We start from the raw sequence: 144179 nt of genomic DNA, 5'->3' as shown, positions 1-144179 counted from the left end.
GTAATAGCTTATAAATAAAATATGTAAAGAGTTTAAAATTCAATAAAAAGGTTTGTATATCTCGACTATTAAATGAAATGGTTATCATTTTTAAATGACAAAAGCAACATTAAATTGAGGGATCAAAATATCATATGGTTTTAAACACTTCAAAATAATTGAAATTATATACATCATTAGATCAATCTACAGTTTTTTGTCTTTATTGTAGAGGGTTTAAGACTGAAGATAATACACAGCATCCATAAAAACTTGTGATAAATCAACGTGTAAAAGTGTGAGCAGCCTTTCGTGTGTCTCACACTAATTAGCACTTTCCCTTCCTATAACACCTAGTGTGTCATTATTGATTCTACTGCAAGTCTCACACCAATAAATACAGCCTTCTTTTTTCAGCACCATATTATTAAGACTAATTTATCAGAGAAAATGGCTTTTTTGCTAAATTAAATTTCATTATAATATTATATTATATACTAGATATACTGTATGCATTTCATCTCGTCTATTTTTATTGATTTACTAATTAACGACAGATTGTCAATTGCCAAAACATGTTTTGTAGATTAAAACATTATGTCACAATTAAATGTACTAATATAACTACATAAATTGCCTGAGTGAGTTTGCACAAAGAAAGACTACTTGAATTTTATTTCGGAGAAACAGCAGCACATGTGTCTGTGATAGGTAGCTGTTGTAAGGAGATATTGATCGACATACTTCAGCCACCAGCTGATGGAAACATATTGTCACACAGACACAAAAACACCCTAACATCTAGGTTAGCCAAGTGTCCATTTCATATGGCCAGAAGGAATGACTCAATAAAAAGGCTTCTTTCTACTCCTTTCTATTCAACTGTGCCTCTTTAAATTTGATTAATAAACATGAATCAGGAATAACTACAAATGGAAGCCTTATCAAGTTTTAGTCACAAAAATGAATCATTTCTTCTGGAAATTTCTTTCATTGTAATGTGGAGTTTTAGTAACATAAAAAAGAAGCATACATAATTTAAGTAGATTGATTTGTAAACTTATTTGTTTGGTTGTAGAATAATCTAACATATAGATACAGTATACCTTTCTGATCCTCAAGTTTTAAGTGATGAATAAATCAAATTGTAAAGTACATATACAATGTATGTGGAGAACAATAAATTGATTTAAATGTCTTTGATATGGTATTCTATGGCTAAATATAGTATAGTACCATTTATGCACTTAGTAACACATCCTTGCCTTAAAAACCTTATCTACACACACTGAACCTGTAATAAATCACACTGGTTATATAATACTAAAATCTGAGAGTATTCCTCATAGCACCTGTATTACATCCGAGGTAGATATACAATATTAACACTAAAATTTTGTTCTATTGAAATAGGAAACTATTTATAGTCATTATGAGTCTGGGTTAAAGAATGGACATGTATAGGGCATCTTCATGATGTATTTCAGGGCTATTTTACATACATATTGATTAAACAATAACGACAGCCATTATAGTCTACCTTCAACTAATAAGGTGTCTGTGACATGGCTGTTTCTCAGACAAGCTTCAATTTTCTCCGAGTGTACAAATATTTATCTAGAAGAACTCCTTATACATGTACATGTTATAACTAACTCATCTTGAAAATTTAAGTTTTTAGTTACAAATCAATCCAATAAATGGTGAGGAAGCAACATTTCTATTCCTAGACTATAAACTAAAATATTAAGTCAGTAATGCAATAAGACCTAAGATGGTCACAAAGTAGTACCTGGCACTTATAATTCACATACTACTGTTTATATGATGTTTCAGTAGCCATGTAACTTGTAGATTCTTTCATTCATAGCTACCGTATTCATCCAATAAGCACCTAGGGTGGTAAAATTTTTTTGAAAACTGAAAGGACGCTAATGGGACCAAATCTCATACAAATACAGCACTAGGTAGGCCATTAATCAAAATTTACAAAAGAAATCAAATAGAGATATCTTCAAGGTTTTTCATAGTTTTAGTCTGTATTTAAATTAGTGTTAATGAAATTGAGGCTCCATAAAGGGGAGGGGGACTTATAGGGACGGGGGTGTTTAATAGGCCGAATATGTTAAAGTTTCAACTTGGACAGAAATATTTGTTGGTGAGTTTGAATAAACTTCATTGGGTTTTATTTTCGTGGATTCAAAACAACCATGAAAACAATGAAAACTTCTTCACAATGAAAATTCCATGTTCAATGTGTTTATTTTGTTGTCCCATTCCACTGACCAACAAAAACAAAAGCAGGTACAAACATACTACTGGTAGGAAGGTTCATAGACACAGTCATCAACACAGGTTGTGGAAACTGGGTTAAGCTTGACTACACAAGTCACTAGACTCCTAAATAGCTTTTAATGTCTATAATCTTCAGGTTATGGGCCATGAGGCTCCCAGATACAGCTTTAGCATGCCTTTGTTCGGGATTATACATAGCCATACATACATGTTCATTTCTGAAATATTTCTGTTGCCCACTGTTGTATCAATAGTTATATAAAACCAGAGTATGAAGTGAATATAAAAGTACATGTATAAATGTACTACTTACTAGCTAATGACTACTGCATGTCTACACGGTTTAGAGTATTTTCTGTATAGCCCCCTTTCATGTCGATAAAGAAGATTAAATTACATTATCAGTACTTCCAACCTGACAAACATGGACATAAATCTTTGTTCTGGAACCAAATCACATAACGTAATTACTAATTAGAAATCAATATAGCCTTGGTGTACGTGTGAAGACAGAATGACACAGAAACTAACTGTAAGGACATTACATGTACTAACACCTGTCATAGACAGTGTTACTGGATGTAGGTCTGATTTATATCTCTAGTCATGCTCTTGGTATTGCTAGTATTCATTCCACAATGACATCAGTTACACTTTGAATTCTACAACATTCAAAGTGTATACCAAACAAAATAAATCATAGAAAGCCCTGTGTTGTGGAAGATATTTTCCTTTTCTTCATTAGTACTATTCGGTCACTGATTGAGCTTCCCTTTGTTAATATGAATGTCATGTCTCTATGCTATTTGGGATGTCCTATATCAATACTCAACATATTCGACCCAATAAGCTTCTCTGTCTGTATAAGTGCCTCATTCCCTTTATGATCTAACAAGATCCAATTCTTGAATTTAAATCTGCATTATAGGTACACTATAAAAAATTTAGCACTTTGTGGATTAATTTTGTGTCTTAATTTAATTCACTCAATTTTCAAAGCATCCTAGGCACTTATCTGGTCAAATATAGAATTCCTGTGCTGCTTAAGATGTATAATTTGTTTACAGGTATGTCAGGTCCCTATGCATGTTAAGAAGTCTTATTTGTGTATAGGTATGTCAGGTCCCTGTGCAGGTTAAGATGTCTTATTTTTGTATAGGTATGTCAGGTCCCTGTGCATGCAGGTTAAGATGTCTTATTTGTGTATAGGTATGTCAGGTCCCTGTGCATGTTAAGATGTCTTATTTGTGTATAGGTATGTCAGGTCCCTGTGCATGTTAAGATGTCTTATTTGTGTATAGGTATGTCAGGTCCCTGTGCAGGTTAAGATGTCTTATTTGTGTATAGGTATGTCAGGTCCCTGTGCATGTTAAGATGTCTTATTTGTGTATAGGTATGTCAGGTCCCTGTGAATGTTAAGATGTCTTATTTGTGTATAGGTATGTCAGGTCCCTGTGCATGTTAAGATGTCTTATTTGTGTATAGGTATGTCAGGTCCCTGTGCAGGTTAAGATGTCTTATTTGTGTATACATAGGTATGCCAGGTCCCTGTGCTGTTTAAGATGTCTTATTTGTTTAGAGTTTAGTCAGGAAGACCCTGTGGTTGTCGAGATGTCTTCCGTTTTCTATTTTTTCCCCCTATTTTCAGTAGTTAGTTATTCTAGGTTCCTGTACAGGTCAAGATGTCTTATATTTATGACAAAGCCCTATGCTGGTTGAGATATATCATTTGTTTACAGTTGTGTTCAGTCCCTATATGCTGATTGTGATAACGTGTTTCTTCAGTTACACCATTACCACCATTGAAATGTTTGAACTTCTAATTTTCTTTTAAGCTAAAAATATAAAAAATAATTAAATGCATCCCGAAAAAATTCTGTGACACTATATCCTATATGGAATGAAGTACTGATTGCCCATACAACAAAGGAAAAATTAATAATTTTATATTATTTTTTGTGTTAATTAGACACATATATACATGATTAAACAATTGTTGTTCAAATGATGAATATCATTTATGCTCTGTCAGCGGTGGAGCATCTTTAATAATTACATATTTGTAAGTCACATTCAGGTCCCTGTGCTGGTGGATATGGCCATTATCAGGTCCCTATGCCTACACTACTTAGAACTACAGACTTCTGTATCACTAGATATATATAGATACGTTCCAAAAGTATAAGTACTGGACTTCCTATACACCTCAATGGTTCGTTTCGTTGTACATGATATTTTATAAATGTCAGTTATATATTAATATTAGATGTCATATAGAATATACCAGAAGCTCCAACCACTGTGTACATACCTCCATCCTTATATTACAGGTACATATAATGAATAAATGATAAAACTTTGCACACAAGTAACATCAAAACTATAGTTTTAATTTACAGGTATATAACTTCATGATCCATATCCATGTAAACTGAATTGGGGACAATAAATTTTGGCACAATAGACACAACACAAGGCACTTCATCTGAATTCCAGTGACCATAATATATGTAAAATTGAAGATCTGATGCCTACATGTATATCTGGCATCAATTCCTTACTCATTTTCTCCTGGAAGACAGTGGTATCTTCCACATTAAAAAAATAACAAATGAGTAGAATAAAAATGATGATGAAATGTCATGAGAATCATACCTGTTAATACCCTGCCTTAGCACTGAGACACTTTGAATTTGAATTTATTTGTAAAAGCTTTCAAATGTAATATTTCATACTTTTAAATTTTTTGTTGTTACACATGGGGTAATTACACAATATATTGCCCTATATGTACAAAAACAAGAAAAAAGATGAATGTCTAAAAACAAAATACACAGTTAACACGTAAAACCAAGTACCGGTTTATACATGTATTGCAAGAACCAGGACAGATCCAAGAACATCTTCAGCCAAGAGTTACTTCCCTTTATGGTTAATATACAAATGTATAAAATTGTAAACTTTATATGATTCAATGTCACCTACATGCATGATGTACATGATAATAATTAAAGGATCCCATTTCATACTCTACTGTTAATTATGAAGTTATAACTAAATATATTTACCGGTAAATGTTGGAAAATGTATACCTGCATCAAAATATCATATTAACTAGCATTGCATCTTTTGTAGTTAGCTGAATATCAACTGTGCAAGTTCTATCACTGCTGTATGTGCATATCAAGTCTTCTTTTAATCTATACATTTCTATTCTCCCTATAAAATGTTTACACAGTATCAATAAAAATCAATGAATGATTACAAAAAAAAAACACGATCATTTGTTTTAAGTTACAAGTATATTTGTCACTTCAATAGTAATTGCTATATTTCAAAATTTAATTTTTCAAAAGAAACCTAGAAAATGAAAAAAATCAAAAGGTAAGGAGGAAAGGTTTATTGTGAAACTACAGAATCAGCTTTGTTGAAATGTGTATGATACACTATCTCAGTTTGTGTGGACAGGAGTATGTGCCAGTATAATCTGTATACTAAAACAGGTTGTAGCACTAATAAACTTATCCTAATATAATAATGGATCTTAACAAGGTCTACATTTTATTTTAAACAAGTTATTAAATAGAAAACTTTTCGGAAAATGAAATATATATTTCTACATTTGACAGGATTATATACTACCTAACCTATCAGGATATGATTACTGTACATATCATTCAATAAAAACCCCATAGTTACCAGGGTAAATATAATAAAAAATTTATGTATTGAAGAACAAAGTATTTTAAACACAATGCTTATTTGTTAATCAAAATGCAGAAAAAAGAAAGAAAACTTAAAAGTCAATAAAACACATTGATTTCTAAAAAAAACCAATTAAAGGTGAAAAAAGATAAAAGTTGAAAGGGTAAAAGATGAGGCAATGATATGGTTATAAACATGTAAATCTTTGGTCACAGTATTATAAATACAGACAATATATACAAATAACACTAACAATAAAAGCAAGGACTAGATCTAAAATAATATATACATGGCATAACACAATTTTAATATTTTCACACATGTACACACATTCATTACATACCTATCAGTAATCATTATAAACAAACTAGTTATGTACTGTTATAGCTCTAGATGAAAAAAAAAACCTTCCTAAATAGTTACATATATACTACAAATTTCCTCGCTATAAAAAACATATATTTTATTGCCATTGTCTTGCCAAGTACATTGTACACTTGACACAATATTATAACTATTTATATAATACCGCTAATTGTTCATTCTTTCATTTCTTTTTCCTGATACAATCGCTTGTAAAACATATTTCCAGAATATAATGCGGAAACATAATCTATCGAGTACATTTTATATCTATGGTAAACTATATCAATATCAAGTCGGTAATCATATCAATATCATGTAAACTGGCTCTGAATAATCATAGATACAACAAATAATTTTTCTTTTTATCCCTATAGCAATATGATTAAATTCATTTTTTTGTTTTCAATATTGAAAAACTGGCATGTTTACCAAAATTTCTCGGCAATGTTTAGCTGAAATAATATTGATATTTGTTCTAGGGGTAGTGTTTTGTTCTCATAAGTGTTTAGATTTTGTACAAAGGAATACATATGGTACATATTCCTTGCACACAATAATATATTTCTGCTCATAATTTATTCAAACATATTCCTTGATTTACTACCTAGACTTTACCTTCTTGGAATGATTCTTTCAAAATTGTTAAAAAATCATGAGCATTGAAGTTTTCAACTAAATTTCTTCTATGCTATGGCCATAAGATGACCAACTGTTATATATATAACTATAATACGACATTGTGAGATTTCTGATTCTCTGTACAGGTTTGACTGAGTATTGGTGTAACTGATGGTGGAAAAATATAGCATCCAACCATTACTCATATAACTAAAACAATACTACCAACAGCAGTATCGATGACTTTATAATCTACCACAAGAGAAATCTATCCTAATTCTCCTTGAAATTACAGCTATACAATAGTCTGTAGAAATAACTAATATCATTATAAATTATACTCAACTTTAGGTGACTTTGTTAAAACAGATTTAAATGCTTCATAATGAGTAAAATTTGTAATCGGTTAAGCACAAAAATCTTCATCATACCAAAATTTGTCAAACCAACATTTTTACTACAACAGATTTACCTTAGTCGAGACACGATTGCACATAGTTTTGAATATTATCAGAACCCTGTATGATGGTACTATTAAAAGCTTACCCTCTCCTAAAAGACCAGTGCATTTTTAGGAGGTAAAAGATGATGTAAATGAATACCAGGTAGCTTGATTTATAACCAGGACCCTGGATGTGATAATTTAATTTTGCTCCACGTTGCAAAACATACAAAGGAAGACATATACTTGAATTTGTTGCTTTTTAAGTAATTTTGTACTTTCACTGTGTGAATATCATTGTCAGGGCCACTGTAGCCATGACTACTGACATATGGAGTCTGTGGCCTGGCAGTCGTCGCTCGGGTCGGACAGATAAAGACGTCCACTCATACACATACACAGCTGGTACACACTACCAGTGTAGGGACGCCCCACGCTTGGTACACTTACTTTTGTACCCTTCAGGTAAACATCTCGTGACTGTATATAGATCTGAAAATATGAAGTAAGATTCACATCATATGACTGTATATAGATCTGAAATTATAAAGTAAGATATACATTACACGACTGTATATAGATCTGAAATTATAAAGTAAGATTCACATTACACGACTGTATATAGATCTGAAATTATAAAGTAAGATACACATTACACGACTGTATATAGATCTGAAATTATAAAGTAAGATTCACAACACATGACTGTATGTTGATCTGAAATTATAAAGTAAGATTCACATCACATGACTGTATATTGATCTGAAAGTATTAAGTAATATATACATCACAAGACTGTATATTGATCTGAAAGTATAAAGTAAGATACACATCACACAACTGTATATAGATCTGAAAGTATTAAGTAAGATACACATCAAAAGACTGTATATAAATCTGAAATTATGATATAAAATATAGATCACACAACTGTATATAGATCTGGAAAAAGAACCATGCCTAAGACTAAAATAACATGTATCTATACCATAAACATTACAAGTATTACATTAGCTATTTCATATTTGCATTTTACAGTTATCTGCCCTTGTGGGTAGGTATAGATTGTGACATCATGTGTTTCAGAGGGTAACATCATACTTTTCAGAGGAAACAGCACGAGTTGCACTCACAAAATTACATCACAATGGATACCTACCCGAAAGGGAGGTAATTCTGTCAAATGCAAAGATGGAATACAAAATATTAAATTTCTTTACTGCAATATTTCATTATTCACAGTCATTTTCCAAGTATCCAGCCAAAGTTAGAACAACTTACGGAGTTATCTGTTGATTCTAACATGATGTCGTCGGAACTTTTAATCAGCATGCTGCCAGCTGGAGCCTTGAGATTAACACCGGTCTCTCCATGTACCCGTATAGATGTTCCCAGCGACTCAATCCTGTTAAATTCATACAAGAACATATAATATTTTTTTGGGTCTAACACCATAGTATACGTAGACTGCAATAACTGCCAATGATGTCCACACAACTTGCTATATTTTCAATTGATCTGTTAGAGATACAGTATACATATCTTAGAGTGATGAGTGAGTTGAAAACTTCCCTAATTCTGTAGAACTTACTTGAGAGGATCCGACGGAGGACTTCTTAATGTTGGAGTGGCTACAGATCCCTCAAACACAAGCTTAGAGGATCCTACAAGGAAATGAAAGATAAGATGTAAGACAATCTAATCAAATCTGACTTAAATAATTCTGCTTCACTTAATCACTATGATGATCTATGTCTTGAATTGTATAATGATAATATGTAAAATGGTTATGATCTCAAAACATATAAAAAGAATATAAAAAATACAATCTTCTAAACTTACATATGAATGCAACCTTTTGTGAGTATTCGAGTCACGGTTCATAAGTAATGACCTGTTGAGCTGTCCCACCTAGTTAGATTACAGACCACATGAGTTACCACATGAGTTTAAGTTCAATTACACATTACCTGTATATCTAACTTCATCAACTTCCATGCTAACTTCTCGGTTGTTGACCTTGAACCTTGTGTTTCCATCCTGATCCTTAACTTCAAAATTATCACATTGGGCCTCTAATGTTCTGTTTCCTGTAAAACAATACAGCTGGTTAATCTTTGTGTAAACAAGATTACATGGAAAGATCACACACCTAAACAAATCTTGTCTATTGAAGAATCCTAATTATCATTTCCAGCGTACTGTCTATTAAAATATCTAAATCAAGCTTTAATGGAATACTTTTCAGTGGGAGTGTCACCATAGCTCTGAGAACTTTATCTTCACATGCCAAAACAAAAAGCTAATAACCCTAAATAATTCTAAATAGCTGCAATTTATACAAACTCTGTTCTCCTTCCCCCAAGTATGTGTCTGGCCAAATTTGGTTACATTCAATGCAGAACTCTATGACTAGTAAAAGAAATATTGACGGACACTGCGCCATGACATAAGTCTACAAAGGCAATCATATCAAAGTACTGAAATGAGTGATCAAGGGGAAATTACTCTTACTATATGCACATTAGTTTGCTACATCTTTATAAGATTCACATGTATATTACTGTGTATACTGCACTTTTAAACATTTGTTGACCCTTTTCCACAATTAAATATAACTTGCTATCTATTCAGTTGAATATTATCATTTTATAATCTTACCTAATGCTATGGTGCTCCCAATATTATTTTCACCGTCCCTTGCATGCATGACAATGTCCCGGCTTGATTCAACAAAGAGTGGTTTATCCTGCATACGATACAAACAGTGCATTATTAAAAGTTCAATCAAATTTAACATAAACAAACAAAGGTAAACAAATCATAAATGAATTCAGGTTGATGTTATTTTTGAAATCATTAAATTACAGACATAACTCTTTTTTTTATGACTACTTGGCATCACAAAAAGTTTGACTGTTATACATAAATGCATTAAATTATTTGCTGTGACGTGTAACATTTAAAAGTTACCTTTAGTTGTGCCTGTATGTTTGATGTGTAAAGTGGTTTAACAAATTCAGCTTCACCCTCCATCAAGATTCCATCTTCTGTAATTCTCATCTTTCCCATACCATCCTGAAACCATCAATGTAGTTAAAACTTAAGTAATTAATTATTAAAACTTAATCAATTTTCATTTAATTTCTGAATTCTAGACATTTACCTCTGGAGATGCATTTACATTCTTCAAATTCTAGTTCAAAGGCCGGATTAGTTCATTTTGGTGTGAATGAGTAAAATATAACTCAAAGTTAGTGTGAATATGCTGCTGTGCATGTCTTGATTTCGGAAAATATTTATTTTCTATGTCAAAAATAGTATAAGGTTTAATTTTTCTTACCATTGAGAAAAAATATTTCTTACCACTGAGAAGTTGAGCACTCTTAGGATCCATATAAGGAGTGCTAAATTGATAACTGTGATGATCATCAGAAACAGGATAAAGCTATAGAGGCACCGCTTCCTCCACCCATAGATTCCCACTGGTTGGTGGTATTCTGGCTCCGACACAACTTCTCCATTTCCTAATTTTCCACGACCCATGACTGTCCTACAATATGAATGATTCAAATTAATTTACAATAGTTAATACATATGAAACAAAAAATAACAGTTTATCAATAACAATTAGAATATTAGAACAATCTGTATTGTAGCGATGCCACAATGGTCAAGTGGTTAAGATGTATAAACACATTACCACAAGCCCTCCACCTCTGAGATAGCAAGTGTGAATCCCATGTGGGGTTATTTCCAGTAACTAACCGCTCGTCGATGGCTTTTCTCCTGGTACTCCTGCTTTCCTCTACCAACAAACCTGGCATGTCATTATATGCCTCTTGCTGTTATCAACTACTGCATATAGTAATTAAGGAAATGCCAGGAAACAGAAGACAACCTGGGTTATGAAAATTAAATCTAATTACCTATCTAAAATTATTAAGGAATATGGAAGTGATGATAATTAACGGTTAAGTTAGGAATTCACTTTTGGGACTCTACAAAGTTATCAAACTCATTTACAGTGTAATACATTCTAAAACTTAAAAGCCGTTTCAGTTAAATTATGTATCTTTAACTTCTTTAAACACGTTTGCTTAAGTTTCAATTCAGTCTAAGAGAACATTAAAATTTGTACATATATCGGAAAAAAATAGTTCTAATGGAATTAGATCAATCGGTTTTACTGTAATATGCCTGAAAAGCCCATGGTTGTGACATGTGTGTAGATGTTCAAAACTCGCTCGCTGTCCGCCATTACACACTGTGGTCAAACTTCTTGTATGCCGAACCCTGTCCCTTGCTCGTAGAGTAATGCAGCTTTTGTCTAGAACTGCTCAAATCGCTCTGACAGTAGTGTGTTTACCTTATTAGGTGAATTGTCTTGCCTAAAAATCATTTTATCGCCTTCTCAGTGATTATTTAATTCATTTGTTTAACGTGCGTGACTTTGGCTCGGGTATGGGTACAGCGTCCATATTGTACCTGCTTAATCGTATTGATCAACGATTTGATATTTCAACGATATTAATTAAAATACTTAACAATGTCGTGGAATTTGTCAACGTTTTACGTTATATGTTTCATAAGAAATGTAGAACAATACATTTATGCTATATTTTGCTTCTTGGTTATGTAAAAGAATTAGCCTGAGTGAATTGTCTCTTTAAGATTTGGATAAATACTTAATAAATTAAAATATTCAACGTCAAAAGTCATGGTTTTAGACTTGTAAACTGAGCCTCTAGTCATTAAATTACATGGATCTCCACAATGCTGAGTAATGTTGACCATAAATTAATTAAGTAACAGACTTGCAATATTTGGGGGGAAGTAACTGTTATGTGTTTATTGGGTTAACTATGGTACTACATCCAACTGACAATTAGGCCTAGTGCTCAGTGTCGTCTTACTTACCTTGAAGTAATATGAATCATGTATACAAAGTTAAATAAATAAATTTGTATTAAGCTACACTATAGCCATAATACACGATTATGTATGCAAAACCAATCTGAACTAAAGTTAATGCAAGTTCATCACACAGTCAGAAGTTCTGAAACTTTCTGCAGTCATCAGATCAACTGACCAATGGCAACGTTTGCTCGATTAATGTAAAACGTGTGTTTTGATTTAGTTGCACAATAATTACCTTGTTTGTAGAGAGTTAATTGATCAAAGTCACTTGCTCCTAAAAGCCACTATATTCACAACATCACAAGAAATCTAAAACTTTCCAAACTTCAGTTTCATTTCACTTTTTTTAGTGTGTTCGGAATAATAACTGATTTCGGAAAATTACTATCTTTCGAATGAAATACTCCAAAGGCATTCCGAATGAAATACCACTGGCGAAGCCGTTTTGTTAACTAGTCACTCATTGGTCGTTCGTAAAATTATCCAATCAAATGAATTCTTATATACACGTTTAGAATAATGGCTGCCAACATGAAACATCTTCTCTTTGCCTGTTCCATATTTGCCGTTTTCTGCATTTGTTCGTCCGCTTCAAAGAAAAAGGAGGTAATATCTTTATGCAAAAACACGTCTCTTGAGAAACTGAAATGCATACACATCTTTGTGGTAATGCATTTGCGAGTTATTCTTCGAATTAGAATCTACCGGTAAAGTGTAAATGTGGCATCCGGTGTAATGTGGCATCTTTCCTGCTTATTTTATCAGTGATCATGTCATTGTTTGATCTAAATTCCGCTCCTCTATAATACAATACTGCTTTCTGTTTGATTGTGTGAGGTCGTTTCGGTACAATGCGTGTGAGGAAATCTTAAACTAAAGATTAATTAGCTATTGCAGTGCTCTCAGAGCTAGCCCGAGAAACTCAGGCCCTGACACCAGACTTTGACATGAAGGCAAATCCTTAAAGTTGTATGGTCTATCTTTTTCGCTCTTTTTGTCATAGAGAAAACTGTGTAAACGTTATACACATTTTACTCTGTCTGTCTGAGGTTTAAACTATCTACTTTTACCACTTTTTGTAAAGTTGCAGCACTGGAAGTATTTTTAATTATAAAAGTATGAAATATATGTGCACTTGAAAAATTGGCTCGAAAGATGCCGAATCATTCTGAACTCTTCCGAACATCATTGCGACAACTCGAAGTATCATGATCTCGAGAGTTGTGAAACCAAGAGAAAACGTTAACAATTTTTCGTAAACAAAACTTGGGTCGACTTCTGCAGACTGGATCTACAAATAACATAGAAAATAATGCTCGCATATTACAATATTTGATACACACAATATTGAATTACGGCAATGTGTGAATTAGATGTTTCAAATACTCGCTAATATTAGCCAGTAGGAAAACGTAAACAAACACATGTGTGCTTAGGCTAGTTACCCGGATTACCACATGTAGGTCGTGTAGACTTCAGTTACATGACACAATTCAAAATTCCGACAAAACCCGAAGGTACTGAACATGGCAATGATTAAAGGCGCTTTATTCAAAACCAGGAATATATGATCCCTAAATTTCGGCTCTCTTATAGGCCGACATATGCTTTTGGGGAGCTAAATCATCAAGTTACATGTCCATGTTCAAATATCAAATGTTTAAGCTTTTGGAGAGCTAAATCATAAAGTTACATGTCCATGTTCAAATATCAAATGTTTAAGTGACATATATATCATTACCATGAAATTACATGAAATATAGCTTTTAAGGGCACAGCCAGATGTGTCAGTAGCCAGATATTTCAATTACCATTAGAATTATGCTTTAAAGTGCAATTTTTGGAAATAACGGAGCCAAATTTTCTGTTTTATTTATTCATTTATTATATTCACACTCTATCCTTGTCCCAATTGAAAACATCCATTTGAGAAGAAAGAAAATTTATTTCTATAATAGATATCCGTTTTTGTTCAGCTGATTATATGGAATGTGGTCTAAATGACTTGAACACTTGCAAATAAAGAGCAATATAGGCTAGCACTGAGCTTCTGCTGAAGCTGTCAGTATGTAGGATTGAATTTTGAAGATTGGGTTTTCTCTTACATTTTCATGCATGTACATTGTACTGTTACCTAAGAAGTGCTTCGCACTTTAATAGTGCCCTTTTGACACGGTGTGCCCTTATAATGTGACTTACTGTGTTGGGTGCTGTATAATGTCTACTCTTTGATAGCATGCTTTAGTGAGATAGCAGTAAATAAAAAGGGTAAGTGTACTATCACAAAGAGACACAACATGAATACATGTAATGTATACACCACAACCTCCCACAACACACACAAAACAAATTACAATATACAGGGGCTGTCTTTGCTGTATATACAATTTTAAGCCAAATCAATATTTTCCACGTAATAAATGAACAGAAGGCATCATTATTTTCTTTCATTTAGATGAAATATTTCATCTCGTTTACTGATATGTTCCGTTCAGTAAATGTAGCCATTCAGTTAATTAATTTATCAATACATTGACAAAAATTATCATCAGGTATTAGAAATTGTACTTATTAGTTCTCTTTGAAGAAATTATTACAGGTACACTTTTTTGAAAAAGTACAAGCATAATCAAACAGAAAATGTGTCTTTTTCATGATTAAATTGAAGTGGATTTATTTATGTGCTATCAACTGGAATTCATGATGGTACCTTTGTATACATAACTACATATATCATATAACCAGTATAACCTTACAAATACAAGTATATTCAAATTTGTGGTATAACTTATATTCATTTTGAAATAAATAAATGAATGAATTTTCTGGATGCCATATGGAACCTTACAATTACTAACATTAAATTGTAATATGGGGGATGAAATTAAAGTAATCCCAACAGTGTGCATGGACAATTAAAATTGTCAATTAAATAACTTGTATTTTTAGATACAGTGTTTATGAAGCTACTTTTGTTCTAGCTAGATTATAGGTTTTACCAGAAATTTATACAATATATTATCTAAATATCTGATTTTACACGTTCATTCACGTAATCACATCCTTTTCTTGGACTAGTATGTATGATGGTCGTATGTATAACTGAGCCAGCATCTTCATTTTGAGGGGAAAAAAACATTATTATAACAATTTATAATTCTCAATTGAAAGAATAGGCGTATTTTGATAAAAAGTAGCTGTAAGTTTATTACCCCCCGCCCAACGAAGTTGGCAGGGGATATACAAATGGGTTCCGTCCGTCCGTCCGTCCGTCCGTACGAATGGTTTCCGGAGGCATAACTCTAAAACCAGTAGAGATATTCCCACGAAACTTCATACACACATTAGTCTTATAGTCTAGTAGTGCCTTTTGCTATTTTTAGGTTTTCATTTTTTGCATTTTTTCCGTAACCATGGAAACATTGTTGAAAATATCATATTTTTGTACCAGGTTCGTTTCCGGAGCATAACTCTAAAACCAGAAGAGATATTTCCATGAAACTTCATAGACACATTGGTCTTATGGTGTAGTAGTGCCTTTTGCTATTTTAAGGTTTTCACTTTTTGTACTTTTTTCTGTAACCATGGAAACATTGCTGAAAATGGCAGATTTTTGTGTAAGAATCGTTTCAGGAGCACAACTCTAAAACCAGCAGAGATATTTCCATGAAACTTCATAGACACATTGTTCTTATGGTCTAGTAGTGTCTTTTGCTATTTTTAGGTTTTCATTTTTTGCACTTTTTCCATAACCATGGAAACATTGCTGAAAATATCATATTTTTGTACCAGGTTCGTTTCCGCAGCATAACTGGAAAACCGGTTGAGATATATGCACGGAACTCCATATGCACATTAGTCTTATGGTCTAGTAGTGCTTTTTGCTATTTTAAGGTTTTCATTTTTTGCACTTTTTCCGTTGCCATAGAAACATTGCTGAAAATATCATGGTAAATGTTACTTTGCAAAACTCCACCCATCTTTGTGTATATATTCTAATATAAATGTCAAGGCTGATACCTGATTCAACAATTGCAGCCCCGCTCTGCTTGAATTATACTCCATCTTTCTTTAGCTCAACTTCCTTTTTCCTGTTTTTTTTCATACACATAAGTCTCCACAATCAAACTTACTTCAGCTTTGATATCCCCATTAGCAGGGGATCTGAATGACTATGTCCTTGTTATTATTATTATTATTATTATTATTATATGAAACAAAACCACATGGGGTCAAGTAGACAGTTAAGACTTTACTAAACTAATCAGGTACAGAGGCTGTCACAGCATGCTATATATATATATATCTATTGAATTGAATGCTATAATGGACCCCCTGGGGTTAAAGAAAATAGGTATACCTTACCTGTGACGCCTGACTGATCATCTCAGGTAAGGTGTCACCTCAAGTGGTGGGATGGGGAATAGGGAGAAAAGGGCCCTAGGCCTAGTGACCATAACGACAGACCTGTGTGCCAAGAGTTTACGTACAGTATACAAGTCATTTATGTATGCTGGTACAGTGCATACCTGTATCCCCATGTACAATGTACAGTACATGTATATCAGTGTATGTGACAGACTTTTGTACCAATTACACATCAATTAAATATGATAACAATTAAATAATTAATATATACACATATGGAGTTATAGAAATCCTTGATATGTATATGATAAAAATATTGTATTTTATGTGTATGTGTAAACACTAAAACACAACATGAATTATATGCGACACTCCACATTATTTTAATGTACATGCAGGTCGATGATCATCACTTTTAGTTAATAATCTTTTAATAAATGCACACAACTTTTGCTGCTTAATTTTGATATAGATTTCATATGTTTATACATATATATATACGGTATATAGAAATAAATCAAAATTTAATATATCAATCAAAATATATTTCAAATATTATGATGTAATATTACATGTGTAGAAATATATGTTTAAACAGAAATAAGGATTTGATTAAAATAATTAGACTCATCAACGTGGTCCGTTATCATATGGAATGATTTCGACAATTTGATTGACTGATCGTCCCAATTGCACAGCTGTTAATTATAAATAACCATATGTCAGAGACATATAAAATCTATATTTGTATGTCTCTGACAGAGTTATTTGGGTACAAAGGAAGCTAATAATAAGAACTTTTTAAGAAATTTCAACTTAATTTATTTCAGTTAAATTGTTGACTCTTGACAAAATGCAAAGTTCTGTAACTTTTCAAAAATCAAAACTCATAGGACACCTGTTCACCTGTATTTTCAAGAATCACAATTTTCATTTCAGTAATACGTTACCATAACTTTAGTATGCAAATACGCTACCTACACCCATCTTTGTAGCCCCAACAAACATAAGATAAGAGAATCCCGTCTCCCTACCGTACCTCATCTCGTACTCGACGAGAGTAACATAGAGTGGTCTCCCTTCCTCTTTCCTTTATGGCGCTACACAGCTCGGACGGCAATTGCATTGTGTCTATTTCGTTTCGCTGTTAGGTCCATTTATTTGACGTTTTAGTCAAATTTTTTTCACACATTCAGTTGTGTGTTTACCCATCTGCCCTGTGTTGTTTTCTTTTTGTACTGTCATTCGTTTTTTTGTGCCTTTTTCGGCCGTTTTTTGACTGTTCCACGTGCTTGCCGGTGTTCCGTGCGATCCGTCATTACTGGTGACGTCTCGCTGTTTCCGGTTTGTTTACGTTTGTTTTTTGTTCGGTTTTTTCGTCGCTGAGGCTTCGTTGCCGTTGTTATTAGGTAAGATTTGTGTCACCTAACACTGTTTTTTACGTGTTTAGCGTGTGTTGCTTATATTTTACGTTTTTGACGTAATTTTCTTACCTTGTTTACGTAATTGTCGTTGTAATGCCTGGTATGTCCCGCTCGGGTCAGCGTCAGGGGTCTGCTCATGGGTGTTCCCATTTCTATGAGGAACGGGACCCACATGATGCATGTCCCCTATGTCGCCCTTGTCATGAGTCCTCTCCTTGTGAACTTTGTCCAGTTGGAGAGGCTCTTGGCCAGGCCGGCATTACACCAAGGCGATCTTCGTCCTCCCGTAAGAGGGATTCGTCCTCATCTTACGGGAGGAGAAGGAAGCAGGCTTCTAGTTCTGTTTCTGTTCCTGTCTCGGTAGTTCCTGTCTCTACAGGTTCTTCTCGAGATCAGGGGGTGGTCCCTCCTGTCCAGGATGTTCCTGGAGTAGGGGAGGGGCAGCCTGACCCTGACGTTTCTCGGTCTAGGGTCGAATTGGCTGGGAATGCTCGTAAGCTTCCATGCTTGCCTTCGGGTAGGGACTACCAGCCGCCGGTCTCTGACGTTGTCAGCGGCTCCGGCATTCCAGGTGGTGTTGCTGTTGGGGGCGGTCTTGATGCCGGACCTATTCGTCCGAGTTTGGGTTCAGGGACTACAGACTTCCTTTCTGGTTTGTCCGTTTCCACTGGGATTAGTGATGCGCAGCTCTCTAATCCCGGCATCAATTCTGGTCCAACTTTCCCTCCCGTCCAGTTACCTGGTCCCGGTCCTATTAGGTCCGCTCCTGAGTGTGCTGGCTCGGTTTTCCCAGGGGGTCATCCTCAGGGTCCTGGGTTTGTTGGTCAGGTGTCCGATTTTCGGTCTCCTTTTCCCCCTGGCTTAGGGTATACGGGTGCCTGCGGGCAACCATCCTTGGGCCCCCCAAACCAGCCTGCGGATGGTTTTGGGTTTCAGCAGCATCCCGGCAGTTATGGGCCTAGCCCATACATGTCCGGGTTTCCACTTGGAGGGAGTGGTGGTCCAACCTCGTCCTTTGGTCAGGTTGGCCAGCCCCAGTCTCAGGCAGGCCAGTTTGGCCAGTTCTGGGGTCACTCCCAACCCACGGGACCTTTTCCGTATTTTCAGGGATACGGTTTTAACCCCATGGCTATTCCTTCTTGGAACCCTTGGGGTTTGGTCTCTCCCTCGCGGAGACCTGTCAGCGGTTCGGTTGCTCCCCCCCAACCTACTGCTGCTTCGGGTGCCATTACGGCCGGTCCTAGAAAGGTTCGCCGGACCTTTAGGACTTCTGCTTCTCGTGCAGTCCCGTTTGTCTCCGAGTCCAAGGGTCGAGCTTCGACCGTTAGGTCGAAGCCCTCAGCTTCTGTGGTTAGGAGTTCGGCTCCTAAACGCCACTTGTTGGAGCCTGCTCAGGAGAGTTTTCCTGAGTCTGTCTCTTTTGCTGGCCCTTTTCTCCCCGTTGGGACCTCGGGTCCAGGCAACGAGGAGGATATGGACTGTGAGGTCGTGGGTTCGGCAGAGGATGATGATGTTGTTCATCTCTCCCCTGGCTGCTCCGATATTGACCAATCTGGTTTGTCGGATGCAGATCCTCAGGTTGAGGATTTCCAGGAGGAGGGTGACCTCGAGGCTGCTGAGGTGGATGCCCAGCAGGTTTTGTCTGGGATGCAGGCCCTTAGGGCCGATGTATCTCGGATTCTCGGGGCGGAGGTTTGCCCACCACCTTCCGCATCATCCATCCCGGAGTCCACCACCCTTTTGGGTTCTTTGGTGGCTCCACGGGCATCTGCTCAGTCAGATCGCTCACTGCCAGAAGGCACTATTGTGTCTTCAGCTCTGGCCACTGCCCAGTCTCGAGTTATGGAGAAGAATTCTTCTTCATCTCGCACGCCTGGGTTTGCCGGGTTGCAGCTCAGTGTTGGTGATTTATCAGAGGTTCAGGCTCTGATTATGCCAGTTTTAGATTCCAGTCCTTCTCCCGCAGGATTCAGTTTCGGGTTAGGAAGCGATTCTCCCTCCTGGGAGGGTCTCAATCTTCCTCGTCCCGATCTTCCTGTAGGAGGTCGTCTGTCCTTCTTCCTCCCAGAGTGGAAGGAAATCACAGAGGACACATGGGCCTTGTCTGTGGTCAAGGAGGGGTTGGGCATTCCCCTCTTGCGGGATCCGCCCTTGGCATCAAGACCTATCTTCTTCCCTCCTCCGGGGGATCCAGAAAAGGCACTTGCCATCCAGGAGGAAGTAAGGACCATGCTTTTAAAGGGCGCGGTCGAGGAGGTGCCTATGGTGGAATGCACTCCGGGCTTTTATTCCAGAATGTTTCTGGTTCGGAAAAAGTCCGGAGCTTGGCGTCCCATCATAGATCTAAGTGCCTTCAACAGGCACGTAGATTCTCCTCACTTCAAGATGGAGACTCCACGGAGCATCATAGCTTCGGTGAGAGAGGGGATGTGGGCTACTTCAGTAGATCTGAAGGATGCCTACTTCCACATTCCCATCAAGAAGTCGGCACGGAAATTCCTCCGTTTCACTTGCAACGGGAAGGTTTTTCAGTTCCGGGCCATGCCTTTCGGGCTCACGACAGCTCCTTTGGTTTTCACCAAGCTGCTGCAGGTTGTCGTGGGGTTTCTGCACTCCAGGGGAATAGATGTTCACATCTATTTCGACGATTCCCTCATGCTCCACCTAGTGCGGGAATCTTTGGTGCAGAACACCCGTCTGGTCCTGAAACTTTTGCTCAAAGTCGGCTTCATTCCTTCCAGAGAGAAGTCCGAGGTCTCCCCTTCTCGAGACTTTGTCTTCCTGGGAAACCGTTTCAACACGGTTCAGGGCATTGCCCTTCCACCTTTGGAGAAGTTCGAGAAGGCCAGAGATCTTGCTCTGACCTTCATCAGTTGGTCACACGTCCAGGTGCGTTGGTTTCTCAGTTTTCTGGGTTATCTCAACTCCCTGGCAGATGTAGTCCCCCTTGGGAAACTTCACATCAGACCTCTCCAGATGTTTCTCCTCGCGAACTGGGTTCCTGCCAGCAGGGAATGGGAGGCTTGGCTTCCTCTCAACCAGTCCGTGAAGGAGTTTGCACGGTGGTGGACTCTCAAAGACAATGTTCTACAGGGGGTTCCGTTGTCCAAGCCAGCTCCCACCATGACCTTGTTCACGGACGCGTCCATGACAGGTTGGGGGGCTTACCTCGATGGCCATTGCCGGTCGGGGGAATGGTCTGGGGATCAGCTCTCCGAGCACATCAATGTGCTGGAGATGAGGGCTGTTCTGTTGGCTTTGCAGGCTTTTCGAAAGATTCTGCATTCCAAGGTGGTTTGTGTGGCTACGGACAACTCTACAGTTGTCGCGTATCTGGAGAGACAGGGGGGGACAAGGTCCCACGTCCTTTGTGCCCTCGCTATCCGTGTTCTTCTTCTCTGTCAGGAAATGCAGTTGACTATTCTAGTCAAGCATCTTCCAGGCAGGTTGAATGTTCTGGCGGATACTCTCTCCAGGCGCTGCCAGCCGGTTCTGACAGAATGGCAACTAAATCCCTCGATCTTCGAGGGCATTTGTCAGGTGTGGGACAGGCCTCATATAGACCTTTTCGCCACTTCCCTGAACAATCAGCTGCCAACCTTTGTCTCTCCGGTGCCAGACCAATTGGCTTGGGCTGTGGACGCGCTATCTCTGGATTGGGAGGGGATGCAGGCTTATGCATTCCCTCCATTCAACCTGGTGGGCAGGGTTCTACAGAAGTTTCGGACGCATCATTGCTCCCTCCTTCTGATAGCGCCCCTGTGGCCGAGACAACCATGGTTTCCGGAGCTATTGTCGTTTCTGGTGGATGTTCCTCTGGTTCTTCCACTTAGATCCAATCTCCTGTGCCAGCCTCGGTCACGGACGATGCATTCACGTCCCGAGATCCTCCACCTTCACGTGTGGAAGCTATCTCAGGAGGCCTCGCTCAGGCAGGCTTTTCTTCGGACGTGTCAGCCCGCATCGCCCGATCAATTAGGTCTTCCTCTTCTGCCGTCTACCAGTCACGCTGGAAGATCTTCTGTGATTGGTGTATCGGCAGGAAGATTGATCCGATCAAGGCTTCTGTCCAGCTGATTGCAGATTTCCTTCTCTATTTATTTAGGGAACGGAATCTTGCCTCTGGTACTATTGCGGGATACTGCACGGCTATTGCCAGTGTACTTTCTTTTCATGATAGACCAGAGGTAGGGTCTTCCACCTCATTGTCTGCTTTGATTAGGGGCTTCAGTCTGGACAGGCCTAGGGTACGGCAGTTAGCTCCACAGTGGAACCTAGCTCTTGTGTTAGAGTCACTGAAGGGGGCTCCTTATGAGCCTTTGGGGTCTGTCTCCCTAAAGTTTTTAACTTTTAAGACTGTCTTCCTGCTTGCCCTTGCCTCAGGCCGTAGGAGGAGTGATATCCATGCTTTGTCTGTTCACTCTTCGTGCCTTCGTTGGGCCAGAGATAGCTCTGCCGTTACCCTTCTCACTGATCCTGCCTTTTTGGCAAAGAATCAGGTTCCTGGTTTTTCGCCCGATCCCATTAGGATTCCTTCCTTGACAGTCTCTGTTGAGTCTGAGGAGAATGATCAGTTGCTGTGCCCTCCTGTCGAGCACTTAGGTTTTACCTTGATAAAACTAGGGGGGGGGGCGAGGTACTCGATCTCGTCTATTCTTGCCCATTAAACAGGGTCAGCAGGATATCTCCTCCCAATCCATTTCCAGATGGATATGTCAGGTGATCAAGATTGCTTATGAGCTATCTAATGATCTATCTCGGGCGAAATGTAAGGTGAGGGCTCATGAGGTTAGAGCCCTTGCAGCTTCTTTGGCTCTCCTAAATGGGTCCTCATTCCAGGACATCATGTCTGCTGCCTTTTGGCGTGGTCAGTCTACTTTCACTGACTTTTACCTCCGGTCCCTGTCCTCTCATTCTGAGGGACTGTTTTCCTTGGGTCCAGTTGTGGCGGCTCAGTCTGTGACTGTTCCTCCGCCCTAGACATGGTATTTATTTTTGGTTTTAACTGTATGCGGGCAGGCATCACGATGGTACTCCTCTTTTCTCTGGGAGGTATTCCATTTTTTATCCCTTTCCTTCGGGGGGTTCCTGGAACCCCTTTTTATTCTCCCTACTGGGGCTTGTCTCCTGGATTTGACGTTTGATTTGGCTGCCTGGCTTCGGACTCTCCACTACGGTAAGACGAATTCGCATACTAAAGTTATGGTAACGTATTACTGAAATGAAATTGAGGTTTTTCAATGTAAAACCAATTTTCATGATGTAATACTTACCATAACTTTATGGAGTCCCACCCTTCTGTTTCCTCCCCTTTCCTCCTCAGCCATTTTGCCCCTGTGGCTCCATAAAGGGTTTTTGAGGAAGGGAGACCACTCTATGTTACTCTCGTCGAGTACGAGATGAGGTACGGTAGGGAGAGACGGGATTCTCAAATCTTATGTTTGTTGGGGCTACAAAGATGGGTGTAGGTAGCGTATTTGCATACTAAAGTTATGGTAAGTATTACATCATGAAAATTGGTTTTACATTGAAAAACCTCAAATTTGTGTTAATTGAACTGGCTTCATAGGTAATTACAGGATTAGGTGAGGGGCAGTCATGCATGACAAGACAGGTGACCCCAGTTAGCTAGGTTATTCAGCGGCATAGCTAGGTCTGGATAGGCCTGCATGCCTGGGGGTCCAGGTGCGAAGCCCCGGTAGGGGGTATTGGGGGCGAAGTCCTCTAGAAGCTGACGGGAAATTGTTACAACGTAGTAACCATTTTACTTCTTTGGTAATTTTTAACGTATATACCAATGGTTAAATGGAGGTCACGCTATTAAGGTGATAACCATGCAAAAATATTTACATTTGGCCACTGTGACTCCCATTACTCTAATGATAATCGTGATCTGCATTATGAGCCAATAAATGCAGCCTAGACTTGGTGTAGTAATATCTATATAAAAGGATGCGAGTCTTTTTCACTGACACCATGTTAGTCCGCACAGGAAAATTGACATTGTAGTTGAATGAACCAGTTTGGTTATGAAACTTGTAAACAAATCTTTTAAATGTCTGGATAATTGAAAGTAAAATGAAAAGCTATTGAAAAACATTGAAATTTTGTTATCTTTTCAATTTTTTATAGGGACTATTTTTATCACATTGAACTTGGCTGTTGAGGTTTAATGGCTAAAGCGGGAAATTCAAATGTTCACTCGCATCTAAATTATGTTTTACTTTGAAGTAGAAAGTAAAATGTAAATATAACAATTAAAGGATTGTTAGATTGCATTTATTGGAGATATAAATGCAATCTTACAAATCCTTTAATTGTTAACTATATACATTGTATACATACTAAACTTCCGTGACAAGTGCTCGAACAAAAAACACGGATTTTGGCTGTAAATATTTAATTAGTAAGTAATGGGAGAATTTTGTTTTATTTTAAATAATGAAAAACTTATGGAGAATATCTTAAACAAAATTAAAATTAAGTTTACGTGTTGGTTTGTTTATGACAGCGAGTCAAAGACCACTATCAAAATGGTGGAAATTGCGTAAGAAGGGACCAGTCCTCGACCACCTCAATAAAAAAAAATATTGTATTAATGACCTATTTTTCTACTTATTCTGTTATATTTCTAACAATTACAACAACAAAAATTCTTTTCTAAATAAAAAATCTGTTCATATTCGACAAAAATAAAAGTCAACTATTTCGTGACACCGGAAATCACGGATTAACACACGTTTTAACGGGGCGGGAAGTGAACCAAAATTGATCAATTCACTTTTTCGTTACTAAGGCCAAGAACATGTTGCGATTGCTTTAATTAAGTTGTTTTGCTATCATTTTAAAGATGATTATATGTTTTTAGAATATTTCTAACTTTTCATGCGATGTTGTTTATTTGGTATTCGTAAGTGTTTCCCGATTCAAAATCCACAATTGCTTGAGGGATTTTGGTGAAGAAGTCTTTTTCTTTAGTTTAAGTCTAATATTGTCTTCGATAAAATTCAAACATAGTTAACAACTTGGTAACCGGAAATATATAGACTATTTTAATAAATTTCCAGAATGGCCAATCTTCAAGTCTTTCAAATGTGCACAAAGTTATGTCAGGCATACAATTGGGCATATCATATGTATTTATACATAATTTATATTCTGCAGCGTTACGTGTATTCAAATGTGTTTTTTTCTGACTGTTCAAAAATGTAAGTCAGATTATTTTTTGCATGCTTGAGCATGCAAGCATGCACGGGCGCTACGCCACTGTTATTGCCCCAGGCCTGGGGCCTGGCCAGTACAGGTAAAATTCACCAAGCGACTTATGAGGGTATAATAAAAGTGTAATAGCCAAAACTGCTAAATGTAAAAAATATGACATTCTAAATGTGAAATAAAGTAGCTGTTAATTTCTAGAATGGCAAAAACAAAGATATATGATTCAAATAAATAAATAATAAAATCAATTTTTTTTTTATTAAATACATGAAATAAATTAAAATAAATATAGCTATTTATATCTAGAATACCTAATATTTGATCTGAGTAATAAATTTAAATGTAGCTATAAGTAAATGTATTATAACAAGTATAAAATATTTTATCCTAATAAATAAATAAATTCATTTATTTTCTGAAAAAATTATCTAAAGAAAAGATGCATGTGGTCAAGCCATATTGCAGCTTACGGTATAGTCTTTACTTTAATATTAAAACTCATATTAGGCTAAATTACTCAGATGAAACCCATATATAATAATGTACACCAATAAAAGTAACCATTTTATTTAATAAATTAATTATTTACATATATAAACTCACTTAGTTATGCTACTTTTTAAATACAGAGTACATTTGGTAATTCATCTGAAATAATGAAAAGATATTTAAAACCATTCAATGAAAATATATACATGAACAGATTGTACATGTACAATTTATGCAATAAGTAGGAGTATCAGATTCATTTATCTTGTGCACTGCGATGTGAACTCTAGTGCACTACAGTGTTAACTCTAGTGCACTACGTTGTTAACTCTAGTGCACTACAATGTGAACTCTAGTGCACTACGATTTTAACTCTAGTGCACTACGATGTTAACTCTAGTGCACTAGCTAGTGAACCGGAGTTAACTTTACTTGTGCACTCCAGTGCACTTCACTACCAAGTTTAGCTTGCTCCCAACTGTATGTAACTAGAGTTCCATGCACACATACACAATTGAGACTTTTTCTTTGAGGGATGTGAATAGGCGAATTGCCGGTTCTCAATGACGTAAGCGATTTTCTTTGCAAACACCTAAGCGGCAACCGGAACAACCGGACAAGTTACCGAAGCGGCTATATTATAAGAAGTGCTTACTTCTATGAAATACGATTCTTTTTTAATTTAATAATGAGATAAGACGTCATTTCTTGAATTATTAACGTCACAAATACAACACAAATCAGTAATTATTTGAAAATTAAAGGGATGGATTTATTTATTTAAAACTTAGCTAACGTTAGTCTCCAGTACATGAGCATTATGAGCAAAAACTATTCAATAGCAGACAAAACCACGGCGGCTATGTGCATATTTGGAAGTTAAAGTGTATATGAACTACATACAGGAAATATGAAAACAAAGATTGTTGATTATAAAGAGGCATTGTTCGACTCGCGATGTCGGCCCGTCTCGTCTTAGTATAGAGGTAACCATTTTCAAAGTAACGTTAGACTAAAAATAAATGTCAAATATGAGGTTTCTAAATACATGTGTTTATATACTGTACATCTAATATATAAATGATCTACAATGTATTTGTGAAAAAGCAGTTTGTAAAATCCAATAAATAATCTATTACATGACAGCAAAGTTGCATAGTCGTGCGATTTGCAAATTTTAGTAGGAATTTCCCGATTTTTATAGAGCGCATATTGGAGGATAAACTTCTACCGTGGAACATCTTTTTTCAATGAAATAAAATAGACATTATTTATCCTATTACAGATTGATAACTGTACATGCTTGCATGTATAAAGTAATGCAACTGTATGTACAATAATGTATATTGTAATTACTATGGGAACAATGGGAGAATGCACAAATAATAAAAATCACAAATAAGGAAGAAAATATTTATGTAAAAATAAGGAATCTCTTTGCTTAGTGCGTTGACATAACGTTCGTGTACATTTATTTTGCTAGTTTACTTAGCACTTTAAATCAACTTAGAATTTTTTTATTATCTTCAGATCATCAGCTTATCAATCGAAGTTCTTATTGAGATTTTACTTAAAACGTATACTGATGCCCAGACACAAACAGTGACAATCTAAGGGGCCGAACACATCTACATCTCCCCAGCAAATTATGAATGTTACGCATTTAATCCTTTCTCTAGCAACTTCCTGGTATTTTGAGATCAAAGTTACTTACTTCGTATTGAAAATGTAATCTGCATTAAGTTTAATAATTACAGGTGAAACATCATTTCTCGGCAATATAATTGACACTCTAGATACTTGTACCACGGTTAGAGACATTTTGGGTGATCGAAGTACATGTACAAGTTTACCGTATGTATCACTTAATTATCATTGGCACTATTTGCGATTCAGGTAAAACAATTAGAACTTATGGATTCCATGTATAAATGTAATCAATAGACGTTCTATTAATTCTAAAATGAACATAAAAATTCTTTTATACGCTTCTGAATCTACATCGTTAAATACTTAAAGTTGAACTTTTATTATCAATTCAGATAATTCGATATAAAGAACAAGTTAATAAATTATATGTTTAAAAATATGCCTGCGTCAATTTGATTTCATGTGCCGGGCATAGCGCTATTTATTTCGCTATACCTGCCGATATCAACAGTTTTTAAAAATATTTTTATACTATATATTAGACAAAAAAAAGAGTTAAAAAGCCTAATAATATAGGCAAGTTTTCGAACTAAGCGCCCCTTATAACATTCAATATGTTTAGCATACAATAGGCTTATAAACGGTGACATAAAAGCTGATAAAAATACAGATGAAAATATATATAAGCACTGTAAAGATTAAGCTGAATCCAATAGGCCTAAATAAAACGTTTCGCTATGTCCGGCACAGGCTGCATGTGCGCGTGATAAATTCGGATTTATCGCTAAATGAATATGTTGACAGCCTTTGCACATATCTCTCAGCTTGATTTAAAGCACTCAACAACTAAATACAAGCAAATACATTTTGATTTTAGCGAACACAGCAACTCAACTGAGCTCACTTTCTTATTTGAGTAATAGTAAAGGCCAACTTTTTGTCCGGTGGAACTCTTTTGTTTTTCAAGGGAGATCACTCTAATCGCTAACCTATTGGAAACCGGCAAATGGTCTATTCTAGCTATTATATCAGCATGTAGCCACTTTTAAGGGCCAAATAAAGTCAGAAGCTCCTACAAATTTTTGCATTGTTTTCCCCAATTCTTTTTTTGTGAAAATAATCTTAGATAGTTAAAGAATCTCAAAGCATTTCAAGGAAGAAGAAAAAAATGTTGTATTTTAAATTTCCTTATCAACTCTGTCCACACTTTGTATTCTTTCTGGATTCTGTCCTTGAAATAGTTATTAGTCTCACCTTGGAAGATTTTAAGAAAATGCTTGTAATATTATCAGAAGATATACTGGATCACAAGGAGACAAATGTCACATATACACAGACATATTGTAGTTACCAACTTACCATTAAAATGACCATAAACATTTAGAAATAGCTAAAATTCTCTGTTTGAAGCAATAAAACCTTTCGTTTTGGAAATAAAGGATTGAGAATGATGGATGAAATAGCAGAGATATTTTATGTGTATCCCTGGGTCTATAGAAATATAACAGCACTACATGTATTTGTTTCAGTGGATGTTGTATTGGATAAAGTTATCACTATAGTCAGTTTTCCATTAAAATCATTCTATCCTTTGATACCATTGATACTACAGAATATTTATATATATATTTACCATTTATATATATATTTACCATTAGAAACTAGGGGAAACATCAGCGAATGTGCCCTGCTGACTGTACCCTGCTGTACTGTACCAGTAATATTGGCCTGTTGACCTGTAGTCACAGCTGGACCTTGTAATTGTTTGACCTTAGTAGTAAGGTCACAGTAGTAGACAGAATTCAGACTCCAGGCCTATTGGCTGGTATGAGGTGTCTTATAAAAGTTTTTAACATAAAGGAATTTGTAGCAAGATGGTTGATCCCAGACAATATTTTATTTATAAAGGTTGAGGCATATTCATAAAATGTAAAGTAACACACTGCATACTTGCCAACCCTCCCTATTTTGGAGGGAGACTCCCGATTTTGAACCCCCTTTTTTGGCCATTTTAGCAAGTCCAATTTCTTTAATATTCCAAATGTTAAACATCTGATTATACCATCAGAAAGAACAGGTAAAAATATGCAAAAATCAACTTTTAATTTCTTCATAGGGGGTTACTAAGTACACTTTCTTGAGGCTCAAAGTTTAAATACATGAAATTACCCCCATGGGAATTTCAAAAAGTTGGCAAGTATGACACTGCTGTACATATTATACAAATGTTTGTATTTCAACCATTAGAATAAAATAATTAGTTATGAAATTAAAGAAAATTTCACCTTGATGAGTATTTGTATGAGCATAATATTAATGTATTATTAACCAAGGCATGTAGACAGGTGCTTTTAGAGATATATGTTGATTAGTATGTTTCAATGTACAGGTAATCTTTATTCTAGCATGTATTGAATTGACAACATCAATAATTAATATACTGGTATATAATGATGATGATTATTAAATTACTATAAATTCTGTAATTGTTATAGTACTAGCTAAAATATTTGTACAGATACTGTGGTAGATATATGATTTTATTCATTTACCTTGCATAAATGTCTAAAGGTGCCAAAAAGTACATTAAATGCTTACAGTAAAAAATTGTACATCACATAACCTGTGCATAACTAATATTGATATTGTTAACTTAGCCAGTTGTTCAAGGCTGGTTAATGAGTGTACAATGTATGTAAATATTTTATACCCGAGTCTTTGGGGTAACTACGGTAATTTTGGACTTTTAATCATGTAAAACATTCCCTTGCATGTCTGGTTTGGCCACATAATGTAGATTGGGCTGTTATTACTGTATCAGATATTACCAGATAACGCTATAGGAATAATTAGGTCCTAATGATGATAGGTTTGTGACTGACTCAGTCACGTCTTATCACACACGTGCACCACCTCTCTAGTTCCTGTATCACTGGGACACTTGTAATTATAGTAACTGTATATAATACACATACCCAACATTTTATCCACTTCTCTTATCATTTCCTATACCAGGGCTAGGCCTTTGTCTTCTATGATTTTCTATTGTCTGGTTTATGAATGAGGACTAGAGACAATATAAATTACAAAACGTTTTGATCTATGAGTTAAATTTTTTTAATATTTTTTTTTTATAATTTTTTTTAATTTTTTTTCCAATTTCATTGATACATAATATCTCATTCACACATCATCGTCCTCATCCTCATCAATCAATTCACATCATTCTCATCATCAATCATCCTTACAAAACAATAATTATCCTCACAAATACATCAATATTGAACACAAACAATACATTATATCATCATCATCATCATGATATCATCATCATCATCATCAATCATCAATATTTGAAAAATGAAAGTTGGAGACATACTCTCTTTAATTTTTGTTTTGAACATTGATACACATATTTTCTGTGAGTTCAAAGTCCTATTTCGTTATAAGAAATTCTGTTTATATTTTAGTGAAGTTTGGGGCCTGTTCTTTTCATTAATTTCATGATTCTTTAGTCTGTTTCCGTTCTGATTACTTCTCTTACCACTTGTCTCACACTTATAACACTTGATTGGGATTCTCACTTCCTTTCCTTTTCCTACTATTATCTTTAAGTGTTTGTGAATCCCAAATTTAATTCATTTTCTTCTCTTTCCATTCTTTTCTAAGATAACTAAGTTAAAATTTGAGAGTGAGACTGCTTTGGAATTAGTTAATCTCCTTGTCAACTATGTTCACCATTTCATCATTTCATTAGTTTACAATAGGAATAGGTGGGAGAAAATCTATAGGTGATGCTAGTTAGGATTGTTCTTGTTGAGGAATGAGGACTCAACAAGTTGTAAAAGTTTGAGAATAATTGATTATACACAGTGTTATGTACCTTTGGGAATCTGCTCACAATGTCACAAACTTTAATGAGTTGAAGGTAACAAGCTAATTATCGATTATATGATTCAACAACCATATATATACATATGAATTTCTAGTTTATGTTATGAGTGTTAGAAAGATGGAAAAGCATTATGAAGAAGTAATCTATCAAATGAGTTTTAATATATGGTTAATTTAAAATTAATTTTTTTATGTCCGGTTTTGTGTTTTACACATGCATAATCTGGGACATTATACAATGTCAATGTATATAATATCTATGAGTTATCTCCCCTTTAATGATCAATTATTTCACAATTGACATTTCATTTACCGGGTATTATTAAATTTTCAAAAATTATAACGTTGGTTTGATGTATGGTATAAGCTATAAAGAATAACTCAGTAATATAAAATGGGTTCATTGCTTTTAGACGGCTACACTATTTTGTACTGAAATCTATACACACATTTATGTTCAGACTATCATACTGGCTGTATTTTCTAGTTTTCTCCAGTTAGCTTAACCATTGATGATATGCTTATGTTCATGGTTGATGTTAGGAGTGCTAAAACATGGTTGTGTAGAACTTCTTAGGGAAGACAAACGAAAACCACATGTACAAAATGTTTGTTAGTTTGTATACACCACGGATAAACAGTAAAAATAGCTCATTCATTATCAATAACAAAGCAGAAACATAGGATTAAGGAAGCAGGATGTATCATTAAGGTGCAGATGCTTTTAGGATCCTTTTAACCTATTAATTTCCAGCTACAGTCAGTGTACATATTTATTTACAGTTATATGAGTAGGCCGGTGTAACACTTCACATGCAGAACATTTATTACACAGTAAACAGGTTGGTGCTAGTTGAATGCATTATGTGATACATTGTACATACCTCAGTATAGCTTTTCTCCCTCTCTGTCTCTCACCAAGCTGTCAAACTAGTTACCATTGCTGCACTCAACAATATTTGTTACATATCATAAAAGGTATGAAATTCCAAACTTTGGATCAAATTTTCTCTTATTCCCACAAAGATAACCAGATTTAGATAATGTTATAATTACCATCGAATAAATTAATTGAAAATAAAATAATTAGAAATTCTAATGACCAATTAGTAATGTATGTGTTCAGTTTTGGATGTGATGTTTTGATTGTATGAGTCTATAATACTCCCTTGTCTGTGATGTACGTATCTCACTACAGACAGTGATTCCTTGGCATGTGTGCACTTAAGATTAGTTAATGATCTCTCCTGTTACAGAAGAGGAACCCTGCTGATTATTATAACACAACTGTATTGTTTTACCTGAGAGATTTGCCATACTAATTATAACGAGCTGTAGATCTAAGACAAAAGGTCTAGTGAGTTGGGGATTTAATTGGAAAAGTATGTTATGCATAGCAATATGTTGTTAGTGCTACACTCCTACAGCTTGTTCCTGGTTATTATAGGTTTCTAGTGATGGAGTGTCTATATCCGAGCTCAAATTAGTTGTGTTCATGATGTTCATAATCTATACACATAGAGAGAGAGGTAGAGCTTTCATCTTCATCATTTCATAGTATGTAATTTATCCCACATCCATGTTCAGAAACCATGTGATTTGACTCTTTGTAATTTTAAAAACTAGGTAAAAATATGTTTTTTATCCAATAATTTCCTTCAATTTCATATTGCTTAGCTTGCAAGCTTTTTATGGGTACATATGTAGATAAAGTTTTCAGTCGCAGTACAGGTGGGGATCATGGTGACTGAAAAGATGAAGTATACAAAAAAATGTGATTTGCTTCTATCTGTTACCTATGGGTTGCAAAGTCATCACCAGCTTTCTGACATCGTGCTCAAGGTCAATGATTTTTCTTAATGAGTATGACCATATAGCTATTTATTAAAAGGAAGTATAACAAAGTTTTTATTACACAGCATACTAGTATTATATTTGGTTGTTTCATTCAACATTTATATTGGTCCTAGCTTGCACTTGATTTTGTGTAAATGTATTCCAATGATTAATTTAATTTACTTGTATTACTAGTTCTGATCTTATCAGACAAATGTATAGATGGAATGTAAGATGTCTGATAAAACAATTATCAGGGATAGAGCAGTTATCTCCTCTTGTCGAAAGTGAGTGCTACATACATTTATGTATTGGATAAGATTATGTTTATTTCTCTCTCTATTACAATTCTTGTGCAAAAAGAGTCAAATGCCAAATCAAATATCTTTTAATCACTTCCACCTTAATGCATTAGAATATTTGCAAGTTGGTTGTTTATTTTTCTTTAATTCAGCAGATCAAGTATTCTTAGATTTGGCTTGAAAGGCAACTGTATTTTCAGCATTCCATACGTTTCGCACAGAAAAAGTATTACCTGAATAATTGCCTATCTGGTAACAAAACTGAATGTAATTGAACACAATAAATTAGAATTCATGGATTTGTCACAAACTTTTACATCAGCATTAATATTGCACCTTGTTACACTATTCCTGGATTATTATATCATTGAATTGCTGAAACAATTTACTTCTCTTCAAAGTATTTTAACGTATATAAACTCAAAAGAGAACTGTATGTTTAGAAATCTGTCTATATAATATGAATTGGATTTAGCCTGGTAGTTCTCTTGATCTTCCAAGGTTACGTGTCAGTGAAAATAGTGGTCATTATAAGGTCTGGAAGCCAGTCTGTAGAATTTGCTATAAAAGAACACTCAAAAACTGATGGATTCACTGCAGACGAATAATGAATAGGTATAGCTGCTAGAATATGCATGTTTTGTGCTTGGTACAGGAATGGATGTCGTTCAAAATACATGTTTTACCTTAAAATGAATGTAAACAAGGCTTTCATGAAACTTTCATCTCACAGTGCTTTAATGGAAACTTAAAAAAAATCTCTATATGGTGTGATATGCATTATCCTTGGATGTGAATGTACATTATCGCAATGTGTTTAGTCTGATATGGGGGGGATATATCAGACAGACAGTAACATTGACATTACAGTATATGTAAACTCAAAAACATGTAATATCGGAAATGGTTTTTGAGAATGGCGGTATTGATGAAAAAGATCGGCCCATCAGATAGTGAAGGAACATAGAGAGTGAATATAGAGTCAGAACCTAGCCACAATGTTTTCACACATTTTCATCGATCAGTGTTAAAATCCTGATCCACTATAGCTACATGGGATTATTTTATAATTGAGTCATTTACTTCATCAGCAGGACGTTTTGTAGAATCAATAACTGATATTCTGTGTGATGGAATGAACTTTGTTTTGAAATCCATATAAAGATTTATTGTTCCAATATGTCTGTGTGGGTCGGTGTCATCGTTTGTCACTGTCTACTAATGAATATTATCACAGTAATGCCATGTGTAACTTCCTCTGACAGTGTGACCCCTATTCATGTGAACTCTCACCCTGTCACCTCTGACCTTATGAACTCCTCTGATCCTCAGGTGGACACAGTCGGTGAGAAGGTCCAGCAGCTGAGTGACTGGAACAACAAGAAGTCCATCATCCGTCTGAATGGAGACAAGTTCAAACAATATGTGAAATCTGGTCCAAAGAACTACTCGGTGGTGGTGATGTTGACCGCTCTACAGGCACAGAGACAATGCTCCGTGTGTAGGTCAGTAGTCATATATCAAAGTTCAGAAATAATTTACAACTTCATTTGTAGTATTTTTTCTTTCTTTTCATTTGTAATCTGTTTTGTTATATATATATTCTTTGTGTTTATTCTTTATTGGCATTATAATATATATTGCTGTGTGGTAATTCTTTTTTCTTCTCTTTGTAGACAAGCCAATGACAAGTTTACTATTTTCTTATCTTTGCAGACAAGCAAATGACGAGTTTACTATTTTCTTATCTTTGCAGACAAGCCAATGACAAGTTTACTATTTTCTTATCTTTAAAGACAAGCCAATGAAGAGTTTACTATTTTCTTATCTTTGTAGACAAGCCAATGACGAGTTTACTATTTTCTTATCTTTGTAGACAAGCCAACGACGAGTTTACTCTTTTCTTAACTTTGTAGGCAAGCCAATGACAAGTTTACTATTTTCTTATCTTTGTAGACAAGCCAATGACAGTTTACTATTTTCTTATCTTTGTAGACAAGCCAATGACAAGTTTACTATTTTTCTTATCTTTGTAGACAAGCCAATGACAGTTTACTATTTTCTTATCTTTGTAGACAAGCCTATTTCTTATGAGCAAGCCATTTACTATTTTTCTTATCTTTGTAGACAAGCCAATGACGAGTTTACTATTTTCTTATCTTTGTAGATAAGCCAATGACGAGTTTACTATTTTCTTATCTTTGTAGATAAGCCAATGACAAGTTTACTATTTTCTTATCTTTGAGACAAGCCAATGACGAGTTTACTATTTTCTTATCTTTGTAGACAAGCCAATGACGAAGTTTACTATTTTCTTATCTTTGAGACAAGCCAATGACGAGTTTACTATTTTTACTTATCTTTGTAGACAAGCCAATGACGAGTTTACTATTTTCTTATCTTTGTAAAGACAAGCCAATGACAAGAGTTTACTATTTTCTTATCTTTGCAGACAAGCCAATGACGAGTTTACTATTTTCTTATCTTTGTAGACAAGCCAATGACGAGTTACTATTTTCTTATCTTTAGAGTTTACTATTTTCTTATCTTTAAAGACAAGCCAATGACAAGTTTACTATTTTCTTATCTTTGTAGACAAGCCAATGACGAGTTTACTATTTTCTTATCTTTGTAGACAAGCCAATGACGAGTTTACTATTTTCTTATCTTTGTAAAGACAAGCCAATGACGAGTTTACTATTTTCTTATCTTTGCAGACAAGCCAATGACGAGTTTACTATTTTTGTAGACAAGCCATGACTTTTATATTTTCTTATCTTAGACAAGCCAATGACGAGTTTACTATTTTCTTATCTTTGTAGACAAGCCAATGACGAGTTTACTATTTTCTTATCTTTGTAGACAAGCCAATGACGAGTTTACTATTTTCTTATCTTTGTAGACAAGCCAATGACGTTTACTATTTTCTTATCTTTGTAGACAAGCCAATGACGAGTTTACTATTTTCTTATCTTTGTAGACAAGCCAATGACGAGTTTACTATTTTCTTATCTTTGTAGACAAGCCAATGACGAGTTTACTATTTTCTTATCTTTGTAGACAAGCCAATGACGAGTTTACTATTTTCTTATCTTTGTAGACAAGCCAATGACGAGTTTACTATTTTCTTATCTTTGTAGACAAGCCAATGACGAGTTTACTATTTTCTTATCTTTGTAGACAAGCCAATGACAAGTTTACTATTTTCTTATCTTTGCAGACAAGCCAATGACGAGTTTACTATTTTCTTATCTTTGTAGACAAGCCAATGACGAGTTTACTATTTTCTTATCTTTGTAGACAAGCCAATGACGAGTTTACTATTTTCTTATCTTTGTAAGACAAGCCAATGACGATCTATTTTCTTATCTTTGTAGACAAGCCAATGACAAGTTTACTATTTTCTTATCTTGTAGACAAGTTTGACGAGTTTACTATTTTCTTATCTTTTTAAGACAAGCCAATGACGAGTTTATATTTTCTTATCTTTGTAGACAAGCCAATGAAGAGTTTACTATTTTCTTATCTTTGCAGACAAGCCAATGACGAGTTTACTATTTTCTTATCTTTGAAGACAAGCCAATGATGAGTTTATTAGTTTCTTATCTTTGAAGACAAGCCAATGATGAGTTTATTATTTTCTTATCTTTGTAGACAAGCCAATGACGAAGTTTACTATTTTCTTATCTTTACAGAACCAGCCAATGGACGAGTTTTACTATTTCTCTTATCTTTGAAGACAAGCAATGACAGTTTACTATTTTCATTATCTTTACAGACAAGCCATATGATGAGTTTATTAGTTTCTTGGATCTTGAAGACAAGCCAATTGTCGAGTTTATTATTTTCTTATCTTTGTAGACACAGCCCAATGACAAGTTTTTCTAATTTTTTCTTATCCTTTACAGACAAGCCAATGATGAGTTTTATTAGTTTCTTATCCTTTGTAGACAAGCCTCAGCCAGATGACAGAGTTTACTATTTTCTTATCTTTGTAGACAAAGCCAACGACGAGTTTACTATTTTCTTATCTTTACAGACAAGCCATTGAGAGTTTATATTTTCTTATTCTTGAAGAACGCAATGATGAGTTTATTAGTTTCTTATCTTTGAAGGACAAGCACAATGAAGAGTTTATTAATTTTCTTCTCTTTGTAGACAAGCCAATGACGAGTTTACTATTTTCTTATCTTTGTAGACAAGCCAATGACGAGTTTACTATTTTCTTATCTTTGTAGACAAGCCAATGACGAGTTTACTATTTTCTTATCTTTGTAGACAAGCCAATGACGAGTTTACTATTTTCTTATCTTTGTAGACAAGCCAATGACGAGTTTACTATTTTCTTATCTTTGTAGACAAGCCAATGACGAGTTTACTATTTTCTTATCTTTGTAGACAAGCCAATGACGAGTTTACTATTTTCTTATCTTTGCAGACAAGCCAATGACGAGTTTACTATTTTCTTATCTTTGTAGACAAGCCAATGACGAGTTTACTATTTTCTTATCTTTGTAGACAAGCCCAATGACGAGTTCACTTTTTTCTTTTATTTGTAGACAAGCCAATGCGAGTTTTACTATGTTCTTATCTTTGTATAGCAAGCCAATGACGAGTTTTACTATTTTAACTTATCTTTGTAGGACAAGCAATGACAATGTATACTATTTTTGAGTTATCTTTGTAAAAGACAAGCCAATGACGAGTTTAACTATTTTCTTATCTTTTGTAGACAAGCCAATGACGAGTTTAACTATTTTCTTCATCTTTGTAGACAAGCCAATGACGAGTTTACTATTTTCTTATCTTTGTAGACAAGCCAATGACGAGTTTACTATTTTCTTATCTTTGTAGACAAGCCAATGACGAGTTTACTATTTTCTTATCTTTGTAGACAAGCCAATGACGAGTTTACTATTTTCTTATCTTTGTAGACAAGCCAATGACGAGTTTACTATTTTCTTATCTTGTAGACAAGCCAATGACGAGTTTACTATTGTCTTATTTGTAGACAAGCCAATGACGAAGTTCTCATATTTTCTTATCTTTTGTAGACAAGCCAATGACGAGTTTACTATTTTCTTATCTTTGTAGACAAGCCAATGACGAGTTTACTATTTTCTTATCTTTGTAATGACAAGCCAATGACGAGTTCACTATTTTTTATCTTTGTAGGACAAGCCAATGAGTTTGACGAGTTTTTTCTTATGTAGACAAGCCATGGACGATTTTACTATTTTCTTATCTTTGTAGACAAGCCAATGACGAGTTTACTATTTTCTTATCTTTGTAGACAAGCCAATGACGAGTTCACTATTTTTCTTAACTTTGCCAATGACGAGTTTAACTAAGCCAATCACGAGTTTACTAATGAGTTTAACTATTTTTTATCTTTGTAAGACAAGCCAACTAACGAGTTATTCCCTAGTGACGAGTTAACTTTTATTCTATGACGAGTTTACTATGAGTTATCTTTGTAGACAAGCCAATGACGAGTTTACTATTTTCTTATCTTTCCCAAGCCAATGACGAGTTTACTATTTTCTTATCTTTGTAGACAAGCCAATGAGTTTTCCCTATTTACTATTATGAGTTATTCCAATAGTCAATTGACGACTATGAGTTATTCAGACAAGCCAATGACGAGTTTAACTAATGAGTTATTTTTGACAAGTCAATGACGAGTTTTCCTTATGTTAGTGACGACGAGTTTAACTGATTTTTTATCTTTGTAGACAGCAATGACGAGTTTACTAATTTTCTTATCTCCTAGTCATGACGAGTTTAACTAATGAGTTAAGCCTATGACGAGTTACTAATGAGTTTTTCCCTAGTCAATGACGAGTTAATGAGTTATTCCAAGCCAATGACGAGTTTACTAATGAGTTATTCCCTAGTCAATGACGAGTTTTTAATGAGTTATTCCCTAGTCAATGACGAGTTAATGACTAAGTTTTATTCCCTAGTCAATTTTATTCTAGTCAATGACTTAACTAATGTATTCCCTAGTCAATGACGAGTTTAACTATTGATTTTTTGTAGACAAGCCAATGACGAGTTTATAATGAGTTATTTCTTTGTAGACAAAATGACGAGTTAACTAATGATTTTCCCTAGCCAATGACGAGTTAACTAATGAGTTATTCCCTAGTCAATGACGAGTTAACCAATGAGTTATTCCCTAGTTCAATGACGAGTTTTACTAATGAGTTATCTTGACAGAAATGAGTAATTCCCTAATGAGTTTTTTTTATATTTAAATGGTCTAGTTAACTTATCTTTGTAGACTAGCCAATGACGAGTTTAACTAATGAGTTTTTCTTAGTCAATGACGAGTTTACTAATGAGTTATTTATTCCTAGCCAATGACGAGTTTAACTAATGAGTTATCTTTGTAATGACAAAATAATGAGTTATTCCCTAGTCAATGACGAGTTTAACTAATTTTTTATTCTAGTTAGTCAATGACTATTTAGTTAATGACTTAAATGAATGACGAGTTTATAATGAGTCCTTATGACGAGTTTGAGACCCTAGTCAATGACGAGTTACTATGAGTTATGAAAAATGACGAGTTAACTATTTTCTTATTCTTAGTCAATGACGAGTTAACTAATGAGTTATTTTACTAGTCCAATGACGATCTAATGTTAGACCCTAGTCAATGACGAGTAACTAATAGTTTTCCCCTTCAATGACGAGTTATAGACAAGCCAATGACGAGTTAACTATTTTCCAAACAAGCCAATAATGAGTTTACTATTAATTTCGAGTTATCTTTGTTATTCCCTAAGCCAATGACGAGTTAACTAATGAGTTATCTTTGTAGACAAGCCAATGACGAGTTTTAATGAGTTATTTTTCTTATCTTTTAACTCCCTAGCAATGACGAGTTAACTAAGTTTTCCCTTTAATCTTTGTCGACTAGTCAATGACGAGTTAACTAATGAGTTATTTTTTCAATGACAGTTGTACGAGTTAACTAATGAGTTATTCCCTAGTCATTTTTAACACGAGTTATACTAATAGTTATTCCCTATCTTAGTCAATGACGAGTTAACTAATGAGTTATTCCCTAGTCAATGACGAGTTAACTAATGAGTTATTCCCTAGTCAATGACGAGTTAACTAATGAGTTATTCCCTAGTCTTTGTATGACATAAGCAATGACTTATTATGAGTAGTCAATGGCGATTTTAACTAATGAGTTTTCCCTTTAGTCAATGACGAGTTTACTAATGAGTTTTCTTATCTTGACAGAACTAATGAGTTATTCCCTAGTCAATGACGAGTTTACTAATGAGTTATTCCCTAGTCAATGACGATTAACTAATAGTTAAATCCCTTGTAGTCCAATGACGATTAACTAATAGTTATTCTTAGTCAATGACGAGTTAACTAACAATGTAATGTTTCCTAGTCAAGCTTAACTAATGAGTTTTCCCTATTTTCTAATCTTTGAGTTAATCCCTAGTCAATGACGAGTTTTGAAATGATTATTCCCTTTGTCAATGACAAGTCAATGATGCTTGACATTTTCTCTTATCCCTTGTGACGAGTTAACTAATGAGTTATTCCCTAGTCAATGACGAGTTAACTAATGAGTTATTCCCTAGTCAATGACGAGTTAACTAATGAGTTATTCCCTAGTCAATGACGAGTTAAGATGTTATTCCCTTTGTAAATCAAACGAGTTTACTAATGAGTTTCCCTTATGACACTAATGAATGACGAGTTTAATGATTTTCTTATTTTGTAGACAAGCCAATGACGAGTTATACTAATGAGTTATTCCCTAGTCAATGACGAGTTTTACTAATGAGTTATTCCCTAGTCAATGACGAGTTAACTAATGAATTCCCTAGTCAATGACGATTACTAATGATGTACCAATGACTGACGAGTTAACTAATGATTATTCCCTAGTCAATGACGAGTTAACCAATGACATCAGTTTACTAAATGACGAGTTAACTAATGAGTTATTCCCTAGTCAATGACGAGTTAACTAATGAGTTTTCTTCCCAAGTCAATGACGAGTTTACTATTATTCCCTAGTCACATAAAGTTAAATGAGTTAGAGTTATTCCCTAGTCAATGACGAGTTAACTAATGAGTTATTCCCTAGAATGACGAAACTAATGAGTTTTCCCTAGTTCAATGACGATAATACATTGAATTATTCCCTAGTCGAAAAATGAGTTTTCCCTAGATTTATCTTTGTAGAAATGACGAGTTAACTATTTTCTTATTTTGGAACTCGAAAAAATCGGATAATACCAATGACGAGTTTTAATTTCTTTGTAGTCCAATGACAAAAGGAATTGAATGACATAACTATTTTCAAAATTTTACATTTATTATTTTCACATAAAATGACATTTTTTGGACAACGATAGACAAGAAAATTTCCTATTGAAACACAAGCCAATTTTCTTTTTCATAAATCTTAATGTAGAACAGCATTTCAATGAATATATATACATTTTTTTCATTTTTTATCTTTGAAACTCCCGAAAATTTTCTTATCTTTGGACAAACTGATGAGCTAATGCCATGGGCGGCGTGTACTAATGTCCGACCGTGATGAGGGGCCGTCAACGTATTTTCCAGTTAAATCGCTTCTTTGTCATAAATACTGCATTTCTAGTAGCCTGTAGCAGGACAGGACTGACATCAGCCACCAGGTATACATAGCTAATAATAGTTTCTACTACTGGTAGAGTTTTCAACTTGTGTGAGGTTCGGGGTTTGAACTCGGGTCTGGCTGCTACATTTTCTCTTCACTTTGTTACAAAATTGGCATTATGTGACTTGAAATAGTCTGTATAAGATGTTTTAAATCAAACATTTACAAATATGTTATATGTATACCCAGAAAATGACACTGCCATTAATTATCATTATTTTACACAGATGTCACCATAAATATATTTAATACATGTACGTACCTGTATAAGTCATTGACTGTTTAAGCTGCTTTAATTTGGAATTTTCACTTTTACTATCATTTCACATAAATTGTACATATGACAAGAATGTACAGTGGAACTTGGTTGATACGAACTCGGATAATTCGACAACTTGGCTTAATACGAAATACTTTGCCGGTCCCGGCCGAATTTCCCTCTTTATGTTTGTTTAAAGAACTCGGATAATTCAAATTTGGAAAACTCGAAGAAATCGGATAATACGAAGTAAATTTTGGGTCCGAATGACAAAAATCATACATAAAATGTTCATATAAATCGAAATGAGATTTTTTGGACAACGAGTTAGCCGAAAATGCCAATTTTCTTTTTCATAAATCTGCTGTAGAACAGCATTTCAAAATATATATACATTTTTTTCATTTTTTAGCTCACCTGGCCCGAAGGGCCGGTGAGCTATTGCCATGACGCGGCGTCTGTCGTCCGTCGTCCGTCCGTCGTCCGTCCCGTCAACATTTCCTTTAAATCGCTACTTGTCATAAAGTACTGCATGGATTTTAATAAAATTTGGTCAGAAACTTCCTTAGGGGAAGGGGATCAGATTTTGCATAAATGGTGACCCTGACCCCCCTGGGGCAGGAGGGGCGGGGCCCAATATGGGTAATAGAGGTAAATCCTATAAATCGCTACTTGTCCTAGAGTTCTGCATGGATTGCAACCAAATTTGGCCAGAAACCTCCTTAGGGGAAGGGGATCAGATTTTGCATAAATGGTGACCCTGACCCCCCTGGGGCAGGAGGGGCGGGGCCCAATATGGGTAATAGAGGTAAATCCTATAAATCTCTACTTGTCCTAGAGTTCTGCATGGATTGCAACCAAATTTGGCCAGAAACTTCCTTAGGGGAAGGGGATCAGATTTTGCATAAATGGTGACCCTGACCCCCCTGGGGCAGGAGGGGCGGGGCCCAATAGGGGTAATAGAGGTAAATCCTATAAATCGCTACTTGTCCTAGAGTTCTGCATGGATTGCAACCAAATTTGGCCAGAAACTTCCTCAGGGAAAGGGGATCAGATTTTGCATAAATGGTGACCCTGACCCCCCTGGGGCAGGAGGGGCGGGGCCCAATAGGGGTAATAGAGGTAAATCCTATAAATCGCTACTTGTCCTAGAGTTCTGCATGGATTGCAACCAAATTTGGCCAGAAACTTCCTAAGGGAAAGGGGATCAGATTTTGCATAAATGGTGACCCTGACCCCCCTGGGACAGGAGGGGCGGGGCCCAATAGGGGTAATAGAGGTAAATCATATAAATCACTACTTGTCCTAGAGTTCCGCATGGATTGCAACCAAATTTGGCCTGAAACATCCCTGGGGGAAGGGGAACAGAACTTGTATAAATTTTGGCTCTGACCCCCCGGGGGCAGGAGGGGCGAGGCCCAATAGGGGAAATGGAAGTAAATCCTATAAATCGCTACTTGTCCTAGAGTTCTGGATGGATTGTAACCAAATTTGGCCAGAAACATCCTTGGGGGAAGGGGAACAGAACTTGTATAAATTTTGGCTCTGACCCGCCGGGGGTAGGAGGGGCGGGCCCAATGGGGGAAATAGAGGTTAATCCTATAAATCGCTATCTGTCCTAGAGTTCTGCATTGATTGTAACGAAATTTGGCCACAAACATCCTTTGGGGAAGGGAAACAAAACTTGTATAAATTTTGGCTCTGACCCCCCTGGGGGCAGGAGGGGCGGGGCCCAATAGGGGAAATAGAGGTAAATCCTAAAAATTGCTACTTGTCCTAGAGTTCTGCATGGATTGTAACCAAATTTGGCCAGAAACATCCTTGAGGTTAACAGAATTCGTATAAATTTTGGCTTTGACCCCCTGGAGCAGAAAGAGTGGGGCCCTATAGGGGAATTAGAGGTAAATATTCAAATTCCTTCAGAAAAGAAACAATGAACTTATATTCAGAACATTACTTGGCATTACAAACCAGGTGAGCGATTCAGGCCCTCTGGGCCTCTTGTTTTTCTCTTGCATAAATCTGCTACAATAGTGAATTCAGTCTTGGATAATTATCAGCTATATTTTTCCTCCTTATGACTAAACAACATGTTATTATGTACTGATATTACTGCATTATATAGCTTAATCATCTATTAAGATACTTGCAGTTGTATTCTCTATACAAACAAGGAACTGTGATAGTTCATTAACACCACTAGATATATATCCAGGGGTTTGGTCGTAGTGTCACTTCCTGGTGCAACACCTCAGGCATTAACTACTATCATAAGTACCTGTACACCTATATGTAAAAAGGCCTACAGTATATCTGATATGTAACAGATTGCATATGGTTGAATATTCTGATCAAAATAAAGAAACTTTAAAAAGTTATTTGGTTATTTTTCAGTAAAAAATTTTTATCAATCTTTTTTTAATCACATGTCATATGGCGAAAATCAGATAGTTGTTACTTTTGACTTTGAATTTTTTCTTGGAATACAGGTAGGTCAAGGATTCTTTAATGCCAAGTCTACTTTTATGGTTACATGATCTAAAGGAATATGGCCATTTCTGAAGTCTGTATAACAAAGACACACAAATTAAAATTTGACAGCTTTACAAATTATAAACTCTCATAAGATTGTAAATAGAAATGTCTATACACTGTGACGAATTATCATTTAGATGTAGTCTATTACGGATTATAGAAGTCAATGACTAGGTTATATGTCCTATAGATAATAAACTCTATTTATTGATTTTGAAACAAGTTATACAACCTATAGAAAATATGTAAGCACATAAGGGGTAGGAAACCGTAGTGCTGGGAGAAAACCTATGTGATGACTAGGTGACCCTCTACCGATTTACTTCTATGATGCGGAACAAATCCTGTCTGATTAGAATCCGTGTCTGGTTGCTTCAGGGAGATAGCACTATAAAGTATACAAATAGTTACCTCTATCACAAGGAGACACAACACAAATGTTACCTCTATCACAAGGAGACACGTACAACACAAATGTTCAACCTTTTTCTACCACACTCGTGTATGTCCTATATAGGACAGACATTCTGTTAATTAACCTATAGGATTTTAAGTAAATTAAAACCATGTCAGTTGTTTCAGAGACTTAGAGTTGAATTGTATTAGTTAAATTTCAGTATAATCAGTATTGAATCTATTTTGTTTGCAGTTGAAGCTGAACACTGCTCCCGTCTTCATGCATTTCCCAGCCAAGGGTAAACCCAAGAAGAGTGATACCATGGATATCCACAGGTACACAAATTTGGTATTGTCTAACAGTGACTTTAAATGTGGATGTTCAAAATGGCAAAATACTTATTCACTCCTGTGTTGACAAAAACAAAAATAAAAAAGACAATAATAGAAAAATGTACTCACCATAGCTCTGACCTGTTCTTGTGGAATTGAAATGACATGACTAGGGTCATCAATCATTTGGTCAGTACTTCCTGACCGCGGCCTCGGGTGGACTAGCTACCCTATCACTATAGTGGACACTTGACCACATGGCCCACTATAATGACCTTGGTCAGTGAAGTACTTTACACATATGGTTGAGGTAGTGTCTTTTGGATTAGTAATTGGTTTCTACTCAGTGTGTGACTTCCATAAACAATACCAGTAATTATTGTGTACAGCATTAATTAACAAGGTAAGGTATTGATGGGGACAAGTGCTTGTAGGTGTAAAAATTGATGATACAAAATTTCTGCCTTCTTCCTGGTTGTCTGTCTATACTAAAGAGCTGCAAAGTTATCATCATTTAATATTTTTAATAAATCAGTTAATATAACAAAACGTTATTTCATTATTATATGATAAAACAACTTGTTGAAAAATTGTTCAAGGATTTTCATAGCTACGCTGTACTTTGATATGATGCTTATAATTTGTTCAATAGAGAAATTTTATTAAACCATCTTTCATAACCCTGTTCGCATTGAGCTTGGATCTTCGGATGTTGTATTTGAAATGTTACACCCAATAAAAAACAATTTATGGTTTAATGTTTGAATATATAAAAATATATGTACATATCATGCTTGAATATGGAGGGAACTGATTAAAATTACATTAATAGACCTACTGATAGGAACAGAAGCAAATCACTTCCTCATTCCTGTATCTATCCTACTGAAGAAAGGTTTTTGTTGTAAAATAAATCAAAACAGTTCAAGTGTGACTGGTGCTTATTCACTTTTCAATCAAATCATATTTGGGTTTCATTATTTTCATTTCAGGGTTGGATTCGCTGCAGAACAGATAGCCAAGTGGGTTGGAGAAAGAACAGACATTCAGGTATTGTATACACATTGGGTGATGTTCTCAGACCTTACTAATTTGGACTACTGAATAACACATTTTTTTTATTTGCCTGTGATGACAGTCACAACAACAAAACTGTGGTGTACCTTTTCAAACAGCGGAGTTGGCAGCATCAGCATTTGTGTTGAGGTTTGTTCCTCAAAAGCCAGCAGGCCAATCTTAATCAAATTGGAATGACATCATCAGTACCTTAACAAGTCCATATGCTGCTTCAATTGATCTTGGATGTTAGATTCAGAGAATGTTAAACTCGGGGATATATGTACACACAGGCTTTGTTTTGTACAACCTATTTGGTGTTCACGAAACAACTGGCAATCGTGATGACTTCAATTCATCCATGTTGTGAAACATCCAGACACTTTTAATTTATTGATGCTGCAATCAGTAGAAAAATTTCACCATAATCACTCATTCATTTATTGACATCCATTTATTTGCTACTACCAAATAATGGTACGGTAAGCTATCCGAAACAGACTGTAATGAGAATGAAATAATGGCAAAAACAGTTTGGATGTTTCCAAAATATCAGACCGCCAAACTATCCAGGTACCCACACCTTCGTCTGGTTGTCTCAGATTATAATACATTGATATTATTATTGTTGACAGATTCGAGTGTTCAGGCCTCCCAACTACTCAGGTACCCTCGCCCTAGCCTTGCTATTGTCTCTGATTGGTGGGCTTCTGTACCTTAAAAGAAACAACCTGGAGTTCCTATACAACAGAACCTTCTGGGGGATCGGGGCCCTAGTAAGTATGATGTTAGATGTAGCTCATGCTGTACAACATGTTTGTAGTGTGGAAATTTATTTCATTTAGGTTTTTGCTATGGCACTACAAATTTTATTAATGCAAAAGAAATAGCATAAAACATCAATATATTTGTTGCTCATGGAATAAAACACAAATATTTATTACGAATAAATGTTTTGAAAGCTCCAAACCAGAAAGAAAAGTACAAATATAAAATTGCTTGTTTATACGGTATATAATAGCCAACCAAATGCCAAATATCTTTTATAAGATCTATTAGGAAGTGATGTAACAAAAACAATTCAATTGAAATACAAATACCAAGAGCTGAACACCAAATAACAATGAATTATTTGATGATACTAGTGTATGTTTTTGAAGCTGGCATTGACAATCAAAGGGATATAATTCAATTTATTTTTACAGAATTTGTAAAATATACTGTATCTTTTGATATGTTTGTAAGTACATCATAATATACCAGTATTCATATGATTTTGATGTATTTTCCAGTGTATCATCTTCGCGATGACGTCGGGACAGATGTGGAATCACATCCGAGGCCCACCAGTTATGCACAAAAACCCACACACAGGACAGATCGTATGTACCAATACTTTTTTTTCTAATTTTCCTGTTGATTTGTTGGGAACCTTTGATCTTGCGTTAGTTTGACAGTCTTTGATGTTGCGTTAGTTTGACAGTCTAATTACTTATATCTATGGGATGTAATGATGTGTAGAGCAACACTATGATGTGTTGTTTGTGTCTGATATTTGTTTTGATGATTTTATATGTCTTGAGGTAATATTAGTGTACCTTTTCTATAATACAGAAATAGAATACACTCAAACAGAAAAAGGAAAATAAAGAACTGAAGGAAGGGATAACATTGACAATAAGGAGTGTCATTATCAATCCTGTTAAAAACAACATAGCCAAGATAGTTTGGGGGTGAATTATTTCCCTTGTGTCAGTTTTCAGACACGTTTATACTACACTACAACAGGTAATCATCGTAACATTGTTGTCACTAAAATAAAAACAATTTAGATGCACATCAAAGGTTACCAGATTTTTTTTGTGGTATTGGAAACTAACCAATTAGCTGAGGATGAAAAAGAGAATTATACATAGATATGATGGTATTTGAAAGTCAACTGGACCAATGTAAAAATTCTGATGATCTCAGTACTAATTAAGGAGTTTTGATTATAAAAAATTATCTTTATTTTTTTTGGTATGGTAAAAAACAAACAAATACATATAGCTGAACCTCCTTAACTTAAAGTTAACAAGAACATAGTAAAACTTCATTTATTTTTTAGTATTCAAGTTTAATAGGTTTAGTTAATTTCATAAGTGAAGATTTTAGTTGGTATCAATGAAATACTTTGAATTACACATGGTTTTCAGTATTATGATTAGAATAATGTACTTGAATATTGTTAGTCAAGCCAGATCTAGAATATTATTTGGACCTTGGTGTTGATTATGTTTAAAATTCTTTAAATTAATAAGATGAAACACATTCAGATATTGGCCCAAACACCTTTAAAAATGTCATGAACATGTTTCCTGATTGATTATGATATAACATATGATGATTAGTATAAAAATATTAGATAGTTTGATTATGTTATAGCCAAGGACGTATATCAGAAGGATAAGTCACACTGGGTTTTGGGGAAGTACAAGGCATGAGCTTTTGTGTTTGTGCACTGACTGTGACGTTGTGTGACGACTGACTTTCCTTTGATATCCGCCGGCGCAGCCTTTGAGGTAGCTTGCGGTTGCGAGGGTTACCGTCTTCCTTTCTGAAGCAGGCCGTCATTTCGTGAGCTGTCGTATTTTTTAATGAAAATTTAAGACATATCCTCTAAATAATCCGTCCTTAAAGCAAGTAATAAACGTTGTGAAATTTAATAAACTTTACATTGGTGTTTCGTTTGACTCGATAAGACAAGTATTTGTTGAGAAAAATAGTTTTTATCCCCGGTTCATAGGCATCTTGCGTGATGTTTAGTAATGTAAAGAGACAGTCACGAATCCTTCTCACTTATAAATCCTTGGTTATAACATATGATGATTACTATAAAAATATTAGATTGTTTGATTATGTTATAACATATGATTAGTATAAAAATATTAGATAGCCTTAAGTGATAAATTTAGACATGGTTTACCTGAGTGCCTATGCCTTATGTATTTAGGATACAGGGCTTCAGATTTTTGGGATCAGTATCCATATGGATTCTACTATATATATATTTACTCTCGTTTTTACACATAGTTGATCTATCAATAAGTGGTCATTCTCATGTAAAATCTTCCATTAAATGCATTGACCATGAATGCACATAAATATTCCATTCTTTTGTAATAATTTTTGCCCTGCCATCATATTTGAGGGACATACAAATGTAAAGTAAAACCTGTCTGTCTCGGTCCACCCAGTTTCGTCTCATCGAGTCCACCCCACTCGTCCGTCCAGTTCCGTCCACCCCACAGAATCCACATATACAGCGGACCATTGATAATCTGAAAATTGCTTCCAAACTAAAACCACCCGGATAACTGTCTGGATTGCAAATTTTTTCGGACATTTACTTAGTCGTTGACAGAATCTGTTTCTGATATTTCAATCCAGATTATCAGTTTTCCAGGCTATCAGCATTTGGATTTTCAATTGGTCCAATATAGAGGCCAGAACATTAAACTTACAGATAGTTTAATGTATTTCTTTTAAACTTGAAAAATAAAATGAACTAATACAAAGGTGATAGAAAACTTGGTGATTTGGTGGTGATTGTGTATGCATTGTTTCTTGTTTCCAGAACTACATCCATGGCAGTAGCCAGGGTCAGTTTGTGGCTGAGACCTACATCATATTTTTATTGAGTATCCTTACAGCTGTTAGGTAGCTGATGTGTAGTGGAGGTTTGTCTGCATTGTATGTATCATGTGTAACCTTACAGTTTGTGTAGTGATAGAAAGTGTGTCTGTATAGTCAGCCATAACCTTTATAATGAAAAAGCATTTTAGACTGATGAAATTGAATTGTAATAAACTCTTAATATTATGAAGTACATTTCAATTCATGCTACTTACACCTTTCAGGCTAAGTAAATAACCATCTTTAATTTTAGATATATTTTGTAATCATGGTGTAATAAATATTATATCAGGTTTTTCACGTTGACAATTAATGTATAATACACTTTCAGTGCTGTTAACTCATTGTAGTTTTAACTCTATGCTTAGCAGTATTATTCACAATGTTAATTGTGTGAGTGTAATATGTACATTAACAATTACTGATAGTACTGCTAACTCTAGTCTAACTTGTCATCAGAAGACATGTATAATATATGTGTAGTCTAACTTGTCATCAGAAGACATGTATAATGTATGTGTAGTCTAACTTGTCATCAGAAGACATGTATAATGTATGTGTAGTCTAACTTGTCATCAGAAGACATGTATAATGTATGTGTAGTCTAACTTGTCATCAGAAGACATGTATAATGTATGTGTAGTCTAACTTGTCATCAGAAGACATGTATAATGTATGTGTAGTCTAACTTGTCATCAGAAGACATGTATAATGTATGTGTAGTCTAACTTGTCATCAGAAGACATGTACATATGTATAATATATGTGTACCCAATGTAACATGCTCACGTCTCTTAGTTATTTCAATGTGTTTATTCAGTAGCACACCTATAGTCTGTAAGATGTGATGGAGAAATGCAAAGGAAAGAACCAATATTTACAAAAGTTATCTATATATGAATGCTTCCTTTCTCTGTGTTGCTTTGTTTTGTTATATTGTTGCTTTGCTTCATAACACACTGTTCATTTACTAGACCGATTGCTTCCCTATACTGTACAATCATGTATATGCTTTGTATTGACTTATTTACCCTGTTTTGTGTATACACTGTAATTTGTATTGTTTTGTGTGTTGTTTTTACCCTGTTTTTATGTTGCTTACTTACACTGTAATCTCCTTATACCTTACAGATAGATCCTGATGTTATACCGTGTTATGTTGCATTGTGTGTTGTTTTTACCCTGTTTTTATGTTGCTTACTTACACTGTAATCCCCTTATACCTTACAGATAGATCCTGAACTGTTCAAACAAACCATACTGGAGTCCCTTATACTTTTAGGAATTAGTATCTTTCATTTTAATTTTTTGTTTGACTACTTTTTTTTCTTTTCTTTTTTGCCACTTTTTGGAGATGAAAAAGAAGCTTGAAACATTAAAAAGTGTTGAAAACAGGATTTTGTATTACTTAAAATTTGTGCTGTTAATTTGTCGTTTGTAGGTAATGTTTCAGTGGTGTTCAAGCTTCCTTTTCCCCCACTCTAAATTCTAATTTCATCACATTCAGTCCTGCACTAACCCACCTTAATTATTAATTTCCTCCGAATGAAAGTGACAGTTAAACAGATACATGTTGACTTACTGATCATTCTTGAAGTCTTCCCTGTGAAGACACATTTAGACTCTTCTACATCAAAGACTAGACCAGTCCATTATAAAATGTCAGGGGGAATGGTTATAGGTATAATTTCCAATCCTTGGATCCACTAGGTTTACATAGTGACATAATACAGATTGTCTGTGTTGATATGTGCCAGGCTGTTCGGTGTGGTGGTATGTGATGCAATGTCCTACTAAATCTTTAATGTTTGGTGTACGGTAATGGTGGCATGCTTTGTTTGGAACCTGATATGATTTCAAGTATAAATATTATACTAGGGTATTTATGGGTACAGTAACATTATCATCTCTGTTAATGTGTCAGTAATTAATAAAAGAAGTCATATCTGTGTATTAAATTGGAAATAAATGTCAATAGTGAACAAATTATTGCCATGGAATGCAAATATTTGCTTCTTTACATATATATAGTCGTTGCACAATTTTCAAAAAGTTAGAAGCCAATTGATTTATTCTACATTGTAATAAAAAAGTATATATAACTTTTCGTTGATTTTCATTAAAAAAATTTAAATAGATTGGTATACATACACATATGAATTAATTCCTTTCTTGTGATAGAAGTTGCATGTGCATGGGACTGGTATGAACAGGTACAAATGAATTCCTTTCAAACATAAAAATCCTATGGTGTGACCTTGGTATGACCTTGGTGTGACCTTGAGGGTGACCTTAACTCATAAAATCAGATGCAGCTGTAGTTGGAGGATTTGTGATGCTCAATGAGGCCAACATGGTGAAGGGCGACTCAGGAAAGAAACGAAGTAAGTGTGTAATGATTGTATTGATGTTAGGATCAGTTTGTGGTCTCGATATGATGTAACATGCTAATGATTTTGTGTTGTCATTTAGGATTGATATTACAAGATACTGTACATGTTTTAATTTTAACGCCTTTCGTGCTGATGTCATTGCACTAATTCAGCTACAATGCTAAAATTTATCATAGAGATGTCATTCTATATATGTACGTAGTGAAATGTAGTGAATGCCCTAATTTGCATTGCGCTAAAAAGTCATTACGTCTTTGGAGTGCTAAATTTTGAATATGCTAAGTACAGTATTGTACGATAGATGAACTAGTGTGCACATTTTAATGCAATATTTTGTTTCAGTTTTAGCTGTGGTGGGACTTGGCTGTGTGGTATTCTTCTTCAGTCTACTACTGTCTGTATTTAGATCTAAGTACCAGGGATACCCATACAGGTAGGAACTTCTATACATTTTACATTGATAATTCATTTTGAAAAAGTTATGCCATAATAAAAAACATAGTGTAAGGTTAAATTCTTTTCTCTTCTATGCTTTTTAGCTCGCCTATTCGAAGAATAGGGGGAGTTAATGTTGTCACCCCGGCGTCGGCGTCGGCGTTGGCGTCCCCATTTCACGTTAAAGTTTTTGAGCAAGTTTCTGTTTCGTCAATTGTTTAAGCTTAAGTCATCATAAATTTTTATAATTTTATTTTCCTAATGTGTATGGATGCTGAACGTGATAATACAACCAATTTGGGGCCCTTTAGGGTTTTTTTGAGTCTGTTAATTTGTCATATTTCCATGTTAAATTTTTTGAGCAAGTTTCTATTTTGTCCATTGTTTAAGCTCAAGTCATCATAAATGTTTATGATTTTATTTTCCTAATGTGTATGGATGCTGAATGTGATAATACAACCAATTTGGGGCCCCATTAGGGGGTTTTTGAGTCTGTTAATTTGTCATATTTCCATGTTTTAATAGTAAATACTTGAACATCAACTTCTTCTGAATAGGCGAGCTTTGCTGTTCTCCAACAGCTCTTGTTTTATGAGTGATATGAATGAGTAAGATAAAATGTTAAAATCCTGGTTACAGCGCCTTATTTGTAAGTGAATGGATTAACTAAATATAGTCTATATATCCATTGCTACTTCTTTATAAGACTTTATGAATAAGCAGTACAGTAAAACATAATTATAAGAAACATGCAACGAAGTCATTTTCATTATTTAGTCATTTTTATTCCCTATCAAGTTCCTTTTATTTGACTGCAGCATCTTTTTGATAAATTAGGCCTATGCTTCTAATAGAGTAATATCCTAAGTCCCCACATAATCAATTTACTGTACATGTACATTGTAGTTAATTACTTCTCGCTTTGTTCCAAGTGATGCCTCTTACCTCAGACACATGTATTATTCAAAATTGTAATTATGAACTGGGAGCAACATGTTCATACAGATGATGTGATTGAGTCTGTTGTTTTATTGCAGTTTCCTGTTCAAGTAAGAAGAGTGTTGTTTGTATTGGAAGAGAGAATCAAACTGTGCTGTGAAAGGATGGACCAATTAAAAGATACAGTTATTGACTTGTTAGGAGGTTGACATGTGTATTTGCTGAACCTTAAATGAATTGGTGTTAACAGACTGTAAAACTAGGCAAAATATGAAGGTAGAAGCAAAATAGTGTAAGGACCAATGCTGTAATTTACCTACCCTAGTACTTTAGGTTGGTTATGGTGCAGTTCTAGTGGGGAAATATCCAACTACTTATGATATAGCTATTATTAAACTGTCAGCTATTCAATATTATCATGTTCTACAAAATTTGAAAATTTATGACCTTCAGTTGATATCTTAAACAGTTTTAATTAGCTTCAGAGAAATTGTGTCATAGTCGTTTAGTAATCAGTCACTGTTATAATGTTGGTATTCTGTGAGTAAAGAGTTTGGAAAAATAAAAGATAAAAAAATTGAAGTGTGTGCAAAAAATCCTTGTATGTTTAAATCTGTTTGGTTTATTTTTAGCAGAAAATTTAATAGAACATTTGAAGTATTGCTTTCAATTCAAAATGTAAAAGTGTTGCCATCGATTTATCAGAAGTAATGATATATATAGAAAGAGAGAGAGAGAGAGAGAAAGAGAGAAAAGATAGCACTTTATAATGTTTTATATTGTCAGATTTTTGTTATTTGAAAAAATGTTTGAGATAAAGGTGATAAAAAGATTGACTGATATATGGGCGTTTGTCAAATTGAGAGTGTGTGGTCGACATCTGTATGAAGGTAATACATATGTATATCAGATCCCTAGAGAATACAGATGCTGTAATGAGAATGGATAGATAAATTAGATATTTTTTGCTGTATTGGTATGAATGGATTTTGTTGTGGATTATTTTGTTGTATTTTTGGATAGGCCTCTATAAGGAAAATAAAAAATTTCTATGTGTGTGCCTGGATGAACTTATTTTCTTTTGAAAAAATGGTAAAATTCATATACAATGTATCATGATTTCATATACCAACTGGGGCCGATAATGTTTTGATGAAATGGCACATATCATATGATAATATATCCATAAAGAAGTAACACATCAATAACGAACACAAATGATGTTCACATACCATTAGTGGATTCTTTTAGTAAAAGTAATCATGTAAAAGACTGAATGTGTTACTGAAAAATCTAAACATTATAAGGCTTCTGATTTGATGTCAGTAGTCAGTTTGTGCAATGTACATCTACTGAACACTGCCTTCCTACTTCTGGTGTTTAATGCTTAGAATAGCTCTTTACAGTGTAAATCCAGAGGAATGATTTAATCAGTAAGTAAATATTTATTAAAATCACACCACGGAATCCCAGATTTGTCTTTATTTCTGAAACACTCCATGTTGTTGTGGGCGACAGGTTTTAATGTGTTGTTATTGTTAGGGTGTATTTTTGTGTGGTTGTCTTCACAATGTTCTCATTACATGCATTTTTTTTTTCAAATTGGCCTTATTGTGGACTTGTCTTTTTCTTGAAAGCAGAGACATAACTTGTGAAGCATTGAAATCTTCAAATTTATTTGATATGATTCATATTAATTTCCGAATACATGTACAACAAAATTTTATCTAAACATTCCTCTTTGTGTAGCAGCAATTAAGTGCTAAATGCTATTTTCTAATAAAAAATATGGACTTTTGGATTTAAAAAGTGGAATACTAACTTTAATAAGACTGAGTAAGTCTATCCTTTGGTAGGCAGTGTCACAGAACCTTTCCTGAAATATTTATTAAACTATCAAGACAATGTTTAATGTATATGTTTGTTGGTAATGTCTTGTGCTAGTATTTAATGTATTAATTAAAACATTTTATAATATTTTGTTGATTTTAACAGATTTAGTGTAAATATTTTGATATATACATTTCTTGATAGGTGTTGAAAATTTGAAAGAGGAAATAAATGAAACAAAAATGATTACAATGATGTTTGTTTATTTATATTTTTGTTTTTGTTGATTTTAAAGCATGTAGATGTGAACACTACTAGTTAGAATTGATGCTTGTTTGCAGATTTTTCATTTCACAATCACTTAAATTTCATATAAATTCTAAAAAGAACAAGAGGCCCAGTGGGCCTTGTAATACTCACCTGGGTCTAGTAACGATTACAGCAAAATAGTTTCAAATATCAAGTAGTTCTTAAAATTCAGCATTTGAGACTATCCACACTACACTGACACTTTGGAGCTTGCATTTAAATCGTTATTTTATGGTGGTTAGTAGATTAATCCAGTTGACTTTAGTATGAACAATGTGTTCTATGTTCACAGAGATAGGATACATAAAATAATGAAACTTGGATCAACAAAAAAATATATTTATTTAAAAGAAAGTTTGGTCAATGGCCTTACAATGGAGGTCAAATTTGTCGTCTTCCTGGGGTGCCCTTCAACTACTAGAAAATAACAGCATTTCTCTCCACCAGAGAAAAGGTTAATGGGACAAATTAACAGACATACAATAATATTTCAAGTTTACAACAATTTTCAGAACAATTTATGTAGATTTAAAAAAAAAAAAAAAAAAAAAAGTTTCAGTAACGAATGTTACTATTTTCTGTCAAAACCAATTGTAAATTAAATATAATATTACTTAATAGCGTTAATATTCATATCGGTGTATAAAAGGTAATGTTATTTTCTGTAAATTGAAGTTGATAAATGTCTGTATAGTTGTTTTCCTTATACTAAGGATAAGTAAGAAAACGGATTTGTAAAACAATACCATACGATTCCGTCAAAAAATCACAGGCGTTATCGGTGTATTTCGAACGCTATAAAACTTCAGATTTTGCGTATTTTGAAGAAGCAAGTAGTTTCTGTCATTCGGCTGTGCACAGAAATCAGCGACGTAGTCATAGAATGTACTATAAAAGAAGATGGCAGCAGCCAACAGTTTTGGAGTAATCGCGTCCGTTACCTGTCGTCACAAGAAATCTTCATTGTGTAATACAGATATTCTAGGTTAATCTTACTGACGATAATTATTTCAAAAACGAGAAACACCGTAACTTATAATATCTTGTGTAAACAGTAGTGTTTACATGTATTCCTCCGATTTCGAAGTTGACGATGATAACGGACGTGGTTCTTGACATGTATCATGAGCGTCCAAAGCCACGGGCATATTTCTGGTGAACACTTACTCACATCATAACAACATTTGAATATATGGTTGCATGATTTTAGTTTACATATTAGTTTTATTTCAAGATATTTTAACAACATTTTCCGATACTTTGTTCATTAATCTCTCTTCATGAAAAATATAACGGACATGTTTGACTCATTTTTCCGACTTTCATCACGTCTCGCGTCACATACGTTACACAAACATTGACCATTTCCACTTTGATGACATGTGCGATGATAATTCATAGTGATGGCAGTACACGTTTAAAACTATCTTGCACATATTGGTTCTTAAAAAATTGAGTTAACACTTAAAAGCGTTTCATATGAACTCAAATGTAACGGATGCAGCTTTGACAGTCATACATCATCTCTGTTATATCATCAGCATGAATTATTGTATAAATAACTTTTTCAACTAAAACAAAGTTTCTCCTACTTCACTTAAACACTTTTTTTGTTTTAATCCTGTCACTTGAAGCGAGATGAATGGTTTTCGAGAAGATAATTAAATAACGTGCTTGGACGTGAGGTTTGACATTATTCATGCCGTTCATAATCATGTCCAATTTGTCCATTATCACATCTGTTCCATAGAAACAATATCCAGTGTAACGGGCGTTACTCAATTTACAAATATTTTTAGCACAATTTGTGACTTTCTAAAGAAATAAAAATACTGTATTTGTGATACACAACACATTTAGATATATCCGAAAAGAAATTATTTTCTTGTACACTGATTTGTTATCTGAAATGATAATCTAGCGTAACACCTGTGATGCTTGACCTTTGGTCTGAAAAATATATGGAGTTCTCTCATCTGCAGCTCATTCATCACTTTTATTTAATTTTCATGAGGTCAAAAATCACACTTTCTGTCTAGATTGATACTTTCGTTTGGAAATGGCATCTTTTACAAATATGTCCAAGTTTCATGATGAAGCTTATTTTTAAATACATTTTGGCTTGACTTTATGTTTATAATCAGATAAGAATAGAAGATAATTACATGTGTGATTCGGGTCGTTAAGATCAAGAGTCGTTGGGCCCTAAAAGTATGATTGCTTGTCACATAAGAAAGACAGATTATATAGTATTTTCGTTGTTAGGAATAATTTAGGTTGTTTTGTTGAAGATAGAAGGTCGTTTAATTCAGAAGGTCGCTAAGGCAATTTTGGCTGTATATTGTTTCAGCCATTATTTGACATTGGCCCAATGAAGGATTCCATGGGGAACCAGGACAACAACTCCACAGAAACACAGGATGAGGATGCCATGGATGAACAGGACAAGGACACCACAGAAACACAGGATGAGGACAAAGTATAGGAACAGGACAAAGGCACTAAGGAAACACAAAATAAGGATGTCATGGAGGAACAGGACAAAGACTCCACAGAAACACAGGATGAGGATGTAATGGAGGAACAGGACAAAGACTCCACAGAAACACAGGATGAGGATGTAATGGAGGAACAGGACAAAGACTCCACAGAAACACAGGATGAGGATGTCATGAAGAAACAGGACAAAGACTCCACAGAAACACAGGATGAGGATGTCATGAAGAACCACAGGGCACAAGACTCCACCCACAGAAACACAGGATGAGGATGTCATGAAGAAACAGGACAAAGACTCCACAGAAACACAGGATGAGGATGTCATGAAGAAACAGGACAAAGACTCCACAGAAACACAGGATGAGGATGTCATGAAGAAACAGGACAAAGACTCATGAAGAAACAGGACAAAGACTCCACAGAAACACAGGATGAGGATGTCATGAAGAAACAGGACAAAGACTCCACAGAAACACAGGATGAGGATGTCATGGAAACAAGACAAAGACTCCACAGAAACACAGGATGAGGATGTCATGGAGAAACAGGACAAAGACTCCACAGAAACACAGGATGAAGATGTAATGGAGAAACAGGACAAAGACACCACAGAAACATAGGATGAATGAAATTGTTCATGTAATTAGTTTTTAAATTCAATAAATCAAAATTTGATTGAGAAATTGTAACATTTGTCAGAAATAAGACAAAGGTACCTCAAATTATTGATATAAGACCTTCTTTTTTTCAAAACATTAACAACAGATCTGTGAATTAGCAATGTCAACAATTTAATTCAAAATCATCATTCATGTAATCTTTTTGAATGTTTAACAACTTAATTGTAAAATTATTCCAAAGTGTGACAGGCGATTTCTTTTTTAACTACAATCAGCAAAGGAAAAAAAGGTGTGTGACTAACGAGATGTTTAGAAAAGACATTACACTTGGAAACATAACTAACTGTTTATAGAAATATGTAAAAGATAAAACTATCATTGATAATAAGACACCTTTCCATCAAATCAAATGGTTCAAGTACCTGAAGCAAGCCCGAGCTGTCCAATCTCACGTCCGTTACTTTGTCAAACAAATGTCCATTATTGAAATTCTCTCTAAATTATTTATTATGTTTAAGCTCCGAGTGTTTTTTTGCACCTGTTATAAAATGGACATCTCCATAGTTTCCATTAACTTGCATTGATATATTCTCTCAAAATTTTTCTGTGGGAAATAGTTTTCATTGCTGCCTACCAGTGTCTAGCGTTCAATATGCAAGGACTTATCCCAGATAAAAACTTTGACAGCAAGACATGATCATGTCAAAGATATTTTGAATATTAAAAAAGAAAAACCAAGAAGATCCCTTTCTTGAAATATTAAGCTTTATATTTTACCTTTTAAATTTGACAAATCACGTCCGTTACATAATTCAATAGAGGAAATAATTGAAATAATTTAATCTAAGTTCATATATTATCTTTTCATAACTTGGAACATTACCATAAGTAACTTAAAAAACCCCAAAAAACTGAGAAAAAAGTGTTCTTAAAATCATGGATATTGTTCTATCAAAAGTACACTGTATCATGGACAGTCTCATTTCTTCCTTAAAATAATTGTTCATACCCAATACAACACTCATAATCCTAAGTTAATGTAGAAATCAATGCCAAATGTTAGGATAACAATATTTCAGCACTTGCACCAAAACATTAACCTGGTAATTTCAGCCCATTGAGCCACTTGAAATTCTTAAAATTAACATTCCTTCCTTAAAATAATTGTTCATGCCCATCACAACACTAATGTCAGATTTTAGGATAACAGTATTTCAACACTTGCACCAAATCCTTAACCTGGTTATTTCCAATGCCAACACCAGAGTGATCCCATAAGCCCCGCTCACATTGAGGGGCAATCTAAAAATCAAGGGGATCTGAGGAAAACCCTCCAGAAATATTGTTTTTTTAAACGTTTGTTTGTTTGATTAATTAACATCCTATTAACAGCTATGCTCATGTAAGGACGGCCTTCCATGTATGCGATGTGTTGCGTGTATGTTGTGCGAGGTGCGTGTTTGGGGAGACTGCGGTATATTCGTGATGTCTTCTTTTTAGTGGAACTGTTGTCCTTTTTATAGTGCTATATCACTGAAGCATGGCGCCGAAGACACCAAGCAACACACCCCACCCGGTCACATTATACTGACAATGGGTGAACCAGTCGTCCCACTCCCTGTATGCTGAGCGCTAAGCAGGAGAAGAAACCACCACTTTTATAGACTTTAGTGTGTCTCGACCAGGGGACAGAGTCCAGAGCATTCCTCACAGGGGCGAACAAGAAAAGAGAAAAGAAAAGTCCTAAATTTAGTCGCCTTTTACGATCATGCAATAGGGACAACAGGTAAAATTCTAATGCCATACCTGCAGGCCCCACCTTCAGTGTGATGATTGCCGGGAGAGATTCTACAGTAGAGGACAGTTGTATCATCATGTCAAGTTGGTGCATGGGCCACAGTTGTACTGCCATATTTGTATTTTTCCAATCTTGGAGCGAGGGCCTACCGTTTGAGGGAACTTATGCAGGACCATCAGGAGAGACCTTGTCAAAGAGGGGGACGGCCGAGGGAGGTGGCGAGTGACCAGGCGACCTTTGATCCACCTAGGAGGACTGATATCAAACCCCTCAGACTAGTATGCTGGAAAGATGTCCCCATCCCCTTTGTTGTCAGAGTGGGGGCTTCACCACTTGTGGTTCTTGGGGAGGAGGTTGACCTTTTTGGGCTAGGGTGACATTGAGATCCTTGAAGTGACCAAGGAAGCCGTACCAGGTGACGAGGCTGGACCAGTGTTAGGAACCACCCAACTAGATACCAGACAGGTAGTAGCGTCTACACTAGTGGTGGAGACAGTGACCAGTGTGACCACTGAGGCCCAACAGCCGACGTAGGCTGGCGCGGAGGTTGTGGAGAGTGTGGTTGTGTCTAATGATATCCTCATACCCGAGGCGGCTGAGGAGCCAACCCATACCGAGGCAGCCCGGGTACCCAAGACTAGCAATGACCCTTGTACAGCAACCAGACTGCATTGTAATTTGAGTACCTTGCAGAAGATCCACATTTTTTTCTTGGGTGCCCAGAGTTCCATCCTGGAGAAAAATACCGCACCACCGATGAAGAAGCACAAGATCAGAGCAAGGAGCCAAGGAAATCAGTGTAAAAGATATTTTGTACCAGAGGGTTATCTCGGCCTGCAACGGGTAGAGAGGGCGACATAGCCAGACGGGACGACATATCAGCTGACAGACTTCTGGACTAAGGACCCGGAATGCAAGAAGACTTCGGAGAAGGCGACACAAACATAGACAGATTTTAGTAGGTCGTTGGGATGGGGGTTGGATATTTAAAGTAGTTTGATATTAATAGGCCTATCCAAATGAATTGCATCATTATTATAATATTGAATTTTTCACATAGTGTGTTGTATTAGTATAAAAAAACACTAGTAAGGATATTGACGAGTGACTGTGTATATTATATAGGTATAGTGTATTGAGACCGTGTTATATGTCATATAGTGTTAGAATTATTATAACTGTTTAGTGTTATACAAGGTACATTATATAAATATTTCTTCGATTGGTGCATTGAAATTTATGTGAAGGTTGTGTGATAAAGTGAACATGTTTGTACATTCAATATTTCATATTAATGTGGTAGAGGTGAATTGTGTTCCAAAATAATCAAAACAACTCCTTAGATGAGTTCTACTGCCTTTATTACTCAGATCTATCAGAGATCTGTCTGAAGCAACAAACCCTGTAACATATACAGACGGATATAAGTAAAACCATACATATAGCACTTTCATACAATATTCATTCATACACATGATAAGGGAGACAACTCTTACACACGTAACTTTCTCCCGGCTAGATTCACATGTACATATAACTTTTAACATTCGAGATTTTAACAATTACCACATTCTATTGAATCCAATATCTGGATTCAATATATTTTAGAAATTACAACAATACAAAGACATGAAATAGAACATGGCATATCTGCGTGTGGCACAGAGCCGTATAATAGATCTAGATATAGAATGATCCTGACCATCCAAATATTGTAGGTACTGCAAATTATAATAAATAATTGTTTGTTTGTTTGATTTATTAACGTCCTATTAACAGCTATGGCCATGTAAGGACGGCCTCCCATGTATGCGGTGTGTTGCGTGTATGTTGTGCAAGGTGAGTGTACTGGGAGACTGCGGTATGTTCGTGTTGTGTCTTCTTGTATAGTGGAACTGTTGCCCTTTTTATAGTGATATATCACTGAAGCATGCCGCCGAAGACACCAAGCAACACACCCCATCCGGTCACATTATACTGACAACGGGCGAACCAGTCGTCCCACTCCCTGTATGCTGAACGCTAAGCAGGAGCAGAAACTACCACTTTTATAGACTTTGGTGTGTCTCGGCCAGGGGACTTAACCCAGAGCCTTCCTCACAGGGGCGAACGCTCAACTCAAGGCCAAAAGTGAGGCGGTGCCAAGGGAGGCATTAGGAAAGATAAAGTCAGTTAGGAAGAAGAGAAAAGATAAGATCCTAAATTTAGTCGCCTTTTACGATCATGCAATAGGGGCAGCAGGTACAACTCTAACGCCCTACCTGCAGGGCCAACTTATAGATACAATCTCATTACTCAGATGAGAATATCACATTGACTTAAAAAAACAAACAATTATGATTTTGAAGTTATTCCAAATCTTACTCAAATTATTTGAATACATACGTTACGAATAATACATTACACAAGTCTAGTTTCAATATAAACTTAATGAGACTAATAAATAAAGTCTCGAATATAACATACATGACACATAAAATCAATAAGACAGTTACTGTCATAAAAGTCGTCTGTCCTTTATGAGTCCACAAAGGGTACTTACGAGATAACTAGGGACAATGAAACACGCGCCAAAACTGACCACCCGAAACGGACCAATGAAATCCAACAAAACAACTTCAATAATAATCACACCATAGGACACTGACGTAACAACAAACAAACGAGCAACGCAACGCAATACATCTGTCAATCTGATTAAAATACAGATCCTTATTATCACTACGTTTGATAGATAACGGAGTGGTTATAAGGATCTGTATTTTAATCAGATTGTACACCTGTACACTATGATCACAATATGGGATACGATAAACGGACAATTCTTTTATGCGAGCACGATAAATTTACGGGACGGTCGGCGCGAATGACGGCATTAATATCAAAAACAAAATACAAATCTTATTAAATTACATCTGAGCCCCTGAGCCCTGCAGGTAGGGCGTTAGAATTGTACCTGCTGCCCCTATTGCATAATCGTAAAAGGCGACTAAATTTAGGATCTTATTTTTTCGAGCATTCCTAACTGACTTTATCTTTCCTAATGCCTCCATTGGCACCGCCTCACTTTTGGCCTTTAGTTGAGCGTTCGCCCCTGTGAGGAAGGCTCTGGGTTCTGTCCCCTGGCCGAGACACACCAAAGTCTATACAAGTGGTAGTTTCTGCTCCTGCTTGGCGCTCAGCATATTGGGACTAACGTGATTATCGATAGAACTTCTACGTGGAAATGCAGCAAATTACTCCTTAATCCCCTTTTCTAGCATATTTCGATATTCTAGAATTATTGCACGCCATACCAGACTCGTTTAAAACAGGGTTTGCTAAATTATAATGTGACCGGGTGGGGTGTGTTGCTTGGTGTCTTCGGCGGCATGCTTCAGTGATATAACACTATAAACAGACCAAGAGTACCACACAATACAAGAATACACAACATAAATATATACCACAGTCTCCCAAAACACGCACCTCGCACTACTTACACGCAACACGCAACACACCACATACATGGGAGACCGTCCTTACATGACCATAGCTGTTAATAGGACGTTAATTAAACAAACAACACAAACTTTACATCTTGTTCTTCATCACAATTATAGATAACAAGTAGTAAATGAGTAACAGACGTGGTTTTCTCTGAGAAGGACTGCCAGTGGATCAGGTGAATTAAACCATTTTACAGGTAAGTCTTTCTTTGAATACAACATGTGTTAAGTGGATTTCGATTGTCTCGGTTCTATCACACGTTTACTCAATGAGAAGGATTAAGCAATCCCTTATTTTCATGCAAAAGCAAGGAAACCAATCAAATGGTTTGTTACATGCTTTTTTTGGGATGGAATTCTGATTCTATTGGTCTTGAGTACATTTCTAATATCTAGATCCACTAGCAACTTAGCTGCGTCCAATATCGAAAACATGTTTCGGTTAACCGTTTTCCTGGCAATTTCAGCATGAAATAACTTTGTAAGTATTACTAATATTGGATTAATTACATATCCGATAAATTGTTTAAAACTTGTCATATACATAGAAATAAATTCGTACCGAATCTAAAGAAAAAAACTTGGTATTATCACAATATTTCCTTTTTACCGTTACTTTAGTTGTTCTGTCAGGACGTTATGCCGACTTGTAGAGAATCAAGCGATTACAAAGAGTTGATATTCCACATTTCACATGTTCAAAAGGGTAATACCAAGGGTCAATTGTGACGGTAAGCAAGCCTGATTATATCCATCGCAATTAGTGATCAAAGTATTGAAACGAATCGGCCAATAAGATTGTAATATTCCTAATTAATATTCTTAATTATGCAAGGATGATGATGAAAACCAACTTGCCTCATGTATCCGATAATAATCTACTGACTATATTTCAACGAAATCGGTCAGCATTTACAGTTTTTATAGGGATATGAAAGTGGTACAGACGGGCAGAAAGCTAAGATAACTCGTCAATCTATAAACAATTCATGTGAAGTTCATTTCAAATTTTGAAAACATTTACAATATATTATAGCGTAAATCGGGGACTTTTAACACAATATACATCACAACAGAACTGGAACTTTTTAAAATATGAAGAAAGGCAAAAACTGGAACCTATAAATACCCTCAATATTAAAACAAGTACCTGTATATGCAGGCAGCCATCTTGAATTTTGATAGTTGAACTTGCCTTTTCTCAGAAAGTACTGAACAGATCGGTCTAAAATTTCATATTATATACTCTACATATGTCCTTGTGGATTTTGGGACCAATTCGTCAACAAGATGGCTAACAGGCAGCTATCTTCCTTTCAATGTCAAGGGTTTTAAGTCATTTTAAGCGTAACCCAAAATGTGGAATGTTCACCGTCATTGTTAATTTTGTTTACAAAGTGAAACGCAAGTGCCAAAGTTTTTCCATGTTTAAACGGAGCTTGTTGGTTTTCCTCCTTCATTGTTTGGTTTAAGCGAGACTGTCTTTGTTGATTGATTTTCCTTACTAGCCTTTTTAACAGTGATTGTGTGTGTCACTGGTTTCCCGGTGTTCATTTAAGTTGAATCTATCGAAGTGAAAGTTTTTCCGCCATAAGTCTTTTTAGCCTTAAATGTTGATGATTTTTCATCACTTTTCGTTTTAATCTTACTTGTGGTGCTTGCAATTGTTGACGATTTGCTGCCAGCTTTTGGTTTAGTAATACCTGTTGATGTTGTAGATTTTCCTTTTCCGTTCAGCGAAGATTTGCCAGATAATGGGCTCGCTTTCGTTAGGGGAGAGTATGGGATTTTGTATGGCAGTTTTCCTCTATTTCCTTATTTCCGATTTTCGTGTTACTTTTTTATTCTCTGGATCAGTTGTAACCTGTTTCACGGATGTTACAACAGAACTAGTGCTTCCAGATGCTGGTAAACTATCGATCTTTGTGAAAAGTCTTTGCCCTTTCTTGTCCGCCGTTCGTGAATATCCCTTTCCTTTCTCAACCTTAGTTTTGGGTGATGGTACGCCGGCAATTTTAGGCTTGACACTTGATTTTGCTACTATTTCAATCTTTGTATCCGTTTCTGAGCAGGTGGCTGCAGATCCATTTCTATCGTCGTCTGGTACCTTGCCATTATCTGATGGAATGTAGGCGTTTTCATCGCCGTCTTTGATATTTTCTTTATCGTCTGCTTTCGCTCGAGTATTGTCGGGCTGCTCTATCACGTTCGGTTCAGTTGGTATCGCTGCAGGTTTTGTTAGTTTTAAATCTGTGTCTATACATGTAGACTTATCTGGTTTAAGTTCATTGGTATAATTACTGGATGTAGAAGGTTTTACGTTATCAGCTACCGTATCACGACATTCAGTGTTCCCATGGCTACCTATCTCTCCATTTTCCATTTCTGTAGTCATATCGTGAACGTATATCTGTCGAAGTTTGATGACAACTGTTATGACATCGCCTGACACAACGAACGCCACAGCGATGACAATGACAACAATACCGAAGAACCCCATACTGATACAGGAAGGTCGATCATCTTTGGCACACTTCTTGGTAGCGGCATAGCTAGATAGTGCTGTTTTTGTCCGGGTTAATTGTTGCTTTGTTTCCTCCATCTTTTCCGTCAAAACTTCAGCTGTAATATTTTGTTTAGGTTTGATCTTAACCCGTCTCTTGCTGCATCTACATGGTCGCTTTCCTATGCAGAAATTATAACAAAAACTTTATTAAGAATTGTTAGCGTTCACACTTTGATAATGTGCTACTTAAAATCAAGATATTAAACTACGGAATATTATATATTTTTGATAAAGAATAAATAATTTTCAAGTAAGTCCTATTTCCGAAAGAATCTATCCTTTATGGAGCAATAAAATTAAATTTCGATAACGTCTTACTTAGATAACTTAAATATCCTGTTGGTAAGATGAATCGATGATTGGAACTTTTACCGATAAATTAACAATAAAAAAGAACATTGATTGATCTCTTTCGTCATATTTAAAGATGCTCCACCGCCGTCAGAGCATAAGTTATATTCATCATTTAAACAAAAGTTGGTGTTAATCGTGTTTATATATGTTAAATTAACACAAAAAATAATATAAAATAATTTATTTTGCCTTTGGTGCATGTGCAATCAGTACTTCATTCCATATAGGATATAGTACCACAGAATGTTTTCGGGATGCAATTAATTATTTTTTCATATTTTTAACTTTAAGTAAAAGTAGAAGTTCAAACTTTTCAATTCTGGTAATGGTGTTAAGTAAGTAACTTTTGTAACTGAAGAAAAATACTAAATCGACTGCTCCTGTTTTTGATAGTGAAAAAAAACCATTTGTCAGCGGTCGAACATCACTTAAAGTATATACGTATATAACGTGATTATGGTGCAATACAATTAAAATTTACATAAAAAATACATACTTTAAATGATCAGGCCGGATGTTAAATCTGACCAATAAAATAAAGGACATAAATGAAAAGTACTGAAACAACATAAAAAGCCAGAATTGGTGATCTGGAAGAGTGAGCGTTAGTGGTTACCAATATCTATCAATTGGACAAAAACGAATGTTTAATCGTCTGTTAAATTAACATACAAATATGTGAAATCATTAGTTTTGCTTTTGTTTGCTGCACAATTAGTACCTAATTCTCCCTGAATAAAAACAAAGCTGAAACTTTAGAATGACGTTAGACGTGAAAAGTAAGTAACTTTGCTTATTAAAAAAATATTAAACCGCATGATACTGCTTTTAATAGATTTAGCAAATTACAATTCGTTGGTGGTGTAGGATACGATGATACACAGTATCAAGTTGCCAACGGTTCCTCTTCATATGTCATGATTCTGGCCCCGCAGGTAGGGCGTAGAATTGTACCTGCTGCCCTTAGTGCATGATCGTAAAAGGCGACTAAATTTAGGATATTATCTTTACTAACAATGTTTCCTAATGCCTCCCTTGGCACTGCCTCAATTTTGGCCTTGAGTTGAGCGTTCGCCCTTGTGAGGAAGGCTCTGGGTTCTGTCCCCTGGCCGAGACACACCAAAGTCTATAAAAGTGGTAGTTTCCGCTCCTGTTTAGCGCTCAGCATACAGGGAGTGGGACGACTGGTTCGCCCGTTGTCAGTATAATGTGACCGGGTGGGGTGTGTTGCTTGGTGTCTTCGGCGGCATGCTTCAGTGATATAGCACTTTAAAAAGGGCAACAGTTCCACTCTACAAGAAGACACAACATGAATATTCCGCAGTCTCCCGAAACACGCACCTCGCACAACATACACGCAACGCACCTCATACATGGGAGGCCGTCCTTACATGACCATAGCTGTTAATAGGACGTTAATTAATCAAACAAACAAACAAACTCACCAAAGAAGCATTGACTTCAACTTAATGAGATAATGTCGAACATAAATCATCCGTAAACATTAATCGCCAATGAAGACCGCTATTAAAATTCGATTTTGAATTAAACCATTTATATACCCGGTGATGAAATGAAAACAGTAGGTGTTAGGTGATAATTATATAGCTTCACTATAGTGCTTGAAGTATTTGTTATTAATGTTAGCTGTAAAACAGTATTTAGGTCGTTACTAAACTAGCAAGGTTCTAGTTAACTGGGTTAAATGGTCAGTGAAATGTGGATTGAACAACAGGCGTTCGGCTTTATGTGACCCTGGCTGCTAATAGGGTGTTAATTTTATTTAACTGTCAAAAAGTAGGTATACTCAGTATAAATATTTGCTAGCTATACAGTCATATACAGTGACAAGTTTAATTATTCAATTTTAAGCTTACATAAAATCATTAATCTATTATACTTCACGTATCTGTTCGACTACTACATGTACTTAATATGCATTATATCGAAATGCCCAAATATTTAGTAATATACATAATACATATTAAAATCTCTCAAAGTATTTAATAAATTTCTCTCAAAGTTTCCTTTCTTGCATTTTTTAAGTTTCACATCACATATATCGCACTTGAAAGTTATTCAATCTCTTTCTATAAAAACGACATTCTACCATGTGACGTTCTAAATACACGAAGAATTGCAGTAATTTATATGCTTAAGTGTTATATGAAAATGTGTCGTCAAAAGGTCAAAAATTTAGATCTAGAGCGCATCTTAGATCGATCTGATCGATTACTATCGTCTTATGCACAAGTCGTAGGCGACGTACGAATGTTCCCAGTAGTCGAGACATCTTCATAAGCCTATTCATCTATGGATAGAGTAATAAATTCTGTTCATTGGAACCTTTCTGCGTATAGTATTATATACACCTATATACACAGAACTCTGAAGTAGACCCGACTACAACTGTACATGAAATAGTCGACCGGATCCGTTAAGTGTCGTAGATAAATTTTAATGTATATTTGATGAACATATTATTTTAAATTTAATATCTTGTAAGTATATAGTTATGTACATGTAGAGATAATGATAACCAGGAGTGCATTTTGTGTTTTAGTAATATAGTTAAATTATTTCTTTTTCTTTCTAAAATCGTACTGAAATCATCTGAAAATTAGTGTAACTTCTGTAACGTATGAACAAAGTTTTTTCTCCTGTATTATTTAAAGATGCTCCACCGCTGACAAATAATATTTTTTCACTATCAAAAACAGCAGCAGACGATTTAATATTTTTCTTCGGTTCCAAAAGTTACTTACTTTACACCATTACCGCCATTGAAATGATTGAGCTTCTAATTTTACTTCAAGTTAAAAATATAACAAAATAATTAATTGCATCCCGAAAAAAATTATGTGGCCCTATATCCTATATGGAATAAAGTACTGATTGTGCATGACCCAAAGGCAAAATAAATAATTTCAAATTATTTTTGTGTTAATTAGACTTATGTATACACGATTAAACACTAATTATTGTTCAAATGATGAATATCATTTATGCTCTGTCGGCGGTGGAGCATCTTTAATAGTGAATCTAAAAACCCTTAAGCACATATGAAGGTACATCTGCATCTCTAATATATGTTTCTGATTATCACACTCTTAATTCAAATACCTTTTCCAAAATGTCATATTTCTGGAAAACGATATGCGGTGAATGTATCGTAAAAATGAAACAAAATACCTTTAAAGTAAACGAACAGCAAATCCAAAATAATTTGTGACAAGTAAATTTTGCTATGTATTTTGTATATTACTTCAACATTTGTTTATGGAGTTTGTTTGTTGTTAAAATGAAAGGTCTGATAACGTACTGAATGTTTGCATAAGCTGTAATATAAAACACCAGATTTAATTAATTATTGTTAAAAAAACGCAAAACTTCCTGAAATTGGCGTGCGGTGAAAATGTTTAAATTTTATTAATACACACGATAGATTTCATTTAAAAATTTATTCATTAAAGTTTTGGTTCGTACGGGAAGTTAAAAACAGTGTCTCCTGAAAATACTACGCGTTGCTATGCGTAGTAAACGAATCCAGTTCATAAATCACACTTTCCATTGATCAATATCCGTACAAATCACGTGCATGACTACAAGGGGAATAACTCTCACAGGAATTTTGTCTGTTCCATACATGGTAATTCAGTCGACCTGGTAATTATATAATACACCTGTACTGTGGAGGTTACCTGTTTTGATTGGGTAGAAATTGCTGAGTCAAAGTCATTGAGACGTAACAAAATGATGCAAGGCAGGTTGGTGTTACCTGTTTGTGCGGCCATTTCAACCCCAGGCCTGGACCAGGAAGGTTAACTGGAGGCTGTGTGCCAGGGGGAAATGCAGAAGTTGTGTGCTTGATAAGGGCTGTGTGCCCAAAGTCATCCAAGTTAGAGATAGTTAGAAGCCAGAATAAGGAGCTGTGTGCTTATTTGGGGCAAAACTATGCTACATGGAGGAGCTATGTGCTCTATGTCCACCTTCATGGTAAGGAAATATGAAACAGGAGAGAAGGAGCTGTGTGCTCGGAGTTGGGTAAAGAAACACCAACAGTAAGTACATGATTATGTAATAAATGTGTGTTGGTTATAGTTTTCATATGTAAAATATATTGTGTAATATACTAAGTAGTGTAAAGGTCATTGTTGTAGAATAATTTCCTATTAGGTATTTGTGTAGGAAATAATATTTATAATGAAACAAAATACCTTTAAAGTAAACGAACAGCAAATCCAAAATAATTTGTGACAAGTAAATTTTGCTATGTATTTTGTATATTACTTCAACATTTGTTTATGGAGTTTGTTTGTTGTTAAAATGAAAGGTCTGATAACGTACTGAATGTTTGCATAAGCTGTAATATAAAACACCAGATTTAATTAATTATTGTTAAAAAACGCCGAATTTCCCGAAATCGGTGTGCGGTGAAAATGTTTAAATTTTATTAAATACACACGATAGATTTCATTTAAAAATTTAATCATTAAAGTTTTGGTTCGTACGGGAAGTTAAAAAACAGTGTCTCCTGAAAATACTACGCGTTGCTATGCGTAGTAAACGAATCCAGTTCATAAATCACACTTTCCATTGATCAATATCCGTACAAATCACGTGCATGACTACAAGGGGAATAACTCTCACAGGAATTTTGTCTGTTCCATACATGGTAATTCAGTCGACCTGGTAATTATATAATACACCTGTACTGTGGAGGTTACCTGTTTTGATTGGGTAGAAATTGCTGAGTCAAAGTCATTGAGACGTAACAAAATGATGCAAGGCAGGTTGGTGTTACCTGTTTGTGCGGCCATTTCAACCCCAGGCCTGGACCAGGAAGGTTAACTGGAGGCTGTGTGCCAGGGGGAAATGCAGAAGTTGTGTGCTTGATAAGGGCTGTGTGCCAAAAGTCATCCAAGTTAGAGATAGTTAGAAGCCAGAATAAGGAGCTGTGTGATTATTTGGGGCAAAACTATGCTACATGGAGGAGCTATGTGCTCTATGTCCACCTTCATGGTAAGGAAATATGAAACAGGAGAGAAGGAGCTGTGTGCTCGGAGTTGGGTAAAGAAACACCAACAGTAAGTACATGATTATGTAATAAATGTGTGTTGGTTATAGTTTTCATATGTAAAATATATTGTGTAATATACTAAGTAGTGTAAAGGTCATTGTTGTAGAATAATTTCCTATTAGGTATTTGTGTAGGAAATAATATTTATAAGAGAAATATAGAAAGAGATTTATTAGTAATATAGTAACTGTAGTAATATGCTAAAACACACACATATGCAGTGTATTTTAGTGCCATTATAATCTTATGGACATAGACTCAGAACTTTGACTCTGTAACCTTGTAGGTGACCTTGGGACAGGGAGCCATGTTCCATGTACCGCGTGCTAGATACCATGTATGTGCTAAACCCATACTGGGCAGCTGAACCCTGTGGCCCTTACGAATTCATATTGAAGTCATCAGAGAAGGACTACTACAGTGTGGAGTCCACCATTGGAGAAGTACATGCATGTGAACATCTGTGTCGGAACTTTGGGAGGCAGTGAACTGTATATATATAGAGTGTCCATATAGACATTGGGTTATTAATCAATGAGTAGGGTTTATAATCAAAATTGCATATTATTTCATTGTAATGAATGGTTTCGAGTATGAGAGAGTGTTTTGTATGTTGTACATAGGTTTTCTTATGATTTTGTATATATGTTGAAGTTAATAAAGTGTTAATTTGATTTTACATTGTTGCCTTATTTGTTTGCCGTTAATTAGGCTAAGCCTTTATCCACAAATCTTGATATTAACAAAGAAACAAACTAGATATTTGTCTCTTTATATATGTAATACTGTGTCAATGTCCATAACTCGGACGGCCATATTCCACTCCCCAGTTTCAGAAAAAAAGTATGGTTATTATTAAATTGTATCAGACGTGACAATGGGAATAAGCTGAATCAACAGACATATCATTTATTTTTAATTTGGTATCTGTACAATATATATCATGCCGTATACATGGCACTTGGTATCCAGAAATATCGGGAAAATAGTCAGATTTCAAGACCTCGGACACCATGACGTTCAAAAACCACTACATGTCAACGCTCCAGTTTCATTTAAATAAATGTTGGGTAGAAAACAAACTCACATGTTAGTTTAAATCTAAATGGCATCAATTTGCTCAACATAGCCTTATGAAATTTCCTTTTGAAAATATGTCTAAAGCCCGCCCTGTTGGTATTAGAACGAATACACGAACCCAGCCTTCTACAACACCATTTTCTATCTAAAATCTTTTGAGCTACAATATTGCAGCTACGTGCATGAAAGCATGGTGCGTGTTTTGATAGACTGCGGTATAATCGTGTTGTGTCTTCTTGTATAGTGGAATTGTTGCCCTTTTTAAAGTGAAGTATGCTACCGAAGACGCCAAGCAACACACTTCATCTCAGCATGAGACATGCCTAATATGAGTACCCTAATCTTTCGGTTATTAAGAAGTTGTTTGGATGAAAAGTTCACGCATGGCGGAACATGCTGACTGTAGGTCATCCGTCTGCTAGATGACCTTACAAGCAGTGCAAATAAGAAACTTGAGAAGGAATGCGATATCAATAGGGTGTGGTATCATTCGAGAGGGTATGATATCACCCGGGATGATATAAACTTTGGTCATTTCGTATATATATAAAACAGAAGATATCAGTGGATATCAGTGTTAAACATGATTAATAAATACAGTAATTTTATCATAAAAGGTAAAAGTGCAGGGACTTACGGATCATGGCTGTACCGCCGTTTGATAAGCCTAAGTACATAATTATTCCCATCGTTTAATGTGTATAAAAACTTTGAGTTCTAAAGTATCGCACACAGTACAAAGAAAGAAAATAATCATACTGATTAAATTAAAGTGATTGCATTACAATTTCTGAAAGAAATACGTTTCATTGTGAGACCTCCAGATATCAAGTTTTCGTTATAGACAATTTCGAATGGGACATTTGTTTGGTAAAATAAAGGTAGCCAGGCTAGGTTTTCTGTTCTGTTTACAGTTAACCGGTTTTCATATACGGATGTGTTTGTAAAAAATATCAGCTTGATAGAAATTTCAACATTATCCAGCTCAAAGGACTTGATAGGTCCAATGTTATATTACAAATACATACAGTTCTAATTATAAAAGTATCCACAAACAATGACTATTCCTTTAGCCAGTTATATTATTCAAGCAAGGGCTGAATATTTTACATGTAGGGTGATATAGTTTGTCATGTGATTAGCACCGTCCCCCCTAAGATACATCTATCTCATATTCATACTTTGCATATTAGTGTTACCTCCTTTTCGGGTAGGTATCCATTGTGACGTCATTACTTTCTCTGAAAAACATGACGTTTATCTCTGAAATACATGACATCACAATCTAATACCTATCCGCAAGGACAGATAACTCTGTAATATGTAAATACGGAATAGAACGGTATAGAGTAAAGCCGCAATACTGTTTGGCGTGCGCCTTGGATCATTGGTCATCAGCTTGCAGGAAGCAATATTTATAGGATGGGCATATTTTGAACAAAGTAAAGATTTTGTATAGGTATTGTTGATTAAGAATATTGACTAGAAGGTCCTGACTCCTGAGCGCTCACTGGTTTAGTCTTTCTAATTTCTCCCGAAAACAAAGCCTACACGAAAGACTTCCCATGCATCATTTTGTAATAATTATCTGTCTGTAATTTGTGGAACTTTCTCTTATTAATACAAACAGGAAATTTGAAAACAATGTTTCTCATGAAATCTTGATTCTCGGAATTAAAAACAAGAAAATTATCCGAAATTTTATAATTTTTTTTTTTTTTTTTTGAAATTATTCTTTTATCCTTTTTATTTTCTTACATTTAACATGTAAATTGGTCGTTGCGCTCTTCATGATCTGTAATTGATTGATTATGTTGTGTGCAGTGCAGACATAATTCCCGCTTAACTTAGGTCGAACTTGGCTGAAATGTAACCTGGCAGTAATTGTAGAATGTCCGGCTGCAGATGGCGTCATAACAGTTTCGTAGGGAAGAAGGACGCCATTTTCATTGGTCCAATTGATTGTCGAATGTGGGAAAGATTTCACAACACAATCCATGGTGACATCGGAAAAGTCAGTCACAACATAGTTGGTCTGAAGAGTTATGACAGGTGCATCTGAGAATAGAAATTCGAAAATATTTAGATTGTATGCAAAAGACGCGCGCTGATTGGCCTGTCGGAACTAGAGCATTCGCTTTAGAGTGTAACGAAAGTTTTAAATGAAATATTAATATCGAAACTTCTACAGTAAAGTCGGTAACTTATTTCTTTTTCAATTATTAATATGAACGTCATTATGGTAGACAGCTTTCGTGTATATTAAGGAAGAATTGGTTTTTTATTGCTTTTTTTTACTTTATAGGAAGGTGGTGATAACAAACGCATTTATTCAAAAATAAAGATAGTTAAGCTTCGCCTTTCTGTTTTTCGAACGACCTAAAATCAGAATAAAATGCAAATTAAAGTTTCTTATGGATTATGAAAGTTACTCTCGAATTCCATTCTGAGAGATAGCTTTTTATGTAGCCAAATGTGAATTTGAGCTGATTGACGACCGTGTTGCGTTTGTCTTTTGACTATTTGTCATAGGAAACTAAACTTTAATACATGGTGATCTCGTTCTGTGCATCACGAGCAACGACTTTACATTATAAAGAATATATGATTACAATACTATCATATTTTTTTCGTCCGATATGCATATTGTACGGAAATTCTGCGGCGTTTTATTAATTTACTAAACACCCGTTATGAACCCGCTTAATCGACCGAAGTGCAGACAATGTGCTAGTTACATACGTACACTGAACATACAATGTAGTCCTACTGCTTCGGGAACCATGGACACCTCTCTGATGGTATGTGGCACGACATGTGTAAGTTTTGCCCCAGTCGGAAGGCGTCACCGGACCAATTGTGAAGTCGTAGAATGTCATGTCTTGGTCTGTAGCATCCTGATGTTGGTCAGAGATGGGAATCACATTACCATCTGGGCCCAATAATTCTGTGTTCGACTCCGGGTTTGACCTGACTGTACATCGAATGATGGTCATAGTAGATTCCTGGACTGTTACACTGACAGGGACTGTAATAGTTGGTAGAACTGGTAACGATAAAAAATATAATACATGATGAAATTTTATAAACATCACTTCTGCATAAATCTATACAAGAGAGAAGAAACAGTAGCGATCATACCGGGGCTTGAGCCAGGTGCCTCCGAACATTAGCCAGATGATGTAATAATTTGAGCTAACTGGACAATCGACGCAGCAATCTGGTTATATATCCCCATTCTCACTCAGTTTCCTAGAGGATATGAAAACATAATATTAGGAGTCACGTTCTCGTGACCTCTGAAATTGGCCAATCAAATTGCAGAAAATGTCAGAATTATTTTCGTGCGTGCTTTTTAGCTCACCTAGTCTGAAGGGCCGGGGAGCTTATGTCGTAGAGTTCTGCATGGATTGTAACCAAATTTGGCCAGAAACATTCTTGGGGAAGGGAAACAGAACTTGTATAAATTTTGGCTCTGACCCCCCGGGGGCAGGAGGGGCGGGGCCCAATAGGGGAAATAGAGGTAAATCCTATAAATCGCTACTTGTCCTCGAGTTCTGCATGGATTGTAACCAAATTTGGCCAGAAACATCCTTGGGGGAAGGGAAAAGAACTTGTATAAATTTTGGCTCTGACCCCCCGGGGGCAGGAGGGACGGGGCCAAATAGGGGAAATAGAAGTAAATCCTATAAATCGCTACTTGTCCTAGAGTTCTGTATGGGTTGAAACCAAATTTGGCCCAGAAACATCCTTGGGGTTAACAGAATTCGTTTAAATTTTGACTTTGACCGCCTGGAACAGAACAAGTGGGGCCCAATAGGGGAATTAGAGGTAAATATTCAAATTCCTTCAAAAGAAAACAATGAACCTGTATTCAGAACATTCCTAGGCATTACAAACCAGGTGAGCGATACAGGCCCTCTGGGCATCTTGTTCTTTGTTCAAAGAGTGCAACATATGTCGTGTGTAGGTGGAGAGAATGCATTTGAACTTGGAGTATATGGCATTTTGTCAGACTTTCTATGAAACAGAGTGAAAATAAGGATATGCATTTCAATCAACCCCCCCTACAATAACTCTATGATACTTTATCCTTTACCGGAATACAATTTGTTAACTTAATCAAAAAGGTTACTGTTATTCAAATAGATTGTTACGCAAATTTTAATTTTCGTTTGATAACTCGAGAACACATTAACGGTATTTGCTTAAACTTCATATGATGTGCGTAGAAGATAACAGTCGAGTCTCACTTGACACCACCTCACTTTTGGCCTATGGTTGAGCGCTCGCCCCTGTAGGAAGGCTTGGGTTCTGTCCCTATGGGCAACAGTGGTATACAAGAAGACACAACACGAATATACCGAGTCTCCCAAAACACGCACCTCGCGCAACATACACGCAACACACTGCATTGGGAGGCCGTCCTTACATGAGGTAATAGGACGTTAATTAATAAACAAACAAACAAACAAGCTTGCGATTGAATTTAGGAAAAAGTCAACTATGACACTAAGACTTAAAAATAGATTGTTTCACAAAATTTTAGTTTCCTGGACGATAAGTTGACAACATATCAACATAATTTGTTCAAACTTCTTACAATTATATGTGTTTTGCTTGCAACACTTACTGTAAGCTAGTCATGGATATATATACCATTTAAACGAATTGACTAAATTATGCTTACATTTTACTTGCAGGTACACGTGCGTTTCCATTCGATCGTCGCGAAGCGATACAGTACACGTGAACTTGGCCTGGTTATGATCGCTTCTCAGGATGATATTGATGGTTTGGTAGAAAATAACCACCCATCCCTCCATTTCCTGTTTGCGTCCAAAAGTCTCATTAACAGAAACGCCAGTTGTAACTGGATAGGACCAAGTTATGGTTGGTTTGGGGATGCCTCCAGTTACCTCACATCTCATATGCATTATATCCCCTTCATACATTTCTGGAACAGTGGATTGACTCTCGGGGAACTGGCCGTATATTAAAATGACCGGATCCTGTGGTGGTTTTCCTAAGCAAAATTGAATAAAATTTTTATTGCATACATCTACGACTAGACTGGCCACCAGACCCTAAGTTGCTGATAAGTCTTTCTCAGCAGTGTTTTACTAGATTATCTTCCCCTAGTTTGAAACTTGTTGGGCCGCGGTGACCAATTGGTTAGGATGTCCCGACATATTACCACAAGCCCTTCACCTCTGGGATGGTGGTTTATCTCCGTGTACTCAGGCTTTCCTCCACCAACAAACCTGGCACGTCCTTACATGACCCTGGCTGTTAATAGGACGTTAAACTAATAAAACTATAACCAAAGCTTGAAACTTAGAATCAGACGAGTAGTAGACACATTATAATGTGTCCCAAATTTAGGTGATTATTTTTATATTCTAGAGACTTTATTCGGCTTTATTCGACGGTAAATTACGGAGTAAATAATTAATAATTACTGTTAGACCTTGTGAACACAATAACTTGAGTAAATATAAACCGAGCTTAATGAAACTTTAATTGTATTTAGACTAACGATCTTGGACAAGTTCGAAAATCGGCCTGTTTCGACTGTTATATACAGGGTTATTGCCCTTTTCACTAATAATTATTATTGGACAACGTGAACACGATAAATTGATTATATGCACCAAGCTTAATAAAACTTTATATGTAGACAATTATAAAATGGATCTTGGACGTATTCGAAAATCGACCTGATTCTATCGTAACTTACGGGGTTATTGTCCTTTGCACTAATGATTATTATTGGGCCTTGCGAACAGGAGTGAATAAATATAAACCGAGCTTAACGAAATTTTGATTTAAGACTAATATTGGAAAGATCTTGGACAAGTTCGAAAATCGGCCTGATTCGAAGGTAATTTATGGAGTTATTGCCCTTTGCACTGACAATTATTATTGGACCTTGATAACTTGAATAAATATGTACTCTTACTTTGTATTCACACTTAAATAGGAAGGATCTCAGACAAATTCGAAAAGAGACCTGATTAGATCATAACTTACGGAGTATGCATAAATAAATATGAATCAATGTATAATAGAATTGAAGGAATTTTTTTATACCAAGTCCCAGATAATTGGGCATATTTTACCCTACACACCGGTATATTTATACCCGTATTTTAATTTCCGGTAACACCGTCTAGCTGAGAGTGACAGGTCGGTGTATCCGTAAAGCCTAAAAAATGATACTCTATTTGCGTCTTTATTGCTGGTTTCATTATTTGACATAAGCTACTTCATTTGTCAAATCTCACTTGTCATCACATCTCTAGTCCGGCGGAGATCATTTACAAAGTCGTTGCTAGAAGCCAGCGATATTACAGGTAGATTTTAATACAGTGTAAGGTGACACGGCTCTTCTGTTGAACTGAAAAATGTCTTGCAGTAGAGTATCAAAACGAAAGCACAACAGTCAAATAGGACCATTTATCCGTAATAAAGGTATCCAAATAGGAAATCTTGATTCAGATCATCATTCAAGTAGACCTATTGATCCTTTGACAAACGATTGGGAATCAACGATGGGAGCAGGGGAGACAATCCTATCAACGTCGACAAAGTTTTGTTAGCTAAACCGTACTGTTTGCATACATATATATAGAAATCGTGGGAAAAGTAAATAGCTTGTCGTTGACGAAAAACGACAGTACTGCATGTGTTTAAATGATAAATTGTTCATGTTGCTAGACCTGTAATCCAAGTTTTTTTTATCAAACAACATGCGTAAGCTCGATCCTTTTAACATTTGTAAGCTTAATAATAGGACCTGGAATTTCCTTACCATGCATTGGAAAGATCTCGGACGATCGCGTTTGAATATCAGCTTGATTCAATTGTCACTTATGGAGTTAATGCCCTTTGCAATTATAATTATTGAATCTTGTGAACATAAATTGAGTAAATATGATTTGAGCTTAATGAAACTTTGCATGTAGACTAACATTGGAAATATCTCCCATAAGTTTGAAAATCAGATTGATTTCGACTCTTAACTTATTTACGCAGTTATTGCCCTTTGCAATAATAATTATTGAATCTTGTGGAAAAGGTGATGAGCGTAGATATGTCCTAGCTTAATGAGACTTTGTATGAAGACCTATAAGATGTATGTTCCTATTTCATGAACAAAAGACTTCAGTTGGCTAGTAAATTACATAACTAATTTGTATCAAATATTAAATGACCGTTAAGGCCCATGGGCCTCTTGTTGAAAAGTTGAATGAACAGCCGACTCGAACGGTTCGAACCTATTCAACATACAATCCAAAGTTTGTCTAATACAAACGCACCTTAAAATTATGGGGGTCACGGTAGTAGAATATTTAATTTAACGAAATGTCAGTTTGATAAAGCATAAGCCACAGAACACAGTGATTTGTATTTGTTGTCATGTTAGATGTTGCTTTGTCTTGCCTTCCACGACAGTCGGGAAAGGAGATATTGGTAACGCGGTGTCCACATCTGTGTTGAAAGTTTGGCACCAGTCAGATCAAGTGACCCAAGAATGGCTGTTAATGAGGAAACTGAAGTAAAATTAGTCAAGATACTCATTCGTTAAACTAATAAAATTAAAACTAATAACCAAAGCTTGAAACTTAAGTTGCCAGAATCAGACGAGTAGTAGACACATTATAATGTGTCCCAAATTTAGGTGATTATTTTTATATTCTAGAGACTTTATTCGGCTTTATTCGACGGTAAATTACGGAGTAAATAATTAATAATTACTGTTAGACCTTGTGAACACAATAACTTGAGTAAATATAAACCGAGCTTAATGAAACTTTAATTGTATTTAGACTAACGATCTTGGACAAGTTCGAAAATCGGCCTGTTTCGACTGTTATATACAGGGTTATTGCCCTTTTCACTAATAATTATTATTGGACAACGTGAACACGATAAATTGATTATATGCACCAAGCTTAATAAAACTTTATATGTAGACAATTATAAAATGGATCTTGGACGTATTCGAAAATCGACCTGATTCTATCGTAACTTACGGGGTTATTGTCCTTTGCACTAATGATTATTATTGGGCCTTGCGAACAGGAGTGAATAAATATAAACCGAGCTTAACGAAATTTTGATTTAAGACTAATATTGGAAAGATCTTGGACAAGTTCGAAAATCGGCCTGATTCGAAGGTAATTTATGGAGTTATTGCCCTTTGCACTGACAATTATTATTGGACCTTGATAACTTGAATAAATATGCACTCTTACTTTGTATTCACACTTAAATAGGAAGGATCTCAGACAAATTCGAAAAGAGACCTGATTAGATCATAACTTACGGAGTATGCATAAATAAATATGAATCAATGTATAATAGAATTGAAGGAATTTTTTTATACCAAGTCCCAGATAATTGGGCATATTTTACCCTACACACCGGTATATTTATACCCGTATTTTAATTTCCGGTAACACCGTCTAGCTGAGAGTGACAGGTCGGTGTATCCGTAAAGCCTAAAAAAATGATACTCTATTTGCGTCTTTTATTGCTGGTTTCATTATTTGACATAAGCTACTTCATTTGTCAAATCTCACTTGTCATCACATCTCTAGTCCGGCGGAGATCATTTACAAAGTCGTTGCTAGAAGCCAGCGATATTACAGGTAGATTTTAATACAGTGTAAGGTGACACGGCTCTTCTGTTGAACTGAAAAATGTCTTGCAGTAGAGTATCAAAACGAAAGCACAACAGTCAAATAGGACCATTTATCCGTAATAAAGGTATCCAAATAGGAAATCTTGATTCAGATCATCATTCAAGTAGACCTATTGATCCTTTGACAAACGATTGGGAATCAACGATGGGAGCAGGGGAGACAATCCTATCAACGTCGACAAAGTTTTGTTAGCTAAACCGTACTGTTTGCATACATATATATAGAAATCGTGGGAAAAGTAAATAGCTTGTCGTTGACGAAAAACGACAGTACTGCATGTGTGTTTAAATGATAAATTGTTCATGTTGCTAGACCTGTAATCCAAGTTTTTTTTATCAAACAACATGCGTAAGCTCGATCCTTTTAACATTTGTAAGCTTAATAATAGGACCTGGAATTTCCTTACCATGCATTGGAAAGATCTCGGACGATCGCGTTTGAATATCAGGCTTGATTCAATTGTCACTTATGGAGTTAATGCCCTTTGCAATTATAATTATTGAATCTTGTGAACATAAATTGAGTAAATATGATTTGAGCTTAATGAAACTTTGCATGTAGACTAACATTGGAAATATCTCCCATAAGTTTGAAAATCAGATTGATTTCGACTCTTAACTTATTTACGCAGTTATTGCCCTTTGCAATAATAATTATTGAATCTTGTGGAAAAGGTGATGAGCGTAGATATGTCCTAGCTTAATGAGACTTTGTATGAAGACCTATAAGATGTATGTTCCTATTTCATGAACAAAAGACTTCAGTTGGCTAGTAAATTACATAACTAATTTGTATCAAATATTAAATGACCGTTAAGGCCCATGGGCCTCTTGTTGAAAAGTTGAATGAACAGCCGACTCGAACGGTTCGAACCTATTCAACATACAATCCAAAGTTTGTCTAATACAAACGCACCTTAAAATTATGGGGGTCACGGTAGTAGAATATTTAATTTAACGAAATGTCAGTTTGATAAAGCATAAGCCACAGAACACAGTGATTTGTATTTGTTGTCATGTTAGATGTTGCTTTGTCTTGCCTTCCACGACAGTCGGGAAAGGAGATAACGCGGTGTCAACATCTGTGTTGAAAGTTTGGCACCAGTCAGATCAAGTGACCCAAGAATAAAGATATTTAACTAGTTCTTGATTTGGGTTAAACACTAAGAATTGTGAGAAATTGAAACTGTACATCACCTTAAACTGAAGTAAAATTAGTCAAGATACTCATTCGGTCGTGTATTAATTTTTTACTAGGATCCTATATTTTAGTGTATAACAGGAACAATGGAAATTTGCCTACGAACTAATTTTATTAAAACTTAATGTTATATGAAATACGTTTAAAAAAAATCAAGGGTCCCCAGGGGCATGTGCTATGGCCAAATTTAAGTTGCCCAGTAGAGGTTATGACTTTTTTTTATCCAAAACCGTATCAAAATCATATTTAATGTAATAAAATTTTCAAGACAGAAAACGTCAAAATTTTGGATGGTATTTTCGGCCATGTCAATTATTGACAAGAAATGATTGTAATGGAGGATCATGGTTGTATTGTCCCCCAAACGAACTGTGCAGTAGGAAATGATCACAACGATCAGGTTGTGTGATATATGAACAAATTAATATTATCATTGTTAACTTACACACGTTTCCTGGGAACAGCCATCAAATCCCATACGGGGAAAAATACGCAAGATAATGTGTCGATTGCTGTCAGAGCAAATCTTTTCAAAGATGGCAGCTTAATCTTTCTGTTATTCAGCTCAATTTGTAAGCTTTAAAATTTTGAGCAATCCTACGCATCCATTTCGTTACGATGGTAAAAGAGCTAAGCAACATAGCTATTGTTCATCATACCTCATAACCATTGTGTTCAGCTTAATCTAACAAAATCTAAATTTCAACCAATCAGGTGCCTCCATTAGGTAACAAGACAACACAGCTTTTCAAAACTGATTCCACGTTGATAAGCATACCTCAAAACCCCAATGTACCGATTTTCAGCTTATTCTGACAACATCTAAATTTCGACCAATCAGAGGCCTTTATTTCGTTACCATGGCAACTGAACTTTTTGAAAATAATGCCAAGTTAATCGGCATACCCTTTAACCCCCGTACTAATTTTCAGCTTAATCGGACAAAATGTAAATTTCAACCAATTAGAGGCTTACATTAGGTAACCATAACAACACAGTTTTTCAAACCTGTTGCCATGTCTATAAGCATACCTCACAATCCCCGTGTACCAATTTTAAGCTGATTCTGACAATATCTAAATTTCTGACCAATCAGAGGTGTTTATTTCTTTACCATTGCAACTGTGCTTTTCGTAAATGCTGCCATGTTATTTGGTGTCCCAAATAACCACTATATACTTATTTTCATCAAAAACCAACTCCAAAATCTTAAAACCGGAAATGGGCTCTGGCGACCATCTTGGATTTCCAATTGGGGAAAAAACCTTTATGCACGATCCCACACCCTAATGAGTATGTATGTGTAGTTTCGTGATAATCGGCCCAGTAGTTTCTGAGAAAAGCTGCGGAAACCCGCGCTGCGAAAGAAAGTAGAAGAAATAAGAATAAAAATAAGAAGAAGAAAAAACCGGAGCAAAAACAATATGTCCCCCCAACTTCGTTTGGGGGACATACCAATGGTGATTCACCTACTTCCAGTATGAGTGCACCAAAAATATGTTCCAAAAGTTAGCTCATTACGTGAAGTAAATTTTTGAAAATTTCAGAAAAATCCTGAACCGGTAATTTGTCGTTTAAAAGTTATGATATAGCAAGGTCTATCTTTAGTAACATTACATAATGATATGAATATGGTTATTTCAGATCATTAATCAGAGCTAACAATGTCAACATTAATATCTAATTCAATACTCATTTGTAAAGTTTAATATGATTCCAAATTGATTTAGTTAGTAAACTTAGTTTGTAGAAAATCTAAGTTTTAGACAATCCAAATTCCAAAATATTTGGGTATTTTAAGATAATTATAATTTGTGTTGCAGTTGAAGTAGCTTCACTATCATATCCTGTCCTGATAATTTGTTATGTAATTATAGAACGCATTTGCAGTGAAGAGAGTGATTAAAATGGGATTATGTAATTGTATGGCTTGAGAGCGAAGAGTTACAATGTGCCAGGTTGCAGGGTTCATTTGTTTCAAACCTAGTTCTATTATTTGCATGGCTATACTAATACATATATTTAATGTACACTTCACATTTCTGATAGATTAACATTCATGGTGATTCATGCTAACAATTGCAAAACTCATCACTTTTACATGTAAATATTGTATTAGATTTTAAGTTTAAATCCGTCGGGCAACTCATTTATTATTTTTTAGACTTATGAATGTTAAACATTTCTTTTAATTTTGCATAATAACAAACGGAATATATAAACAATTTGTACAGATCGGTTTCTCCCAATGAAATATGAAGACTACAAAATTGAAATTTATCCTGTGCATAGATATAATCTTCAGATCATTTTCAATGCATACAGCAAACAATATGGGTGGTCAAGATCAGTTACCTAGCTTGTCCAGGAAAATACTCCTCTAAAAACAGAGCGAAGTCACGCTTTTCCCCCAAAACGAGGTCGTATCAACAAACGGAAGCGTTCAACAAAAAGTCAGATAGCAGAGACAGTTTGCCACGGCATGTTTAGTTAAAAAAACTAACAACAACAAATCGAAGAGCTTTTTGTTTGTTTGATTAATTAACGTCCTAATAAAAGCTATGATCATGTAAGGACGGCCTTCCATGTATTCGGTGTGTTGTGTGTATGTTGTGCGAGGTAATGCCCTGCAAGTAGGGCGTTAGAATTGTACCTGCTGCCCCTATTGCATGATCGTAAAAGGCGACTACATTTAGGATCTTATCTTTTCTCTTCTTCCTAACTGACTTTATCTTTCCTAATGCCTCCCTTGCCACTGCCTCACTTATGACATTGAGTTGAGCGTTCGCCCCTGTGAGGAAGGCTCTTGGTTCTGTCCCCTGGCCGAGACACACCAAAGTCTATAAAAGTGGTAGTTTCTGCTTCTGCTTAGCGCTCAGCATGCAGGGAATGGGGACGACTGGTTCGCCCGTTGTCAGTATAATGTGATCGGGTGGGGTGTGTTGCTTGGTGTCTTTGCCTTCCTGTCTTGTTTTCTTCAACATTGACTTAAAAACGACTTTTGGCGACTTAAACACCCGGGTCTGTTATGATGTCAAAATCCCTGGACACGGGTGGTTCTTGTAAATATCTCATAGTACCCTGACGTATGGCACATAGGGTATTTTTTAAGTAAATATCTCTATCTTTGTTGCGAATGTTAGCATAAAAATTCACTTAGAATCTTGGCGAGTGCGACCACTTCCATGGTAAAAAGTTCGTTGTCGGATGCATCTACACATTTTTCCTGTATAGTCAGGGCAAGAAACTTATTTTGAAGTGCACTTGCCCTTACATTTGCAAAAATACTGGCCCGATAGGGAATTCTGCAGGTCCAAAAATGTAAAACATAAAAAAAGGATCTTTGCCAACAATAAAAGTATTAGTTACAAGTATTATTGCTGTTGCCCAGCTTTCACCACGTGGAGGTATCCCAATTGAAAGCCTTATTTTTTTTTTATTTTTTTTTTTTTTTTGCTTTTTCTTCATTAAACAACACCAAGGCCCGTTGAAGGAAACGAACATTTTTAATTATTATTATTTATTTTTTATTGTTTTGTTTTTGTTATTTTTTAAACTTTTTTCTTTATAATCAATTTGACTAGTCTAGGAGTCGCCATCACTCTCATCTGACAGTAGAATCGGGAACTGCTGATGTTTCTTGACAAAGAAGCTCTTCTACCACGTCAGAGTCACCAGTCTGCTCTCTCAGGTCACAAGAAGGGAGCGGTTTCTTTGAGAAACTGAAGACATGTCTATTAGTCTTGGTGGCAGACAACCAGTGATTTAGAGAGGGAGTCGGGTCAAACTCCTCAAGACTGTCTGGTGAAAGCTGGACCCTGACCATTGTCTCAAGAGTGTCCCGCTTCATGTTGGTCTTGAGGTTGGTCTTCAGCTTATTCATCCGACTGAAGAACCTTTCACACGTTGCTGTCGATGGTGAGAGGGTCATCATGATATTGACTAAGGTCAATATACACCCTAGATCTTCTGGTGCCAAAGCCAGCAGATCACTGTAAACATCTAAGGGTTTACGACCTCTTTGTCGGTTGAGACGCAACTTCAGTGTCCTCCACTGAGGAAGAGCTTTGCTCTTTTCGTCCTGTCAGAATGTCACTAAAGTGGATGACAAGACCTTAGATTTTGTCATTTACAAAATCACCAAGATCTTGCCACCCTGGCCACATTGTATGGTCAAACACCTGGAAAAGACTAACAGGTGGGACCTGCAGGTTCCCAAATCTCTCGTCGAGGTAAGTTATGGTCTCATCAATTATCTTGTTGAAAGCCACGTCAGTTGCCACCTCAGTTGTGACCCCCTTCACCAACTGGATGGTCCGTTTCTTGTCCTTCCCTGTAGTCAAGACATGGGTTGTCCTGCTATAATTGTCAGAGAAATTCTTATAGTACTCATCACCTTCAACACTTTCTTGAGAGCCTGCAGTCCCCACTTGTCTTCCAACTTGAAGACGACATCTGTAATAAACAGGTGAGCCCTGCAGGTAGGGCGTTAGAATTGTACCTGCTGCCCCTATTGCATGATCGTAAAAGGCGACTAAATTTAGGATCTTTTCTTTTCTTCCTAACTGACTTTATCTTTCCTAATGCCTTCCTTGGCACCGCCTCACTTTTGGCCTTGCGTTGAGCGTTCGCCCCTGTGAGGAAGGCTCTGGGTTCTGTCCCCTGGCCGAGATCACACCAAAGTCTATAAAAGTGGTAGTTTCTGCTCCCGCTTAGCGTGTCAGCAAACGGGAAGTGTGGGACGACTGGTTCGCCCGTTGTCAGTATAATGTGACCGGGTGGGATGTGTTGCTCGGTGTCTTCGGCGGCATGCTTCAGTGATATAGCACTATAAAAAGGGCAATAGTTCCACTATACAAGAAGACATAACATGAATTCACCTCGCACAACATACACACAACACACCGCATACATGGGAGGCCGTCCTTACATGACCATAGCTGTTAATAGGACGTTAATTAATCAAACAAACAAGTAATAAACAGGTCTTCTCTCTGGGTATGCCTGGCTTAATTTGGACAAAGTGTCCGTGAATTCAAGCATGAAATAAAGAAATTTAACAAATTTTTTGATTTAGTAGTCTTCAGAATGCCCTTTGCGACAGCAGCATCTTGCTTGGAAGATGAACCAGCAGTGTTTTCCAGGTGGACCACAGTCACAGCTAAATGTTTTTCCAGGGCCACTAGTGACCTGTGCCGACTGGCAAGCCACCTAATCTGTTGTCGGCCACTGTAATAGGCTGGATTCTCATCCAGTATTTCAGAAATGCTCTTCAGCTCTCTTCTCTTTTTGGGGGAGTAGAAATAAAATTTGAAGATGGACTTCACTGTGTCATCGAATGTCGCTAAGTAGGGGACCGTTTTCACTGCATCCATGACGGCAAGCTCGAGCCGATGTGCAACACAATGAACACTAATGAGGTGGGGGATTCTTTATGTTAAAAGGGCAGATATTCCCTGTGGCCTTCCATCATCACTCCCTGTGGCCTTCCATCATCACCCACCAACCTGACATGGACAACTTCTTGCTCAGTGATGGATGCATCGATTGATCCATCAGCTAGAACAGACACGAATCTGGCTTTTAAAACGGAATCTTTAACAGTGTTCTGTGACACTACCGCTATCGATTTAACAAAAGATTCGCATCCTTTGTCATTATGGTAATTATCCCCCATTTTGATACCATTTTTCTTTTGAAGTTTACACAAGGCTTCAAAAGATTTGAAAGAGCCCCCATTTTTGGTAACGTAAAACGCCGTGTTGAAGAGGTTCTTCATGATAACATGGGCCGAAGAATCAAATTTGCAGACGTACCTCTCGTACATGTTACCTAGCATGGAACTTTGTTTATCTGCTTTTGAGCGTTCGGTACAGAGGGTATGTTTAATTCTGGTGGCATGGCTTACAATAGCGTTTTTACTGTAGTTGGACGATCCAACATAGATGGCTGACAATTTATCTGCAACGTCAGGATACTGACGACAAGTTGTACAATACATGGTATTGTTTTCTTTGTTGTGTTCCAGCCATCCAAATTCTTTCGTCCATTCCAACTGGAATGTCCTTACCCGTTTTACCTCATACTTTTGCTTAGTGTCAATTTCACTCTGTCGTTTTCTTTTCCCCTCTAACTTCCTATTCAATTCTTATTTCTGTTCTTTTACCTCATAATTTGTCATATTTTCACTCTTTTCAGGTAGAACAGAAGTGTTTGTCTGTTCATCATTATTCTTATTTTCATTTTGCTCATTTGGTTTTATTTCTTTTTTCCTAACAAAAAAAACTTCAACATTTTTCTAAGCGTTCTGAAAGTTACTGTGACTAGCAGATGATTCGTATTGAATGGCAGACGATTCGTTTTGAATAGCAGACGAAATATTCATTGATTCATCTGACAACTTATCAGAAAAAAGTACAAAGTCGTCACAAGGTCTGAAGCTTTATTACATCACAAAGTATGCACTAATTTTCATTATATACTGCCGGAAACACAAAGCTATTGTTTCAACAATTTACCTATACACTCAACATATAAATCAAATACCTTCGGGTGAAATAACTACCCTTTTTGGAACAATTTGGTATCCGACTCGCCCCATGGTATGACAGGAAAAAACACCTCATCCAGTGATACATTCTTTCATTTATGTATAAAACAAATACTTAGGTCATTCAGGTTTTATTTCTCAAGTAAAGTAAACAACATTAATACATCAATACCGATATTATAACTAACGAGAGCGGTAATGTCAAATATTAGCCTAGGCATTATCGCCGCATATCTAGGCGACCGATGAAAGATCATGTAGACTTTTATCATCCTTGACACGAGATCATAGGCAACAAACGCTTTACCGATCCGGATTTCAAAACTTCGGGATACCTCGTATAGTATCACTATATCGTTGCGATAACTCTAGAGAAATAGACACGTAACATTGCTGTTTTGCGAGTTGCAGTACGTTAGTGAAAAGGAAGCTTATATTTCGCGATGTTTCTCAAGAATTTAATACGAGAACGATGTTATGAAATGACATAGAATAGCAATCACAAAGACAGAGCTTTTATGGATGTTCTCTCAACTGAAATTTGCACTTGCCCGTCGGGAAAGCTTGTTAGAAATTTCACTTGTCCGAACAGAAGAACAACTGGCCCCGGGCCATCGGACGGGGGATGTTTCGCGCCCTGATAGTGGAACTGTTGCCCATTTTATAGTGCTATATCACTGAAGCATGCCGCCGAAGACTCAAAGCAACGCACACCACACGGTCACATTAGACTGACAACGGGCGAACCAGTCGTCCCAATCCCTGTGTGCTGAACGCTAAACCGGAGCAGAAACTACCACTTTTATAGACATTGGTGTGTCACGACCAGGGGACAGAACCAAGAGCCTTCCTCACAGGGGCGAACACTCAACTCAAAGCCAACAGTGAGGCGGTGCCAAGGGAGGCATTAGGAAAGATAAAGTCAGTTAGGAAGAAGAGAAAAGATAAGATCTAATTTTAGTCGCCTTTTACGATCATGCAATAGGGGCAGCAGGTACAATTCTAATAGCCCTTCCCCCAAGCATGTCACGGGCTCAATATCAGGTATCTAGGCCTCTTAGTTATTCACAAGAAGATTTTTAAAGGATTTTAGCCCCTGTGACCTTGAATGAAGGTGAAGGTCATCATTTATTTAAAAAAAAAACTAAAATTTTAAAATTTAGCCGTTCATCCCAGCATGTTACATGCCCAATATCCTTATCCTGGGCCTCCTGGTTCTTGAGAAGTCGTTTAAAGATTTTAGCCTTTTTGACACCTGTGACCTTGAATATAGATCAAGGTCATTCCTTTGAAAAAAACTTGGTAGTCCTTTATCCCAGCATCCTACAGGCCAAACATCAGTATCCTTGGCCTTTCGGATATTGAGAAGAAGTCGTTTGAATGAAAAGTTTACGCACGGCGGACAGCAGACGGTGCACGACGACGGACAGTGCATGATGACTATAAAAACTGTATTTATAAGAAATTTTTGACCACAGCAGAATGCATTATGTATCAAATAATATACAGTAGTCATTTTCTTAGTTTTTTCAATTTTATTACTGAAAATAGTCGTAGTGCAACCATGATGTAATATTGCTAAAATAGACCTTGCCCTACTCGGACTTATAAACGACAAATGTACCGGTCCATGTTTTTTCTAATTTTTTTCTAAAATTTTCAAAATATGTTCTTCAGGTTATGAGCCACCTATTTTGAAAATATTTTGGTGAACTCAAACTGAAAGTGGGTGAATCACCTTTGTTAAAAGCACCCCAAAATTTCGACATTTTTTGTCTTAAAAATGAAGCTAAAATTTTATTTGTAATATGTTGCATACATATTTGTGATCATAGTATGTAATTATTTATATTCTTTAGAAAATAATACAGTTTGACGACATAAAACATGATTTTGATAAAAAAGGGAACCCTGTCATACAACTCTACTGGATAACTTAAATTTGGCGATAGCACAGGCCCCTGGCACCTTTTGAATTTTTAAGCGTATTTCAAGGGTTTGCATTAATGTTGGTACATATAACATTTCGTTTTGAAAAATTGGTTCTTGGACTTCCATTGTTAGTGAAAGAGGTCCTTTGAATTTAGTTTTTGAGAAATTGTGTTGATCAATTTTACTCGCACCAAAACTTCAAAGTAATCTTTACATTCATCAAAAAACATGGACAGAGAGTGCAAATAGCGAAAATTCCCCCTCGCGTAAATGTCCACGTTTAGAGTACTGGGTTTTATCGCAGTATTTTGATGGATTTTTAGAATGCAAATATATATGTTTGAAGATGCTCCGCTGTTAATATGACGTTAATTAATCAAACAAACAAACATCAATCGCCGACAGAGCATAAATGATACCCATCACTTGAACAATAATTGGTGTTAAATCGTGTATATGTATATATGTCTAATTAACACACAAAATAATGTAATATCATCTATTTTGCTTTCGGTGTATGCGCAATCAGTACTGCATTCCATATAGGACAGAGTGCCACGGATTTTTTGATATTTTTATCTTGAAGTAAAATTAGAAGCTCACACTTTGCAATGGTGGTAATGGTGTAAAGTAAATAACTTTTGTAACTACTTTTGTAACTGAAGAAAAATACTAAATCCTCTGCTCCTGAGGAGAAGTCGTTTGAATGAAAAGTTTACGCACATCAGACGGCGGACGCCGACGGACGGTGCATGATGACTATAGGGTCAGATGACCTAAAAAACTAAAATTTTAAAAGGTAGCCGTTCATCCCAGCATATTACATGCCCAATATCCTTATCCTGGGCCTCCTGGTTCTTGAGAAGTCGTTTAAAGATTTTAGCCTTTTTGACCCCTGTGACCTTGAATATAGATCAAGGTCATTCCTTTGAAAAAAACTTGGTAGTTCTTTATCCCAGCATGCTACAGGCCAAACATCAGTATCCTTGGCCTTTCGGATATTGAGAAAAAGTCGTTTGAATGAAAAGTTTACGCATAGACCTTGCCCTACTCGGACTTATAAACGACAAATGTACCGGTCCATGTTTTTTCTAATTTTTTTCTAAAATTTTCAAAATATGTTCTTCAGGTTATGAGCCACCTATTTTGAAAATATTTTGGTGAACTCAAACTGAAAGTGGGTGAATCACCTTTGTTAAAAGCACCCCAAAATTTCGACATTTTTTGTCTTAAAAATGAAGCTAAAATTTTATTTGTAATATGTTGCATACATATTTGTGATCATAGTATGTAATTATTTATATTCTTTAGAAAATAATACAGTTTGACGACATAAAACATGATTTTGATAAAAAAGGGAACCCTGTCATACAACTCTACTGGATAACTTAAATTTGGCGATAAGCACAGGCCCCTGGCACCTTTTGAATTTTTTAAGCGTATTTCAAGGGTTTGCATTAATGTTGGTACATATAACATTTCGTTTTGAAAAATTGATTCTTGGACTTCCATTGTTAGTGAAAGAGGTGCCTTGAATATAGTTTTCGAGAAAACTTTAAAGTAATCTTTACATTCATCAAAACACATGGACAGAGTGCAATAAGCGAAAATTCCCCATCACGTAGATGTCCACGTTTAGATTACTGGGTTTTATCGCAGTATTTTGGTGGATTTTTAGGTCATCCTTCGGTCAGATGACCTATTGTCATCGTGTTTCGTCCGTCGTCGTGCGCTGTGCGCCGTGCATCGTGCGTAAAACTATTTATACAAAAGCCTACTCCTCCTAAACCCTTGAGTGAATTACATCCATATTTGGTGTGAAACATCCTTGGGGAAGGACAATCATATTTTATATAAATGAAATAAGTCCGACCCCTAGGGGCAGAGGGGCGGGGCCCCAAAAAGGCAAATTTTCTTAATTTAAGCTTTTAAATCCTACTCCTCCTTCATCCTTGGATGGATTTCATCCATATTTGGTGTGAAACATCATTGGGGAACGACAATCATATTTTATATAAATGAGCCTGGTCCGACCCCTAGGGGCTGAGGGTTGGGGCCCCAAAAGGGCAAATTTTCTTAATTTTAGCTTTAAAATCCTACTCTTCCGACAACCTTGGATGGATTTCATCTATATTTAGTGTGAAACATCATTTGGGAAGGACAATCATATTTTAAATAAATGAGCTTGGTCCGACTCCTAGGAGCTGAGGGGTGGGGCCCCAAAAGTGCAAATTTTCTTAATTTTAGTTTTAAAATCCTACTCCGCCTTAATCCTTGGATGGATTTCATCCATATTTAGTGTGAAACATCATTATGGATGGACAATCATATATTATATAAATGAGCTTGGTCCGACCCCTAGGAGCTGAGGGGTAGGGCCCCAAAAGTGCAAATTTTCTTAATTTTAGTTTTAAAATCCTACTCCTCCTTCATCCTTGGATGAATTTCATCCATATTTGGTGTGAAACATCATTGGGGAAGGACAATCATATTTTATATAAATGAGTCTGGTCTGACCCCTAGCTGGCCCACTTCCTGTTTTCAGGTTTCGGTCTCCGATCTCAATGATTTTATAGGGGTTTAATTGATGCCGAACAACATACAACATTTTCGTAAAGATTTTTGGTATTCCAAGATGGCCGCTGGCCCACTTCCTGTTTTAAGGTTTCAACCTCCGATCTCAATGAAAATTGGTCTATAGGGGTTTTAATTGATGCCGAAGGGGGAACTTTAGGTGAGGACAATCATATTTTATAAAGGATCGAGCTAAGACCCATGGGGATAGTACGGCGGAGGTCCAAAATGGGAGCTTTGCTGAAATTTGGCTTTAAAATCTGACGACTCCTCATATTAATCCTTGAATTGGTTACAACCATATATGGATGAAGGGCTACCAAGTTTGTTCAACAAATGATATTTACCTATTTCAGAAACTTACATATTCAACTAAGGAGTTCCTTGTATTGTTTATATTAATCGTTAACCAATGCTTTATACTGTGACTTTGTTGTTTTGTGCCATGAGTCAGATGACCGTTAAGGCCCATGGGCCTCTTGTTAGAATGCAAATATATATGTTTGAAGATGCTTCGCTGTTAATAGGACGTTAATTAATCAAACAAACATCAATCGCCGACAGAGCATAAATGATACCCATCATTTGAACAATAATTGGTGTTAAATCGTGTATATATATATATATATATATGTCTAATTAACACACAAAATAATTTAATTTAATTTAATCTATTTTGCTTTCGGTGTATGCGCAATTAGTACTGCATTCCATATAGGACATAGTGCCACGGATTTTTTTTCGGAATACTATTAATTATTTTTGATATTTTTATCTTGAAGTGAAATTAGAAGCTCACACTTTGCAATGGTGGTAATGGTGTAAAGTAAATAACTTTTGTAACTACTTTTGTAACTGAAGAAAAATACTAAATCCTCTGCTCCTGTTTTTAATAGAGAAAAATACCATTTGTCAGCGGTGGAGCATCTTTAAGTATGATTAAAAAATCAACCCGAGAAAGGTTTTCTATATACTATTAATTATTTTATCAAATTAACATATAAAGCGAAATAGGCGAGATTTGTTAATAATTTGTTTTTCAACATAGTCTTTCACAACTTACTACCCCCAATTGATAGAGCATCTGACAACAGTCCATTAGATTTTGTTGACTTTTGGATTGACCAATTATTCTACCTTGAAATCACAGTCTCACAAAACATGCACCACGCACTTCACTTTACTTAACACATCGCATACATGGGATACTGACAGAGATTGTTAATAGACGTTAATTTAAGAATAATAGTAAAAAATAAGTATAAGATCTGTATTTTTTTTTAGTTTGTACATCGATACTTAGTGCAACAAATTGCGGTACACACAATTACATGCGTTGTTTTCTAAATGCCGAAATGGTTTTAAACTACATGAATTTTATACTTAGACAGAACGGTACCTGTTTATATTTACTGGTACAGACATTACCTTCGCACGTAAGTACCATGGGCTTGGATGAATAGAGCTCTTCGACTTCCATACAACTTTCAAGAGACGGTTTGACGCACACGTCTGCATTGCTTCCTTCTCCCAAACCATATTTGTTGTTTCTGTAATCGAGAACAAGCTGAATATTTCTAATCAGACAGAACACCGCTGGTAGGGTATTCAACACTGTAACTGTTGTTCTTATCGCATGATCGTGAAAGGCGACTTAATTTACGTCCTATTAACAGCCAGGGTCATGTAAAGACGTCTTCCATAAATGACATTATTCTTTTTGTTAACGTCTCCCTTGATACCGACTCACTTTTGGTCTTCTATGGAGCGCTCGCGCCTGTAAGGTAAGCTTACACGGCTCATTTGTCCGCCATGATGCTTCTCGTTAGAAAGTCTCGCGCTCCAAATATGGCAACTAGTACCATATTTGGAATGACCTACAAATTTTCACTATGAAAGAAATATAATGTCACAAAGTTTTTAAAATGAACTTTCATTTCGTCACGGTTTCCGGTTACTCAAACATGGCGGCGTATGTGAACAGAATTATGCATGTGCTGTCTTTGCCTTAAATTTTACTCAGGTTCAGCTACCGGTCACTTTATACGTACCAAGAGATGCGGACAATAATGCGACAGTATGTGTAGGCAATGGCAATCACAAAGTTTGTATTTTGTCATGTTTGGTGTGGTTTGCTATATTTCGTCCAATTAAAAGCCACGGTCATGTAAGGACGACCTGCCATGTATGCGGTTATGCGTGTATGATATGCGTTGTGCGTGGTTTGGGAGACTGTAGTATTTCCGTGTTGTGTCCTATTATACAATGGAATTGTTAACCTAATAGATTTTTTATGATATGGAGATATAACACAAAAATCTGAGAGAACTCTAAATAAACCGCGAAGCGGTTTATGATGAGAGTACACTCAGATTTTTGTGTTATATCTCCATAACATAAAAAATATATTCAAATTAATCCTTATAATTCAATTTACTAAAGATAATCTCTTCAATATTCAAAATTCATTTTGGGACTCTTTTGTCTATGAAATCCTTACGCCGTCATCTCAACCAATCAGAAGCAACGTTAAAAACGGCGACGCCATTTTTTCCTTTATGGGCTGATAAAATAAATTTTTAAGCCAATGAAAATGCTCATAACAAGCAAAATTGTGTTGTGTCCTATTATACAATGGAATTGTTAACCTAATGCAAAATATTTTTCTTATCACTGAGTGGCCGTAAAACGGCCCAAAGTGATATCTTCATTAAGTCTGCTTATCAGAAACCTATACCACCGGCACTGGTATTTTTGAATGCAAAATGTTGCTGCATACTTACTCAAAATTTTTGTAGAGAAATTCGTGGTATTGTTCACAGACATTATTATCGTCAAAAGGTTTCAATCCAACTGTATCACACAGTGTATGCCAAGCGTTCCTGCAATAGACCTGGACTTTTCCCGTCAGTAAAGACGTTCTATCGGACAGTCTGACATCTGGAATAACATAATATGGTAGTTACATCATCCCTTTAAGTAATACAAATAGGTTTGATAACCACATATCTGATACAGCAAAGATCATTTAGAAGGCCTCGTTCTCAAAAAACTACGGGAATTGGGAGTCAAACACGTGAATTGCATGGACAATTGTCAACATATTAGCTTACCCTTACTTTTGAAAAGAGAAACGGATTTAACAGCCACATTACCAAAATTAGTATTTAACACTATATTTCGAGTTCTTACTACATCCGTTGAAATAACAAAATCGGCATGTTAATATCAACTGTATGGGCCAATGTTTTGTATGGATTAATGAATTATGCATGTTTCCGACACCTAGTAAACATATTGTCGAGTTTTGTAGGATACACGAAAAATATGAAATATTTCATAAGCCTCTATTTTAAAGCATAATGAGTATTGTCTCTTCTAGCAATATTGCAATATTTATGTCAGTAATTATTGCGCTATGTACCTGTGACTTGATTATGGTCAATAGGCATAGGTGTTACATGTCCTCTGATGACATTCACGAGAAGAAATGCCAGGCACCATTTTTGAAGAAGCATCCTTAAAATACAAAAAGATCCAGTATATACATTTCAATAACATTATCAACAAGAACGGTGTCCAGCTTAATATACTGAAATCTAGAAAATGAATTTCAGAAGATAATTTATCCCATAACTGGCCCGTCACACGGTCTTGTCAGAAATATCGTAAGGCACATGTTTACTAACACTATTTTGACGTCACAGGTAGTTTTGACGTCATGATCTATATATGCCTCAATTTCCAGTACTTTGAAATACTGTCTTTACAGGGTGTATGTGTACTCAACACGAAACATCTTTGCATATCTAATAAGTGACATTTGTTTCATTTTAAATTTATTAATATCCAGAGATAAACCCCTATCATTGGTTTGTGATATCAGGTTTAAAGTGAAAAGTTAAAAAAAAATCATAGAAGACATTAAATTAGACTGAAATTTAATTTTAGTGTCCAGGAACTTAAAACTTCGAAAAAAATGGGATTAATTCATTTAACCAATTTAAATTACAAATGTGTCTTGTTATAAATGGGAATCCTAAACCTAGATAGCATTGGTTTCGTTTTGTATCAAAAATATAAAGTATAACAAGAGGCCCATGGGCCTTAGCGGTCACCTGAGGTCAGACACAGAATGAAACAAAGACATGCATATAAACACTATAAATATATATTGGCCCATCAGGCCCTTGAAGTCAGTCAGTGATTTTATAAATTTTTAATCTATGAAGATTATTTGGTTCCATCAAATCTGTGAATTCAGGAGAAAGATTTTTGAAATGTTATCCATTTTGACCCCTTTTGGCCCCACCCGTCTCGCCCCTGGGGGTCGGCCAGGACCAATATGGATATGATGTTAAATGCTATCTCAAGCTAATAATTCTAACCCAGATTGACTAATTTCCTATGAAAACTAAGCAAATCATGTTCCTAAATGTGTTTTCCTATATAAACTATAGTAAATTTGACCCCCTCCTTAGGGGAAAATCTGAGATCCCAGGGCCATGAAATTCACAAATTTTTGTAAAGGGCCTTAAGACCTTCCAATCTATCAAGAGTATCTGGTTCCATCAAATCTGTGAATTCAAAAAGAAGATTTTTGAAATTACCATTTTGACCCCTTTTGGCTCCGCCCCTAAGGCCCCTGGGGATCAGTCATGGAAAATTTGGTAATAAGATTCAATGGCCATCACATAGGGATAATTCTGACTACAATTGACTAATTTCCTATTATAATGACTAAATAATGCTCAAAAATGTGTTTTCCATATATAAACTTATATATAGTAAACTTAACCCCCTCCCTAGGGGGAAACCCGAGACTCAAGGGTCATATAATTCACAATTTTCATAAAACACCTTAAGACCTGTCCATCTATGAAGAGTATTTGATTCTACCATTTCCAGTATTTAAGAAGAAGATTTTTAAAGTTTTAGCCTATTTGCCCATTTTGGCCCCGCCCCTCTGCCCCGAGGGGGTTGACCAGGACCAATATAGATATGATATTAAAATGTTATCTCATGCTTATAATTCTAAACAAGTTTGACTCATTTCGTATTAAAATTGAGCAAAAAATGCTCATAAATGTGTTTTCACTATATAAACTATAGTAAACTTGACCCCCTCCCCAGGGGGAAACGTGAGACCCCAGGGTCATATAATTCACAATTTTGGTAAAGGACCTCAAGACCTTTCCATCTATGAAGAGTATGTGATTCTACCATTTCCAGAATTTCAGAAGAAGATTTTTGAAGATATAGCCTATTTGACCCCGCCCCTAAGGCCCCTGGGGGTCAGTCATGGAAAATTGGTTAATAGGATTCAATGGCAATCTCATACTGATAATTCTGACAATATTTGACTCATTTCCTATTACAAATGATCAAATAATACTCAAAAATGTGTTTTCCCTATATAAACTATAGTAAACTTAACCCCCTCCCCACGGGGAAACCTGAGACCCCAGGGTCATATAATTCACAATTTTTGTAAAGGACCTTATGACCTTTCTATCTATGAAGAGTATTTAATTCCATCACATCTGTGAGTGGAGAAGAAGATTTTTGAAATTTTAGTCAATTTTACCCCTTTTGGCCCCTCCCATAGCTCCCTGGGGGGTGGGGACCATATAATTCACAATTTTGATTGGCCTTATGCCTTAGAAGGTTTGTGCAAAATTTCATTGAAATTGCTTCGGCAGTTTTGGAGAAGAAGTCGAAAATGTAAATTGTTTACGGACATACGACGGACGACGGACGACGCACGACGACGGACAAAAGGCGATTAGAATAGGTCACTTGAGACTTCGTCTCAGGTGACCTAAAAATTGAAAACAGAGCTAAATAATGGAAAATGAGTTGTCCCATATAATCAGGGACATTATGCTTTTATTAAAGGGAGTAATAGTGTGGGCCGGTTTCCAATCCTTTGCTCTACCTTACTAATCCCATGCTCTACCATACCACTGATATGCTCTACCTTACCACTGCTTTACTCTATTTGTTTGTTTGTTTGATTAATTAACGTCCTATTAACAGCTATGGTCATGTAAGGACGGCCTCCCATGTATGCGATGTGTTGCGTGTATGTTGTGCGAGGTGCGTGTTTTGGGAGACTGCGGTATATTCATGTTGTGTCTTCTTGTATAGTGGAACTGTTGCCCTTTTTATAGTGCTATATCACTGAAGCATGCCGCCGAAGACACCAAGCAACACACCCCACCCGGTCACATTATACTGGCAACGGGCGAACCAGTCGTCCCACTCCCTTTTTGCTGAGCGCTAAGCAGGAGCAGAAACTACCACTTTTATAGACTTTGGTGTGTCTCGGCCAGGGGACAGAACCCAGAGCCTTCCTCACAGGGGCGAACGCTCAACTCAAGGCCAAAAGTGAGGCGGTGCCAAGGGAGGCATTAGGAAGGATAAAGTCAGTTAGGAAGAATAGAAAAGATAAGATCCTAAATTTAGTCGCCTTTTACGATCATGCAATAGGGGCAGCAGGTACAATTCTAACGCCCTACCTGCAGGGCCATGCTATACTCTACCTTACCACTCCTATGCCCAACTTTATCACTCCTATACTCTACCTTACCACTGCTTTGCTCTACCTTACCACTGCTATGCTCTACCTTACCACTGCTATGCTCTACCATACCACTGCTATGCTCTACCTTACCACTGCTTTGCTTTACCTTACCACTCCTATGCTCTACCATACCACTGCTTTGCTCTACCTTACCACTCCTATGCTCTACCATACCACTCATATACTCTACCTTACCACTGCTACACTCTACCTTACCACTGCTTTGCTCTACCTTACCACTCCTATGCTCTACCATACCACTGCTACACTCTACCTTACCACTGCTTTGCTCTACCTTACCACTGCTATGCTCTACCTTACCACTGCTTTGCTCTACCTTACCACTGCTTTGCTCTACCTTACCACTGCTATGCTCCGTTACCTTACCACTGCTTTGCTCTACCTTACCACTGCTTTGCTCTACCTTACCACTGCTACACTCTACCTTACCACTGCTTTGCTCTACCTTACCACTGCTTTGCTCTACCTTACCACTGCTACACTCTACCTTACCACTGCTTTGCTCTACCTTACCACTCCTATGCTCTACCTTACCACTGCTTTGCTCTACCTTACCACTCCTATGCTCTACCTTACCACTGCTTTGCTCTACCTTACCACTCCTATGCTCTACCTTACCACTCCTATGCTCTACCTTACCACTGCTTTGCTCTACCTTACCACTGCTACACTCTACCTTACCACTGCTTTGCTCTACCTTACCACTGCTTTGCTCTACCTTATCACTGCTATGCTCTACCTTACCACTGCTTTGCTCTACCTTACCACTGCTTTGCTCTACCTTACCACTGCTACACTCTACCTTACCACTGCTTTGCTCTACCTTACCACTGCTTTGCTCTACCTTACCACTGCTATGCTCTACCTTACCACTGCTATGCTCTAACTTACCACTGCTATGCTCTACCTTACCACTGCTATGCTCTACCTTATCACTCCTATACTCTACCATACCACTCCTATGCTCTACCATACCACTCCTATGCTCTACCTTATCACTCCTATGCTCTACCATACCACTCCTATGCTCTACCTTACCACAGGTTTACGACGCGCGCGCGCGCACAAAAAAAATACTAAAAATACTGAAAGGTTGTTTACTTAGCCCTGTATCCCATTTCTAGAAAATGGGGTAATTTTAAAATGCTCTGAACACCACAAAAATTATCCGATCTGATATTTTTTTAGCTTACATTGAAGACAATTCCTTACTGGTCACTATGGTATATGATATGATGGGATTATGGGCGAATTTTATTTCATAACGAAAGTTGAATTACGAGGATTCGTGTAAAAATCGTTAGTCGGAAAAGTACACTTGTTTGTTGTGAGGAAGGCTCTGGGTTCTAACTGACTTCATCTTTTCTTATGCCTCCCTTGGTACCGCCTCACATTTTGGCCTGGAGTTGAGCGTTCTCCCCTGTGACGAAGGCTTTCGGTTCTGTACCCTGGCCGAGACACACCAAAGTCTATAAAAGTGGTAGTTTCTGCTCCTGCTTAGCGCGCAGCATATAGGGAGTAGGACGACTGGTTCGCCCGTTGTCAGTATAATGTGACCGGGTGGGGTGTGTTGCTTGGTGTCTTCGGCGGCATGCTTCAGTGATATAGCACTATAAAAGGGCAAAAGTTCCACTATACAAGAAGACACAACATGAATATACAGTCTCCCAAAACATGCACCTCGCACAACATACACGCAACACACCGCATACATGGGAGGCCGTCCTTACATAACCGTAGCTGTTAATAGGACGTTAATTAATCAAACAAACAAAAGACCTCACAAACCGACATGCAAGGTCTGACATGTTGGGGAAATGGTCCAAGTCAAGGCCCTGATGAGCACTTTGATGGAAAAGGGGCTGCAAGGGGTTATCTCTTTACCACTCAGGAGGAGACAGAATCCGATGCTCCAGCAGGCAATTCTGCAACACAACAACGTTATACGCAAGGAGAACCAATTATTTCTACACAATATCCCCAATAGCACCATTGGTATCTGAGTTTGATCAAAAGAGTCATGATTTATTAGAGACTGACCAGATAAGAACAGAGACAAATAATCGGGACTGTGGGGCTTCTTGTTAAATAAAAGTCGCCTCCAATTACCTCTTCAGTCTTGAAATCTTCCGACCAAGTTCAGATTCCAACCTCAAAAGGGCAGGATCAACAATTATTAGCTGCCCTTGGCATGGACCCTTAGGGGGCCATAGTCACGCAGACTAACTTGATTTTATGCAACACCTCCGGGCCTCCGTCTGTTACTCCAGCAATATTACAACGGAATACGCTGAACACATCATGTTGGCGCGAGGGCCGCTGCCCCTCTAACATTGACCATTGGAAGGGTGACTTAAATCCTAGAAGTAATATAATGGATGGCTTGAGCAATGACCAATCTGATTAAAATACATATCCGTATGACCACTCCGTTAAATAGAGGCAAACATAGTGATAATAAGGGTCTTTAGTACATAACGTGACTGTTTCTCGCGTTTTCATTGGCTCAGCCTCCGGGCACTATTGAGCCATATTTCCAGGACTATGGCTTGACACGCTTTTTGTTACGTACGTCATATTGACGTAATTAACGTCATTGTCGATATTTGCGCTCTTCAATGGGAAACAAAAAATGTGCGGACGAGGTTTCACAAAGAAAGATGTCATGGCTTGGAAACATAAATGCTGAGGATTTGAATAAGGAACAAAAAAAAAGTAAAAGTACGGAACAAGCAACTAAATATTCAATGAAAATATTTAAAGATTTCTGCTAGGAAAAATGTGTAGATGCATCCGACAACGAACTTTCTACCATGGAAGTGGCCGCACTCGTCAAGATTCTAAGTGATTTTTATTCTAACATTCGCAACAAAGATGGAGATATTTACTAAAATACCTTTCAAAACGTAACACTAAATGTGAATCTTTGTTTCAATATCCCAGGAATTCCTATCTCGATTCCGACGAATCCTGGTATGAAAACTGTCCTCTAGGTAAAAATGCTGTAGGTGAGTTTAAGTCCAAATGATCTGAGACAGCTCAATTATTTTGAAGTGTGTAGTATGTGTGAAGTTCGAGGTGCGTGTTTTGGGAGACTGTGGTATGTTCGTGTTGTGTTTTCTTGTATAGTGGAACTGTTGCCCTTTTTATAGTGCTATATCACTGAATCATGCCTTCGAAGACACCAAGTAACATACACCAAACGGTCACATTATACTGACAACGGGCGAATCAGTCGTCCCACTCCCTGTTTGCTGAGCGCTAAACAGGAGTAGAAACTACCAATTATTTAGTCGCCTTTTACGACCATGCAATAGGGGCAGCAGGTACAATTCTAACGCCCTACCTTCAGGGCCACCAATAAAAAGTGGTAACAAAAGAGGTCCCTGTTTGCTGAGCGCTAAACAGGAGTAGAAACTACCAATTATTTAGTCGCCTTTTACGACCATGCAATAGGGGCAGCAGGTACAATTCTAACGCCCTACCTTCAGGGCCACCAATAAAAAGTGGTAACAAAAGAGGTGGCAGACAATTGCTAATTAGTTGTATTTTTGCCTCACTAGGAATGCCTAGGGAATCATCAGATTTCAATAATATCTAAAGCAGGCGCCGAGGTTTGAATTTCCGTCATATGTATATATAGATATATGATGACTAGCTATTGCAAGCACCACATGTGGTGCCGCACAGACTTGTCTCCTAATTTGAATAAACCTTAAATGACACTGACCCGCCAGATTTTCCCAGGCAGGGTCGGCTGAACAGCTGTATAGTGTATATAGTAAGATTTAAGTTGCCTTTTGGACAGAGAGTCCCTTTGGAGCCCGTCATCTTATAGCCCCTAATAAATGAACAGTAATATACCTGACCAGAAGTGACTTTCGATAAATATAAATTGGAAACAAAAAGGAAAACAATACATATTTGGTTTGGTCGTCTTCCTATAAGCGATCGTTATGTTTCTTGGAGTTAGCGCCACTGCCCCTGCACTCCGCATTTTAAGCATAAACTGAAAGAGGTAGTGTAATTGAAATGTTTCCTCATTTATTCAAAAGAAAAATATTAATCCAACAAAAACAGGGAAAAAATGAAAATCCATCAAGAAATCTCCGAGATATTCAAGATCGAATCTCACCCATTTGCAAACAATCAACGCAATTTCCGGTTTGACGTCATATGAGCAACATTTAAGATGACCGATCATAGCAGTGAGAGCGAGGCATTGGAAAGTTTTTCTGATGATTCAGGTGACAAAGACCGACGAGAAATTAACAACCATATCAGTTCGAACCAGAATGAAACAAAGAGGATGATTATGATCACGAGCAGGACAACGACGCTGTGACAAGCATGGTTCAAGCTGACCAGGCCCGACTCCTGAACACGGAATGGTAGACGAATTTCTACTGGGCATCAAAACATGAACTGGCAAAATGTACACTATAAACCCACCCTCCCAGTAATGTTACTAGGGTGCTGTGTGCTTAATTGCTTTTGTTATATTGTTAAGTGTTAGTATTTTATATACCGTGCCTAAGAACTCCTTGTGACCTTAATTGCTCCTTGATGTATTCGAATTCTCAATCACATCATCTTGAAATGTTGTGAAAAAATATGCTATTTTTTGTACTATTAACCAATACAGATTCTCTAAGTACACAAGTACTTTTTAGGTCACAGGGATTAATATTATTAATCAGTATGCTGAAAAAAAACTAATACAATGTGCATGTATGTATAAGTATGCTAAAAAAAAGTTTTTAAATTGGTGTTCCATAAATGCCATTTAATATAATACTTACTAACTTGTAATTTGTAAACTATGATTTATTTGATTAATTAACGTCCTATAAACAGCTATGGTCATGTAAGGACGGCCTCCCATGTATGAAGTCTGTTGCTTGTATGTTGTGCAAGGTGCGTGTTTTGGGAGACTGCGGTATATTCATGCTGTGTCTTCTTGTATAGTGGAACTGTTGCCCTATTTATAGTGCTATATCACTGGATAATGCCGTCAAAGACACCAAGCAACACACTTATGAGTAAAATATTTGTGTTAGAGTTATATTCAGTCGTAAGAGTATATATATATACGTTCCCGGCCTACTATACCTTTTGGCCGGGAACTATATATACGTTCCCAACATGTCGTAGAGGAGCACTGCTCTTTGTTTGATTAATTAATGTCATATAAACAGCTATGGTCATGTAAGGACGGCCTCCCATGCAAGCGGTGTGTTCCGTGTATGTTGTGCGAGGTGCGTGTTTTGGGAGACTGCGGTATATTCATGTTGTGTCTTCTTGTATAGTGGAACTGTTGCCCGTTTTATAGTGCTGTATCACAGAAGCATGCCAACGAAGACACCAAGCAACACACCCAACCCGGTCACATTAGAAGACAACGGGCGATTCAGTCGTCCCACTCCCTATTTGCTGAGCGCTAAGCAGGATTTGTTTGAGCAGAGACTATTATAGACTTTGGTGTGTATCGGACAGGGGACAGAACCAAGAACGTCGTTCCTCACAGGGGTGAACGCTAAACTCAATGCCAAAAGTGAGGCAGTGGCAAGGGAGGCATTAGGAAAGATAAAGTTAGTTAGGAAGAAGAGAAAAGATAAGATCCTAAATTTAGTCGCCTTTTACGATCATGCAATAGGGGCAGCAGGTACAATTCTAACGCCCTACCTACAGGGCATACTTTATCTGAAAATTGTCACAAAACGTACCCGAACGCATCTGGAATGCTGATGAGACTGGTAAGCAACTTACACATACGCCCTTGCGTGTAATTGCCGCGAAAGGATAAAATAAATGATAGAACTAATCATCGTTAAAGGCAAGACAAAGAAAAGTCTGTACGGACATAAAACCGCGGCTGCCCCTCCCATGTCCGTATGGACCTTCAATAACAAGGCTTGGATGACCGAGGAACTTTAGAAGGAATGGTTCCGGAGGGTGTTCTTGCCTAACTTTTGGCCTGAAAGGCTATAGCTTTTAAACCTTGATGGGAATGGGTCTCATGAAACTCTTGGGTTGTTTGAACTCGCACAATCGGAAAATATTCACATAATAGCTCTACCGCCGCACACAACACACTTTTTACAGCCTCTCGATAGGTGTGTATTTGGCCCATTTGATAAGGCGTACAACCGGGCCTGCTCCAATTTCCCGAGTGTCTGCACTTGTGATGTCATCAACAAGTGGACTTTTCTATCTTTATTATGTCAGGCTTGGGAGGCAGGTATTACTACTAGCGATATCGTAAGTGGATTAAGCGGTCAGTACCTGGCAATCGCCCCACATAGGATTCGAACTCGCGACCTAGAGGTGGAGGGCTTGTTGTAATATGTCGGTACATCTTAACCACTCGGCTACCGCGGCCCCTAGACATATACTAAAATCTTATTTATTATCTATATTTATTTATCTTTTTGTGTATGCAGGTTTTCTACAGTACTCTAACATATACTAAAACCCTGAGTACTGCAGAAAACCTGAATACTTGAAAAGAAAAGAAAAATAAATAAATAGTGAGGTTGCAAGGAACATGAAAATACAGCAAGACTAAACAAGTGAGAATATCCCGTTGTCAGTATAATAGAACCGCGTGGGGTGTATTGTACGGTGTCTTCAGCAGCATGCTTCAGTGAGACAGCACTATAAAAAGGGCAACCTCCAAAAGCATTCAGTGAGATAGTACTCTAAAAACCTCCCAAAGCATACAGACATTCACACACCGCAACACATGTGAGTTCGACCTTAAATGACACTGGTGTTAATAGGACGTAAACCTGATGAAACCAAACTTAACAAATTTTTGTATGCTGGTCGTTTTACGTTGAAGTATCACTGGAAGATAATTAAGAAAAAGTAAATGATAAACTCACCTTTGCATCAGAATAAGTATGAATAGATGCGTTAGTTGTTAGGTGTTGTCCAGATACGAAAGACGGCACCACTCATAATAATTCTAATGTGTCTACTGATCATGTATAGTCAGGTAAAATATTATAATGTATATATGGTTACACTGTTTATTATCATTTTAACGTGGAACATCTCAAAATAGATATAGATTTCGGCCATTCAATTATTTATACTCTTTGAATTGTGTTGTTTATTAAAAATAATCAAGTTTCCGGTCGTCGGTCGATAATGTACTTTGTTTCTAACCAGATATCAGAGTATCACGTGTTACAGGCACATCACACATGGGAAGCAGGGAAATATGAACCTAGTGAATACGAAATAATTCAAGAATATAAATAATAGCACAATGCATACGTATTGTGATACTAATCAAAACAATTCCTGAGAGTGAAACAGACACGGCGTTATCATCTGTCTATTGATACAGCATGATAACCAGCAAAATGACATGAATCTATTGTGAAATATATATCGAACGACTGACAGCATTTCACAATCATTGACTATGACGACTACTCGCTTCGATGACTAATCACCGCATATAAATAGTCAATTATTGTGAAATACTGCCAGTCACATGGATTCGTTTCGATCATTAATTGGCCCTGAGTGGTAGGGCGTTAGAATTGTACCTGCTGCCCCCATTGCATGATCGATAAAGGCGACTAAATTTAGGATGTTATCTTTTCTCTTCTTCCTTACTTACTTTATCTTTCCTAATGCCTCCCTTGGCACCGCCTCATTTTTTGGCCTTGAGTTGAGCGTTCGCCCCTATGAGGAAGGCTCTGGGTTCTGTCCCCGGCCGAGACACACCAAAGTCCATCAGCTCCTGCTTAGCGCTCAGCATACAGGGAGTTGGACGACTGGTTCGCTCGTTGTCAGTATAATGTGACTGGTTGGGGTTTGTTGCTTGGTGTTTTCGTTGGCATGCTTTGGTGATATAGCACTATAAAAATGGCAACAGTTCCACTATACAAGAAGCCACTACATGAATATACTGCAGTCTCCCAAAACAAGCACCACGCACAACATACACGCAGCACACAGCATACATGAGAGGCCGTCCTTACATGACCAAGGCTGTTAATGAGGACGTTAATTAATCAAACAAACAAGGAAGAGTTTAACCTGCTGTATCTGAAAATCATATCGGTTTACTCTGAAAGTATATACTTTTAACGCAATAGACGCTAAAAAAATATGTCCGAGATGACCGTAATATCAAAACATGATGACCGTAATATTGATTGCTGCAATATTGCTCAAATGACTTTTAGACAGAAAACGGTGTCGTCTTTAGAGCTACAATTGGTGCATATAACTGCTAATGGAGCAAAGTAATAATTATGCAAACCATTATAAAACGTTTCTTTGCATTTTATCATACTTGTTTGATACCGCTTACCTACTAGGGAATAATACTGAACTACAAAATATCAAATTCTCATGGAGGCATTGGTTTTTTTTTGACATAATCTATATATGAATGTCTTTCTGTAGGGAATTTATACGGCAAGTCCACAAATTGTGAATTTGACGTCTTATAAGCGGAACGGTAGATATTAAGAATGGTAGTTATGTTTGTTTTGGACAAAAAAAATATGTAAATGCACGTATACGCATAAAATAATTGGAAACCTACAAAAAAGTACAGAAAACTGTGCCCGAGTGATTTTCTGGGGCAGTGCTCCACTGCGACACATAGGGACCAATTCGTACCCGGCCGAAAGGTATATTAGGCCGGGTACGTATATTCGTTCTATAATATTGAGAGCTAATGATCGGAATGATAACAGTAATATTTCATAATTTTTACAACAATCACTTTTATTTTTCCATTTTTTTTATCTTAGTTCTCTGACACCAATAGTCCGTGTCTAAGGTTTGTATTTGATTTTATCTTGAATATATTCGTGGTATCATTATGAAGATATTCATTTCGTTTTTTACATACATTAGTATCAAGGTGTGAGTCTTTTAGAGATAATATCAAAATGAAGATAAAAAGGTTATTTTTTGTCAACGTTTTATTAGTAGTTCACTAGGTTTTGTTGTGTTATGTTTTGTAATCATTTGATCAGGTACATTATTTAGTATTCCGTCAGTTTTGAAACTTTTCTATGAATAATTGTCCAGTCATCCAATTCGTCACAAAATATAGCATACTGCGTTTATGTCATTTGCCATCACATGATCTCGATGTTATTATAAAGTATTGCCAAACATCACCAAACATTGTCAATCGCGTCGTCAATAAATGCATAACTATATTCAACTTATATTTGTAGGAGGGCTTATATTCGTCATTCAATCATTCTTCTATTTTACATACACAAATAAAACTTTATTCTCATTGGTTCTAATTTACCAGCATCATACAATATTGATATAGTCCTCCATGTATGTATACATCAATAAATAAACTAATTCTTCTATTTTACAAATAAGACTTGAATTATCATTGGTTGTATGTATGTGCAGTATATATCGATAAATAAACGAGACTCTCGTTTTCTCACATTGTCGCACTTCACATGTCTATATATTAAATAGACGACTAACGTATTTATCTGCCGTTGGGTTCTATTATTAAAAAGTTTTCCTTGACCCACTTTATACTCGACGTTGTGATCGGTTCTTGCCACTTTGTAAATATCTAACGACCCCAATGATATCTGCAGCACTAAGAAAGCCCAGCACAGTAACCATGGTGATGATCGCTATGACACCAAACCCTATGGATGAGGTGCGTGTATCTTGCATAGACACTTTCTTTATTTTAAAACTTGTCAATGTTTTTGGTTCTACAGTTAGCTCCTTCTTTGTTTGCTCTATAGCCACCATGACTTCTTCTTTAGTAATATTTTTAATGTTCTTCTTAAAGTTACACCGTCTATTGCAGCGACAGTGGTGTTTCACTCCTGTAAAACAATGCATACGCCAAATGATCATTTTAAAATATAGTAACAATGTGTTTTATGAATAGAATCATAAGGATTATACAAATGTAATGTATATGCTTTAATCGCATTAGGAAATAGAAATCAGTACACGCTATGATATTTTGCTTAAAAATATAATCAAATAATGCGCTTTATCTATGCTAAGGCAAAATATACATATCAAATATAAGCTTTAAATATGTTATTCACTACCAAAACTTACTCACATTTTGAGAATAACAGTGCTTCCACCTAAACATACATAATGCTTAAAAACTATTCTATAGTACATGATTTTTGTGATGTAACTGACGTTTATAAGGCATCAGAAGTAATTTGAATGAATTCCGTAGCTTAATTTATCAAACCTTATGGGTTTCAATAGATTAACGAAGAAAAACTAACATATCAAAAGTGTTCACCTAGTTACGGCACATATAACTTTCACGAAACTGAATCATGACATTGTGTGATATGTTGGGAATATTTAAAAACGAAATAATTACCCACCTATCGTAAAATGATATTATTGTTATACAAGTTTGCATAAATAATTTAAAGATGCTCCATCGCTGACAGAGTTTAAATGAAACTCATCATTTGAACAATAATTGGCATTTAATCGTGTGTATGTATGTCTAATTAATACAAATATAATATAAAATCATTCATTTCGCTTTTGGTGCAAGTGCAATCAGTACTTCATTCTATATAGGATATAGTGCCAAGGAATTTTTTCGGGATGCAATTAATTATTTTTTTAACATTTTCAACTTGAAGTAAAATTAGAAGCTCAAACTTTTCAATGTGGGTAATGGTGTAAAGTAAGTGTAAGTGGCTTTTGTAACTGAAGAAAAATACTATATCACCTGCTCCTGTTTTTGATAGTGAAAAAATACCATCTGTCAGCGGTGGAGCATATTTAATAATTGAAATAAATATGTTATTTGTATTTCTGTAATAAGTTAAAATCAATAATTTGAATCCAGCTTTCAAATCACAAAACTTGGAAAAAGTGGATTAACGAAATACTCACGAGGTCGATTTGGCACCAAACAGTTCCCGTTTGCTGAAATATGGAAACAACTATTCGATTAAAGAAAGGGAACTCGTATTATACTATGACGTTTCGATTGGTATCTTCTGCAAATAAAATTTTTAGCTCCCATGTAGATAACAACCATAATGCTTACTTATGTCATGTCGCTTCAACGTTTGTTAGTTGGTGTATATAAAAATAAAAACAACTTAATACTAAAGGAAGACATGATATATAAATAACACTTGGTTTCCAAACATAACATGACTTGCCTTTGCCGATGATATGTGCCACAAATAACATATACCTGCCACCGCGATTTCCAGGCCCTATCATCTTATCTTCTAATGTTCGAATTCATTTCGGTTAAAATTATAGTTTTAGCTTTGACATTTTTGTGTTGTCACTTACGTAAGACTCTGACTATAGTAGCTTCACTGTTTGTATGAAAGCCTCCTAAGAAATAATTTCTGGCCATGCATGTGTACTGCCCTGCATCCACTAGCCGGACACGTTTCAGAATTAGTATGGATGAATTGGAGAGTTCCTCTTTATTCTGGTTATGCCATGTGACCGATGAAGCGGGGTAAGACTCGACTCCACAATTGATTTCTATATCGTGCAATTGTACTCCTGTCGTAATTTGTGAAACATTCACAATCGGTTCAACTGAAAAAGATATCAATCCATCCTTAGTTTGGTTAATCCGTCGGGCAATAATAATGCATTGTTACCAATTGCACGTCTCTCTTTCGATCAATTTTCTCTTATATTTATATCATCAGAGCAATACATTAAATCGTCATATAACTTCACCACGATATCCATACGAGATGTATTAATATGCATTATCCAGATACCTAATTTTGCAAATGTGTCTACTGACTACGAAAATGAATGTTTCCGATGTAAATTGGCTTTAAATTGTACCCGAATATACTTACAATTGACAAATAAAGACGTTTGATCACTGTTCGTGTACGGTAAGCCTTCTATTATATTTTGTGCACTGCATGTGTAATCTCCTATGAAAGATCGGTCCACATCTTTTAGTTCCAATGTGGTGATGTTGGATAGTTCATCACCATCTGAACTGTACCACGTGACCATTGATTCCGGGAATGATTCTACGGTACAGTTTAATATGACGTCATCCATGGTGTTTACCGTGATATTTTCCTGTACACTGACAATCGGAGGATCTACAACATGTTGAAAAAGGTTTTTTTAATGAAGAAAACAAGATAGTTAATATAACTTTCTCTATATAATTTTGTGTAAATAAAGGGTAAATCACTGCTCAATATCAATATATCTAAATTTAAATAAATGTATTTGTAACAATAGCCTTTATATTTGACTTACATGAAACATATCCTTGATATAATACTTGCATGTAAAATATAGCCTTCATATGACATGAACCACATAGTCTTGATATCTGAGTTACATGTAACATACAGCCTTGATATTTAACTGACATGTAACATATAGTCTTGATAGTTGGCTTACATGAAACATACAGCCTTAATATTTGACTTAATGTAACATACAGCCTTGATATTTGACCTACATGTAACATAGTCTTGATATTAGACTTACATGTAACATACATCATTGATACTTGACTTACATGTAACATAACTTGTTACTAATGATATTTGACTACATGTAACATATAGTCTTATATTGTACTACATATTGATACATACTCTGATCTTGACTTACATGTAACATACATCCTTGATATTTGACTTCCATGTAACATATAGTCTTGATATTTGACTTACATGTAACATACAGCATTGCTATTTCACCAGTCGATTGCACGCTAGTCCCAATCCTATTTCTCATCTTGCATTTATACTTTCCAGCGTCGTTCCGTGATACATTGTGGAGATGTAACAGTGTTGAATTAGATAGCACGAGGTTTGCAACTCTAGGTTTGGTCCATATAGTCTCAACCACCTCGTTGTAGGACACCAGGACGCACGTGATTGTTACGTCATCATATTCTCGCACAAAAACACTGATAGGAACTCTTACATCTACAGTTGGAATATCACAATTACAAACAGATATATCATACGTCATCTTTAATAAAGAAACAGAAATCATAGAATTTTATCAATATACGCCTGTAGTAACAGTTACATGATAGTCTAAGCAAAAAATAAGAACATGAGGAAAATCAAAGGTGATCCGCCTGTGATATTACATGTCTTTACTTGACGAGACAGATACGAATGTCACAGATAGAAGAAAAAAATACCCGTTTTCCTATACATTTAAATGAATTATTTGAAATGGCGTAACTCAAAAGTAAAGTTCCCTTTTTCCTCCTTGTTCAAATGAATAATTGAAGATAAGGTAACTCACAATTGACGTAGAGTTCCGTACTCGCGCTAGACGTGTGTTGCCGTCCACCAAAGCTATTACTAGCCTTACACGTGTAATTCTGCATGTCAGAGACGTCAGCATTCTCAATAGACAACAGTGGAGTGCTCGATTTCTGTAAACCGTTTGTGTCATACCAGCCAACATCAGCAACAGTCGGATTGGATCTTACAATGCATTCTATGTCGATATTTCCTCTTACGTTCACCGTTTTGTTAACAGGAACGTAAATGACTGGAGCATCTGAAACAACAATAAACATTAGTCTAATTTCATTTCTGTTTTTTTATCGAGGTGACAAAAATAAACGGTATGATAATTCATCCATGTGTGTGCATTATTGTTCTAGTGAAATAAGTTTGTAAAAGATCTTTTTAACCTTTAAAATGACCTTATAATAGTGTTTAATTATGGCTTACTAGACTGTAACGTTACAATTCAAAAGAGAATATATTTTGAACCATCCATTAGATTGTATGTTCCTTTGATACCATTGGCCTTACATTGAACACTATGGTTTTACTTTGGACGCTATAGCCTTACATTGTACACTGTGGTTTTACTTTGTACGCTATAACATTACATTGTACACTATGGTTTTACTTTGTACGCTATAGCCTTACATTGTACACTGTGGTTTTACTTTGTACACTATAACATTACATTGTACACTATGGTTTTACTTTGTACGCTATAGCCTTACATTGTAGACTATGGTTTTACTTTTTACGCTATGACCTTACATTGTACAATATGGTCTTACTGTTTACTTTATACACTATAGTTTTACATTGTACACTACGATTTTCCTTTTACTTTTTAGCCCACCATCATCAGATGGTGGGCTATTCAAATCGCCCTGCGTGCGTGGTCCGTCGTCCACCGTCCGTAAACAATGCTTGTTATCATTATTTCTTAAAAACTACTGCAGGGATTTTGTTCGAACTTCACATGGAGGGTCCCCTTGGTCCATATTTGTGCCATACAGATTTTTAGGCTGATCGGAAAAACAAGATGGCCGCCAGGCAGCCATCTTTGATTTTGGCAGTTGAAGTTTGTTATCGATATTTCTTGAGATCTACTGAAGGGATTTTGTTCAAACTTCACATGGAGGGTACCCTTGGTCCCTAGATGTGCCATACAAATTTTGAAGCTGATCGGAAAAATAAGATAGCTGCCTAACAGCCATCTTGGATTTTGGCAGTTGAAGTTTGTTATCACTAGAATTACGGAAGGGATTTTGTTCAAATTTCACATGGAGGATCCCATTGGTCCCTAGTTGTGCCATACAAATTTTGCGGCTGATCGGAAAAACAAGATGGCCATCAGACAGCCATCTTCGATTTTTGCAGTTGAATTTTGTTATCGCTATTTCTTGAGAACTACTGAAGGCATTTTGTTCAAACTTCACAAGAAGAATCCCATTGGTCCCTTGTTGTGCTATACAGATTTTGAGAATGATCGAAAAAACTAAATGGCCACCATGCAGGCATCTTGCAGATTTTGGCAGATGAACTTGGTTATCGCTATTTAATAAGAACTTCTAATGGGATTTGGTTCAAATTTAACAAGGAGGCTCCATTGGTCCCTAGTTGTGTCATACAAATTTTGAGGCTGATCCGAAAAACAAGTTGACCTCCAGGCAGCCATCTTGGATTTTGGCTGTTGAAGTTTGTTATCGATATTTCTTAAGAACTACGAAAGGGAATTTGTTCAAATTTCATATGGAGGATCCCACTGGTCCCTAGTTGTGCCATACACATTTTAAGGCTGATCGGGAAAACAAGATGGCCGCCAGGCAGCCATCTTGGATTTTGGCAGTTGAATTTTGTTATCGTTATTTCTTGAATACGGAAGGAATTTGTTCAAACTTCACATGGATGGTTCCCTTGTTCCCTTGGTCCCTTGTTATAGTTTGTTACCGCTATATCTCAGAAAGTACCGAAGGGATCTGTCTCAAATCTTCCCTAATGCCTCCCTTGGCACCGCCTCATTTTTGGCCTTGAGTTGAGCGTTCGCCCCTGTGGGGAAGGCTCTGGGTTCTGTCCCCTGGCCGAGACACACCAAAATCTATAAAAGTGGTAGTTTCTGCTCCTGCTTAGCGCTTAGCATAAAGGGAGGTGGACGACTGGTTCGCCCGATGTCAGTATAATGTGACCGGGTGGGGTGTGTCTTCGGCAACATGCTTCAGTTATATAGCACTAAAAAAGGGCAACAGTTCCACTATACAAGAAGACACAACATGAATATACCTCGGTCTCCCAAAACACGAACCTCGCACAACATAAACGCAAAACATCGCATACATGGGAGGCCATCCTTACATGACAATAGCTGTTAAAAGCACGTTAATTAATCAAACACACAAACAAACAAGGTTCCCCTAGGACCCTAGTTGTGCATTTTGCATTTTGGGACTGATCTGTTATCAATGATTTTGATAGTTAAAGTTTGTTTCCGCTTTTTCTCAAAAGTACTAAAGAGATCCGTCTCAAATTCCATATGTAGGTTCCCCTAGTACTCTTGTGCCTATTGCATTTTGGGACCCATCGATCAACAAGATGGCCGACATCTTGAATTTTGATAGTCAAAGTTTGTTACCGTTATTTTACAGAAAGTAACGATGGGATCTGTCTCAAATTTCTTATGTATGTTCCCCTAGGACTCTAGTTGTGCATATTGCTGATTGATCAACGAGATGGCCGACCAGCTGCCATATTGGATTTTGATAGTTTAAGGTTGTTACTGCTATTATTCAGAAAGTACTGAAAGGAACTGTCTGAAATTTTATATGTAGGTCCCCGAATGATCTTTGTTGTTCATAATGTATTTTGGGACCAATCGGTCAACAAGATGGGAAACAGGTAGCCATCTTGGATTTTGATAGTTGAAGTTTGCTATTGCGTCATATCTCAGAAAAAATTCAAATTTCATATGTAGTACGTAGTTAAAGTTTGAAAAGCAGAGAAAAATCCATCTTTCTATTGTCAGACGTAGATCATTCTTTGGTGGGCGCCAAGATCCCTCTGGAATCTCTTGTTACTTTATATGCTCTAGTCTTACATTATACACTATGCATTGTACAATATGGTCATTTTACTTTGTACGTTAAAGACTTACATTGCCCGCTTTGGTTTTACTTTATACGTTATAGTCTTACGTTGAAACTATAGTTTTACTTTTTACTTTATACGCTATAGCCTTACATTGCACAGGATGGTTTTACTTTTTTACTTTGTACGCTATAGTCTTACATTGTACACTATGGTTTTACTTTGTATGTCATGGCCTTACATTGTACACTAAGCGTGATAGTATCATTCCGTGATTCAAAATTTTCCTGGTCAACTTGACATTTGTAGACGGCACCATTGTCTTCGTAAGACAGGTTGACCTTGATTTGGTAGTAAAATACTACTTCCGGGTAGTGTGGATTTGTGGCAATGGTTCCTTTACTTAACCATTGTGATTCTGATGTTATATTGGCGTCCTTCCTGGCTATGATCTTCACGTTTGGAGCCGGGATACCTCCTCTTACCGTACATAGTATACTGACGACAGTGTTCTCGCGGTAAGGCGACAATGACTGAACGGTATCATTTACGGATATTTCAGGAGCAGATGCCTCTAAAGCTGAAACGAAAAACATGTTTTAACAATGATGATGATGTTTTTGGTCTTTAAGTTAACTAATAAACTTTTGATTGCCGAGTACTTTAGGGATATTGCTTCAGTTATATAAACTAGCATTCGACAATAATACTCAAAATGCAAACCACATCTTTAGAATACATATGGGATATAATCTGTCATTCAAAGTTTTTTACACATTATGTTGATTCTCATAACAAGTCAAACGAAAACAACAAAACAACTTTATCTTGACTACGTTAATGACAGAACGGTAAAGTATAATACTGTATGTATTGCCAACTCGCGATCATCGGAATTTAAGGTTTGAATATCGACAAGTCTATAAAGAATGATAAAACATGTTCTAATGCTTAATTACAAGTTATAGTAATAAAGGTCGCCACAACGACCGATTGTACAACTTCTATATCAGTTTTAATTTAGCATTACCACCACAGGCTATGAATATCGGCGTAGAACAACTGCTTTTGACGGTGCATGTTTTCCTGTCTCTGATGTATTGGACCTCAATAGCTGATCCGTCCGCCACTACCGCGCTCCAATTAGTGTGAAAACCGTCACTGTACCAGCAAAGTAAGAATATCGGGGTAATTCTTAAAAGTTATCTAACGATTTCATTAGGAACATTGACGGGGAACGAACAAAACTACGTTATAACTATGAATAGTTGAAGGCGTGTTCGTTATACACGTGTTTCACTGCAATGGCTCACTGAATCATACCACCTTAGACATTATACTGTCAACGGGTAAACCAGTGGTTTCACTCCCTTCAAGTTAAACGCAAAGCAGGAGCAGAAACAAATTTTACCCTATGGTTTTGGGCCTTTTATAGACTATGGATAGAGAACTGTACTCAGAACCGCCCCACTGGTGCGAGGGAGAAGACAGTCAGAAAGAATGGGAAAGATTCTTTTTTAATGGTAGTAGCGAATGGAACGATTAATTATATTTTACCCAGTATACGATATTAATTATTCTTAGATCGTTCAGAGAGAAAAAATAAACCAAAACGTCAAACACCGTTCTTCTCAAATATAACTACGGTCTAAGAGAGCGACTCATTTTCCTTAATTGTACAAGAAATAATGATTTTTCTCATACTTATATTCATACCATCTGTGGAGTACGTCAATAACATTATGGATGACTAGAATGATAATTAACTTACGTTGCATGCATATACAGTTGTTGATAATGTTGTTGACAGATGTATCTTCTTTCAGAGTTGGCCAGATAGTAAAAGAGACACGCGTCGTACCAGAGAGGACCGCACCGGACCTCCACTGTGCCGTTAAGGATCGACCAAATTCCTCGTACTCTGGCATCTGGAAGAATTGAAAACTACTTACGTAATACGGCAGTTTCGAGATCCGAAATCGGCGTGGGCAAAGTAAACTTCACGTGATTTTAACATCACAAAAATGACGACACAATCACTGAAAGCTGTGACCAATCGACAGTAAATTGTACTTTACCCACGTCGTGTTAGGTCCTCGAAACCCCCGTATTGTCTTCCTAATATATTTCCTCATTTCGATTATTGTCTCTGATGCCACACACATCGACCGATACATAAACGTGATTGGTATTTTTGAATATATTTGTAATTCCAGACATAGCAGTACTGACAATGAGAAACGGCACAACAATCAGGTTATTTTACTAACGACAGTGTTCTAAAGTACTTAATCTTATTTGAAACAAGTTCTGAAAAATGACGCCACTTTTTTATTGTGGTTACCGAAACATGAAGTATAACTATAACCAACATCAATTTCTATATATTTAAACAAAAAACCCATTTTATGTACATATTGGCTTGATTATTAGGCAAAAACTCGCATTTACATAAATAGGATTTCTTATGATGCATGTTAATTTTACAAAACAGGGTCATCACTTCGAGAAATTATAATTCATGCAACGCGAGTTCGCAAGTGCAATGAAAACAGGATGTGACGTCAAATTTTTTTAATTTAATGTTTAAAAAAATATATTTAAAAAAAATGGAATAACCGAGTTGATATGTTTAACAACGAATTTAACATCACCATGCATGTATTTGCTGTTGGTAATGTAGAAAATCAGAGCATATCTTTATTAAAAATCATTGAAGAAAAATGAACTTATTACCTTCAATTCTAACTACTGCTTCGTCGCCGATACTTTGTCTAGAGACTAAAATAGTTGTGATTGCAAGCCATGTTATTCTTAATACCTGAAACAACAAAATGAATATTACCGTATGATAACGTACACTAAATAAGTAACAGGAATTTAGTTGCCATATGTTTACGATATCTTACTGCTTACGCTATTATACCGAGATTGAAGTCAAAGTAAAAATCGTTTTAACTAACAACTGGCCATGGAGTTAACACCATATCGAATGGAAATAGCGAAAAGGATATAATCTTCTCTTGGCAATTCCATTGATTAGTCAAACCATTCGTCGGACCTAACCAAAATGATCATACGAATTATGATTGCACCTGAGTCTGTGACCGGTAAATATATATCGATTTCATTCTCATTCCTATTTAAGGACCTCTAAACAAACCCACGTGGAGCAGTTTTACTGACTACTGGTTGATGTTTTATCTCGGTTAATTCGGCTTTTCTTCACGTGGAACGTCCTTAAATGACACTTGTGTTATTAGGACGTTAAACCGAAACAAATCTGCATTACAATAGGCCTAGTTAAGGATTTGATCTACCACAGTATTGCATGTTTAAGTTACATTTGGACCATTTAGGTTCCTAGGTCACTAAGTCATACTTCAAAGATAGCTATGTTAGGGCCCTAAGTTACTACCAACAGAACCTAGGTTGCTAAGTTACAAAATAAAAACGATACCGAGAGATCTTGGCTCCTACAAACTTTTATGAACGTTTCTCTGCTGTTTATAAATGAGTATGAAGCATTGTTTTTTACTAGAAAATAAGGAGATTTATGTTATTTAAACGTTGATGACAATAAATGTCCAAATGAAGCTACACTTTAACGAACACACAAGAAACAAGGACCGTTGGATACGTTTGTTTGTTTGTTTGTTTGATTTATTAACGTCCTATTAACAGCTATGGTCATGTAAGGACGGCCTCCCATGCATGCGGTGTGCTGCGCGTATGTCGTGCGAGGTGAGTGTACTGGGAGACTGCGGTATGTTCGTGTTGTGTCTTCTTGTATAGTGGAACTGTTGCCCTTTTTATAGTGCTATATCACTGAAGCATGCCGCCGAAGACACCAAGCACCACACCCCACCCGGTCACCTTATACTGACAACGGGCGAACCAGTCGTCCCACTCCCTGTATGCTGAACGCTAAGCAGGAGCAGAAACCACCACTTTTATAGACTTTGGTGTGTCTCGGCCAGGGGACAGAACCCAGAGCCTTCCTCACAGGGGCGAACGCTCAACTCAAGGCCAAAAGTGAGGCGTTGCCAAGGGAGGCATTAGGAAAGATAAAGTCAGTAAGGAAGAAGAGAAAAGATAAGATCCTAAATTTAGTCGCCTTTTACGATCATGCAATAGGGGCAGCAGGTACAATTCTAACGCCCTACCTGCAGGATACGAAAGATGCGAGTAAAACGAAATATTAAATCTAATGCTGATACTGTATACTGTACATTTGGATCAGACTAGGCTGTTTTCCGTATTGACCCGTGTGCCCTGAACGTACATCGAACTAATAATAGAATTAATAAGTATAGTTTCTCAGGTAGCGTATGGTCCCGAAGAAAACAATGAACAACATACCCTAGTTGTAGTATCATGAACACATTAAAAATCATTAATTATTACTGCTTTGGATATAAATTGATCGTGGTTTTCGTGTTTTTAATTTGCCGGTTCATTTACTAATACACGTATTTCAAGTACAGCTTTAATAATAAATGGCAAATGAATCTAGGATAAAAGCATCGTGCTAATATCAACGAAAATTGATTATGATATGGATGAGGCTAAGTTTGCTAAACAGGAGGATTATCATTGTGGTAGATAAATGAACCCTGTACATCTAGCTTGTCTTACAATAAAATTGACAGATATTTCACGGTGTCGGATGCCTTTATGTCACTTTTTTTCTAAGCGATGCAAATAGTCTAAAATATTTTTAAAAGTAATAACGGTAAATGAAACCAAAACGACGCTTTTAAACGCAATTAAATATTATGAATAAGTGGTATTAGACAAGTCAAAAATACTCTAGTGCAATTCAATATATTGGAATAAAAATAAAATGTTTCCTTGAATTGCCATTTTTGTTTTGCAATCAACCACAAAATAACTTCTTTTTTTTGCATTATTGCAAGTATTGTTAAATTTGTTTATCTATGCAATAACTAGCAAGCAACTTAGGAAATATGATATACATATTCCAATATCTTGCACTGACAATCAAATTACATCTATACATATATCGGTGCGGGAATTGTGAAATTAGTATAATTAATAGCAGGATGTTTATTAAAAAACCAAGTATTAACTGTCATTCGTGTTACTGAACTAAATGATCGAAAACTAAAATAAATAGTAGGCAATACATACATCCGTACTTGGCCGAAAATAACCCTATTCCGTTTTGGGATATTACAGAATTGTTATCGATTGTGATGTTATTATGTTAAGATTATGAGCAAAATGACGTCGTTGTTCTCTTAAAAATATTACGCCGCACTCGTGAAAACATGGCGCAACAAATCAGTTCACATTTTGTAATATATATTTACAGTGACAATTGTTATTCATTAAGGAAAACATTCAGATAAACATTACCATAAAATATGGCTGTAAAATTGACTTTTTACTGGAATATAGTAAGGAAATAGGTTTTAAACAGAGGATAGGAATAATTGAATTAGACGAATAATCTTTATTGCTTTGCTGACATTTTATTGTGTTAGTTGGTTTGTTTGATTAATTAACATCCTATTAACAGCTATGGTAATGTAAGGACGGCCTCCCATGTATGCTGTGTGTTGCGTGTATGTTTTGCGAGGTGCGTGTTTTGGGAGACTGCGGTATATTCATGTTGTGTCGTCTTGTATAGTGGAACTGTTGCCCTTTTTATAGTGCTATATCTTTGAAGAATGCCGTCGAAGATACAAAGCAACACACCCCACCCGGTCACATTATACTGACAACGGGCGAACCAGTCGTCCCACTCCCTGTATGCTGAGCGCTAAGCAGGAGCAGAAACTACCACTTTTATAGACTTTGGTGTGTCTCGGCCAGGGAACATATCCCAAAGCCTTCCTCACAGGAGCGAAAGCTCAACTCAAGGCCAAAAGTGAGGCGGTGCCAAGGGAGGCATTAGGAAAAATAAGGAAGAATAGAAAAGGTAAGATCCTAAATTTAGTCATCTTTTACGATCATGCAATAGGGGCAGCAGATACAATTCTAACGCCCTACCTGTTATTGTGAATTAATTCTTAAATCAAACGCAAATGATTTGGCTATACGGATACATAGTGATTCATTTACTCGCGGTATGTCCTATCCCGTCGCCCTCTGGAAATATGTCTTATTCCCACCTCTCTCCTGGGATATATGGCATTATGTAGGTAAACAAATCATGTTTCCCAAACCAAAAACAAGGCAATAAATATATAATGTTTTAGCAAAAATAAAATAGTAACTGGTAGTGTGATTGACACTTGAAATGACAGACATAACAGATAACAAACACCCTTCATTAAAAATTCTAGAAAATCAATTTCAGTATCCATGACTTCATGTTATCAGGTGAATGCAAATATTACCCAACACAATGGATAATCTTGATATAACCTAACGACCATTAGCTATTCGTAACCCTGCATTATAAAATGTCATGAGCGCTGTAGTACATTTCTGTGCAAATACTTAATGTTAAATGACACCCGCTTTAAAAGTGTCAATATGTCGATCAATATATGTAAAACCAATTATTTGAGTAAGTGAATCACGACTTGGTTATGTAACGTATGTCGGACAAAACTAAGTTAGTTGACTGACTTTGATAAGAATGACTGCCTGACTGTAAGTGACATATTGACAGGAACACACTGACATATCTTCTTATCATCCTTTATTGTGAAAGGTTCATTTACCTTTCTGTGAATTCAACAATAATCTAGTCCTAATTTTCGTAAGGATTCTGAGAAAAACATGTGTACGTAATTTTGACATGTTATTATTTCTACAGTAATCTATTCAAAAGGTTTGATGATAATAGAAACAATACCAAATATCTAAAGGATCAGCATGCCGAAAACTCGAGAACTATAATCATAAATGTTAAGAAATACAATTGTGAAGTTGAATAAAAAAAATATAGGAAATAAAAAACCATGGTTTACTTAAACAAACCAAACACGGTCTCTATCACAAGGAGACAAAACACAAAATATTGCGAAACATGGACATCCACACCGAAAACACATAGAATGCAAGATAGACTGTCCGTTAATAACCAAATGGTACTGGGCATTAAGTCTAAATCAAGCCATACAACTACTAGAAACAATATGTAAACTATATCATAGGCAAATATATAAGATGAAACATAAATAAAACTTAATTCGTGACAGAAACCTTGGAAATATGACTATAAAATCATTTCAACGCCCATTAATTACAATAAAAAAAACATATTTTCATAAGAATATTTCGATTTTCATGACGCATTACGCAAGTATGAATGAAAACGCACAAAAAAACACCGATTAAGTAAATGGTCAACAAAAGGCATACACATTCCAAACGCAATTTCAATTTTGATGAAATAAAATTAGTTCCAATATATGATTCAATTCATTTTTCAAGGAATTTATTTTCTAAATAAATACGCGACTTCAATGTCTTTATATTCTGTTTTTTTTGCGCCATTCTCGGATTGTAGTGGAATGATAAACAAAACAAAAAAATCAGATTTAGTATAACAACAAAGAAAAACTTATGATTTAAGTTAATGTTAATATTTCATCACGAAGAACCCTAATATTTAGAGCAGAAATGACCATGATGGATGAAATGACTATTTAGATAAATATGCCAGGCATTTCTGACACTGTAGATAAAAAAGTAACACTTGTGGTATTGGTAGAAACTTGAAGTAAAAGCATTACACGCCTCTCACAAATAGGAAGCACACATTTTCATTTTGGCCGTCAAATTGGGCATTTCTGAAAATAGCTTATTAAGCCTAATTTTAGCCACATTTCTCATATGCCATTATGTTACGAAGCTTTTTTAACACCATAAAAACCGTTTTGATTAGGATTAAGACAGGATTTCCATGAGACTGCAACTTTACCACAGGAGTTCCTGAACACAAAACAAAAGAAAAATTCGGCCAAATCATCATGATTTTATGACTGGAAAATATTCACTATGAAATGATTTTCAAACATTCTATCGACAAAGAATAATAGTTGAACATACATATATTGTATCATCATTTCACTTTACAAAATCCTGTATTAGTTAATCGCATATTATCTTTTACTTACCTTCATGTCTGAAGCCACTTTTGATAACACACTGAATGTCACCTTAATGAACAGGCAGACACTATCACACAATGCCAGGCGCATTGTATATACACGGTCAGCCGTTACCATATGCTGTGCATTCTGTGAAAAGTCGTTAACACTGATGTTCAAAAATCTCTGATCATGCCAGCAATCTACCTTATTAAAAATTAATATAAACAGCAAACTTGGGTACTTGACATTCGATATAATGTGTACAGTAGTACTATTGTCCATTTATTTGACTTACAATGAAACAGCAATTTGATATTTTTTAACTCACATTTTATCATTTCTTCTCTTTTGCTTTTGAATAGTAAATTAGTGATCAATGGTAAATGACATTGTAATAGTATATCTTCATTATTTAAATGTCATGCTATTCGACAAGATACAACACCAAGCCAGTGTTACCTGGATATTTACCGGTGCCGTCATGGCTTTGATCCATACAGAATATCAAAGAAACTTAATTTGGTTTGATTTGATGTATTACGATTAACGTCATATAAATAGTTAGGATAAATTAAGGACGGTTTGAGTTCCTTATTGGTTCTTCATGTATCATGGCTTTGATCCATACAGAATATCAAAGAAACTTAATTTGGTTTGATTTGATGTATTACGATTAACGTCATATAAATAGTTAGGATAAATTAAGGACGGTTTGAGTTCCTTATTGGTTCTTCATGTATAGTGGAACTCTTCCCTTTTATAGTGCTACATCACTGAAGTATGTCGCCGAAGACACCAAGCAAGAAACCCCAGCCGATCATATTATACTGACGACGGACGAACACGTCGTCCCACTAATGACGGACGAACACGTCGTCAAACTCCCTGTATGCTGAGCGCTAAGCAGAAGCAGAAACTACCTTCTTCATAAACTATGGTGTGTTTCGGCCAGGGGATGGAACCCAATGCCTTCCGCACCTGGGCTAGCACTCAACAGAAGGCCAAAAATGAGATGTTCTCAAAGGAAAGGAGACGTTAGAGAGAAGAAAGTATGATAGGAGGAAAGAAAAAAAGAAAATCCCAAATATAGTCGCTTTTTACGATCATGCAATTGGGCAGCAAGTACAATTCATACGCCATACCTACAAAGCTCACTGGAATTCGGACTTCGGACTGGTTTGTCCGTTGTCATTATAATGTATCCGAGTGAGGTAGGTTTCGTATGCTTTAGTTAGATAAAAGGGCAAGAGTACCAATATTTAAAGCAGGTGCAACACGAATATATCACAGCCTCTGAAAACACACAGAAATGTACAAACTGTAATACAATGCAAAACAAAGACCATGCGTTGAGTTCGCAATAACAAAATGCATAGAGCTCAATTTTCAAGACCGAGACGTATACAAATGGGAGACCGTCATCAAACGACACAATCTGATGTTAGGACGTGAAGCCTAGTAATAGTACATGAAACTGTCAATAGGATATAACACCTGTCAATAGGACGTAACACCTGTCCATAGGATATAACACCTGTCAATAGGACGTAACACCTGTCCATTGGACGTTACACCTATCAAAAGGACGATATACCTGTCAATAGTACATTGCACCTGTCAATACATGTAACATCTGTCAATAGGACATATAACCTGTCGATAGGACATTACACCTGTCAATAGGACGTTATACCTGTCAATAGGACATTACACTTGTCAATAGTGGTAATTTGACGTAAGACGCGTACGTTATCAATAAATAAAACAAACCCTTTGGCACGAGTGCCGGCTAAGTTGATCCTGATATTACTACGCTATTTGTAATGATTAATGATCCATCCCATCATTGTCATTCCATAGATAATAAATCGTGCGTTACCATCTGATGAACTTTTAGCTATATCCTGAATAGCTTTCACACATGTGTTACCTAAAATTTACTATAAAATAAGCTATGATATAAAGTATTCATATATAGAGCAGAATGTTAGTCTACTACAGCAAGATCAGAGAGTTCATATCTGATAACAACATTGCATTAACTAAATAAATGATTCGCCATACCAGTAGTAGTTTACAAGCTCTTCCCGATAAAAAACTTAATTTGTTTTTAAAGTAGAAACTGTCATTGGACAATTTGACAAGCTTTCTATCAACAAGGTATTATAGTCAATATAATTCATATTAACGAAGTTTGTAGCCCTTTATCTCAGCATGCTACAGGTCCAAAATCAGGTATATATGCCTTTCAGAACTTAACAAGAAATTGTTTAAAGCGAGTAGTCGGACAAACAAAGGCTAAAGTCGGTAAAAATGGTGTTAATATCTCCAGTATAATTTCTTATGAAATAGAAAAATAAAATCTCCCATCAAAATCGCTCTGTATGCGAAGAAATTAATACATATTATGGGAATCCTAATACGTCTTCCCGACCGGCTATCAGTGCAGTTCACTCTTAACGACATTTCCACGGAGCCTCGTTTTCAAAGAGTCAGGCGAATTTATATTTAGAACTGTGCTAAATTTACACGGGGCTTCCACATAACTTCAATGGTCAAAATTGGACACTGTAAGCAGAATTTGACAATCATTATGGTATGCAATGACTTTTGGAAGGCCAAAGACAGCATTAAGACTGGTTTCCTTTGCCCGACTATTCACTTTAAACAGTTAAGTGATTTGGCCTATGTAATGTTGACTGAAAGTCAAGTTCATCTATCTTGACAAACTTTGGCCCAGTTTCACGAATATTCCTTAAGTTTATTCCTTAAGTTTAAGAAGAATAGAAGGAGCCTTCTTTAAAATCTGTAATGCTTTCCTATGGAGAACTGGGCCTTGGTAATAACCCTTTTTTCGAGGCATGCCGCAAACCTGTTATTAGGTCTCTAGACTTTCAACAACTTAAAAGGTTTTAGGTCTTTTAGTCCCTGCGACCTTGAATGAAGATCGAAATCATTTATAAAGACAAAATTGGTAGTATATTTCATCAGCATGATACATGCCTAATATTAGGTCTCTAAGCCTTCTGTAACTTCAAAAGAAGAAGATTTAAGGTTTTCTTTGACCCAATGACCTTGAATGAAGGTAATTTGGGAACCCTTTTTTCGCAGCATACAATAGGTTCAGTATTAGGTCTCTAGGGTATGTCAGAACTTCACAAGAAGTCGTTTCAAGATTTTAGGTATCTTTACCCATGTGACTTTAAATGAATGCTACATGCCCAATAATAGGTATCTAGGCCTTCCAGAACTTGGGAAGATTTTTTATTGATTCTTTTTCGAATGATTGCAATTTTAAACTTTGATCCTATTTCCATCCAGAAGTTGACGTTTTACATGAAGGATTTACATTTTTTTAAGATGCCTGTGCCAGTTTTGATTCTACATAAAAAACTGAAAGAAAATCGTCAAGCCGTTAGCATTAAAATGACATAAGTTTAAAAGAGGTCATAGCGGTCGTATGTTATTTTTGAGCATAAAAATGCTGCTGCTGTCGCACACAACCTGGTGATACATTTATTGACGTACCTCTTACCAGTTTCGATATCCTTTAAATTGATATGCAGAGAAATAATACAAAAAAGTGAAAAAACCCTTAACAACTTAAAATTATCTGGGAAATTTTGGAATATAAACGGTGGTTCTAAATAGTCGAATATGACTATAAAAAGACATAACAGGAATATACTGCATTCTCCTAAAATACGCACCACACACGCAGCCAATCGCAAACATGGTAGGGAGGCCATCATTTGACTGTTATAGGATGTTAATTTTATCAAACAAACAGTCAATGATCTTGAAATCAGATATGTTGTAATTAGATCGTGTTTTCGTTTACTTTATTAAAGATGTTCCATCGCTGACAAATGGCATTTTTTCACTATCCAAAACAGGAGACGATTTAGTATATTTCTTCACTTACAAAAGTTACTTACTTTACACCATTACCGCCGTTAAAAAGTTTGAGCTTCTAATTTTGATTAAAGTTAAAAATATGAAAAATAATTAATTGTATCCCGAAAAAAATCTGTGGCACTATATCCTTTATGGAATGAAGTACTGATTGCGCATGCACCAAAGGCGAAATAAATTATTTTGTAGTATTTTTTGTGTTAATAAGACATATATATGCACGATTAAACACTAATTATAGTTCAAATGAAGAATATCATTTATGCTCTGTCGGCGGTGGAGCATCTTTAAACTCTTCCTTTCTGTAATGTTCATAAAAAAACAACCAATTTACAAAAACCCTACGTTTTCATGAGAACTATACCAATGAAAAGCTGTGGAGATAAAGGTCGTCATCAAAACGAGTGCTTCATGTTTCGGTTTATCCCTCGAAACGAAAAATAATTACATGCATGAAAAATTTCATAAAGAAATGTTAATTAATATATATTTAATTATCATAAATGAAATAATAAACACAACCTACCGAATGAACGCTGGATAATCTTTAGTACCACCGTGAAATTGTAATGTTGCTTAGAACATGGACATCTAAAATGTATATACACTGTATTTGTTTTTATGGAGCAATAACTGTGTTTGATAAACAGCAACCTTAACATTGAATATGCAAGTAAGTTATTGTTTCGGATAAATGACAAGATAAATTTTACTTTTTTACTATGCTTTATCTATAAGCACTACATTATCATCAAATGATAAATTATTCTTTTCTCTAAATTATTTCCTTTGAAACATATATTTTTTCAGCACTTTAAAAAAAATTAAGGTGCAATATATATTAAGAAATAATCACATAACAAAATAATATAATCTACTTACATTTGAGGTCGTTGCACCTTTTCCTCCTCCAGGATCTACGCACTCGCTTTCATACCTTACATTATCTCCATATTCTCACACGACGGTACAAATGATATAGCACGTCACAAAACATTAACAACACTAAACAATTACATTAAATTTATATACGTACACATACATAACACAGAAAGTTGATAATTAGATTAAACTATAATTAATAAAGTAATGACAAAGCAAATTAGGTAGAAATCAAATAAAACAATATGTATGGTATGTTGCAATCTTCTTATCCGATAAACAGTATCCAAGCTAAAGCATTTATGCACACTAATATACTGTTTGTCGAAAAGTGTAGCATGATATTTTTACCTTTATGGTAGAGTGTGAAAAATTCACTCACAAATATTATATAAAATATGTTCTTGTTTCATTTTCGGAAAACTGTAGGTCCTTATCCGAAATGCTGTATTATTTCAACATGTGTCGATGTGACAGAATGTTCTTTCAGATTTTAAGACTGAATAAAAACATTAAATGTTACATTATTCCACCAAGAGAGTAAAATTCAAATTATAACAAAATCTAAAAAATATGCACAATGCAATTATATTTAGCAAAGGTTAACAAAAAAGGTAGTAAAATTAAAATAGATCAAACATGGACTGTCATTGTTAATTTGAATTAGACGAGGGAGTTGCTAAAAACTCATGTGAAATGCAATTGTCTTTAAAGTTAAGCAATCAATCACACCTTTTATATAATCAGCAAATATGCAATCGATACTCTACCTATTGACGTCCTTGTTGATGAAGTTGTGAGATCCAGTGTCGTAGACGTATCGGCAGCAGTCGTGGAAGTACTTTCACATAAATCGTCCTTTATATGTGAATCTTAAACATATGTAAAACAAAGCCGAAGTTTGTATTTCAATGACAAAACCGGAAATATATATAACCAATGGTATAACCTATAAATTTCAATATTGGAAAATTTTATAGAAGTATCTTAATTAAAATATTTTTGTTTATTTATGATAACTACAACAAATCACCAAAATAGTAGATATGCAATATTTTCGAAATACAAATTAAACCTTTGGATCACCGGTGGAGAGACATTCCTTACAATCACAATACGCTTAAGAACATCAACCGATGGACAAACATTACTCACCAATAAAACACGCCGATGTACATTAGCCCGGCGGAGAGACATTACTTACCAATACAACACATTAGCCCGGTGGATAGACAACCCTTACCAAAACAATATGCCCATGTAAATTAGCCCGGTGGAGAGACAACCCTTACCGATACAATACGCCTATGTATCTTAGCCCGATGGAGAGACAACACTTACCAATACAATACGCCTATGTACATTAGCCCGGGAAAGATACAACCCTTACCAATACAATACGCCTATGTACATTAGCCCGGTGGAGAAACAACACTTACCAATACAATACGCCTATGTACATTAGCCCGGTGGAGAGACAACACTTACCAATACAATACGCCTATATACATTAACCCGGGGGACAGACAACACATACCAAGACAGTGCGCCGATGTACATTAACCCGATGGAGAGACAACACTTACCACAACAGTAAGCCGATGTACATTAATCCGGGGCAGAAACAGCACTTACCAATACAACACGCCTATGTACATTAGCCCGAGGGAGATACATCACTTACCAAAACAATACGTCGATAAACATAAGTGCGGGGGAGAGACAACACTTACATATACAGTACGGCGATGTACATTAGCCCGGGGGAGAGACAACACTTACATATACAGTACGGCGATGTACATTAGCCCGGGGGAGAGACAACACTTACAAATACAATACGGCGATGTACATTAGCCCGGGGGAGAGACAACACTTATATATACAGTACGGCGATGTACATTAGCCCGGGGGAGAGACAACACTTACAAATACAATACGCCTATGTACATAAGCCTGGTGGAGAGACAACACGTACCAATACAATACGCCCATATACATTAACCCGGGGGAGAGACAACACTTACCACAATAGTACACCGATGTACATTAATCCGGGGCAGAAACAACACTTACCAATACAACACGCCTATGTACATGAGCCCGAGGGAGATACATCACTTACCAAAACAATACGTCGATAAACGTAAGTCCGACGGAGAGACACCACTAACCAATACAATACGCCTATGTACATTAACCCGAGGGAGATACATCACTTACCAAAACAATACATCGATAAACACAAGTCCGGTGGAGAGACAACACTTACCAATACAATACGCCGATGTACATTAGCCCGGGGAGACAACACTTATCAATACAATACGCCGATGTACATTAGCCCGGGGAGAGACAACACTTACAAATACAATACGCCTATGTACATTAGCCCGGGGAGAGACAACACTTACAATACAATACGCCTATATACATTAGTCCGGAGGAGAGACAACACTTACCATGTCAATAGGCCGATGTACATTAGCCCGGGGGAGAGACAACACTTACCAATACAATACGCCTATGTACACTTGCCCGGGGGAAAGACAACACTTACAAATACAATACGCCGATGTACATTAGCCCGGGGGAGAGACAACACTTACAAATACAATACGCCTATGTACACTTGCCCGGGGGAGAGACAACACTTACCAATACAATACGCACATTAGCCCGGGGGAGAGACAACACTTACATATACAGTACGGCGATGTACATTAGCCCGGGTGAGAGACAACACTTACAAATACAATACGGCGATGTACATTAGCCCGGTGGAGAGACAACACTTACCATGTCAATAGGCCGATGTACATTAGCCCGGGGGAGAGACAACACTTACCAATACAATACGCCTATGTACACTTGCCCGGGGGAGAGACAACACTTACAAATACAATACGCCGATGTACATTAGCCCGGGGGAGAGACAAACACTTACAAATACAATACGCCTATGTACACTTGCCCGGGGAGAGACAACACTTACCAATACAATACGCACATTAGCCCGGGGGAGAGACAACACTTACATATATACAGTACGGCGATGTACATTAGCCCGGGTGAGAGACAACACTTACAAATACAATACGGCGATGTACATTAGCCCGGTGGAGAGACAACACTTACAAATACAATACGCCTATATACATTAACCCGGGGGAGATACAACACATAACAAGACAGTGCGCCGATGTACATTAACCCGATGGAGAGACAACACTTACCACAACAGTACGCCGATGTACATTAATCCGGGGCAGAAACAACACTTACCAATACAACACGCTTATGTAAATTAGCCCGGGAAAGATACATCACTTACCAAATCAATACGTCGATAAACATAAGTCCGACGGAGAGACACCACTAACCATTACAATACGCCTATGTACATTAACCCGAGGTAGATACATCACTTACCAAAACAATACGTCGATAAACATAAGTGCGGTGGATAGACAACAATTACCGATACAATACGCCTATGTACATTAGCCCGGGGGAGAGACAACACTTACCAATACAATACGGCGATGTACTTTAGCCCAGGGGAGAGACAACACTTACGAATACAATAGGCCGATGTACATTAGCCCGGGGGAGATACAACACTTACCAATACAATACACCTTTGTATATTAGCCCGGGGAAGAGAGAACACTAACCAATACCATACATCGATGTTCATTAGCCCGATGGAGATAATCGCTTACAAAGACAGTACGCCGATTACTTACCAACACAGTAGGCTGATGCACATAGGCCCGGAGGGGTTAGGTAGTACACTCGGTAAGAACAGCAGTTCTTCACTTGGATGTTCAAAGTTGTGTGACAAGAAGAGAATGCTGTTGTCATGCAAACTGTTCGTGAAACAACACCATCTGAAGGGGTGGGGATGGAGTCTGTGAAAATGAGGCGATATATGTATACTTTTTCAGGCCGAAGGTAACATTAATTTTTACATTTCATTCTTTACAGAAACTGGATCTATTGTCGGTTTATTTCGTCAAATGATTTTAAAAGCTTGATATTTATTGTTTGAATGGGTACAAATAAATGTTTAAATTCTGGAATAGATAGTGTCTTTGTGACTGTTATTACAAAATATTACCAACATTCCGCATTGCTTTTGTATAATTCATTTCGGGCAAAATACAAAATATCTTTAAACACTAAAAAATATATTCCTAATACGGTAAACTCTGTTTTCCCCGATATAATTTCCATCTATATGGCTTCTACACTTAAATGATATAGCACTATAAAAAGGGCAACAGTTCCACTATTCAAGAAGGCATACTACAGTCTTCCAAAACACGCACCTCACACTTCACACACGCTACACACTGCATTCATGGGAGGCCGTCCCTACATGACTCTGGATGTTAAAAGGACGGCAAATAATAAAATAAACTATAAGTCTACACAATTGAGTAAACAGAAATCTGGAGATACAGCAGATCGCTCTAGTGTTTAATGCTTCTTAAATGACACTTCTAAACCATTAAGGATGGAAGAGGTATCGTCAGCAAACTGTGAAAGCTTCACATGTTCCTTATAGTTATACCCATATGTACATGTACCCGTTTTACATTTTTATTGTTTTTTCACTAGCATAGCTAAAATCTCAACAACATAGGAAGATATGTGAAGATACTGGATCGCCTTGTCTGCAGCCTCTTTTTATTAGAAAGTAGTTTAAAGCCATGCATACCCTGGTTTCATTGTATTGTGTATATGAATGAGTATATTTTTGGGGACTTCTATATAAAATTTAGTTGTGTCCCGTTGTTCATGTACCAGTAAATCTCTTGTCGCACATACCATCCGGTCACATACTGACAACGGACAATCAAGTGATATGTATGCTGACTACTAACAGAAGAAACTGCTGCTTTCACAAACAGTAGAAAGAAACTAGAGCTTTTCTCATCGGCTCGAACGTTCAACTGAAATCTAAAAAGGAGAGAATAGTTAAAATCCGAAATTTAGTCGCCTTTAACATCGATAGGCACAAAAGGTACATTTCAAACAGTGATTAACAGATTGTTTGGTAATTTGTTTGTTTGTTTTATTATTTTAACGTCCTAGTAAAAGTCAGGGTCATGTAAGGACGGTCTCCTATGTATGCAGTCGTCTTAGCCGTCCTACTGTACATATCACAATGTTTAAATTTACTTTACAAATATAAATTATATTAATAACTGTGAAGACGTACCTGTCATCCACAGAGGATAATCAGTTCCACAGTGATTAACAGATACAGTGTTGTTAAATAGATCGGTCCCGATTCCACCCGTGAACCTAAACCATCCTGCTCGGAGGAGGATATCGCACAGACGGTTGTCAGGGTTAGGTTCTCTGTAAGTAGGGAGCCGTCTCTCGTCCACGGGCATTTCATCGTATGTGTAACAGGGATCCTGGGGAAACACTGGACAGAATAAACTAAGGTTATAATAACTAGTTTATACATAAACATAACACACCTGGTTTGTAACACTTAGTCCTGAATACAAGATCATTGTTTCTTTTCATGAGAAATTTAAAGATTTACCTCTAATTTCTCTATTGCATCCCAATATTTCTGTTCCAGGGGTTCAGAGCCAAGATTTATACCATTTTTGTTCCCCTTCCCACAACGATGTTTCTGGACAACTTTGGTTACAACCCAATATAATAACATGAAAAGTACCCCCTCCTGCCACCTGTGGTCAGAGCCAAAATTTATACAAAATCTATTCCCCTCCTTTCAAGGATGTATACGGTCAAATTTAGTTATGATCCGTGTACAACTTTATGACAAGTAGCCAATTCAGGTAGATTTTTGGTGAAGATTTGGACGTGAACTGATCCGTGTAAAGGGACGTAACATTACTATGACGTAAACCATTTGTAAAATATTTTTTGCTTATTAAGGTGTTTACTGTTAAAAAAATAAAATAAATATGATGTTTCCAAGAAGTCACAAGTGTTTATTTTCAGTTTTAGTGAAGAATAGTATCATTTTACGACATATCGTATATCGGCGCAATGACCGGAAATGTAAACAATGTCGGTCGAGTTTTCATGTGTGTGGTGAGAGTGACGTCTTTCAACCGTCATTAGGAGAATAATACAGAGTAAGTGCACTCGTAATGTGACACTTGAAAAAAGACAAACATGAAACACCAAGATTTAGTTTATCGTGGAACTTTAATTAATAGCAAACTGACTTGTGACTAGACGGACAGACCAACTTGCACTCGGGCAGTCGAGCTCATGATTATAAACTTGTCATCTGGACAGCTGCCCTTGAATGTTGACTGAGTGATCATGCTGATAATTTACGACAGTGTGTTTGGTGATACAGTTGCGGAAAATGAACCCTGTCTCACATCGATATCTCGTAACTGCCTCTAAGCACTAGTACGTAGTACTGACTGATACTGTTCAGAATATCTTAGGCTAACAAGTTATTCAAAGTGGCAAGATCTTCCAACTGACGGCAGTAAATAAGGTACATTGTAAATGTAAGTACATTTATGCATCTACACACTGTCGCAAGAATAACACAACGATGAATATGAATGAAAATGGCCAACCTAAAGTAGGCTGACTTAGAATTTATTAATATGTATATTTAACACAAAAAACAATATAATCAAAAATACATGGTACAAATTTCAAAAATATACATATTGAAAAGGGGGGCCAATGTGGGGTTACCAAAAAGCGCCCTTTAAAACACAAAAATTGAACTCAGCTTAAATATGGGAGGGAAGAGGGTGGGTAATTTTTGTGAAAAAAGTCAGAATAAAAAGTCTTAAAATTTAGCCCTTCTCTTCAAAATCCAATATGGCTGACTGATAAGTGGGGCTCCAGCATCCCACCATGTAATTGACCAATCAGCGTGCGAGTTATGTGAAAAGGGGGGCGCCCGATTTACAAAGGGGAATAACTCTAACAAACGAATATTGCCAATTAAGGGAGATAACTCTAAACACTCAAGTACCAAAAATACGAAAATACTAGTACTCTTGCTGTGTGTTTAAGATGCATAAATTAAGCTAAACATTTAGCTGCCTTTTATGCATCTACACACTGTCGCAAGAATAACACAACGATGAATATGAATGAAAATGGCCAACCTAAAGTAGGCTGACTTAGAATTTATTAATATGTATATTTAACACAAAAAAACAATATAATCAAAAATACATGGTACAAATTTCAAAAATATACATATTGAAAAAGGGGGCCAATGTGGGGTTACCAAAAAGCGCCACAAAGACATGAAATGTCTTCCCCACACGCGGATAAAAGCAGAAAAAGAAATATACTTAAATAGTAGATCTCCGAGTCATCAAATTACTTCGCATGTGCCGCACTCCTCATCAGAAAAATCAGCGGAGAAAAGGTGACCCAGGATCACTCCCTGTACACTGCCTCATCAGCTTTCAAAGTCATTTTGAAATCCGCTCCAATCAAAGTTTTTGTGACACCATCGGATCAGTCTTCCTGCCGCAAGGCGATCAGCACATGTTTCTCAAACTTAACAACAAATCTTGACTCTACACAACAATTAATTTTTGTGAAAAAAGTCAGAATAAAAAGTCTTAAAATTTAGCCCTTCTCTTCAAAATCCAATATGGCTGACTGATAAGTGGGGCTCCAGCATCCCACCATGTAATTGACCAATCAGCGTGCGAGTTATGTGAAAAGGGGGGCGCCCGATTTACAAAGGGGAATAACTCTAACAAACGAATATTGCCAATTAAGGGAGATAACTCTAAACACTCAAGTACCAAAAATACGAAAATACTAGTACTCTTGCTGTGTGTTTAAGATGCATAAATTAAGCTAAACATTTAGCTGCCTTTTACTACATTGTAAATGTAAGTACATTTACATTTTTATTACATTATCTTTAAACGCAATTATAAAATGCAGTATATTAACAAAGTGTAAAACACTTAGTTATTCTATAGTTAAAATATTGTTCATTGCACACATGTAATATCCCCATCAACCCCTCCACACATACAGTTCAAGTACAGTTGAGTACATGTCCAATATGCACACATTCATTTATCAAATATAGGTCTATAATTTATAAAGATTTAATTTTTTTACTAGGTTAGGGTATTAAGAAAAGAATGAAAACTTGTTCATCTCTTGTTTTTTTTCTGAACTGATATTGTTGTAAAATTTATGAAAGTTACAAATCATATTTCTTTGGCACATGAAAGGCCTACATGATATACATCTGTATATGTACTCATATTTTTTAAAGAATGGCTGCAGGCACATCGCAGTATTATTCGACTAGGAACCACTCCAGGAGCAAATTTGTGTTCAACAAGTGTGTACAAGAGGAAATCAAAATGAATAGCGATGTATTTGGTAAATCGGGCCAGGGGAGATAACTGTAATTTTTTAGTTTTCTCATTTTTCATCATTATTTCTAAAATTTCAACTCTAACCTATTTTTTTTTCAAATATTTGTTCGTTAAGGTCTCTTTTATCATATGAAAAAATGGAGAAGATGTATCTACAACAATCAATCATACCCGGGTGAAATTAAGAAACAACTGACAACACATGCATTTTCATTTAAATTTTTTTTTGCTCAAACTTTGTCAATCACATAGTCATGAATCAATTTGAAGAAGAAGAAAATTAACCTGATATTTATATTTTGTTAATTTTAATAATTATTGGTCATAATTGAATTTTTCATGGAAAATTGATGAAAAAAGTTTAAATAAGTAAGCATTTTCAAGAAGCTATAGAGAAAAAACAAGCACACCAACATATAGTTTTTATTGCATTTTTTTGTGTCAATAACCCCTCAAAAAATCATAAGAGAAAATGTATTTACAGGAAATTTTTGACCCTTCAGCAGAATACAACCTTAAAGGATTTACCTCTATTTCCCCTATTGGAACTCGTCCTTCCTGCCCCAGAGGTTCAGAGTAAAAAAATATACAAACTCTGTTAAAAAGAGACTGTAATATTAACGAGCTTTTACACATATTAAAAGTTAGATTTACAAGTCTTTACACAAACAATGCATGTGATATTTACAAATCTATACACTTACAAGAGGCCAAATGGATAATGGTGGTTATCTGATGGTTGACACCATACAACCGAAATACACAGTAAGTTGTACCTTTAATGAAGGTCAAAGTCATTTATTTGAAAAAAATGATAGCCTTTTATCCAAACATGCTACAGACCCGCTATCAGTACCTTGGGGCTCTTAGTTATTGACAAGTCCTTTAATGATTTTAGTCTATTTGATCCATGTGACCTTAAATATAACCTTTCATCCCAGCATACTCTTGGCCCAATAACAGTACCCTAGGCCTCTTGGCTATTCACAAGATGTCGTTTTTGACCCTGTGACCTTTGATGAAAGTCAATAGCATTCATTTGAACACACTTGGTATCACTTCATTCAAGCATATCTCAGGCCCGATATCAATTATCTGATCATCTTAGTTATTCAGAAGACGTCATTTTTAAGATTTTAGCCTATTTGACCCCTGTGACCTTGAATGTAGGCCAAGGTCATTCATTTGAACAAACTCAGTAGTCTAGAAGGCATTTGAACGAAAAAAGTTTACGCTCGGCTTACGACCTACGACGAAGGACGATGCATGATGATATTTAGTCATCCTGGCCCTTCGGGTCGGATGACCTAAAAAAATGGTTACATTAACAGATCTATACACAATGAAAATAAAGGCGTTGTGGGTGATGTAATTCATCTATTTTCATTGGTTAAAACAGTATTCGTCATTTTGAATCAAAGTTGGGATCGATTTAACTAGACATTTCAAGCTCGACTTTTTACTAAGTGTTTAATAACAGAGAAAGCATATCCAAAGAACTAAAACAAGAAGGGAATCTAATAGGGGAACTCTCACAAAGAAAGATAAACAGGAAAATCGGGAATGTACATAATAGTCGTTGGTCTAATGTCACGTGTGGTTAAAAGTTAATTTATATATTAGCAATGTTCTAGTCTATATCATGGATGCGGATGATACCCTGATCCACTTCTTCACTGTGTCAGTGCACATGGCCAGTGTGTATGTACATATACATGAGCTAACGTCATACTGATATAGCTGTATACCACGTTATATATATTAAAGCAACATATCGTCTTGAGAACGAAATACATCAGTACATATACAATGTATAGAAAACTGTCCCTACCTTCACTCAAACCTAGAATTATTACGAGGCTGGAAAAGAGGTGCTTAGTTCCTGGTCCCATGTCGTCTGTCGACGGTGAGTGTACTTCAGTTCTGAACGGATGAAGGCGAACAGGTATACTGCCCCCTATTACACCAGTGTACAATTACACACACGGAAGAGAATGAATGCAAGACATGTCGTAAGTGTATTGTATACAGGCAATGATTGTTTGTTTATATCAGCAAGATAATGCATAGCGTAAAATAAATCTAAGACATGTTCAGGTTTAATATGATACGTCTACAGTTAATGTATATACACAAGGTATGTTATAGACAAGAAATAATTTTATGTTACTGTGGGTTTGAACTACTGAACTATATATTACTTTATGTGGCTATACGATTATGTTAATAATACTATACATGTATATGGACATAATGATTATGCAAATATAACGATATGTGGCTATAACGATTATGTAAATATTACTTTATGTGACTATAATAGCTATTTATTTCTATATGTGGATATAGTGATTATTTAAATATTACAATATGTAGCTATAATTAATATGTAAATATTACTATATTTCGATATAATGATTATGTTAATATTATTATATGTTGGTATACTGGTTCATATGTAAATATTACTTATGTGGCTATAAGAATTATGCAAATAAGATACAAATTTAGCATTTTGGTGAGGTCGATACATGGTTATATAGACAAAATAAAAAATATTAACCGAGGACGTAGTCTAAGGTCGATATTTATTCTGTGGTCGATATAACCATGTATTGACCGAAATCAAAATGCTATATTGGTTTTATTATTTTTTGATTTTTTTTTTATATTTTGAAATGAAACTAAATAAGTATCGCATTGTAAATTCTGCTTCGTGATGACAGTTACAATCTTATGATTCTGTGACAAGTTTAATTTAAAAACAACATATGAAAACATTGTCAATTGATGCACTTCACGCTTTTATTACATGCACACGGTGCATGCGTGTTTGTTAATTGCATACATGTACATGTACTCAATTATACCTGTAGCTCTGCAGGTAGGGCGTTAGAATTGTACCTGCTACCCCTATTGCATGATCGTAAAAGGCGACTAAATTTATGATCTGTTCTTTTCTCTTCTTCCTAACTGACTTGATCTTTCCTAATGCCTCCCTTGGCACCGGTGGCCAAGTGGTTAAGATGTCCCGACATATTACCACAAGCCCTCCACCTCTGGGATGCGGGTTCGAATCCCATGTGGGGCAGTTGCCAGGTACTGACCGCTGGTCGGTGGTTTTTCTCCGGGTACTCCGGCTTTCCTCCACCAACAAACCTGGCACGTCCTTACATGACCCTGGCTGTTAATAGGACGTAAAAATAAACAAACCAAACCTTGGCACCGCCTCACTTTTGGCCTTGACTTGAGCGTTCGCCCCTGTGAGGAAGGCTTTGGGTTCTGTCCCCTGGCCGAGACACACCAAAGTCTGTAAAAGTGGTAGTTTCTGCTCTGCTCCTGCTAAGCGCTCAGCATATAGGAAGTGGGACATCTGGTTCGCCCGTTGTCAGTATTATGTGACAGGGTGGGGTGTGTTGCTTGGTGTCTTCGGCGGCGTACTTCAGTGATATAGCACAATAAAAAGGGCAATAGTTCCACTTTACAAGAAGACACAACACGAACATACCACAGTCTCCCAAAACACGCACCTCGCACTTCACACACGCTACACATTGCATATATGGGAGGCCGTCCTTACATGACCCTGGCTGTTAATAGGACGTTAAAATAATCAAACAAACAAACAAAAAAAGAATCAATAAAAACGGTGATTTTCAATGGAGTTCGATGTATAATTTATGTAACCACTCTTACAGAAAAATATATATGTAGTAAAATGGTAATGGGTTAACAGAAAAATAATCTTACAATATAGTATGTTGTAAATTAATTATTATGAATCTACATGTATATGTATCAATTTATAGATTCAATATAATAAGGATCTATAAGAGATAGTATCGATCATGTTATGCATGTACATATCTATGTTTATCAGCTCGGTTGGCAATAATTTGTTACATTTGGTAATACGATAAGATCATTGTAACATATATGAGCAAAATTAAATTTCTAGCTTCTTGATAGAATAAACTGTTGTCAGGATGATCTGCTGGAGTCACATTATGACAATACAAGAGTAAACCATGTGTATAGCATGCTACATGTATAATCTGGAAAATGAGTAAACTATATTTATAGCATGTAATATGAACAAGAACACATTGCCGTCTATATCACAATGCATAATATATAGAATATTGGCTTAATTCATAAGGCTTTAGAGAACAGTTTAGGAAGACATAAATTACAGATTATAAGTAATCTTATGACACAAGATATGGATACTGGTTACTTTTGAAGTCCAGACACGATAGCACCATCATCCGATGTTGAAGGTATTGGAGTGTCACGAGCATTATTATTAACTCTCTGGGAGGTTCCAGTACTAGTATTCTGGCGGTCTTGAAGAGTACGAGGTCGGTTCTGGGTTTTGGGAGGGGGATCAGGGTATGCCCGAAGATCATCCATTGTAGTGACTGTCGTCTTCTGTTTATCATTACCACGGATTACAATTCTGCCATCCTGCGTCCAGGTTCCTGAGATCATATTTTGTTTTTAAGATATCTCGCCTTTATAAAGACGTCAAGACTAGACTTAGTAAGTGCCTCATTTAGGAAAAATGCTCAGGTTTCTTTCTTACGTCATAGTATCGACGGGGTGTTTGCGTTACAAATTATCTACTCTATCAAAATACGCTTCTATACGGAACAAATATCATTTTCATGGCATTTTTGGTTTAATGTTCACGTATATTTAAACAGGTTCGCCCGTTATCAGTATAAAATGACCGGGTAGGGTGTGTTGCTTGGTGTCTTCGGCGGCATGCTTCAGTGATAATACATTATAAAAAGGGCAACAGTTCCACTATACAAGAAGACATAACATGAATACACCGCAGTCTCCCAAAACACGCACCTCGCACAACATACACGCAGCACACCACATACATGGGAGGCCGTCCTTACGTGACCATATCTGTTAATAGGACGTCAATTAATCAAACAAACAAACAATGCGTATGAACATATTTCAAAACAAGTAGAGAACTATTTTACTGTTATTTGTAAGGTCTTCATTATGGAATTTCTTCGGAAGTGGCTTTTCTCTTGACACCGTCTCACGCCTGTTAGGACGATTCCGGGATTGGGTCGGAAGTCTGGTACCTTTGGCAGTGTGCACTAGTGAATTAGTACTATA

General features: G+C 36.2%; 5 protein-coding genes across 9 annotated transcripts; 2 read left to right on the top strand and 3 right to left on the bottom strand.

Moving 5' to 3' along the window:
• Positions 1–4643: 4643 nt before the first annotated feature.
• Positions 4644–12695, bottom strand: LOC138328013 (zeta-sarcoglycan-like). Its single transcript, XM_069274576.1, has 8 exons — positions 12561–12695; positions 10772–10958; positions 10379–10483; positions 10067–10154; positions 9376–9495; positions 8997–9069; positions 8687–8810; positions 4644–7897 (listed from the first exon to the last, which is right to left on the bottom strand). Exons 2-8 carry the CDS (start codon positions 10949–10951, stop codon positions 7727–7729), a joined length of 861 nt encoding a protein of 286 aa, XP_069130677.1. The 5' UTR covers positions 10952–10958; positions 12561–12695; the 3' UTR covers positions 4644–7726.
• A 102-nt stretch (positions 12696–12797) lies between these two features.
• LOC138327114 (magnesium transporter protein 1-like) lies at positions 12798–35382 on the top strand. The gene is made up of 3 exons (XM_069273098.1): positions 12798–12931; positions 34839–35011; positions 35343–35382. The coding sequence occupies exons 1-3, from the start codon at positions 12845–12847 to the stop codon at positions 35380–35382; spliced, it is 300 nt and encodes a 99-aa protein (XP_069129199.1). The 5' UTR covers positions 12798–12844.
• Positions 35383–45570: 10188 nt separating this feature from the next.
• LOC138328014 (tumor suppressor candidate 3-like) lies at positions 45571–55925 on the top strand. The gene is made up of 8 exons (XM_069274577.1): positions 45571–45721; positions 46711–46768; positions 47410–47550; positions 48067–48156; positions 50391–50454; positions 52759–52833; positions 53185–53275; positions 54315–55925. The coding sequence occupies exons 1-8, from the start codon at positions 45666–45668 to the stop codon at positions 54328–54330; spliced, it is 591 nt and encodes a 196-aa protein (XP_069130678.1). The 5' UTR covers positions 45571–45665; the 3' UTR covers positions 54331–55925.
• Positions 55926–67315: 11390 nt separating this feature from the next.
• On the bottom strand, positions 67316–109070 carry LOC138328012 (neural cell adhesion molecule 1-like). 2 transcript variants are annotated; one of them, XM_069274575.1, is made up of 8 exons: positions 108302–109070; positions 98232–98326; positions 97591–97747; positions 96236–96357; positions 78531–78866; positions 76587–76886; positions 75599–75898; positions 67316–67445 (listed from the first exon to the last, which is right to left on the bottom strand). In XM_069274575.1, coding segments are annotated over exons 1-8 (1320 nt in total). In that variant the 5' UTR covers positions 108310–109070; the 3' UTR covers positions 67316–67443. The 2 variants fall into 2 exon arrangements, with proteins under 2 accessions (XP_069130676.1, XP_069130675.1); XM_069274574.1 differs by lacking the exon at positions 67316–67445 and having other exon boundaries at positions 74409–75898.
• Positions 109071–110145: 1075 nt separating this feature from the next.
• Positions 110146–141031, bottom strand: LOC138328004 (carcinoembryonic antigen-related cell adhesion molecule 5-like). 4 transcript variants are annotated; one of them, XM_069274557.1, is made up of 16 exons: positions 140869–141031; positions 135878–136090; positions 134397–134561; positions 130648–131519; positions 130292–130356; positions 125875–125997; positions 120512–120596; positions 119547–119703; positions 118806–118936; positions 118017–118355; positions 114705–114965; positions 114116–114373; positions 113270–113527; positions 112737–112994; positions 112323–112355; positions 110146–111265 (listed from the first exon to the last, which is right to left on the bottom strand). In XM_069274557.1, the coding sequence occupies exons 6-16, from the start codon at positions 125983–125985 to the stop codon at positions 110958–110960; spliced, it is 2199 nt and encodes a 732-aa protein (XP_069130658.1). In that variant the 5' UTR covers positions 125986–125997; positions 130292–130356; positions 130648–131519; positions 134397–134561; positions 135878–136090; positions 140869–141031; the 3' UTR covers positions 110146–110957. The 4 variants fall into 4 exon arrangements, with proteins under 4 accessions (XP_069130658.1, XP_069130659.1, XP_069130661.1 ...); XM_069274558.1 differs by having other exon boundaries at positions 130292–131519; positions 135878–136079; XM_069274560.1 differs by lacking the exon at positions 125875–125997 and having other exon boundaries at positions 140869–141029.
• Positions 141032–144179: the final 3148 nt, after the last annotated feature.

The sequence above is a fragment of the Argopecten irradians genome, chromosome 7 (assembly GCF_041381155.1).
Source record: "Argopecten irradians isolate NY chromosome 7, Ai_NY, whole genome shotgun sequence".
Taxonomy (NCBI): Eukaryota; Metazoa; Mollusca; class Bivalvia; order Pectinida; family Pectinidae; genus Argopecten; species Argopecten irradians.
The sequence above is the reverse complement of the archived record's forward strand: the minus strand, read 5'-3'. Positions and strand labels throughout refer to the sequence as shown.

Bases quoted from the DNA above. Each gene is read 5' to 3' on its own strand.
- LOC138327114 (XM_069273098.1), top strand. From the start codon at position 12,845: ATGGCTGCCAACATGAAACATCTTCTCTTTGCCTGTTCCATATTTGCC. The intron at 12,932-34,838 runs GTAATATCTTTA...TCTGATCCTCAG, and splicing joins CCGCTTCAAAGAAAAAGGAG to GTGGACACAGTCGGTGAGAA. The intron at 35,012-35,342 runs GTCAGTAGTCAT...TTATCTTTGTAG, and splicing joins AGACAATGCTCCGTGTGTAG to ACAAGCCAATGACGAGTTTA.
- LOC138328004 (XM_069274557.1), bottom strand. From the start codon at position 125,985: ATGGTAACGGCTGACCGTGTATATACAATGCGCCTGGCATTGTGTGAT. The intron at 118,937-119,546 runs GTAAGTTAATTA...TTGCTGGTACAG, and splicing joins CAACTGTATATGCATGCAAC to TGACGGTTTTCACACTAATT. The intron at 118,356-118,805 runs GTAATGCTAAAT...TTTTCGTTTCAG, and splicing joins GATATTCATAGCCTGTGGTG to CTTTAGAGGCATCTGCTCCT.
- LOC138328012 (XM_069274574.1), bottom strand. The intron at 97,748-98,231 runs GTACATAGCGCA...ATGTTATTCCAG, and splicing joins TGACCATAATCAAGTCACAG to ATGTCAGACTGTCCGATAGA. The intron at 76,887-78,530 runs GTAAGCATAATT...TATCGTTACCAG, and splicing joins CGTGTACCTGCAAGTAAAAT to TTCTACCAACTATTACAGTC.
- LOC138328014 (XM_069274577.1), top strand. From the start codon at position 45,666: ATGCATTTCCCAGCCAAGGGTAAACCCAAGAAGAGTGATACCATGGAT. The intron at 47,551-48,066 runs GTAAGTATGATG...TGTATTTTCCAG, and splicing joins TCTGGGGGATCGGGGCCCTA to TGTATCATCTTCGCGATGAC. The intron at 50,455-52,758 runs GTATCCTTACAG...TCATAAAATCAG, and splicing joins CTACATCATATTTTTATTGA to ATGCAGCTGTAGTTGGAGGA.
- LOC138328013 (XM_069274576.1), bottom strand. From the start codon at position 10,951: ATGGGTCGTGGAAAATTAGGAAATGGAGAAGTTGTGTCGGAGCCAGAA. The intron at 10,155-10,378 runs GTAACTTTTAAA...TATCGTATGCAG, and splicing joins ACATACAGGCACAACTAAAG to GATAAACCACTCTTTGTTGA. The intron at 9,070-9,375 runs GTAATGTGTAAT...ATTTCCTTGTAG, and splicing joins TGATGAAGTTAGATATACAG to GATCCTCTAAGCTTGTGTTT.